Source organism: Pinus tabuliformis, chromosome 7, assembly GCF_031772625.1.
Source record: "Pinus tabuliformis cultivar Carrire ecotype Pingquan chromosome 7, CPIR1, whole genome shotgun sequence".
In the NCBI taxonomy this organism is placed as follows: Eukaryota; Viridiplantae; Streptophyta; class Pinopsida; order Pinales; family Pinaceae; genus Pinus; species Pinus tabuliformis.
In genome coordinates, this window is record NC_142293.1 from 357335191 (window position 1) to 357479369 (window position 144179).

Sequence of the window (144179 nt, forward strand, 5' to 3'; positions counted from 1 at the left end):
CAGTACACATCTAGAGGTGTATCAGCTTCCGCTTGTGTTTTCTTGATTTGTGCTATCATTATCTGAGCAGGTAGAGTACTGAGGATATCGGTCTTGAAATTTTTGAACAAATTCATGATCTCTGCTTTGGTTACTCCTTCACCTGCAGAATTTTGTATTCGAGCAGATGCATCTCCAATTGTGCTTTTCGCCTTAGACAATCCTCTAGAGCATCTTAGACAAAGCTTTACAATTTTAGTGAATGGCTCCTGTGATATTTCCGCTTTCCTTGTAGGTTCAGGTTATCAAGGAAGTTGTCCCTCATTCCTCTTATAAATATGGTTTTGAAGATCTCATGGTCTAAATCATTGTGTTTAGACCTCTGCAAATTATAGTGGAACTTCTCTACATAGTCCTCTAGGCTCTCATCCTCCTTCTGTGTCGTTATGAATACTTCCTCCCTTAAGTCCCTGGTTCTGCAATAGTCTTGGTACTTTGATAAGAATGTCTCCTTCATATCGCTCCATGTTCGAATAGAAGAAGAACCTAACCCCATTAACCATATCAAGGTTGTTCCTTTTAAAGTACCAGGAAATAATTTTAGTTTCTGAGCATTTGAGATATAGTCATAACTCTTGCATAAGACATCAAATTCAAATAAGAAGTTGTTCCGGTCTTCCACATTCATCCCTTGAAAGGATGGTAAGGATGATAGAGGAATATTTTTCATGGGAGCTTTGCCTCTGATATCCCCAATTGGGAACTCAAAGGTGGTGAAAATATCATCTATTTTAATGTTGTTGTCATTGTTGTCTCCCATTGCTAATCCTTCTAACCCTTGTTGTAACAAACATTCTTCAAATGTCTCTTGTGATTTTCTTGCAGAGGGATTTGGTGGCTCAAGAAACTCTAGGGCTGGCTGTTTCACCACACTACCTGAATCTAGATATTGATAAACCAATAGGTGCTCTCCCTTCATTTTCCCCTTATCCCTTCATCCTAAAGCTCTTACTACTAGCTTCCCCCTGCTTTTCCTGAATTGGATGCTTAATCTTGGGAGTGTGTTTGTTAGATTAAGAATGGTATGGCCCTGAGATAGAGGAACCAGAGGTTTCTGTCCTTGTTATGGTATTAATAGCTTTTTGTGGCCCTATTTTCCTTGCATCCCTTTGAGAACTTGATTGTTCTTTTTCTTCCTTGGAGATTTTTTCTTGGATAAATGTTTTCTTTCACAAATCTACACTCTTCTTTTCCTTTTTACGACCCGTTTTTCCTATCACTAATAGAGTGGGTGTAATTTTGTTATTTCTATAATTCCTATAGTTGCACACATAGAACCGATGTGTATTAATTCACACACTAAGTGTCTCAGACTTCGATAGTGGTGAGCCCGCTCAGGTATGTTAGAGCTATGCACAAGTTCTGACCTCTCGTCTTACTGCCCAACAACTGAAGAGCTGGGGACATGATCAACAGAAAACCAAAATTCCACACTGTGAGTTCCCTAGTGATCACAACGGTGAGCCTGGTGAAGTTTGTTAGATTGATGTGCAGGTTCTTACCTCTCATCTTACCACCCAACGATTGTGGACTAGGAACACTCTATCATCAAACAAACAACTTCGCCGACTATATCATCAACTGCGTCCTTGACAATGACACCAAAATGTAGTGTTGTTTCCATCAATCCTAATTTAGTAAGACTGCAACATTTAATTGCCAACCTAGCGTAGGTCTTGCTGTTTCAATGGAGTTCACACTATCTATACCGATACACTACATCCAAGAATGAGAAATATAAAGAAACAGTAAAGGATGTCATTGAATCAATTGTAGAAATTAAATCCTTCATGTAGAAATTAAAACACTCCACAGAATTGAAATCACACTTCATAGTTACTAGAGCAAGGGTGTGCCACACGAAAAGCTAATGACTACAAAAGCTGGTCACTATCATTATGTTTAATCAAACCAATGTAATAACATAATATAATCTTGAACAGAAGAGGATGCATTTCACAATTTATACAACAACAATAGAAAACCATACGGCAATGAAAGAAACAATAATATACAACTAATTCTACCGCTACAGTCCCTGCTAAAGAGGAGGGCCCTTCCTCCCAGCGGGGGCACAGGAATAACACGAGATTAGTTAATGAAGTAGATGAAGAGTAGTAACAACATCCCCATAGTGACTTTAATATGAAAAATAATTCCAAGTTACAAGATGAGAGTAACAATGATTTTCTATATGCCCTCCTTGTACATGAGAAATCGAGTTTCGTTTATAATTATTACATGACCGAAATCAAGAATAGATCAGTGATGAGAATCTCATGATACTCATGTTGATCATAAAATAGAAGTAGTTATAACCTATTTATAAATAAAAATACTTCTAAGATACATTAGTTAAGATTGCAACTAGTTGGTTCTATTTCTTCTAAATAAACAATTCAAAACACCCAAACAACTATTGTGTGAAATAGTACCCACAACTTTGCCAGCTACAGTGCAACAACATCCTGTAGCTGATTAGGGGTTTAAGATGTAACAACAATCACTGTGTGATCCGAGCTGACTCAACTCCCAGATTTAAGAAAGATTTTTTGCTTTCATGATGTGATTAGAATTTCATTTAAAATAGCATAAAGGAACAAATATGCATGTTGTAAAGAAGAGAGAACATGACAAGAATGAACAACATATAACACAAGATGTTGAAAATGGAGTTCATCCAGGAGGGACTATGTCTCTGGGCCCCAGTTCAAGATGGTGTAGGCCACTGCATTAAGTGCTAGAAAGAGTGATGATGTACATGCATGTGTTTTCTCTATCATACAAGGAATATGCCCTCATGTAGGAGTGGCTCCAAGAGATGTTTCGCTGCAGGAACTCTCATTCAAAAAAGGACTCCTATTAGCATGACATAATTTCATGTATGTTAATAATGAGCATCTCGACAACATGGAATTAAAGGGATATCCATTCAAACATACATGACGAAATATGAGTATCCCGTCAACATGGCAACAAAGAGATCTCAATCAAAACATGATAATAAGTACGTCTCACATCAAGAACAACACAAGGTCCCACATCAAACATCAAACAGGGATCTATACAACACAATGCATCTCAACAAAAGAGACAAAGAAGTACATGATCACACTACATATACCTCATATCAAGGAGTTATCTGAAGAAGATGATGATAAACTGTTGGATCTGGATACACCATCAATCTCGTGGTGTCAAATATCAATATGAGAGTAACAATGATTTTCTATATGCCCTCCTTGTACATGAGAAATCGAGTTTCTTTTATAATTATTACATGATCGAAATCAGGTATGGATTAGTGATGAGAATCTCATGATTCTCATGCTGATCATAAAATAGAAGTAGTTATAACCTATTTATAAATAAAAATACTTCGAAGATACATTGGTTAAGATTGCAACCAGTTGGTTCTATTGCTTCTAAATAAAAAATTCAAAACACCCGAACAACTATTGTGTGGAATAGTACCCATGACTTTTCTAGCTACAGTGCAACAACATCTTGCAGCCGAATAGGGGTTTGGGATGTAACAAAAATCACTGTGTGATCTGAGCTGACTCAACTCCCAGATTTAAACAAGATCTTTTGCTTTCGTGATGTGATTAGAATTTCATTTAAAATAGCATAAAGTAACAAATATGCATGTTGCAAAGAAGAGAACATGACAAGAATCAGCAACATATAACACAAGATGTTGATAATGAAGTTCGTCTAGGAGGGACTACATCTCCAGGCCCCAGTGTCAAGATGGTGTAAGCCACTGCATTAAGTGCTTGAAAGAGTGATGATGTACATGCATGTGTTTTCTCTATCATACAAGGAATATGCCCTGATGCAGGAGTGGCTCGAAGTGATGTTCCGCTATAGGAACTCTCATTCAAAAAAGGACTCCTATCAACATGACATAATTTCACGAATGTTAATAATGAGCATCCTGCAAACATGGCATTGAAGGGATATCCATTCAAACATACATGGTGATACATGAGTATCCCGTCAACATGGCGACAAAGAGATCTCAATCAAAACATGACAATAAGTACATCTCACATCAAGAACAAAATAAGGTCCCACATCAAACATCAAACAGGGATCTATACAACACAATGCATCTCAAGAAAAGAGACAAAGAATTACATGATCACACTACATATACCTCACATCAAGGAGTTATCTAAAGAAGATGATGATAAACTGTTGGATCTGGTTGCACCATCAATCTAATGGTGTCAAATCTCATGGAAATGATTGATCGCACATTGAATGCTGACACCTACACTCCACTTTGAAAAGTGGCTGAAACATGGAATGATCAAATGGAAAATATGACTGCACCATCAAATTCATGGTGTTGAGTAGTGTAAAATCAACTGTCAAATTTTTGAATTCTGAAGAAGTTAAAATCTGAGGCTATAGGAATATTCTAGATTCCCCCTAGATTCCTCAAAGATTCCCTCCTCCGGGTCATCTGAAGATCTGTTGCTCAGATCAAAATTCTATCTACACCATCAGGTTCGTGTTGCTAAGAGGTGTAGTATGAACATAAAGTTTGTCCAATTTGGACACTGCAAAAATTTTGCCCCTCTTGAAAATTGGGCTCAATCATGGTTCCACCTCCCTCTTTTCCAGGCTCATGGTTCCACCTGCAAAATTAATTAAAAATTATGTCTCAGATTCCATGCCTAGTCTGTGCTCCATCCTGCTGAGCAAAAAGCATGGCATATATTTGAAAATGGGGGTGGAAATTTCAAAGAATGTTGTTGTGGCATGTTGGTGGCAGAGGAGTTTAGGAGGGTGGAGGTTGTGGTTTTGAACCCCAGCCTCTCCAAAATAGTGCGTTATTATTTTGGGCGTGGATTTGTTTTTGGGCTTGACCATTTAAATTTGGAGCGCAGTTTGGGTTGGTTGTAACCGTTTGTTTTGGCACAGTTTTTGTTGTGTGGTTCTGTGATATATATAGTATGGCAGTTTTGGGTTGGGTTTCCCATGGAGCGGGCCGGCCGCCGGGTTCACCGGAGGTGGCCTGACCACCACCATATTGATGTTTGTTATAACGTTATGAGGTGGTTGGGGGCCAGGGGGTGTCATGGCCTGTCGGCCATATTTAGTTTTAAAATTATATATATATATATATATATATATATATATATATATATATATATATATATATATATATATATATATATATATATATATATATATATAATAACAAACTGGTGGGTGGCGGGGGTGGTGGCCTGCTACCCATATTTTATATTTTATATTCTTTTAATTATAATGGTCGTTTTCAAACTTTTCGAAAATAAGGGATATTGGGCAATTTAAAGATGCCACAATTTCGCCTGTTTTCGGGCACTGGCTTCCATTTCCAGGACTTGGTCAATTTGTAGGACACTTAAACATGGCCCACTGCCCAACTTTGACTAAAAATTTGTCTCGCATTTTTCTCCCTCATACGAGTTCATATTTGAGTGTCGTTCGCACCATTGGAATCAGGGCGATGAGCACTTTGATCTGGTGTTGGTTTGGGAGCAATATGACTGCATTGCATTTTGACCCCTTCTGAGTCCTCTGGGACTTCTGCATGTGTTTGGATCCACCTAGATCAACCCTCCCCACCGAGGAGCTTTTGGTCCTCCAAAAGCATGAAAAATAATTTGCCACTTCATTGTACCCTGTCTGCGCTTACAAGTATCTAGTATGTCACCCTTCCTTCTCCTTCACCTTTATCCTTCGGAGCCATAAGAGATGATCCAATACTTGCAACCTCTGCAAATTACATGCTTGACTTACAAGACCAACTAATGAGCCAAGCATCCCATACTTTCCACGAGTTTATAACACATAGTCTGTGGTCAATTTTACATCGAAATGGAAACAATACCCAAACTATTAAAAGAAGGCCAATATGTCATTGTTGCTTCAACAAGTGATGGAAAACGCATCATCACGACAACACATGATTTACAAAAATAAGGCCAAACACTATTGTTGCTTTGACAGTGATGGAAACACAACATCACTTTCAGAGTGTAAAATACAACACAAAATAAGACCAGACATCATTGTTGCTTAACAAGTGATGGAAAACACATCATCACTTTTACATTTTAAAATGCAACACATGATTGGAAGAAAAAAAAAAAAAGACCACGACATTCCATCAAACCTAGAATAACCACTTCTCACTTATCAATGTGAAAGGGTCGTTTCCTTGTGGCACATTCACTGGTCGAACAACCGTTTCATCTGGTTCATGCACCGACACTTTGTCTCCAAGGCGCTTCTCTGGATGGAGCCTCCAACAAGTGGCTCTTTGATGGCCACCTCTATTGCAATGACTACAATACATCTTCTTCCTCCAGACCTGCTTAACATGTTCCTTTACCTACTATTGAGAGGGTCTTTCATGCCTCCTCCTTTTGTTTATTGTTATTCTTTTCCAGAACACAACAGATGTATGGTTATGTAATCCACAAAGGTACATGTTTTTCAATGCCTTGATCCATATCCATCATTAAGAACATGATTGTAATTGAAATGAACATTTGAGTATCGAGACTGATTATACCTTTCCTTGCTGCCTATGGTGTCATTATGGTGATAAGAGCTTTCCTAAGCTCTTTCCCTGCAATGGGCACTGCCATAGGATGATGGTGATGTTTTCCCATCATTATCTTTCCTTGACGATTTCAACGATGTCTCAGAAGAATCTTACACCTTCGAGCATTCTCCTTCGATGTATCCCAAGCTTGCAAATCGAGGTCTCTACACAGCCTCCAGTGGTTGAGTTATGCATTGGTTATTAACACCAAGTTCTTCTTCCTCCTTGTACCTCATCCTAGTAAGGAGCCTGATGTTTGTCCCTATAATTGGTATCTCCACATCTCCAACAGAAATCATACTATGTGAAGATGAAAATGAGGGGAAGTCGACATCTTTTACCTCCACTGTCGAGTTCGAAAGAACTGATGAGGGCTTCTCATCATTTGTTGTTGGTGGTTTGCTGGCTATCTTGGCGCATTCCCCAACTTCCTTTCTGACATACCCGAGTCCTTCCTGACGAGGTAATTTCACTACTTTGGTAGGGTTGACAATGTCTTGGCCATTAATGCCCAAGCCTTTTCCTTCATACCCCATTTTCCTCAACAGTTTGGAGCCAATTCCTGTGGTATGATTTTCAAAAACAGCGAAATCATCATCAAGAAACATACAAGAATTCAGAGAATTACTTTTTACCTCACATGGATCATGCTACATCTTTTCCAAGGCCTCGTCCTTAGCTTGCAGATGTCATAGAAAACTATGTTTCTCCTCTTTCTCTTCTTGTAGAAGCATCTTCAATTCAGTGTTCTCTGCTTGAAGACTATGGTTGTTGTGCTTCAGTTCTTCCAGGGCCTCTTCCGTGGCCTGCAACTGAAGCTACACTCGCTGCTTTTCCTCTGTCTCTTTTTGTAGAGCTTCATAAATTATTTCCACTTTTTGGAAAATTCTAAACATGGTCTCGTACATTGCTTTGTCATCCTCCATCATTGCACGTTCCATTGTTCACGATCGCAATTCACATCCATGCAAATACTGCTGTCATAACAAAATTGATCCGACTGAACTCTCGAATTTAACCAAGATCCTTTGATTTCATGATGTGATTAGAATTTCATTTAAAATAGCAGAAAGGAACAAATATGCATGCTGTAAAGAAGAGAACATGACAAGAATCAGTAACATATAACACAAGATGTTGATGATGAAGTTCGTCTAGGAGGGACTATGTCTCTGGGCCCCAGTGTCAAGATGGTGTAGGCAACTGCAATAAGTGCTTGAAAGAGTGATGATGTACATGCATGTGTTTTCTCTATCATACAAGGAATATGCCCTAATGTAGGAGTGGCTCCAAGACATGTTCCACTATAGGAACTCTCATTCAAAAAAATACTTCTATCAACATGACATAATTTCATGAATGTTAATAATGAGCATCCCGCCAACATGGCATTAAAGGAATCTCCATTCAAACATACATGGTGACACATGAGTATCCTGTCAACATGGCGACAAACAGATCTCAATCAAAACATGACAATAAGTACATCTCACATCAAGAAAAAAACAAACTCCCACATCAAACATCAAACAGGGATCTATACAACACAATGCATCTTAAGCAAAGAGACAAAGAAGTACATCATCACACTGCATATACCTCACATCAAGGAGTTATCTGAAGAAGATGATGATAAACTGCTGGATCTGGCTGCACTGTCAATCTCGTAGTGTCAAATCTCATGGAAATTATTGATCGCACATTGAATGCTAAAACCTGCACTCCACTTTGAAAAGTGGCTGAAAAATGGAATGATCAAATGGAAAATCGACTGTCAAATTTATGAATTCTATCAAAGTGAAAATCTGGGGCCACAAGAATCTTTTAGATTCCTCAAAGATTCCATCCTTTGGGTCATCTAAAGATCTGCTGCTCAAATCAAAATTATGTCTGTGCCATCAGGTTCATGTTGCTGATAGGTGTAGGATCGACATAAAGTTTGTCCAATTTGGACACTGGAAAAATTTCACCCCTCTTGACAATTGGTCTCAATCATGGTTCTGTCTGCCTCTTTTCTAGGCATGGTTCCACCGACAAAATTAATTAAAACTTATGTCTCGGACTTCGTGCTGGGTCCATCCTCTATCTCGCTAAGAAAAAAGCATGGTATATATATAAAAATGGGGGTGGAAATTTCAAAGAATGTTATTGTGGCATGTTGGTGGCAGAGGAGTTTAGGAGGGCAAAGGTTGCGGTTTAGAATCCCCATGTCTTTAAAATAGCGTGTTATTATTTTGGGCGTGGAAATTTTTTTGGGCATGACCATTTAAATTTGGAGTGCAGATTGGGTTGTTTGCAACCATTTGTTTTGGCATGGTTTTTGTTGCGTGGTTCCATGATATATATAGTATGGCGGTTTTGGGTTGGGTCGCTTGTGGAGTAGGCCAGCCGCTTGGTCAGGTGGGTTTGATTCTCGCCGGCCTATATGTTATGTTTGGTGTGTTGTGGGGGCGTGGGACGAGTCCACCAAAGGTGGCCCGCGCACCGTCGTATTAATATTTGTTATAATGTTATGAGGTGGTTGGGGGGATGGCAGGGGTCACGGCCCGTTGGCCATATTTAGTTTTAAAATTTGTTATATATATAATAACAGACCAGTGGGTGGCGGGGGTAGTGGCCCACCACCCATATTTTATATTGGTTTTTTATTTTTTTAATTATAATGGTCATTTTCAAACTTTTCAAAAATAAGGGATATTGGCCAATTTAAAGAGGCCACAATTTCGCCTATTTGCGGGAGATGTGCTTGATGTCCGGGACCCAATCAATTTGTAGGACACTTAAACCGGGCCCACTGCCCAACTTTGATCGAAAATTTGATTGGATTTTTCCCCCTTATACGAGCTCGGATTTGAGTGTCATTCACACCATTGGAATCGGGGCAACGAGCACATCGATTTGGTGCTGGTTTGGGAGTAATTTGACCACTTTGAATTTTGACCCCTTTTGAGTCCTCTGGGACTTTTGAATGTGTATGGAGCCACCTGAATCACTGGGCGACAACACCCTTGGTGTAACAATGGTACTTTCTATCAACACATGGTGTAATAGTAGAATGTAACAACATAAATTGTGTAACAACAACCTGTAACAACGTACAAGGTGTAACTACAATCTGCTCTACCCTGCTCTGAAACTGAACAACCCAGCCTGTTTACTCCATAACCTTGTTCCCGCGAGAAATACCTGAAAAAGAGAAGAGCTTCCAAGACACTCCTCCAATTCTCATCCCAGTTAGCCACAAAAAGGAATATAGTATTGTAATATTCAGAAAAACATGGAAAAATAGCATGACAGTGGGATACAGTGTATAAATGAGAAATAGAGTGATTAACATGTGAAGTTTCATGGGCCTGGAGGAAAAGAGGATCAAAATTGGAGAAGGAAAGTGTAGAAAATAGTTATAAAAGTCACACCCAACAATTATCTAGAGGTGTTTTAAATGTAATTAGAAATACTCTCACAACATAAAAGGTTGGAGGGATATGGAACACATGTTGTGAAAAGCTTGTATATAAAGTACCTTAACTTAATTGGCATTCCTCCCTTTTTCACCACATATAAAATCATTATAACCAAATGACCAGAGAAACATTTTTTCTTTCATTTCCCATTGTTTGTTTTTCAACAAGACTTCACATGCAACTTGAACATAGAAAAGATACAAATACATGAACATAGACTATATAACATTTTTTTATAGGCTACCCTACCAACATTTACATATGTTAAAACATCCAATGCTAACAATGTGCCCTTTATCAGAAAACATGTACATTGCAACATAGTGCCAATTTAAAATGCACAACACCCCTATAGTATAAGGATTAAATTAAATCATGCATCCAATATATCATGCTTTCCAAATCTTGGTCGACATGCTCCTCCCTTCTGTGGGGTTTCTTTGATGTGGCTATTTACTATATTCAATATTGTCAAGGTGGCCTTCAGTCAAATTGTTGAATGGCCATGCCAAGTTGATCTAGGTGGATGTTGGTGGCCATCTGCCTATTCCACTTGGACTCCAACCACTATCTCTTTCAGTTTTTCAGTTTCCCTAATTGAAGCACAATTTAATATTTTTGTCATTTTTTCGGGTCAGGAATTTCCGGAGCCGTTTTAATTCCCTAAACGATGTTTTTTTGGAAAACCAAGCGTAGCAGGGGTTATTGTTTGAAGATGGATGGTCATAAGTTGTATTCCTCGGATATATATTTCTAACGAGGTATTGCGCATGTCAAACAGAGATCGTATGCCAAAGTTACGACCCTGAGAAGTTGATGTACCATTTTACTCAAACTCGACCCATAGTTTTGGTGCTTCATCTCCTAGGGTTAGTTTTTTGGATTTTTAGGGTTTTCCATTGTTTCTCAATAGTAAATAGGCCCCCAACCCTCATTGTAACATAGTTGAGAGGCATGTAGCCACCACCTCTCTTTTTAGAGAAAAGCTACCATCGCTCGAGCTAGTCTTATTTCCATTCTATTTGTAAGCATAGTTCAGTATTGATATTAATGAAATGAAGTGTTATTTCTACTGAATATTTGTATTTATGGTTATATCTATAATTTTTTTCATTCTTGATTAAGTTCGGAAAAAAAGTACTAGAAAAAACTATTCTTCGCTTAAGTGTGTGAAGGGGGACAAGGCTTATTTCTACCTTTACCATCAATAAAAACAAGTTACTTCTTTTCTGAAAAAATACCCCAAAATCTTAGGTAATTTTTTGCTTTGAGGACTAAAATTGAATTACAAAATGAAAAATAGATGATCACGCATATAATTTCTATCACAAAATCAAATAATTTCTACCACACAAACATAAGTAAAAAGACCAAAACAATAGAATTCAAAAGTTTATTAGACTACAAAAACTAAGTAAAGACTATAGGATTGAATAGATGGGGACTGTGACTTTAGATGGACCATGTATTCCATATCTAGACATTAGTTGTTTCATTAACATATTGTGTTACAAAAAAATAAAATTGATTTTTATAAAACCTATTTCACCTATCCAAATTACCACACAAACAACCTAGTACATCAAAAATACAAGAGGAAATGGATATAGAAAGCTAACGAGGATAACCCAAAGAATTAATTTGTGATTAAATCACATTTATTTTGTAATAGACAATTGATTCAACTGTTATAAAATAAAATTCATGTTAAAGGATCACAAAACTCCCACCACGCAAACATAAATGAAAAGACCAGAAGAAAAAAAGATTATGTATGAGGTTGAAATCTTAATAGACTAGCTAAAGCATGTGTAGGGGTTCTTCACAATCCCAAATGAAATAAGATTGCCTATTATGCGACTGTAGTTTTATTGTTAGACATTTTTATGTTTTTTTGGCCTCTTTTTTGGTCTCATTTGCCCAGAATCTTGTAGGGATTGATTGGAATCACAACTTTGAGTCATGAACTATCCACAATCCAAGTGTCCAAGGGTTTTCTCAGGGTGTTGAATTCATATATGTAGTTTAAAACCAAATTTAAGCAACACAAATAAAGATTTGACCAACATTGTTTTGCGAGATTCTGACCAAAAACTCCAAAATGTCTAGTAGAAAACACCTATTACACATGGGCTATTTGAAATATTTGGAATAATATGGTAATAAAATAAAAAAAATTGACAAATCCAATCAAGAAAATTATAGATGAAAGACTCTCCCTTCCATAATCAAACAACATTCTCTCTCTTTTTGAATGAATCTAAATCTCTCAAGTGAGAAATGAATGAGGAGGAAAATCATTGGGCTATTTAGCTTCTTAACTTTAGCGCAAGAACATTATAAAAATGTGAGGTGATATTGGACTTTAGGTTAATCCCTTAAATTCAAAACAAAGTGGATATTAATGTGCACAACAATCAATATGAATTACTCAATTAAAACATGCCACCTAAACCCCTTGGGAATGGCAGTTCAAGGAGATTTGTTCACCAGGCCTTGGAACATTATTTAATGGTACGGGGATGGAATTTAAACTAATCTCCTAAATTCAAACTGAAGTGTATATTAATGTCCACATAAATAAATATGAATTATTCAATGCATAAAAGCCACCCAAACACCATGGGAATGGTAGATTAAGGAGCTCCATTCAAGGGTTGTTTGCAATGGAAAAATTCACGCCGGGTTATGGTTTTATGTTTGTTGGTTTGTTTTGTTTGTAGGTGTTTCAGTATTCATTAGTTTGTATCACTTACATATTTGAGTGCCTTCTAAAGGAATCCTCCCTGTTCTCCTCAATCCTTTCCCTCAAGCTCCCATTACACCCAAAACAAACATGTTCAAAGATGGAAGGTGGTGGTTTAGACATGATTTAGCACATCAAAAATTGGAGGAATATTAGTGGGAAGTGCCTATGGATCAAGGAAATTGATCCTCTTGAGTGTTTACAACTTCTTCCTTACATTCCAATCCCAGAATAATGGCAAAGCATGTCATCAAATTCTAGCTTTTTTCCTTCAAAAATTTTATTAGTGGTTTTCCACTTTACAATTTACTTGATTTCTGGAAGGACTAAAATTTTGTTTAGGTCAATCACCTTATGTTGAACTGTTAATTTTCCCTATAGATGGATTCATTTTGAATTTTCTAGGGCTATAGGGATAGTTTCCTATTTTAATAACATTAAGTCCTACTGCTCACACTCGAAAAATCATGTTCATAATAAGTCCCCAGACAATCTTTTGCACACAAAATTATAGGAATCAGGGGTAGATTTAATATGGACAACACTGACGTTAAATAAATATGGAGAGTCTTACAATGTCACAAAGAGATCAATCAAGCCAATTTCAGTACTCTTATGGCATTTTCCTAAAATTTCTAATTCAGAACAAGCATGAACTCCACACAATGCCAATGTAATGAGCATAAACTGTTATATACCTAGGGGGGATAATATGGGGTACCAAGGGAGGTACCCAAGGTAATAATGTAATAATGATATGGGCCATAGTAATAAATAAGGTGGTTAACCCATATCATGTAAGGGACCACATGTAGTTAATAATAATGTAATGGGCCCATGGTATTAGTTGATGATATGAGGGAACCATGGTAATGACCCATGGTATTGTATGTATGAGGCCTATATAGAGGCTAGAGACTCCACATGGAGATAGTGAAGGATTATTGTATGAATAGTCATATGGCTTGTGGAGTGTTCTCCTTCCTTAAGGAGTGAATGTATGGTGTTGCCCTACCTTAAGGGTTTGATATCAATAAAGTGAATCATTTCTATATTTGCATCTTATTTCTGGGTTTATTTGCATTGTCTTATATTTTCATATCAGATCTATAATATTTCCGAGTTATATCTACAAAAAGTGGTATCGGAGCTATAACAAGTGGTATCAGAGCACTTTCTTGGGCAAACCATGGAGATTTTTTTTTTGCAAGGTTTCGGGGGCATCGAGTTTGCAGATAAGATCTGTAAGTTTTGGTGCAAGATCTGTGAATTCTAATTGCATATCTAGATTCTATGTGAAAAAAATACCCGATTTCAAAAAAAAAATCGGTCGAATCGGAGTCCGGATGAAGGAGATATCGCTGATTTAAAATCAGTGGGGTTGCAGACAATTTTTCGGGGTAGTGAGTTTGCGGTGAAGATCTGGACGTGCTGGTGGAAGATCTACAAAATCTAATTGTAGATCTGGATTTTTTGAGACAAATTACCCGATTTCAAAAAAAAAATTGGTCGAATCGGAGTCCGGATGAGGGAGATATCGCTGATTTAAAATCAGCTCTTTTTGCAGAAATTTTGGTGACGACGGGAGAGTTGCAGCACAAATCTAAAATTCCAAGTGCCTGGATCAAGATTTCTACCACATGGGTAGATGCAGAATGATTGTTCCATTTCTAAAAACAGGTTATAATAGGGATTCTGAGCAATATTGACGGAATTGTGACCATTTCAATTTTTCGCCAATATTTTTTGTGATGGCAGGCCTAGATCGGGCTTTGAGGGACTTGTATAAATTTGATGGCTCTCATCCAGCTAGATGGCTAGCAAAAATGGAGAAATATTTGGATCACGTCTATGTTGATGAGACTCAGCTTATGGTGGGAAGCATGTACTTGGACAATGAAAGACGACAATGGTGGCAAGCGCATCAACGTTCCAATGGAAGGTTTTTGACTTGGGATGCCTTCAAAAAAGCTCTTGTAGAGCGCTTTGACTGTAAATCTAATCTTGTGGATAAGCTCAAACAGACAGACACACATCGTAGCAAAGATTTTATTTTTACAGGAAAGAAGGAAACCAAGGAACCAAAAAGGTTATTTTTTGCTGGTATCTCTGTATTGCAGGTTCATGGATTGATTCAGAAGGAGAAAATCATTGTCTATAAATCCGAGTTGCAAGCAAAATATCATAAATGTCAACTTTGCCAAAAAAATTGCAAGTTCCGGCAAAACAAATTGAAAATACACAGGTTGATGATGAGGATGTTCAAATTTATAAGGATTTGAAGCTTTCTATGGATAAGTATGTGTTTCATGGTGATTTTTATGCTTCAGATATGGATAATATGGATGTTGTTTTGGGATATCCTTAGATGGAATCAGTGGGTACTATCAATATTAATGTGCAGAAGAAATTCCTGAAGCTCTGGTATAAAAAGAAAAAAATAACCCCACAAGATATTTCCATCAATAAACAGGTAGAATCCACGGAAGTTGACGTAGAAGATGTTCCAGGGACTGACATATCAGATGATGAGCAGTTGATGGTCAACAACAAGAGACAAACAGAGGTTGAAGCCGAAAAGTTTACAAGTGTTGACACATGTGATGAGGATTCAGTGGTTGAAGTCATATTGGAAAAGAAGACACCACAACGGACACCACAGCAGGGTGAATTAAAGAAAAAAACATCGTGGGTTAAAACTTCAACATATTATCACCCACATCACCCCGCAAGACAACCAACAAGATGGCAACCAATTAGCCACATGGACAACAACCCCCGTAGGACAGATAGAGAGGAGCGAAGATCCGCCTACTACACATCCACACAGAAGAGCTACCACAGTCAACTTCCATCTCAAGCGAGCGAGGCACCAGTGAGATCGAGGGTTCACCTTTCTCTTGGATGGCTAGATGCACGTGCATGGTATCAGTGGAATACTCTTTTGAGTAGATATTATTATTTATGTTCTTCCCATGTTTCGGGGATGAAACATGCTTAGCGGGGTGGAATGTTATATACCTAGGGGGGATAATATGGGGTACCAAGGGAGGTACCCAAGGTAATAATGTAATAATGAGATGGGCCATAGTAATAAATAAGGTGGTTAACCCATATCATGTAAGGGACCACATGTAGTTAATAATAATGTAATGGGCCCATGGTATTAGTTGATGATATGAGTGAACCATGGTAATGACCCATGGTATTGTATGTATGAGGCCTATATAGAGGCTAGAGACTCCACATGGAGATAGTGAATGATTATTGTATGAATAGGCATATGGCTTGTGGAGTGTTCTCCTTCCTTAAGGAGTGAATGTATGGTGTTGCCCTACCTTAAGGGTTTGATATCAATAAAGTGAATCATTTCTATATTTGCATCTTATTTCTGGGTTTATTTGCATTGTCTTATATTTTCATATCAGATCTATAATATTTCCGGGTTAGATCTACAACAAGTGGTATTAGAGCTATAACATAAACTCTCTCCATAAGCAAAGATTGCATATGAAATAAACTAAATGCAACAAGCTATGAAGCTTAATTTTCACTCAAAAAATGGAATCTCTCCATTTCTTCTAATAATCAAGGAACTGAGAACTCACTCCAAGCTATGCCAAAGGAAGAAAAACAATTCATCTTGGCAACCCAACGAAAATTGAAGGCACACACTTCCCACAATTTGATGAAGGATGAGGAGAACGACATGTCCATCTATGTCGTTGGTGATGTATCTTTGGGTCATATGTTTTTTGGGTAAATATATAGCAAAGAAAATTAAATTAGAACAAACAAGATATAAATAACTAAAAAACGAACCTCAAATATCAGATTGTCACCTCTCCAGCTCCGCACAAGCTCCAAGAAACTGCAAATTTGCTGCAATGCGAAATGGATCAGTATCAATATATGCTCAAGACAAGCATACCAACACATTCATCTACATTATTGTTTAAAAATTGTCCTCAAAGGATGTGAAAGGTTTAGACAGTCCATGCTATGTTATAATTGTTATTAATTAAACGTTTGAAAAATATTGGTTATAAATGTAGACATATATTCCATATATAAAAAGAATAAAGATAAATAAAAACAATAGGGTAGCTCAGTACAAAATTTCAAGCCTTTTTTCATGGTAAAATAAAAATCTACCCCTTTCGGCATAGCATTTGTTTCCATCTTGCACACAAGACAAAAGTTGAGGCACCTCAAGAGATGGAAAGCAAGCTTTCATCGTAGTTGGTTTCTTCCACTATAGAAGGTGTGTAGGAGCTACTGTACTCCAAATAACATTGTCATAGAACATAGTTATGATTTGGATTTCACAATATTTGCTAGAGCATAGTAGAAACCACTAGAGGAAGGGGTCTAATCAACATAGAGCATTTGATAGACCCAAACCATAATGAATATTGATAGTTTTTACAAGCCACCTATTGTGAGTACAATATTTATGTTTTCCATGAAAGGATTGTTTGACATGAACATGGCTTATTAAAAGTAGATTCATGTTAGATAATGTTATTTAGTAGTGGGAAAAAAATAAATAAGGGAAAAACCAAACAATAAGTGACTTTTCTAAGGATTATCTTCAACAAGGATTGAAACATTTGTCTTGATAGGGATTTGGGAACTTTAATCTATGTTAGTTGTCCTTCCCTGTGTTGGGAGTAATCTAATTCATCCTACACATCCCAATACTTATATTTATTTTACAAGAATGGATATCTATAGATAGATCATTTCAGCAAGATCCAAATATGAAATTATACCAACCTTAGAGATTGAATAACTACTTAAAATTCCATTAATATACTAGTCATTATCTCTAAAACTAAGCTTCATTAAAAACACTTGGTAAGGTACAAACCTTTGTCATTATTCCATTGTTTCAATCGCCGTCAACAAAAATTGCTTTCAGTGACCCAAATGGTAGACCTATCAACCCATTAACCTACCTTTCCATCAGTGCTATTGCAGATCTAAGATACTATGGGACTTACCAATTAGTGACTGGTGGCATAGGAACATCCGATGATGAAGAGCAATGAATATTCTGAGAAGGATTAAAATTATTACCGTATAAAGGCTTGGAAATAGACGATGATAAGCCCTTTCCTTGAGAATAAATACTACTTAACCTAGGTTCTTGTGTGAATGGAATATGATGTGATCCCCAAGGCATACTTGGGAGAAGATGTAGTATCGAAGAATAAATATCGCGAAGTCAATTTGGATTTTGGTTAATTGGAAGCCAATTCTAGATTCATGGCTAGTTGGTATGTTCTTCAAACCTACAACAAACCAAGTATTACTGGCAATACCCATCATCATGTTTCTTGAACTAGCTTCTTTATGAGAAGATGAATGCTCCCTTGCACCAACTTTGGAGAAGGAAGCCTTTCCAAGTCTAGGCATAGAAGAAATTTCACTCCATCCAATTGAAGGAAAAATCCTCTGTATACCAGATGACATATGAAACATATTAGGGTGGTGCAATTGGGCACTAATGCTTACACCTACTAGGCTTGTGTCTGCAAACTTGTCACCTCAAAATAGTATCTTGGAATGTGAAAAATTTGGCTGAATGACAGGTATATACCTTCCAACATTTCCATATGGCCATATTTTAGGTAAAATTTGTTCCTTTTGATGTGTAGGGTTATGTCTTGGTCGAATAACTCTTCGGGAAGCTTATAATTGCTAACACGTAGATAATCCTCTAAAATATGGACCCACATCGCCTACAATAGCCTTGGGTATGAATGGTTCTTCTATAGGCCTAATAGCAAGAATAATTACAATGGTAGTAGGAATATTTTAGGTTACTACTAATGGTGTTTCATCTAGGATATGTAATTCATAGGTGGCCTCATATCAGTATGAAAGCATGGGAGGACATCTAAAGATGATGGACCTAAAATGCTTTCCATAGTATTTCATTTACATGATCCTCGCTTTCCGTCCATAGGATGATTGGAACATCCATTTATTTTCTTTGGAATACATCCATTCATGCTACTATAAGCGATTACTTAGGTTTGAGTACCATGGGGGGTTGACAATGCAACAAAAACTCAGTTGATGTTAAAAGCGTATAGGCAAAGTGCTAATGGATAAAATTCTCTATTGGTATGGAATGTTTGTAGAGTGGCCATTCCCATTGGTCATCAAATCTTGGGTCTTGAATTGCTACATGTCCTTAGAAATATCCTTTATGGGGGACCTTATGAGTACAAGACTATATCTTAAGAGAGATGAAAGAATATTGGATTTTTGTCTGAAAATATTTTCTTCCATTATTCCCATAACCAAGTAGTTCAATAAAAAGGGATATATATAGCCTATTATCTCTTAAACAAAGTTGTTGAATACCTGGTTTGTGTTCCAAGAATATGTGACCTATGTCTCTCCATTTATTCTTCCAAGTGTTAACTTCATTACTTGGTTAATGAAAATGTCTAGAGCTATTTTTATCGTACATATCATTAAAATCCAAAGACACTAACTAGTCCTTAGAGATATTTAATAAATAAATGACCTTGGAAGGACATGTATTCAAATAAAGTAAAATATTACCTACTTCCACAAATGATCTGCAGAAGCTAAGTTCCTCAACCTTTTCTCTACTGTTGAGTTATGATATCAACCTGGATCTCTACTTTCCTACCCACCTTACTGGATGGGTGCATGCACATACTACAGAGTAGCTTATTGGTTTAGTGGTGAAAATTGCAACCACTAGATTGAAGATACGTATCACAAGAAATCTGAAAAGATAGGTCTTAATTAACCTTTTTTTCCAACATTTTTAGGTCCCTCAAGAATGGACGAATGTATTTAGGAATCTGATTCACGTGGTTATTAGTGTTAATTCCCTCACAAGATTTAGAATTCCAGCAGGCCAGCTCTCCATTGACAACCAAATTTTATCTAGAATTGAATGTAGTCATAAATATAAATTAATTAGAATATCACATGAACACCTAAATATTTTGATTATGTCACCTTTTCTACAAAATGAGAATGCACTAGTTTTTTCTATATAGACCATATTAGCTCCAAAGTAATTGGCCAGTCCTCGGGGAGATTTAAGAAACAAAGGATCTTGAAAGGACAATTATTTAAATTCTTAGACAAGATGCCATGCTTCCACAAATGATATTCATAATCTAAGTCCCACAACCATTTTTTCTACCCTTTATTTATAAAATCACCATGGATCTCTAGATGAGGCTTGATGCTTTAAGAATATGAAATCTATAATAACATATGTTGGATTCCTATGGTAGTGGAACCAATGCGTGGGAAGAGAGGAGTATGGGTCGAGATTTTTGTGGTTAACATGGTGTGTTGGAAGAGAAACAAGGATTTTTATAAGGACTATGGTGTAAATAATAGAGCACCCAAGGCCCGAAGTTGTGTCAATTTGCTAGAATGGAATGTGCACAATGAGGTAATGCATGGATGAAGGCAAGCACCTCACTCCTAGGGATTTATGCCCTATTCTAAATATGGAAAAGCCTCTAACTGATGGAATTTCCTAATTATGAATTATCACTTAACTAAAGATGGAAAACACTTTCTAATTATAGAAATAACTAAAATGAAAAATTGTCTAAGTTTGGTGCGTGCATGTGAACTCTATTACATATTGAGCTTGCATGTATGAGTAAAGCCCCAAAGAAAAAAACTATCCCAACTATAACTTAGATGGGTAACAAATTATAACCTCAATGAAAACCTCTCTACACTTTAGGTTGGCTCTTCTCCAACTCAAGGGGGTATTCCCTACGATAGGATTACTAAAGCTTAGACAATCATGCACAAGGTGATTTGGAAGAGAAGCTTTACTAAAACAATTTTTTGTGTTGTAGTATATTATAAATAAGGGGTGATTGGAGGACCATGAAGGCTAGTTCCAATCCCAAGGGTAAATGGAGTCAAGGGAGGCTAGTCGAAGAAAGGGGCTAGTTTATGAAAGGTTAGGGAAATTAGACTACATGCACATGCCACAAAGAAAACCTAACATGCTAAAAGATGAATGTAGAAATAAGCTAGGATTCCCCAAGAGCATTGCCACATCAAAAAAATGTAAACTATGGTGTACTTCATACAATGAAGTATTACAAGTTCTAACTTTAGAGAGATGGTCGAAACAATGTAATATAATCATACATAAAACACCAAAGGGAGATATAGGAATAAAATTCTAACATAAAACCCTTCCAATGTGACAAATTTTAGTTTCTATGGCTCGATTGAAAAAGTTCTAGGTTATTCTACAGTCCATTAGCAACATGATAAATAGGAAGATGATTTCCATGCTTTGAATGGAGAAGCAATCCTTACACTTCAAGATGCACCATGAAATATGTGTCTATTAGGCTAAGGGAGATACAAAGCTATCAAAATCAAACCATGAGTTCAAATCAGGAAAAGGCTATATTATATGGAATATATAGGAGAGGAACCCAACTTCCTTTACAATAAAGTAACAATAAAATCGTATATTAAACCTAGGCAAGAGTAAAAAATGAATAACCTCCACTTAAACCCTGAAAAACTCTAACAATATCCAAAATATGAGGTGGTAAATACCATGTGTTCCTCTAGTTGAGAAAGACATATTTGAAATTTGAAAGGTCGATGCAATCTTTGGGCTCACTATAATGATGGTATCATTCCCTACCAAATTTTAATCATTTTATATTTTCACAACCAAATCAATTTTTGGCATCCTTACACATGAAAAATTGGTTATCATTACACATCCTAGTGATGCAATATTCTGTAATCCGGAATTTGAATAGCCATATAATTGAAATATTTAAGATGTCTCCAAAGGCTAAGAATATTAAAAGTTAAAAACCCAAAGCAAACCAAAACATGTCTACATACCATTGCATGATTCCACTAACAAATAATGATATTTTTAAAATAAAACAAATTTGTCTAAGTCAAAGGGGTGAGTGTCATACTGAAGTGTGTCATGAGAGACATAGTCAATTGGTTCTTGTCTAAAAAATCTTTTATGATCACCCAAGGAATATCTAGCACAACCTCATCCAACCATTTAAAATATTAGAGAAAAAAACTTTCATTAAACACCTAGCAAGGATGTATCACAACAACCTCACTGGTACATCAACACTATATAATCAATTAAAATAAACTAACACAACAACTTCATTACTTATTTAAAGATGAAATCAGTGTCTAGATCAATATCATCCACAAAGAAAATAATACAAGTTTCACAAGTAGAATCCATGGGACACCATTAGTTAAAAAGTGTTAATCACTTATTTGTAATGAACATTGAAACCAATATGATGAAAAAATAGTAAAAAAATTACTCAATGTCAATGTTACAAAATACACTGTAGCAAAAATCCTACCTAGAAATAATATTAAATAAATTAGAAACCATATATATTTCAATAGTCTAGAGAATCCTAAAATTTTTTCATCTCAAGAGAGAGAAAATTATTTTTGAAGCTAGATGGGACTACCTTTTGGATAGGCACCATGATCAAGGGTGATATGCAAGGATTCTCCTTCTATCATCATTCCTTTAAGGAATCCCTTCTTGACATAATCAACTACCTTTCGAATGAATACCTAAATAACTTATTAGAAGGGAAAGGAAACAAAACATTAGTATTCATATAATTGAAAATTGTTACTTTAGGTTTTTTTCTACCGGTATAGGATCATTAGGTGTTATTGAATCTTCTGGTTTTCTGATTACATGCATCTTCTTGTTAATTATGTCATTCCCTAGAATTTATTTGCAATGTTGTTTCCTGCCTGACCTTGGGAAACCTCAATTGGCCTTGCTTCCCACTATATGGCATTCGTGAGCTAATAATGGCTCAATCAAACCTAAATCCACTATTTGTATTGACAATTCCATTTTCAATAATTCATCTTCTTGTCGAGAAAGTCATGTCTAGATAAATATATCAAGAGATTTCACTATAAATGCCGCAAAAGGTTACCCTGAAAAACTTCCACAAGCTAATGGGCCTAATCTTGAGGAAACTATGCTATATATATCTATTTGTAAATATGATTTTGTTTGTGGTCAATATTTACAATATTCATTTCTTAGCTATTCCACGTGCCACATTAATATAAAGGCCACACTTAAGGCCTAGATGGAGGAGGTGCATGAGTCTCATGGTTGGGTTTGTAAGACTAGTTGTAGCCTAGCCGAAAAAAAAAAGGTGATCTACTTTCTGAACAATTCTTCCTGGCATGAAATTATATCCACCCCTATTCCTTGGGATTGTACAAACAACCCCATCTTCTTGTAATCATATAAGAATTTCTATGTCAAGCAAAGTGTTGAATTATGTTTCCCTATGTGGGTCTAGTTCCTTGACATACCTATAATATTGGCCTTTCTTCAAATATATTTATATTCCTCTTGGAAAAGTTATCTACCACAACCATATTTTTACAATGTCCCATGAAAATAATTTTCTTGAGGGTAAACTTGTACAAATACCTTAATGATTATCCTCTAAGTAGGGTTGGAAAATATATTCTTAGGAAACATATGAGATATATTAACCTGCTAATACTTGCATTAGGTGTTCAGTCACTTATCATAAGATTTTAGCTTTCCTTTTATAGCCAAACCTGAAACCCAAGCCCCGCAAGCTCCTTAACATTTGCTAGAATCTCAATTTGTGCATGCCTGTTAGGGAAATTCTAAGCAATGTTGTAAATATCAAACATTGATCCCAATATCCTCAATTTTTTTTAGCTTTTCAGGTTTCCAATGTTTTGGATATTTTAAATATTAAGGGGGTTTTCGTAGTGCATTATATTAGATATCATTTTTGGGATTCAACTGCATTAAGTAAGTCATTCAACTATGACCATTTCCATGAGATGTAGTCATAACTGATTAATTTCTCATGATTTTTTAATAGTTCACTTAGCACTCATTGCACCAGGTGATGCTCACAGGGGTGAAGAAGTGGGATTGAAAGTAGTGAAATGAATCACATACCGTCAATCATCACTTCTGGGGCTTGCACCTAGTAACTTTAGAGTTTTTCAAATCGAAGCTTATGACTTGCAATATTTTCCAATAGTTTATGATATTTGTGTTCAGTCTAATTTTGGACCAATTTTAGATGACTATTGTGTATTATTCTAAATATACTCAAGTGGTAGCCTTGTTTTGAATCCATTTCAGCTTTATCGCTTTTCTAAATACTAAAGAATTTCATAGATATATTTCCAGCCTTCGTAGAAGAATATAATCACTAAAGAAAACAACTAGTGCCAATTTAGGATTTTTGGCATACAACTAGGTACCAATGATGCAAGACAAAGAGGATATTTTTCTTTTTTAATTACAATCCTGACAAGTTTTATTATTTACTAGAACTTAAAAAACAAGAACCAATCCATTTCACTTAGTGCAATACCCAATGAGGAGTAGATCTAATTTGTTAAGGACTACATAAAAATTGGATGTCGCAAGATTTCATAGAAGAAATTAAATTCAATATGTACAGACGTAATCAGCATATGTAATCCCAACAAATGCACATTTGACTTGAATATCCTCACACAATGTTTTTATGAAAACATCAACAGTCTCTTTCGTCTTAGCAAGCTAATGTGCAAAAAGAATTCCTTCTAGAAAAACTCTTAAACTTCATATTTAATGAATGAGAGAAGTGAAACTAATGAAGGGAAAAAAATACTATCCAAGTGAACGAAATAAGAACCAAACTTTAGAGATCTGCAAAATCAGTCATGAGATTGAAGAAGGGTACCACTAAAAGTAAAAACATTAGCAAGATTTGGTCAACATTGAACTAAATAAGGAACTTAGAGGAACCAATGAACCAACAAAGTCACGAATGGTAGTGAGAGGCATAAAGTGACACAAGATATGACAATTTAGGGTCCTAGGAGAGATAGATGTTGAAGTGAATCTCATTTAATCTTTTACTAGAAGTAACTTTTATTTTACTAGAACATAATTTACGAAATATTTAAGATTAATAATGGACGAGGATTAAACTAGACATTGGAAATGCCCAAGCCTTTCCTTCATCTCTAGTATTCTTCTAATAAAATAAATCAAAGACATAAAAATGATAATTTTTATAACAAAATATGGCATAACACTGCTTGCACAAGCTTAGTTTACTATATACAAATAAAAGCATTGTTAGTTTACCATTTTTCATCCAAGTCCATTAGTTTTGTGTCTCAGTATATATAGCTTGTTGGTATTACTTCCAAAGGTAATACTCTTGGCATTATCTTTATTTGTCAATAGGTAACCGTGTTTTTTAAAAATGTAATCCCCAACATGGAATATTTCAGTCTAGAAAGCGAGGATACTTTGCAGGTGACTAAATTAGCTGGATTTTTTCAAAACTAGCAACAAATGAAGAACATCCATATTACCTTAACAACAATGTTAGAGGTTCCAAGGTGCGTCACAGGTCAAGAGTTTTTTTCCCATGTTTTTCCAAAGGAAATCTAACATGAAAGGTTGATTTTGACCAGCTTACATGCGAGATCAACAAATGCAAGTGTCCCAAGGTCTAGTATGAATGATAAATATCAATGAAGTACAATATTGGAAAAAGCTTGAATCTAAAAGACCAAAACTAGAGATTGTTCAATAATACTTGGATAGAAGGGGAACAATAAGAGTTAATTCAATATTTTTCTAATCTACACATCAGTGAACTATAATGTTCACTCTAGGCATCATTGAATCAAAGCCAAAATGCTCAAATCACAATTATCAGTAGGAATATAATACCTAAAAACCCACACTTGGGTGAAGCTATTAGATTAATGAAGAATGAATACCATGAATAAAGAGTCATAATTCCCTTCTCAATTAAACACCCATACCATACAAATAAAATATAACACAGAAGATTCATATAACAATTCCTTGTTGATAAATGCCAAGATGCTCCTCATTGCTACTTAGTAATAAAATAAACTTGGGATAAATTCAACTAAATACAATATGCAAAGAACAACCCACAAAGATTCAAATCGCAACAAGACCAAAATGGAAATCTCTATAAATTGAACCCTAATTTTAAAAAGTGTAGGTATACTATAGATTTAAAAACTAAAAATCCCAAAAATAAAATTGGATTAATGAAGACACCGACAAGGCACATTGCACATTGCATATGAAACTAAGATATGCCGAGTTGGGTATGAAGGTAATTCTAGATATTAATCACTCGCATAACCAAATCAAAAAGAGAAAAGTAAAATATATATGCAAGGAATAGACATTATTAATGACCCACAAAACCAAACTAGATATAAGTTGTGTTGCAGATATACACTATGTATATATCATGGTGAATGCAGATTGATGTTATGAAAATACCTAAATTAAATTAGAGATCTAACATGAAATACATAAAGGGAAAATAGGCATATCTACCTGAAATATAGAGGAAAAAACCACTAAGAAAACATTGTTGTTCCATTTGGGAGCAAGAAATACAAAGAATGTGTGCAATGTTTATCTACATTTCACTCAACTTTGCTCGATCAATCCTCTATGAGATCTTTACAATCCATAATAGGACTATATCTTGATGAAAATTTTGATGGAATTGTATTTCAATAAGTTAGCAGAGGTTGTCCAAAGGTGCACCCACGATAATTTCTTATTGGCATTTTTAATTTTTTAGATAACCATCACAAATTACAGTTTTTTTAATATTCAAGTGACAATATTTAGGCTTAGAACCTATTCAAGAGAAGGTTTTCCCTCCCGACAATGTGTACCTAACTCAGACTAAAATTTGGCCTCCATAAGGGTTGAAACTCGATCTCCAAGAAAACTCAGCCTCCAACCAGAACAAGATTTTGATTCAACATCTAACTAGATCTATAACTCAGCGTCTAACCAATACTACAACTCAACCTTTAACTAGAACAAGTCCAACAAAACTAGGTACAATAGAACATGAACTTGGATAATGTATTGCAAGTATAAAACGTTCTCAAAATCCCAACATAATAAATCCTAATGCAAACACCAATAGAGAAAAAAGAAAATATAACACTTTTGTTTCTTATAAATGTTCAATGTGTTGTCTTGGGACAAATTTTGACCACATTTCATATTTTCCTTATAGAAACAATGAAAAATTGAATTGAGCATTGGAATCAAATGATGATATATCAATTATTAGTTCATTGTTCCTAATATTTGGAAAATATCTACTTCAAGCAGCTTAAATTGTTGAGCATTTTAAGGGAAGTTTGCTAAGAACCTGCAAAGTTTCCAACTAGAAAGATGTAGAAAAATAAATCCGACATATGCACTTCCCAATTGTATGGGAAATAAAATTTTACAAGAAACAAAAGAGCCATTTAATCAAAACCTTGCCAAATTTGAGTTTTTCCTTATAAAATATATGAAAACTCAAATTTCTTATCCTGATGTCAATCTAATTAAATAAATTTAATGTGGTTATTCCCATGAAATATCTTTCTTGTCTCATTTATGTTATTGAATATGGAGGGATATTGCGAAATTTGAGTTTTTCCTTATAAAATATATGAAAACTCAAATTTCGTATCCTGATGTCAATATAATTAAATAAATTTAATGTGGTTATTCCCATGAAATATCTTTCTTGCCTCATTTATGTTATTGAATATGGAGGGATATTGCAATATATATTTTCTGTGTATGATTTATTTTTCATTCTTAAATATATCATTGAATTTTGACTATTGTACTATTTAGGAGGGCTTATAAATTTTCAACAATAGGATTCATTTAAATGATAATATCTAATATCAAGAAAAAAATTAAGGTTCACTATAGGAAGTGAAACAAATTATAGTATGAAGTTACGCAAAACAGAAACAATAACTATTGTAGGAAGCAAAATTTTTTCCATTTCTTTCATTTTAAAGTGGAGATAATTTAATTTGTATTTTGAATATTGAAGAATTTAAAAGTTTCAATTCCATTTCAATTATCATTATGTTAAGTTAGGACATTTTAGTAAAACTATGGTGATCTCCTTTTCGATCCTTAAATTGTAGCAGCCCAATACATATATTTTCCATCATGTGTGAGACTTTAGGTAAAACCATATATATCATAAATCCGAGCATATATAAAAAAGTAGTATACTATCGTAGAAATTTCTACTAAAATATATATTATCAAAACATGCAAAAAATGATCCTACAAGTATCAAATTATCAAAATGAGTGAGAAAAGTAACATAAAAATATATTTCCAATGCAAGAAATTGCTTCTAGGACTTAAAAAAAAAAATTAAGGCAACGATGTTAACACACCAAGTTTATGAGAATACCCAAACCATTTGCACATTAGATTGGATAGATTTATGTTGATGAAAAGAAACATTGATTCTCTCCTTATTGCCTTTGCAAGTAATGTTTTCCAAGTTCCACGTGGGCCATACAATAAAACACCTTTTGGAGGAATGAGAAAGTTGCACTTTCCAAAAAAATTAGGCGTCTGTAATGGAAGAATAATCATCTCATAAAGTTCTTGTTCTAACCATCCAATTGAGTAAAAGGTTACATCAATATCTTTTGGAATGCTAACATCACAAGCTATCACATCTTGTCATATAAAGGAATCATAATCCAAAATACATGGTTGTAATAATCAAACTGGAACAAAAAGAAGGATATGGTGAATATAAAAATTATATGTGTAATAACCCTGCAATATGTAGCTAAACAATTATTGATAAATATACATGGATATCAAAATAATTCAACCTTACAAATGTCTATCATCTATACATTACATGAAAAGTTGGAATGGGAGCAACAATTTGTATTCACACATTTACAAACTAGTAAATTTTGTCATAATGGAAATTATTGCTAAATTACCGCAAAAGCACATTTGTAGTAGTAATATAGAGTGGTGTAGTCAAGCACTTGCAGGGTAGAAATTAAAATGCAAGGGGAAAAGAATTACAGTTGAGGCACAAATTTGAGAATTTAGAATTTTTAAAACATTTGTCCATGGAGCATAAAGTTTTCACAAAATCCATCATATCAACCCTAAGAGAATAAGTTCAATAGCATAAATAATTCCTATGTTTAGGGTTTGGTCCATGGGGTTATGTTCTAGTAGCAAAGATGATGATGTGGTAGACTACCTACCAAGGTCCAATTCCCTGAAGACATAAACAAGTAATTGGGGATAGGAATTTTAACAAAATAACTCCTAATGGCATGACAACTATTAAGGAAGTGTATGTGTGTATTGATTCATCTTTTGAGGGCACTTATGCCCTTGGAAATAGGCCACTTGTGGTGCTCAAATTATTTGGACGAATTGCAATGTTTATGAAGTCCAAGGGAAGAAATTTCAAATAACAAAGGTTTGTGACTGAAAATTCTGAAACAAAACTTAATGAATTTAGGGCTATAAATTGAAAGGTAGGAATACTGAGCGAACAACATTAATAGAAATTACCTTGGAGCTAGAAATAGAAACCAAAAAATTAAATGACTAATGAATTCAAATTTTAAAATCAAAATCAATGTATGAGAAGAAATAAACCAAAAATTTATGACATGAATATTGGGTAAATTATCAATACAAACAATGATTCATCAGTGTAAGGTTTAAAGTAAAATCCAACATTTTTTAAGTCCATGGTTTGAAACAAAGGTTCACATTTTTTAACGTGTAGATGATTTGTAATTTCTGAGTAGATGTTATAGCATAATTCAACACTCATATAGTTCTGATGCTCTGATATGGCCTTGGGCAGCCCTTTCCCATTCCGACTTGATCATTTATTTAAAATTAATATTTTCAATTCCATACGAGTCTCTTCCCTTTTAAAAGTGCGTACGCATGTAGGTACCATAATACAGAACCCACGTACATAATTTAAAATATGAAAAAATAAAAATATTTCCTATTTATCGGGTAGGGTTTATGGGTTTCACCAAAATCCCACCTATAGGAGCCTATGCCCTAACCAAATCAACTAATTTCTAGTGGTATTTACACACCTCATGGGAAGGCCTAAATCGTAGAAGGAGATATCATATCAACATTATAGTCCTTTTTCTCCACAGATCAAGTATCATTTTCCCTGTACTTCCTGCACTCCCAATCATAGAAAACCCTTGTTTCTTTGCAGAGATATTCATCTTCCATTATACAACATCCCTTTGCACATGCCTGAGAGGTGATCTTTGAGGTTTGGGATGGATGGATCCAAAGGAAGGTTTTGTTGGTGTTGTGGTCAGATTAGGTTGTATTCTTTCACTATTATTTGGTGATATTAATAAAGAAGCTCCGTCTTGTTCTTGATATGTTATGATCTCATGTTTTTTATGATTCATGTCTAATATATCAAGACTTATATGTTTATGATTGATGATCTAACATGTTTATTATTCACGTACTTTGAACTACTTGCTATGTATATGCTTCTCTGAACTGTGTCGCATGTATGATCATTTTGGAGGAAGCAGAGGGTTTGGACCCTATGGATCGACATCAAATGCGGGATCTATGGGTTTTCCTCTCAAACCCAACTTTAGTAGTCTATATAGTTTTCTTGCTTAAAAGTATGTTTCTTGTTGATAGTCTGCCTTCGATCTATTGAGGTTGTCAACCCTTATCTTAGGGAATTTTTTCCTGCCAATAGTAGATCCTTGAATTTAGCTTTCAAGGGTTGGTGTAATAAACATAGATCAAAAGATTAAAATTTGTATATCTTAATGGGGTTTGATTTGGGAAAAATAATTTTCAAATATTTATAAATACCTCACAAAGGTTTGTGATGAATACCTCGTAAGGATTTGTGAGTATCTGAGGCCAACAAAAACGTTTGGTGACTTCCTTCTTTTGTTCTACCACCTTTTTTTAGGCTTCTTTGTTAGGATCAATATGCTTGAGCCCTAAAATTAGAACCAGGCAACTTACAACAATGCTAATGGTGTATAATATAAATTCCTACACAAATTAAGCATGCATGTGCACCATGTTGGAAAACTACCAATGAAGAAATGTAGGGTTTTATACTGATAAGAACCAATGCGTAAGTATGAATTTGTATATGTCGAATGCAGTTGAGGAAAATATTTTTCTTAGAAATGAAGGAATATACTATATCTTCAAAGTACAAAATCTCTATTGGGTTTGGTTCTTGAAGAAGAAAAATAATAATTTTCAAATGTTCCACACAACTAAGGTCTTACTCTTGAATTGATAGTTGATTAGAAACTTTACGGGTTCACCTTTATGGTTATTTGAGGTAAAGGAAATTTTAGCGAACTATTTTTAGGCTTTTAGGGGTCAAAAATGGCCATCACAATCAATGCAGGGGAGAAGTTATAGATATATTTATAGCTATTTTAAAGTTTTCAAAATTTATGGTGTTCATCATAATTATTAAAGTAAAGAAGGTATAAATATATTTATAGGTGTGTTCGGCGTTTTTTTATTTGTGTTTGCAATGTTAGATTAGGTGTTCATTTCATAATTAGGAATATGGTTTGATTTTATATTTTACATAATGTATTCATCTCCTTGCAGGTATTCTTCACAATATATTTGACCCAGCTGTAAGCACAGTCATTACACTATATTATTAGCTGAATATATTTTTATGGTGGGCTAGTGTCATATTATTCCCATTGTATGCCTATGTAGTTTAGTGTCAGGTTGCATATTCAATGCCTGGAAAAATTGTTGTAGGTGCCATAATGAAATACCACAAGGGTTTACTAATGAATCTACCAATGGTTTTGATTGGAAGGTTTGATGTACTAAGTCAACACCTTATGATCTTGAATTGGTATCTACAGGAATGTGAGCACAAGTAATCTTCAAGTGATGGTGTAGTGGTCAATCTAATCATTGTATTTGATATGGTCCAAGAAGGTGTTGATTTGGTCAATTTGTATCATTATTGGATGTAATTATTAATCTTTGTTATGGTTGATATGGTGCATTAGAAGGTTTTTTTGCATATACCTAAATATTGGATGTTGGGGATTCTCCAGAAGATAAAGACAGAGTGTGCATAGTGTGACTGCATGCATTGAGTGCATGACACACCAAATCTAGTGCACATATCATGAAGAGAAAGTGTAAATGGAGAGAAATTTTGAGTGCATATCATTGCAAAGGAGTGGGAATTGTCATGGAGAGTTAGTGCATATAGGCTACCTAAAGTAGAGGTAGAGCACATAGTAGATTAAGCACAAAATTTTCTAGTGATCAAGTGGGAAAAAATTGAAACATGAACACTTGTATCATGTGTTTTTTAATTGAGTTTTGATGGAAAAGGTAGAGCATATGTCTACCCAAAGGTACCTATAGCTAATTAGAGAGGAAAAGAGTGTATTGTTGATGTTTGTATCTATAGCAGAACATTGTAATAAAGCCTTTAGCATTGTTGTATGTTCACATTGTTTATGTTGTAAGGGTTGCATGTAGTTTGATAGAGTAGAACACTTTGTATTGCCTCCTATGTTATATAATGTGGGGTTTATATATGTAGTTATCCACTGTGTGAGTGAGGGAGTATGGTCAAAGTCTATATGCTACTACTAATGTATTGAGGGAATATTGAACTTGAGTGGTTTGTGTATGATGAGAGGTTAATGTATGAGTTTGAGTTGTTGATGGTTATGAGGGAAACATTGTATTGTGAGAACTGTGCATTTGTAGCAAAGAGTCATGCATTTTTATGCCATTGACATATGCATGTTTTTGTTGTCTGTAGTAGCGTAGAGGGTTTGAGATTGAGTCCAATGAGAGGTTCCATGTGTATGATCTTGTTGAGTGTGGCTATGTCGTATTTGAGGGCACATTATTTGTATGAGAAGAGTATTGTATTATTGGGGGAGAGGGATGGTTGAGTGTGCGAGCAGACGTTGTTTAAGGATTTCAAAAATTTTTTGTTGAGCATCGTGTCAATGTGGGTCGAATTTGAAAATTGGATGAAATGATACCCATAGTTTTGTTGAAAATGGCAACAAGAGAAGCTAAAAATAGAAGTGCTAAAAATAGCATTGCTATAAATAGAAGTTTGGGTACTAGTGCTGGATTGAGCAACACGGAATGAAAAATGGAACTACTAAAAATAGTATTGCTATTTTTAGTAGTTTAGGATGGATTCCTATTTTAGTTAATCCCTAAACTAAAATAGTGAAGTAAAATTCGAATTTGAACTTAACAACTATTTCAAAATAAATTAATTAATTCACCATGAGTTAATTAGTTGTGAAAAATCAAACATGAAGTCTATGTGAGGACATGCAATAGTTTCTCCATTAATTGAGGAATTTATCCATCAGTTAAAGAGATAAGGATGAGTTCTAATTTGAGTTTTAATTAGTTGGCTCATTTAACTGAGTCAAGTCCAGTTAGATTGATTTAAATAGTTTGTTTAAACTAATGTGAGTTAAGTTAGTTAATGCATGCTTGCATATAACTGTTGCACTTCAAATAACTGAATATTTTGTCATGAATAACTCATGCATGTCAATTCAGACAGAGACCCAGTTCAGATCAAAGGAGGGATAGTGTACTATCAGTTGGATGGATTTTTCCTATAAAGGGAACTCATCCATGGATAAGGATTTATCTCCTTCAGGATTGCGCAGTTACTACTGGGCCAAGTGAGCAGTGTGAGGTGGGAATTCACATGTGTGGAAGCACTAGACCCCAAGAAAAACTGCGCAAGGAAATAGGAGTCTTGGAGGGCAGAGGAGAAGGTTTGTGAGAGGCCTTTGACTGTCTATGAGCAACAGAGGGATTATACTGAGAGTTGGTTGGCTTCCAAGCTGAGGCTTTGTGTAATTCTGTGACTATTTGCCACTTGTATGATAATACAGAGTTGGGGTTTTAGGCCGAGACTTTCCTCGGGTTATATCTTCTGTGTTATGTGTGATTGATTTCTCATTCTCAGTTATATGTGATCTCTTGATCTTGATCAATTCGATTAAGCTTCTGCAAAGTGTTGCAGAAGTAGATCTTGTATTGTGTTTTAGTATATTCCATAATCTATTGATCTATAGTGGGAATTTCTACATGGTATCAGAGTAAAGGTGATCAAGGTGAAGAATAGTATACAAGAAGGAGAAGTTCAAAGTTTGGTTCCTGAAGATAGAAATCGAGTTCTTATCACATCTCAATTTCACCTATGGCATTTAGTGGTTTAAGACTCGAGTATGCTCTTGATGGCAGCTCGAATTATATAACCTAGAAGGATCGCATGGAGGTAGTATTAGAGGATAACGGTCTAAAGGACTTCATTGATCAAGAAGTCCCCAAGCTGACTGATGCTACTCAACTGGCGAAATGGAAGAAATGTGCGGCTAGAGGAAAGAGAATCCTCCTGGAGGGAGTTCAAGACCACATTGTCTCAAGCCTCCATGGGAAGGATACACCGTTTTCAATGTGGAAAACATTGAAAGATCTATATTAGAATAGCAGCGATCAAAGGAAGCCGGCGTTGAAGGACAAGCTTCGGAAGATCAAGTGTGGAAAGGGCGACACGATCTTTACATATCTGAACAAGCTCACCACATGCAGGGATGAGCTTGGAAGTGTAGGGATTGTGATAGCTGATGACATAGTGAGTCTTGCACTCCTTAGTCTTCCTAAGAGCTGGCATAACTACCAGGACTAGGTTAATGGAAGAGAGAAATTGCCAAATTGGGAATGAATTTGGTCGGATCTGATGTAGGAGGAGATACTAAGAAGCACCAGAGATGGTTCTTCATCCATGGAGGATGAAGAAAACTGCACCTTAGCGAGTAAGGCGAAGAAGGGAAAGGAGAAGGATTCTCTTTCCCAATCTAGTTCTTCCCAAGGTGGGAAGAAGTTTGACAAATCGAAAGTGTGATTGTTTCGTTGTCATGAGGTGGGCCATTTTGCTACAAATTATCCACTGAGGAAATCCAAGAAGGGATCCCAGGAAGGATCAAAAGGTGAGGCACTGGCCTCACAATTCGAGTTGGATTTCACACTATTCGCATGCATGGTTTCATCCATGGTGGGAAGTGGTTGGTTCCTTGACAATGGAGCTTCTTTCCACATGACTGGCGACAAGAGTTTGTTCAGTACTTTGGAGGAGAAAGATCTCTAGATACTCATAGTGATGGGTAATGATGAAAATTATAGTGTCTCAGGTGTAGGCACAGTTGTTTTTTAGAGGAAGCATGGAGATCGCATTACCTTGACCGATGTCAAGTATTTACCAGGTCTGAAGAGAAATTTGGTGTCGATTGCGATGCTGGAAGACAGAGGCTATGATGTAGTCTTTAGTAGGGGAAAGGTTTTCCTTCGACATATCACCACTAGACAGGCAAAGCAGATCGGTTCGTGAGTCAAGAACCTGTATGATCTTGAGGATCAAGATGTATGCAAAGCCTTGAGGAGCAAGGCAACTGATGGAGACTTGGTGGTTGAGAGGGAGAGTACATTACCTCTCAACATGTAGCACCAAAAGAAGTCTCAAACGATTGTGGATGAGCCACAATTGGTGAAGAAGCTTCAGGAGGTTGTGGAACAACCACAACTAGAGAAGCTGAGAGGAGATCGAGTAGAGACATCTACTCATGCAGAGAACTCTAGTAGGGGGAAATTTTGATCTAGGTGGGCAAAGGGATGACATGCAGCCATACCTCCAGGTAGCAGGTGGGGCGATGTGGAGTGATCATCTCAAGAAGGTTGGAATAGGGGCAGGATCCTTGACGTACCCAACCTCTTTGATTCGACTTTGCTACAGAAACCCTGATGAGGAGTAGCAGGACTGGCTAAGTGGGTAGAGACAGATGCAGATGTAGTGACAGAGAGAGCTACAGTGTAAGAGTCCTAGGACTATGTAGAGCTTGCAAGCTACAACAGTGCGAGAGGCACAAGAGTGTTGCACCAGTGCAGGATGGCACAGAGAGGTGTGCAACGGTGTGAGATGCATGGAGTGTTGTAGAAACTCAGAGGTTAGAGAGGGAGAACTTATCAGCAGCAGGTAGAGCTTCAGAATCAGAGTATGTTTCTAGCCCAACAGAAAGGTCAGTTGGGAGTTTTTTTTGTTTCTAGAGTTGCTGGAGCAACCACACTTGGTAGAAGTGTTGCATGAAGAACATTCCAAAGGTATAGGATCAGGTTCGAGTTGAATGCCTTTATTTTTGACAGGGAGTGTTAAAAATGGCAACAAGAAATGCTAAAAATAGAAGTCCTAAAAATAACACTGCTATAAATAGCATTTAGGGTACCAGTGCTGAATTGAGCAACAGGGAATGAAAAATGGAAGTGCTAAAAATAGCATTACTATTTTTAGCAGTTTAGGATGGATTCCTTTTTTAGTCAGTCCCTAAACTAAAATAGTGAATTAAAATTCGAATTTGAACTTAACAGATGTTTGAAGAAAAATTAATTAATTCACCATGAGTTAATTAGTTGTGAAAAATGAAACATGAAGTCTATGTGAGGACATGCAATAGTTTCTCCATTAATTGAGGAATTTATCCATTAGTTAAAGAGATAAGGATGAGTTATAATTTGAGTTGTAATTAGTTGGCTTAGTTAACTGAGTCAAGTCTAGTTAGATTGATTTAAATAGTTTGTTTAAATTAATGTGAGTTCAGTTAGTTAATGCATGCTTGCATATAACTGCTGCACTTCAGATAACTGAATATTCTCTCATGAATAACTCGTGCATGTCAGTTCAGATAGAGACCCGGTTGAGATCAAAGGAGGGATAGTGTACTATTATTTGGATGTATTTTTCCTATAAAGGAAACCCATCCATGGAGAAGGATTTATCTCCTTCAGGATTGCACAATTAATACTGGGCCAAGTGAGCAGTGTGAGGTGGGAATTCACATGTGTGGAAGCACTAGACCCCAAGAAAAATTGCGTAAGGAAATGGGAGGCTTGGAGGATAGAAGAGAAGGTTTGTGAGAGGCCTTTGACTATCTAGGAGCAGCACAGGGATTATACTGAGAGATGGTTGGCTTCCAAGCTGAGGCTTTGTGTAATTCTGTGACTATTTTCCACTTGTATGATAATACAGAGTTGGGGTTTTAGGCCGAGGCTTTCCCCGAGTTATATCTTCTGTGTTATGTGTGACTGATTTCTCATTCTTAGTTATATGTGATCTCTTGATATTGATCAATTCGATTAAGCTTCCGAAAAGTGTTGTAGAAGTAGATCTTGTATAGTGTTTTAGTATATTACATAATCTGTTGATCTACAGTGGGAATTTTTGCAAGATTTAGTGTTAATTTTGTGTGGATCCAGTGTAAAAATTATGAAACAATGTCCTCGAGAAGAACTTGAAGGTTGGGGCCTTTAGTGAGGAAAGTGGTGGCTTGTAGATTCAGGGTGTACTAACATCCTTCAGGTAGTGGCCTAAGAACTTAGTAGTATATTATTCCTTCTAGTGGTGGATGGAAACGATACGAGTGTTGGGGCATCCAACAAGTTGTGGCATGCAAAGTCATGGAAGTAGTGGCTTCCCATATATTATTTTCTATAAAGTTCTAAAAAGTAGTGCCCTAGAGATAAAGTTTCTCATATGATTGGAAAGTTATGGCTTGCATACTAGTGTTGGCCAATGCATATGTAAAAGAATATCTTCATTAATGAGAAGAAGACAAAGCAAAGCAAAAGCGGATGGTGGTTTTCTCCCAATGTGTTTCCACCTTACATCTTGTGTCTCATGTATGATATCTTTTTATTTTCCTTGATGTTTATATGTTGCTGATGGCTTGGTTATGCATATGTAATATGCTTGTATATTATGCATAGATTTTCTACTATACATTGTGATGTGTTCATAGTAATTGAATAAATTAGTTAACTATTAACGAAGGGAAAAAATATGTAAAATATTGACCTAGAGAACAATATCGATTCACCCCCCACACTAAGAAGGGATGTTTTCCATATCCTTTACACACTAAATTACAAACATTATATCCACAAGCTAACAATTCATATTTAACCTTTCCACTCCATACATGATATTTTTACAGTTCTGAGTAGAGACATTGCTAGATGATTCATGAGGAAAAAAATTTCAAAAATTTACTAAATCTTCCTTCCAATGGTCAACCTACACATGAAGAAACCTTCTCTGATAACAATTGTGAGGAGATTGAAAATTCTAAGAGGAAACATTAGGGTGGTCATGAATCAATATTATATAGTATGGATCACCAATTACTACTTATTTTTCTTTTTTGTATGCTTAGAAATATATACATGACTGTCATAAAAGGAATACACATATGTACACACTTTTCTCACCCATAAACAACATATACTTAGTAAACATCATTTTATTACTCTACTTCAATTCAATAACTATTTGAACATTAACTAGTAACACCAATGTAATAAGTAATACTTTAGATATTATAGTAGATTAATACATGAATAATAAAACATGAGAGAAACAATACACATAAGCAACACATAAACCATTATCAACACATGAGGACACCAGATGGTAGGCATAAACCCTTATGGGAGAAAAACCACTATACTTTATTGGCATCAATGGAGAATAAAATTTCGGTTAAAGAATATTAGTGGGGGATGTGGCTGCAGTGTTTCCATCAATTTCAAAGCGGGAGATTATTGGAAACATGGTTTTGGCATGGTTGACTTCAAGTCACATTATTGTTGAGCATTAGATTGTCTAATGCCGAAAACTCTCCCCCCCAAGCATGAACCAGGGGACTCAAGATATTTGGTTCTTATACCACTTGATGCAATCATTATTTCTGTTACACCAAAACCCACAGGTATTAATCTATAGACTCATAACTTAAGTTAAGGGATCCTTGAGAGGGGGTTAAGAACATGTCTTAAATCACATGGGGAAAAATGGATTATTGAATTCCCAATACGTAGAGACCAAATTTAGTCTGTTGAACCTTAAGAAAGGTAAGAAACTAATTGGTTTCCGAAATAATGTTATTTTTGCACTTGAAATGCTTTAATAGAAGCCTTACTAGATAATTTTTTATGAGTTAAAATGCTAGGAAGGTCAATATTATAATAAATATCTTGAAATTGTGAGTTAATATAGGTGTATGCAAGGCATTTAAGGATAATTTTTTTCATGTTCAACCTTCTTACTGTTGTAAGATGAGAAATTCTTTTGAATTATGATATTTTAGGAATTGTATAATCTTCATTTCATTATGGAGCTACTGAGAGTTTGTCTCTAGTTTAAAAATTTAGAACATATATATATATATATATATATATATATATATATATATATATATATATATATATATATATATATATATATATATATATATATATATATATATATATATATATATATATATATATATATATATATATATATATATATATATATATATAGTTTGCTAAGATACACAATTCCTGAAATGACCATCACATCTAACCTGTGGCTTGAGTAGTCGTGACTCATGGGAATTTAAGGCATTAAAATCACCCGAGGATCACACCTGGCCTCGGCCACACTAGCGCATAACATGGCTAGACTTTTTCCCATAGATTTTTGAACCAATTACCCTCATGTTGAAATTAATTATGCAAGGAGTTATTGCTCTGCAAGCCTATATCTAAAAGGATTACCAAACAACAAAAGAAGATTGCTAGTCAATAGATAGATAGATGCCAACACAATTCTCACACATGCAACATACAAACAGATCTATATGTTATGAGAAAATGTGTGCACCTAGCCTCCTTGTAGATCAGTGAAAGGTTTTGATCTTGATGCATAATCCCAACGCTTTGCTCAATCAATCTAAATTGTCCACACTCGATCTGAATATCTGCACATGATCACAAACATGTAATACGACAAGCGATATTCCTAAGAATATCATTAGCTCAAAACATCATAGAAATAATAAGAAGTATTGCTGAAAACATGTAGATACAGAGAAGGAACATGAATCTCTATTAATTCGAAAACAAAGTACAAGTATACCTTCACTCAGGTATCCTCTCCAAAAACTAGAAGAGTCTCCCAACTACAATAGGTAAAATTTCGACTCTAGCAGCATAACCCTCACAATCTTTATCTCTCTCAGCAAGAATCTAAATCTAAAGCATAAACTAGGTATACCCAAGACTCTAGCTATCTGTCTCTAGCATGACCCTCTCAAGTGGTATAGTGTAAATAGGATGAAGAGAGCTCCTAAGACGATGAATATGGATGCTCACGATGAAGATAAGTTATGGAAACTTCTTCATGATAAACTCTGGCCAACTCAAATAAGCGATGAGTCAAACTAATCTCCTAGGAACCATAAAACTCTAAAAGGAGTCCTCAGTCGCAGGCAAAAAAAATAAGGGAAAAGATTGCAGTTGCTCTGATGCGGGAGCACCAGCACCAAAGCAAGCAAATGTGGACCAGAACAGAGGAAAGTCTGTTTTAAAGCAGAAAAACAGAACCAAAGGAGATTTAAAGTAGATAAATTTAAAGTAGCTTTAAAGCAAATATGTCTTGAGGAGACTTGCTATTAATAATAGCCATGGTGCTTTTGGAGAGCTTTAGTTGGAGGAAAAACAGGAGAGGATAGGATCAATCCTTCCTAATGCATCTTATATATATGTGTAGTATGATAGGGTGTGAGATATCTCTGTGTTGTGAGGAAAATTGTGAGTGAAAAAATGTAGCCGAGTGTGAGCTCGTTCTTAAGGCTGAAATGCCTTAATTTTGTAACCGTTTTGTTAATATATAGAACCTGGGTTCAGCGTTTGTTGCGTACATTTATGTGTGGGTTTTAATTGATTTAGTTTCATGTGTGTATTTTATCAATCGACATCGATCGCTTCAGATCGATGGCAATATATATATTGTTAAACGTTATTGTTCTTGAATGCATCGGAAGGGAATGGTCATTGATAAATTGAATCCACATCTCTCGGGTGAGTGCTGCATAGTTCGATGCTTCGTAACGATTCCATTAATCCCAGATTTGGCATATCGTATCCAGAAATGAATACGCTCTTCAGCGATTCGGTTCGGCTTCTTCGTCTGCTAATTTAAACAAGAACAACCAAAATGAGACATCTGAAGATCAGAAGTCAGCGACCATGAACCAGACGCAGAGGTATTGCGTAAGGTTTCATATATTATGCTGGTGCGCATGTCACATCGTGGTGTCTTTAATTATTAAAGGTTTATTCGTTTATGCTGCCGAAGCGAATCGATCGCTGACAAAGAATATTAGATAAGTCTATACAGAAGCCATCATTGTTGTTCGTTTTGAGAGTCTCTTGTGTTGTCCGCGTAGGGAATGGCTCGGGGAAACCAAAGGAAAAAGGATCGTGAACGATCAGATCATCCAATCGCAGGTGCTGACACATGTATGGAACGTTATTTTAATAGATTATGAGGACGATTCAATTGTTACTAAAGACCCGCATAAACAATATCTATGTTTTAAATCGCTTCCGACGGGACTTAGTGGGCCATAACCCACGGTCCAGGATTGAATTTTATCTGGTAATTGGGATTTTGGGCAACCCCCAATTTCTCGTCCCATCAGTTAACCTGGCTCTGATACCAAACTGATGGGACGAGAAATTGGGGGTTTCCCAAAATCCCAATTCCCAGATAAAATTCGATCCTGGACCGTGGGTTATGGCCCACTAAGTCCGGTCGGAAGCGATTTAAAACATAGATATTGTTTATGCGGGTCTTTAGTAACAATTGAATCGTCCTCATAATCTATTAAAACAACGTTCCATACATGTGTCAGTACCTCCGATCGGATGATCTGATCGTTCACGATCCTTTTTTCCTTTGGTTTCCCCGAGCCATTCTATAGGCGGACAACACAAGAGACTCTCAAAACGAACAACAATGATGGCTTCAGTACAGACTTATCTAATATTATTTGTCAGCGATCGATTCGCTTCGGTAGTGTAAACGAACAAATCTTTAATAATTAAAGACACCACGACGTGACATGCGCACCAGCATAACATATGAAACCTTACGCAATACCTCTGCGTCTGGTTCATGGTCGCTGACTTCTGATCTTCAGATGTCTCATTTTGGTTGTTCTTGTTTAAATTAGCAGACGAAGAAGCCGAACCAAATCGCTGAAGAGCGTATTCATTTGTAGATACGATATGCCAAATCTGGGATTAATGGAATCGTTACGAAGCATCGAACTATGCAGCACTCACCTGAGAGATGTGGATTCAATTTATCAATGACCATTCCCATCCGATGCATTCAAGGACAATAACGTTTAACAAAATATATATATATATATATATATATATATATATATATATATATATATATATATATATATATATATATATATATATATATATATATATATATATATATATATATATATATATATTGCCATCGATCTGAAGCGATCAATGTCGATTGATAAAATACACACACGAAACTAAATCAATTAAAACCCACACATAAATGTACGCAACAAACGCTGAACCCAGGTTCTATATATTAACAAAACGGTTACAACATTAAGGCATTTCAGCCTTAAGAACAAGCTCACGCTCAGCTACATTTTTCAGGCAGGCGGAGAGCCAGAGTGATATGATTCCATAGAGGAAGAAGAAGAAGCAAGAGGTACAATTGGTTAAGCTGAAGAGGTATGGTCTTTATATTTTTGTGCAGGTAGCAGCAGAGGAAGGTGAGAAGATTATAGAGGAAGGTGAGAAGATTGTAGTAGCCTAGAGTGATTACCAAAAGACCAAATCCGGAGGAAAGGATTGGTGAGGTAAGATGCAGCAAGGAGGACTTGTTGTTGCAGAGGCAGATTGCAGCTCACAAGTTGAAGTTATTACGAAGACCAAGAGAAGCATATGACCAGGAGGTCATAAATTTTTGTGCCTCGGGAGTCTGATGCAGGAGCACTCAGCAGCAAACGTGGACCAGAGGATGAGAACAGAGGAAAGTCTATTTTAAAGCAGAAAAAACAGACTTAAAGTGGATTTAAAGCGGATAAGTCTCGAAGACTTACTAATGTATATGCATGCATTTAAGTATGAGAGCTTTGAAGGCTTTTGTGGAGAAAATCAAGGAGTGGATTTTATCAGATCCCCATCCAATATTTCTTATATATGTACATGAACCTGTGCGTTCAAAAGGAGGGAGGCGGAGAGCCAGAGTGATAGATACAAGATGTAGTAGAGAGAGTCTCTGCGCTAAGGCTGGAATGCCTTAGATCTGTAGCCATGTTGTTCTTATATAATATATATGTGTTTATGTGTTTATTGTGCGCTATCTGTGTTTCATATATGTATGTGTGGTAGTGGCTCAAAAGCCAGCTCTTATATGTGTGTGCCGAGGGGTTCAAATCCAAATTGTGAGCGTGTGTGAGAATCTGGATATATATTGAAATTGCAGAGGAACAACTAATGCCTATTCGCCCATGCAGTTTTCTGTTAATTGAAATGTTCAAGCATCCATTTCTGTTTTGAATAAGAGTCGATTTCTATGTACTAACATTATGCAGGTAAAGGGCGCAGTGAGATTTCATATCGTGGTATTGTTATGAGTTCGTGGGCGAAAAGACCACGGTTTTGTGTTCACGTGGAGCGGAGCATATACTGGTTAGTTTCTGCGTTAAGTTGAAGCACATGCAAAGCAGAACCGTGCGTGAATTCGATCCATATGTTATCCATAAAGAACAGAAGCCATGGGCCATCTAAATATCCGTTAAACGTTGTAAGTCTGCAGTCAAATTAAACAGCAATCGGATCGGACATTTGTAAAGAGTCCAAAAGCGCACATTGAAATGCCGATTTCTGATTTCGATTTGGATTGGATCGGGACTGTGGCGAATGAAATCGAATCGGAGATGGTTAGACAATGCATGCGATCGAGATGTTTATAGAGTCGGAGGTATTATAATTAAATTATATATATCTCTCTGTGTTGTATTATGATTTACGACAGAGTTTTATTGCTTGATACATACCTTAGATGCATGTGACGATTATAATGGCGTTCAATGCTGTTGTTAAGTGGATTAAGGGGATGTTTGATTTTAATGAAGATCCGCGTCGACAAAATTAAAAAATTTTAACTTTAAACCGCTTCCGATGAGCTTTATTTGGGAATTGGGATTTTTGTTAACCCCAAGATCTCACCCCAATCCTTCTTTCGCTCAAGGAATAATATATGGGTTTTTTTTTTCCACTGAATACGCCTTATCCAAATGATTTTCCAGTCATGGCACCGCACCACGCTTCTGCTGCGATCAGACTGTGTAGGATTGTCTCCTTAGAGAGACACCGATCAATAGCGTCCCAACTTCACCATACACGAAATCTGTGCCACCTAGGTCCTAAATAAAGTCGGCAATCCAGCGTTCAAACCATAGCAATCTATGATAGCTAGCTCAATATACGTATAAACGCTGGCAATGAAGCTTCCACGTGAAGGATGTTCGATCAACAACTTGGACAGTCATCGGTGATTACTATAATCCCGAGATTTTCAAAACCAGAAATGCTTCACGTGCACTTTTACTAAATAGCTATGCCACAATCTTTTTGTTCTGCAAAATATCTGGACCTCCTACAGTGACTTTGACTTCAACTCCAGGTTAGATCTAGTAATAAAACTATCGTTGACTCAGGTCTCCCAGCTTCAATGCGCCAACGTAGACCCACAAGTCAATAATTTCTGAAAGACAATGGCACTATGACAGAAATCAACACAATGCAAAATTCACAAATTCGTACGCAACATACACTAAGCATGCTTTTATTTATTATGCAAAACAATTACATACTAAGGCCTTCCAGCCTTAGAAATGATCTCACGCTCGCTACATTTTTTCACTCACAATTTTCCTCACAACACAGAGATATCTCTCACACCCTATCACATTACATTTATAGAAGATGCATTAGGTAGGATCGATCAGATCTTTTCCTAGTTTTTCTACAATGAAAGCTCTCCAAAAAGCGTGCATGGTTGTTATCAATAGCAAGTCTCCTCAAGACATATCCGCTTTAAAGCTACTTTAAATTTATCCGCTTTAAATCTTCTTGAGCTCTGTTTTTCTGCTTTAAAACAAACTTTCTTCTATTCTGATCCTCTGGTCCACGTTTGCTTGCTTTGGTGCTCCCGCATCAGACTCCCGAGGTACAAAAATTTATGACCTCCTGGTCATATGCTTCTGGTCTTCATAATAACTTTAACTTGTGAGCTGCAATCTACCTCTGCAACAGCAAGTCCTCCTTGCTGCCTCTTACCTCACCAAGCTCTCCTCTCGACTTGGTCTTTTGGTAACCGTTCTAGGCTATTGCAATCTTCTCACCATCCTCTGCAACCTTTTGACCTTCCTCTGCCGCTACCTACACAAAATATAAAGACCAGACATACTTTATCAAGAACTGTACCTCCTTCCGCATAATCTTTTTCTCGCTTTGATACCACCTGATGAAAGGGAAGTTGATCAAAACATTGAAGAACTTTCTTGCAGATTAGAGAGATTGTCTCTAACGCCTGCACGCTTTTTGGAGACCTTTCATTGTAGAAAAACTAGGAAAAGATCTGATCGATCCCTACCTAATGCATCTTCTATAAATGTAATGTGATAGGGTGTGTGAGATATCTCTGTGTTGTGAGGAAAATTGTGAGTGAAAAATGTAGCGAGCGTGAGCCCGTTTCTAAGGCTGGACGGCCTTAGTATGTAACTTTTTTGCATAATAAATAAAAGCATGCTTAGTGTATGTTGCGTACGAATTTGTGAATTTTGCATTGTGTTAATTTCTGTCATAGCGCCATTGTCTTTAAGAAATTATTGACTTGTGGGTCTACGTTGGCGCATTGAAGCTGGGAGACCTGAGTCAACAATAGTTTTATTACTAGATCTAACCTGGAGTTGAGGTCAAAGTCGTCGTAGGAGGTCCAGATATTTTTCAGAACAAAAAGATTGTGGCATAGCTATTCAGTAAAAGTGCACGTTAAGCGTTTCTAGTTTTGAAAATCTCGGGATTATAGTAATCATCGATGAGTGTCCAAGTTTTTGATCGAACATCCTTCATGTGGAAGCTTCATTGCCAGCATTTATACGTATATTGAGCTAGCTATCATAGATTGCTATGGTTTGAACGCTGGATTTCCAACTTTATTTAGGACCTAGGTGGCACATATTTCGTGTATGGTGAAGTTGGGATGCTATTGATCGGTGTCTCTCTAAGGAGACAATCCTACACAGTCTGATCGCAGCAGAAGCGTGGTGCAGTGCCATGACTGGAAAATCATTTGGATAAGGCGTATTCAGTGGAGAAAAAAACCCATATATTATTCCTTGAGCGGGATAAGGATTGTATTTTTTTTTGGCTTAATGAAGATTTATGTGTTAAAAGTTTTAAAATGCTTCCGTCAAGAATCAGTGGGCCATAACCCACGGTCTAGGATCGAATTTTATCTGGGAATTGGGATTTTGGGCAACCCCCAAATTCTCGTCCCATCAGTTTGGTATCAGAGCGAGAAAAAGATTCTGCGGAAGGAGGTACAGTTCTTGATAAAGTATGTATGGTCTTTATATTTTGTGTAGGTAGTAGCAGAGGAAGGTGAGAATATTGTAGAGGAAGGTGAGAAGATTGCAATAGCCTAGAGTGATTACCAAAAGACCAGATCTGGAGGAAAGGATTGGTGAGGTAAGATGCAGCAAGGAGGACTTGCTGTTGCAGAGGTAGATTGCAGCTCACAAGTTAAAGATATTACGAAGACCAGGAGAAGCATATGACCAGGAGGTCATAAATTTTTGTGCCTCGGGAGTATGATGCGGGAGCACCAGCACCAAAGCAAGCAAATGTGGACCAGAGGATCAGAACAGAGGAAAGTCTGTTTTAAAGCAGAAAAACAGAACTAAAGCAGATTTAAAGCAGATAAATTTAAAGTAGCTTTAAAGCAGATATGTCTTGAGGAGACTTGCTATTGATAACAACCATGCATGCTTTTGGAGAGCTTTAGTTGGAGGAAAAACAGGAGAGGATAGGATCGATCCTTCCTAATGCATCTTATATATATGTGTAGTATGATAGGGTGTGAGATATCTCTGTGCTGTGAGGAAAATTGTGAGTGAAAAAATGTAGCCGAGCGTGAGCTCGTTCTTAAGGCTGAAATGCCTTAATTTTGTAACCGTTTTGTTAATATATAGAACCTGGGTTCAGCGTTTTTTGCATACATTTATGTGTGGGTTTTAATTTATTTAGTTTCGTGTGTGTATTTTATCAATCGACATCGATCGCTCCAGATTGATGGCAATATATATGTATATATATATATTGTTAAACGTTATTGTTCTTGAATGCATCGGAAGGGAATGGTCATTGATAAATTGAATCCACATCTATCGGGTGAGTGCTGCATAGTTTGATGCTTCGTAACGATTCCATTAATCCCAGATTTGGCATATCGTATCCAGAAATGAATATGCTCTTCAACGATTCGGTTTGGCTTCTTCGTCTGCTAATTTAAACAAGAACAACCAAAATGAGACATCTGAAGATCAGAAGTCAGCAACCATGAACCAGACGCAGAGGTATTGCGTAAGGTTTCATATATTATGCTGGTGCGCATGTCACGTCGTGGTGTCTTTAATTATTAAAGCTTTATTCGTTTACACTGCCGAAGCGAATCGATCGCTGACAAAGAATATTAGATAAGTCTGTACAGAAGCCATCATTGTTGTTCGTTTTGAGAGTCTCTTGTGTTTTCCGCGTGGAGAATGGCTCGGGGAAACCAAAGGAAAAAGGATCGTGAACGATCAGATCATCCGATCGGAGGTGCTGTCACATGTATGGAACGTTGTTTTAATAGATTATGAGGACGATTCAATTGTTACTAAAGACCCGCATAAACAATATCTATGTTTTAAATCGCTTCCGACGGGACTTAGTGGGCCATAACCCACGGTCCAGGATCGAATTTTATCTGGGAATTGGGATTTTGGGCAACCCCCAATTTGTCGTCCCATCATGCTCCCATAAGGTGGTCCTGCGAGCAACTGAAAGGTTCCAGTCACTCTCACAGAGTCATCATCCGTGTGACTAGGTGTCCTGACTGGAAATATAATGTCTGAAGCCCAAGTTTGACCCCAGAGTACCATATAGCCTTAGCTACATTAAATTTACAAATGAAAGAAAGTGAATTGACTACAATATCTTTTATATATAAACAATTCAATAAATGTTGTACCTTCTCCTATTTATATCAAATATTGAACATATAAGTGAATAGTTGAAATAAGTGAAGACATGCTTGTATATCAATTGTTTCTTATTTATTTACCTTACGCATTGTAATTTGATGTATTTATATCATGAAAATACAATCTTGATTAATTGCATAACACACATTATTAAATTATAATGAAATTTTTTATTATTAAACAACACTTAAACATTACGCAAAAATATTAATTGATTTCTTGATAACATAGATTAGATGCTGCTTATATATTTATATAATGACATTAGAAATACATAAAAAAAAATTAAATAAACAAAATATATATATATATATATATATACACACCAAGAAAATTCAATTTCTACAAATTTAATAATTCAAATTATCCATTCCACTAACTTTTAACTAAATTTCCAGTTAAACTTATTAAAAAATATTCCGAAAAAACATAAAACTTTTAAATTAAATGATTTATTTATAATAATTATTCTATTATAATATTGGTTTCAAAGTAACTATATATATTTCATATTTCATATGAGGAAGATATATGTTTTTAGTAATTGAGATTTTGTTCAAATTTGACAACATAGTTTTTATAGAAATTAAACAAGTATAAGAAAAATAATAATCATTCTTTATAATCATAAAAAATAAATCCAATTAACATATATTTTTAATAATAGTTATTATATTTTATTTATCAAATTTTAAAGAAAAATATTTATTTATTTTAAATTTAAATCATTATGACTTTCATAAATTAAAAAAATCAAAATAATTTAAATATTTTATTTGTATTTTTTAAAAGGAAAATATCTATTTTTTTTTAAATGGGAAGGGCTAGTTCAGAGGAAGCATTATTGGGCCTTTTTTTTTGTACATATATACATGTCAGACAAGCTGTCAACTGTCACATCACATTACATCCGCATTACAATGTCATTGAAACTATATATATGCTACTGCGTAGCGTTACAAATTGAGACTCGATCTCTGGTAGGGTGCATGGCAGCCGACACTAAATATAAGTAATGTTGTCATTTAAACACTATAAACGAGTTTGTAACTCGATCTCTAGTAGGGTGCGTGGCAGCCGACACTAAATATAAGTAATGTTGTCATTTAAACACTATAAACGAGTGTAGTCATTAGTCATTTTAATCATCGAAAGAAACACTTCTAATATTCCAAGATCTACACTATAGTGAGACTCGGATACAAAACATCACAAATATAGTTCCCATAACTCTTAAAGCCACTAATAGTTATCTCTGAATCCTAAAGGTGAAACTCGAAGGTTTTCATCTCGCGATCTTCGAGAAATTTGCTGAGAAAGAAAAAACAGCATGAAGTCTAACAGCGCGTCTTTGAACAACTCATTTTCTTTCCGGGTAAAAATGAAGAAAATCCTAAACATAATTAAAATATAGTGGAGATATACCTATTAAACTTGAATTTTACATATCACACCGTCTATTACGATCTTGGAGTCTCCAAAACCTTGCATTCTTAAGATACCTTTAAAATTGACCACATAAAGCATGGTCGATTTTTAGTTACATTTTATAAATTTAATAAAAATATTATTATAATGAAAAATAAATAAAAATGAGTGTTTTATATATTTGATAAATTTGATAAAAATATTAATAAAATGAAAACTAAAAAATATATCAGTTTTTACATGTTTATTATTCATCCCGTTAAGGGAGGTTGGCATAAGGTTTGAACATAATACTTTCGGTTTGGTGAGACTTCATTTCCATGGCTACGACCACTGCCACTTGAGCTGCATGAAGTCTTATCAAACCAGAAGTCTTGGGTTTAAATCTTGTGTTACCTTACCCGTAGCGGGGTGAATAATGGACATTTAAAAACACGAAAAGAAGAGTCCTACCAATCTTACAAAAAAATTAAATTTATTTTTATATTTTTATGTATTTTATGTTATATATATATAGAATTTTGTATATTGAAATTAAAAAAAAAAAATTAGTATGTGAAATAGTTAAGAATATTTAATATTTTTTAGAATATTAAAATTGGTTTATTGGAGTACAACATATAATTTTTTATAAGTTTTAGTAATCAAATTGTTATATAGAAAAGGGTTCCATTTCATAAAAATAAAAATTTCATTTGTTGACACCTAATCATAGGGATTGGGTGAACAACTTTAATTAATGTAAATAAATAATAGAGGAAATGGAGAGTCACGGGGAGATGAATTGAACAATCACTCCCTCTTGTATATAATAATGAACAACCTAAATGAATGAGAATCACATTTGAGGAATTACCTCCTGGTTTGACATGGTATCAGAGCCGGCTCCCAAAATTAGCTTTTGTGTAACTCCTAGTATTAGTTTTCTACCATACGCTTGGAATTATGTCCCTCCATTGTATGCTACTCTCTACCATCTCTGCCATATTCTCTGTGCGGTTTCTTCATGGATGTTGATTGCTTGCAAATCCAAAGATCTACACATTGGTTTTAGATGAGCGTTTCTTTATATTTTCGATGAGCATTTTTCTGTTTTTCAATATTGTTTAAGTTGAGCCTATGGCACATTTTTTTGCGATGAATAAAGTTTATTTGAGCTCGACATTGCAACTCTTATACAACTCTAGTGTTTGATGCACTTAAAGAATCATCCTGTACGTGTTTGTGGTCCTCGTGAACAGTGTCTGAGCATGAAAATTTTGGCAAAGAATGTAGTGCAATGAGCGTGAAGTGGTGGTTGAGTGTGCTCAATTCTACATTGCCTTGGTGTCTGCTCCTCCTCAACGGTTCTCCCTTTTGACAGTGATCCCTTGAGCTACTGCCCATATACTAACCTCCCGTTAGATTCTTTGACTACCGGTGATTGTCGTCCCTACCTACCATTACAGGGATTAGAGAATCATATAGTAGTTGCAAACAAAAGCCATCGTCCTACGACATCACACCTATCTGCTCCGCTGTCTCATTCCCAAAATACTACACTATCCTCCCTCGACATCCCACCTATCCGCTCCTCTGTCTCATTCCCCAAAATACCACGCTGTCTCATTCCCAAAATATTACACTATCCTCTATCCACATCCGTTTTAATACCCTTGTTTTAATATATCATAGTGAGGTTTTTTTTTACACATATTACCAGCAGAGGTGCAATTTCTTATAGTTTATTAGCAGAAGAAGTATATTTTTTACAGTAAAAAGTTTTTTTAAATGCATTCATTGATATCTATTGTGGGAGTGGTTCTGTCCGGCAAGGAAAACTATCCAGAATGGTCGCGGAAAATCAAATACACTCTCATTTTTTAATGAGCTATGGAAAGGAGTGTGTGTTGGAAATGGAGACAAAGAGGCAGAACAACCTACCTCAGACAAGGAATTCACCATTTGGGAAAATAAGAACAACAAGGCTTATGTATTAATTGCAACGTCGGTAAATGAAGAGGTGAGTCGCCATATTTCGCCATTTTCAAATGCTTTTGAAGCCTTACAAAAACTGAAGGAACTCTATGAATCACACTTTGCACTTGAAGTTATTCAATTCATGACTAAATTGTTCACCCTTGAAATGCAAAATGATGATCCTCTTTCTCTTGCATCAGAAGTAAAATCTATTATGCATGATATCAAAGTCACTAACATTGAACTGGATATTCCTTTGATAGCTTTTCTGAGGGCACTTTATCCCACTTACTTAAATTATCTTGAGTCATTGCAAGCAAATGGAAACCTCAAAGATATTACCTTTGACTCCCTTGTGAAAAATTTTGCTGAAAGAGAGAAAGCTTTTGCGAAGAAGACAACCCCTCAGTCTTCTGAAGAGGCTATGTGCCTTGCACAAAGAGAAAAGAATCTTGCTCAAGATTCTTCTAGAGGAAGAGGTGGTCAAAGAGGAATAGGAAGAAATTTTAGAGGCCCGGGGGGCAGACACTCTCAAGGAGAAAAGTTAGATTTGCACTGCATACACTGCAAAAGAGATGGATCACATGATGCATCTACATGCAAGTTGCCTTGGGACAGAATTGAGCAGGAAAGAAACCAACCCAAAGGTAAAACTAATGACAAAGAGAAAGGTAAAGCACCTGAATCTGCTCACTATGTTGTGGCACACTATGATATTGAAGTAAATGAAGGCTTATTTAATGCTTCACTTGCTTCTTGGAAAAATGATTGGCTGCTTGATTCAGGAGAAACTTGCCACATGACTTTTAGAAGAGATTTTTTTGAAGAATTTATTAACAATGTTTATGGAGAAGTATACTTTGCAAACAAATCAAAACTCAAGCCATCAAGGCTTGGCACAATTAGGCTTAAATTGCCTGGTCTTCCAAACTTTCTTTTGCATCATGTCCTATATCTCCCACAGCTGAGTAGAAACTTGTTGTCCCTGGTCCACATTTGCCAGCAAGGAAACTCCATTCATATGTTTTATAGCAAGCTTGAGGTGAGAAAAGCATCAAACCACTCACTTGTCATGACGGGAATAGAAGAAGAAAGGCTTCTCAAGCTGTAGGGTACCTCTGTTCATGCAAAAAATTTCTCATACAATTCTCATTATGAAGAAGGTGCATTTCCATCAAGTTTATTATGGCATGCTAGATTTGGACACTTGAACTATGACAACCTCCACTTGTTGAAGAAAAATTGTGTTACTGGTTTGCCTACAATTCCTAAGAAACTTAAGCAATGTGATGCTTGCATTCTAGGAAAGCATAGAAAACAGTCTTTTCATGATTCACATTCCAGAGCACGTATAAAACTTGAACTCATTCATTCAAATTTCTGTGGTCCAATGCCTGTTCCTTTTGCAAATGGAAATAAATATATGATGACATTTATTGATGACTACAACAGAATGTGTTGGGTTTATTTATTGAAGAACAAATCTAATTCTTTTCAAACATTGAAGAACTTTCATACATGGATTGAAAATGATGCACAATCTCATATTGGCTCTATTCACATTGATAATGGAAAAGAATACACTTCAAATGAATTTGAAAACTATCTTCGCCAACAAGTGATCAAACATCAAACAACTGTGGAGTAGCTGAAAGAATGAATCGGACATTCTTAAATATGGTGCGCTCCATGATGTTTTTCAAAAATGTAAAATTGATGTTTTGGGCTGATGTAGTTCTATGTGCTTTATATGTAAAGAATAGATGTCCATTTAATGCTATTAGAAACAAGACTCCTTATGAAATGGGTATGGGCACATTCCTTTGATAAAACATCTTAGGGTCTTTGGTTCCACATGTTATGCCTTGATACCAAAGGTACATAGAAAAAAACTTGGTGCAAGAAGTCGTAAGTGTATCTTCCTAGGGTATTCAAACACCTCTAAAGCATACCATCTCTATGATGAAGTCAATAAAAAGTTTGTTGTATCTAGAGATGTAATCTTTCTTAAATCATCCAAAACTGACAATGTTGTTGAGCAGCAACTTGATTGCTTGGATAGATTCGCAAATGCAAAATCATTTCAAGAATTTGATAATCAGATTCCACATATTGAAGGGGGGATTCCTATACTAGATCAGCCTATGGAATCTTCTTCTTAAGCACTCTCTCCCCTGCATGAAACTCCAAAAATGGATGATATTTTGAGTGACGTGATTGACAGAATTGGGAGACTCAATCTTGATTTAGTCCCAACTCAATCAATGGAGCAGCCTGGACCATTTGAGAAAGGTCCCCCAAAGTGGCTGACAAAAGCACTTGAAAGTGTTCATCCTGATGAGGTTGGAAATATAGGAACTAGAAATTCAAGCTGGAAAACTGGAGGTGATGTAGATGACTCTAATTCACCTATTGATATGGATGTTTCTTATGATTGTGAATTGAATTTGTCTGCAGATTTTGAACCAACTTCCTTCAAAGACACTACTTCTCATAATGAATGGAAGGAAGCAATGCAAAAGGAGTATGATGTCTTAATAAAGAATGGCACTTAGAAGCTGGTTGAACCTCCATTGGGAACCTAACCAATTGGCTGCAAGTGGGTCTACAAGAACAAGTATAAAGTTGATGGCTCACTTGACAAGCATAAAGCTAGGCTTGTGGAAAAAGTTTTTGCACAGAAGGAAGCGGTCAATTATGAAGAGACATTTTCCCCCACAACAAAATGGGCTACCATCCAGACACTCTTTTCCCTAGCAACTCAGAATGGTTGGAAAGTCCATCAAATGGATGTAAAAACCTCCTTCTTGAATGGAGATCTAAAAGAGAATGTTTTTATGTCCCATCCTAAAGGATTTTCTATAAAAGGACATGAACATAAAGTATGAAAACATGTGAAATCCTTGTATGGCCTCAAACAAGCACCACAAACCTAGTATGAAAAACTAACTGAGCATCTTCTGAAACTCAATTTCAAACATTATGTTCTTGATGATGCAACTTTGTTTGTCAAGAAGGTTGGCAAAACAATTGTATATCTTGTGGTATATGTAGATGATATTTTGATGACAGGGAACAATGAGAGCTACATTGCATCCATAAAGAAAGAATTGAGGAAAGGTTTTGAAATGATTGATTTGGGCTATGTTCATTACTATCATGGTATTTAAGTAACTCAACGTCTGAAGTCCATATTCCTTTCTCAAAAGAAGTAAATTGGAGATCTGTTGAACAGGTTTGGCATTACTGAATTCAATCCTCTGACTACTCCAACGGAACAAAACTTAAATCTCACATCCATTGAAGGAAAAGAATTTGAGGATGCAACAAAGTATAGATAGCTTGTAGGAAGTCTCAACTACCTAACTACTACCAGACCAGACATTTTGTTTGCTGTTGGAATCCTCTCCAGGTTCATGCAAAAGCTTTGTGAGGGACATTGGTCTACTACAAAAAGAGTTCTAAAGTACTTGAATGGAACTCAAGACTTTGGAATCAAGTATACACGGGTGGGTGACTTCAGCTTGATTAGATACTCTGATTCAGAATTTGATGGAGATAAAGAAACTGGGGTATCTACTTCAAGTTATGCAATGAGTCTCGGATCAAGAGTTGTCTCCTGGAGATCACACAAACAATCAGTTCCAGCAAATTCCACAACAGAGGCAGAATATGTGGCAGCAGCTAAGGCAACAAAAGAAATTGTGTGGCTCAGGAAAATTCTTGAATATTTACAAGTAAAACGAGTACAATCAACTCCACTCATGATTGACAATACATCGGCAATAAATTTAGAAAAGAACCCAAAGTTCCATGATCGAACGAAGAACATAAATACAAAATATCATTTGATTCAACATCATGTTGAGGCCAAAGCAATCCATCTTCGCCATTGTTCCACTAATGAACAGATTGCAGACATCTTCACCAAAGCGCTTGGAAGAGGAAAGCTTGAAAGTTTCAGAATGATGCTTGGACTCACCAACATCCCTTCAGATTAAGGGGGGGAATGTTAACACCTAATCATAGGGATTGGTTGAACAACTGTAATTAATGTAAATAAATAATAGAGGAAATGGAGAGTCACCGGGAGATGAACTGAACAATCACTCCCTCTTGTATATAATAATGAACAACCTAAATGAATGAGAATCATATTGGAGGAGTTACCTCCTCGTCTGACACCATTCAAGTTTATCTAGATTGAATATTCAAATCTTCTAAATTGTTTATATTTCCAAAAGAGGCATACTAAGCACTTGGGTTATATTGGTAGTTGTCATTATATATATATTCTTCAAGTTTATCTAGATTGAAGATTCAAATCTTCTAAATTATTTATATTTTCAAAAGAGGCATACTAAGCACTTAGGGGTTATATTGGTAGTTGTCATGATAATTCGTCATCTATTGTTGGGGAAAGCCTGAATTCATCATGTGAAATGCATAATGGCACTAGCTGCGTGAACTTTGAGTATCTTCTGTGTGTCACAAATGAGGAACTGGGTATGCCTTCCACTTCACTGTCTTATCGGAAGTACACTAACCATGAATCTACTTTTATTTCTCACACCTCTGAGAATGTTATTTGGGACATTGGTTTCATGCTTGAGAACTCTTCAACCGAATCTAGAATGTAAATGGAATTGCCTAGAGTTACGGTTATGAAAAGTCTTCAGTTACTGCGCTGAAAAACACAGATTGATCCACAATAATGGGCTTTATTGGTTTCAGGGACACTATGTGTAGTTGTTATATCAATGGTATTTTATTGATAAGGAAGGTCTAGGATATTGATCTGCAAGCCTAAGAAATTTGGTAAACCCTAAAATTATGACGTGAAGGGTTGATGTAAAATTGAAGAGTTAATACATAATGAAAATATTTTTAAATCCTCTGTAAACTTGTATTACCCAACAAAAATATTTCTGAATGGTTCAGAAAATGAAAATTTATGACAAGCCATATGCATTTTCAACATTTTAAACAATAATAACTAACCTTTTAAGATAGAGATTTAGAATTTATAGATGGTTATTAATGTATTTATATAAACTACATAGTTGGTGAATGAGATAAGCATATAAGTAACCAATTTTATTTTTTTTAATAGTGGGAAAATCAATATTGATGATAATTATCAATAGAACCGGCTCCAAGCGGAACCATCCTCTGGATCCATCCTTTCTCAGCCTCAGCAATCTTCCTCCATCACCAACACAAGGATATCTCAAAAAAGATGAAGGATATCTCCAGCAAGGAAACAAGGGTTTCCTGAAATTTTGGGGAGTGCAGGAAGCATAGGGATTACATCAGAATCAATCAGGGATAATCTCACTATAGTATCAATATCGCATATCTTCTTCCTTAAGGCCTTCCCATGGAGGTTTATTTATACTTCTGCAAATTAACTTTGTCAGTTGGGAAACAATTGGGCCACAGGGTATAGGAGGTGAGTAACATGTAAAACCCGTGAACTCTACCCGAAATTAAAGAAATTTATTTTTTTTAAATTGTTTTAACACATGTATGCTGGTTGGGTATATGCTGACCCGCGTGTACACGCTATTATCACAACGCAAAGTAGCGTATACGGAATAAAACACTCTTTTTTAGATTTTGGACCAAGTTTGGAAGGAAGGGTTTCCCTAGGCCATAATCAAAGCATCAGATCTACCAAGAGTGGTAAATGGTGCTATAACAAGCCTCACCCAAGCTTCGTGTATGAGACACATTTAAAATTTTATTTAATATTATGCAATGTTGGAAATGAACGAAAAAAGGGGACTTAGTCAAAGGGACACATATTCTAGAGCTGGGGGAGGAGGATTGGTGCTTGAGGTGTTATGGTTTCTTGTGCAAAGAAGAAACTTGAATTTCAGGACAACCATTGAAGGTTAGCTGATGCAGGAAGTTAATGGATTGTTCTTGAAATTAAATGGGTTGAGGAAAATTACTTACGTCCATGATTTCTTGAAAAAACACTACAACGAAGGAGGACATAAATTTATAAAGGGATGCAAAACAACAAGGACACAACAGTAAGTAATGTGGAAAAAATGTAATCTAGGTAAGAGGCATTTAGATGAAGCATTCAAATGGGAGGAAAAAGAGCATTCAGACAGAGTGGAGAGAAACTGCATCTGAGTAGGAGATACCCATTAGAAGATATGAGACTATTTCTTTGTGAGATATTCATTAAAAATCCTTGCAAGAAGGGAGTAGAGCCCTTTGTTTTGGAGGAAAACCCATAAGGGACTAGAATCAAGCCTCCAACAGAAGCTTACATTGGGCATCACTGAATAGAAGAGAGGAGAAGAGAAGAGGAGAGAAGGGGATTGGTTCTTTGTCCCTAAAGGTTGTGGGTTAAGTGATAGTATCTGGAGCCCTTAAACAAATTGGGGTCCCTGGAGGCTATGGGTTGAGATAGGATCCGCGGACCGTTGTAACAGCTTCGCTCCTTGGAGGTTGTGGGTTGAGACATAGGTCTATGGATCTCTATAATAGCTTGGGTCCCTCGAGGCTATGGTTTGGGATGGAATCCCTGGGACATTGTAACAAATTCAATCCCTTGGAGGCTATGGTTTGAGACAGTTACTCTGCATCTATGTAACAACTTGAGAGGAGGCCATACTAAAGTAGAGAGAAAGGAAGACTTGAATAAAGACTTGTGGATACAATTGTATTGATATAGTCAATTCTAGACTCCCTTGAGGGGGCTGAATCGCTGAGTCCACAGCTGGGGGTGAGGTGGGGCACCTTTAGACTTTGTGCCGATAAAAAAACAAGAAATCAGTTGGTGGGATTGAGGAAGGAGTTCTTATTGAGTCCCTATTCTAGTTATTGGTTGGTGTGTAGTCCTGGAAGCAAGGATTCCGCCATCAATCTCTGGGATATGGCTCAGGGGTGGAAGCTACAAGTAAAAGTGGCTATAGTTTCCTAAGGTTGGGTGGAGAGTCCTTGTCCAAGACTTAGCTTCCCTGCAAATTCAAAGATAGGTATATGTGTATGCTTGTTTACTCTTTTAATGAATCATGTTGCATTGTTGTTGGTAATGGTTCTAGATGTAGGACTGTAGTTATGCTATTAATGTTTATATGTGTGGTGCACCTTTTGGGGATATTCCACTGATATATGTATATTGAATGTATAATTCTTTGTGCTCGAATACGAAAGTAAATGTGTTTAATAAAATATTGATGGAAAAAACAAAGTATTTTATACATAAGACATGCAATAAACCACATAATAATGGTGTTTAAGTTATAGAGTTGAGCTACATCTAAATCTAAATAAAATACATCATTGTGCTTAGAATAATATAGTAATAAAAGAAAAATAACTTAATGATATGATTCAAGCCATAGAAAATGTCAAGGGAGCTTGAATTGAACCTTGGAAAGTAGTGTTCTCTGTGACCCTTTTATTAATATATAGTTTATGTAAAAGACCCTCTTTTGGCAGGGTCAGTCACTGTATACAATTGATGTTATGTTGCTAGTCAAGTAGTGTATGAATGTAAAGGGGAGTTTCCTAGGACCGGGTGAGCCCTGAAATCTTCCCTAAAAGTCCTCCAACCTTGCATTTGTAGTAGCCTCCATTCCCACCACAAGAAATTTGGTGATGAGGGCTACATGTCCCTCATAGTATCCAAATGACCTAGAAACCATTGAGTGGCACTAGGGAACTACTTGCAAAGTAAATGTAGACTTTGGAATCATTGTCATGTGGTAGGCATGGTCAAAACCTCTTAGAAGCTCGCACCAAGCGCATGGCCGGTAATAGTCGCAGGAGCGCAACCGTTGCCATGTGAGGATTCCTTGCTTGAGGGAAGTGAAGCGCCACGGGATAGAAATCCCTCATTGTAGCTAACACCTAAGTTGAAGAGTGGTAACATCATGGAATTATTTGGCTATAAATTAGCAGAGTGGAAAGAACTTGAAGAAGATTACTAGGCCTACCAGACCTCTGGGACAAAGTTGTGGTCAAGAATACTAGCTCAAGGAAGCTTGCACGGTAGCAGATCTTGACCCAAATCTCTTCAGCTATGAGAATTAACCAAGATATTTTACTTTTGTGATGTTAGAAAAATTTCATATGAAAGATTATGTAAACCAAAATGTCCATACTGTAAAGAAAATGAAACATAATGAAAGTCATCAAATAAAAGGATACACACACATTGATAATGGAGTTCACCCAGTGTGGGTTACGTCTTCGGCCCTGGTGTCAAGAGTGGGGAGGCCGCTTCATTAAGTGTTCCAAGACGATGATGAGTACATAGTAAATTCTTTGTCATTACAAGGATAAATTCCCTCAACCACAATGACATGTATCTCCACAATATGTTCTCCCTATAAGAACTCTCATTCATATGGTCTCTTCGTTAGCATGACAAGCTAATAAATTCTCACATGACATGGCACACAAGTATCCATCAACATAATGGTAACAAGGATCTCAACAACAAAAAAATCATCTCAGAAAATTAGAAGACATGGAATCACTGCATCATTTACCTCCACTTTCAGGGATGGACAAAAAATGTAAATCTCTTCTCATGAAATGGACTCCACCATTAAATTCGTGGCACGAAATCATGTTGAATGACTATAAACTTGATCTCTTTCTGACAACTTCAAATTTTGGACATTACGGAATATTGAAGATTCCCCCAAAGAACCCTTCCTGAAGATTGCCAAAAAATTCATTGCTATAATAAAAATTATAAGTACACCACTGCGCCCCCTATGAAATTTTGTAAAAAATGACTATAAAGTCGTCATCATTTTGTCTTTGTCAAAAATCAGCCTCCAAGGGAATCTCTTAGATTCCTCACGATTTTGTGAAGATTCATCACTGCTGAGGACCTAAAATTCTGCTACTCGGATGAGGAAATATACAACACCAATGGATTCCCTATGAAATTATGGTTCTTTTGATTATAAAGTTGGCATATTTTTGTTACTATGACAAATCGCCCTCTAAGGAATCTTTTAGATTCCTCCAAGATTTTCCATGAGAATATTTCTGCAAAGATTGCATGAGAATCCAGCCTTGTGCTTAATTCTGCCACCCTCTCTCCTCTCTTCAGTGCTCCTTTCATATGTGGGAAAATGAAAAAGTTTGGTTTATATAATTTTTTTTTCAGATCGAGTTTACAAGAGAGCCCATTGTGTTGTTGGCAAAGAGCTAACTTTGGGTGGTGGAGGTCAAGTGGTCATACCCGTGTCCCCCCCTCGTTCCAACTATTTTATGGCGTGTTTATTAAATTAAGTTTCAAGTTGTCGGGCTTAAATTTTTGGTGAAATGGTTAACAGTTATGATGTTTAATGTGATGGCAGTTACAGTTTGTTGGGTTGTCGTAGTGGGCAGGTCAGCCCTCTCGGCCGATGCTAGTTCAAATCCCACGAGCCCATTTATCATGTTGTCATTATAATGAATGGTTGGGTGGTAGGGGTGGCAGCCTGCCCACCCATATTTTATTAAATAATATGTTTATGAAATGGTGTGTGGTGGTGGGGCTGGTGGCCTGGCACCCCCCTTTTCTTTATTATTTTTTCATTTCAAAAATATATATATTTGAAAAATTTTGACTGTTTTTGAGGTTTATTGGGAAAATTATGTAGGCAACAAATTCACCCTTTCTGACCATTGCTTTCTATGCACTGTTCTTTTGCCAAAATGTCGCCTCATTAATGAGTGCCACTTGGCCTAGTTTGAGAAGAACTTTGACTAGCTATATCTTGAGCATACGAACTCGGACTTGAGTGTCGTTCATGTTGTTGGGATTATGATAATGAGAACTATGATATGGTCTTAGTTGCACATCAATCAATGAATTTAATTTTTGAACTATTTTGACCCACTTCTGAATTATAAGCAGGTCTGTAGCCACCTAGATCATTCCTCCCCACTAAGGAGATTTTGGTCCTTCAAAAGGATAAACATAATTTGAAACTATTGTGTTACATTGTCTGCACAAAAAGTGTTCTAACAGATCACCCTTCCTTCTCCTTCACCCTTTTCCTTCGAAGCCATAAGTGATGAATTGACACCTACAATCTTTGCAAACATATATTACAATATTTTGAAAAGTACATGTTCAATTACTTGACCAATCATGACTTAAGCATCTTCATACTTGTCAAGAGTTTATAAGACACACTCTTTCATCAAGTGTACATCATAATAGAAACCAATACCACAACTATCAACAAAAGGCCAAACCATCATCGTTGCTTTAATAAGTGATGGAAACCACATCATCTCTTTTACAATTTAAATCGTAACACATGATTTACAAAATGGTTCCATGACAAGCTACCATATATAGTAAAACCATATCTTACTGAACAAAGGGAACCACTAGGAATGTGTCGGATTCGCTTGTTGAACATCTTCACCAACTGATTCTTAAACGGGTGCTTTGTCCTTGAGACGCAACTTTGGATGGAGCCTACAAGATGTGGCTCTTCGATGTCCACCTTTGTTGCAATGATCACAAAAATTCCTCTTCCTCCAAACCTACTTAACCTTCTTCTTTCCCTGATGTGGAGAAGGCCTTTGACGTATCATCTTCTTTCTTGCTGCCATTCCCTTCCATCACTCAACAACCACGTGGTTATGCAAGTCACAAAAACTACATGGTTTTCTATGCCATGATTTCTGCTCATGATTAACAATATGATCGTAATCAAAATGAGCTTTAGAATACTGAGTCTTTTTATACTTCTCTTAGCTATATTTGGTGTACTTCTGGTGATGGGATCTTGCCTTAGCTCTTCCTTTGCAATGTGCACTAGTATGGGTTAATTATGATGTCTCCCAATCATCCTCTTTCACCGCTCGCTAAGAGAATTCCTTGGAAGCTTCTGATACCTTCGAGCACTCTCCTTCAATGTACCCCAAACTTGCAATTTGAGGTCTTTCTACAACCCCAATGGTTGAGTCATTCCTTGGCCATTAACACCAAGTCCTCCTCCTTTATTCCCCATCTTGGTAATGAGTTTCATGTTGGTTCCTTAAATTGTTACCTTGAGGCTTCCAATAGAAATAATGTCATGTCAAAATGAAATTGAAGAATGATCAACACTGTTTACCTTTAGCTGTCGATTCTAAAACAATTTATGATGGCTTTGCTAAGATTTCATTGGGCTTCAACTCTTTCAAGGCCTATTTCGTGGCTCATAAATGAGGCCGCAATATTTGCATCTCGTCTTTTTCTTTCTTGTAGAAGGCTCCTCAATTCAACATTCTTTGTTTGAAGGCTATGATTTATCTCCTCATTTGAATGATGAGAAGACAATGAAGAAGATAAACACTCACTCGAGGGGGTAGATGGAACATCATCCTTTGGTCTTTCTTTCTCTCATTTGTCTCTTTCCATCTTCTCCTCATAATTTGAATACATTATGTCCACCATGCATGCCATCCTGAGGGGGTCCTCGTAGAGATCTCTGTTGTTCTCCATTTCCCTTCTTGTTTCACATTCAATCATTCACACTCGCAATTCACATCAGAAAAAAGACCTCTTTGATACCAAACTTGATCTGAATCTCTTCAGCTATCAGAATTAACCAAGATCTTTTACTTTTGTGATGCTAGCAAAATTGCATATGAAAGAGTATGAAAAGCCACATGTGCATAGTGTAAAGAAGATGAAACATAATGAAAATAATCAAATCAAAGGACACACACACATTAATAATAGATTTCTCCTAGTGTGGGTTACGTCTTTAGGCCCGGTGTCAAGAATCGGGAGGCCTCTTCATTAAATTTTCCAAGATGATGATGAGTACATATTACATTCTTTGTCATTATAAGGATAAATTCTCTCAACTAGAGTGGCATGTCTCACCATGAGACATTGTACCTATAAGAACTCTCACTCATATGGGCCCTCCTTTAGCATGACAAGATAATAAATTCTCATATGACATGGCATACAAGTATCCATCAACATAATGGTAACAAGAACATCGACAACTAAAACATCATCTCAGCAAATAAGAAGAACTACATGGCATCATTGAATCATTTACGTCCACTTTCGGGCATGACCACTGAATTCATAGCACGAAATCATGTCAAATCACTATAAACTTGGCCCCTTTCTGACACTACCAATTTCTGGACCCTTGGTAATCTCGAAGATTCCCCCAAAGATTCCTTACTGAAGATGGAAAAAAAATACATTGCCTGGATGAAAATTCTGAGCACACCACTATGCTCCCTACGAAATTATGTGAACAATGACTGTAAATTTTGCATCATTCCATCTCTGCCAAAAATCAGCCTCCAAGGGAATATTATAGATTCCTCACTGCTGAGGATCTGAAATTTTGCCACTTAGATGAGGAAATGGACCACACCATCACGTTCCCTATGAAATTCTAGCTCTTTTGAGTACAAAATTGGAATATTTATGTCACTGTGAAAAATCGTCCTCTAGGGAATCTCTTAGATTCCTCCAAAATTTTGCATGAGAATATTCCTAGGAAGATTCTATCTCAAAAAATGTGTCAGACATGGTTCCGCCTCGACCACTATGTTAAGGTTCCACCACAGCCCTTGTGCTCGATTTCGCCACCCTTTCTCCTCGATTCGGTGGTCCTCTCATGCCGGGGCGAATGAAAAAGTTCAATTTATATCATTTGTTTTTAGGGATAGTTTACAAGAGAGTCTGTTGGGCTATTAGTAGAGAGCTAAAATTGGGTGGCAGATGTCCCGGGGTCAAGCCTGCGAGCCTTCCCCCATTCCAACTGTTTTGTGGCATATTTATTAAATTAAGTTTCAAGTTGACGAAAGTAAGCGTTTGGTGGAATGGTTAATAGTTATGGCATTAGAGTCTGTTCCGACATCGCAGTAGGTAGCTCGACCCTCCTGACCGACCAGGGTTCAAATCCTTCTAGTCCATTTATGGCGTTGCCGATATAATGAACGGTTGGGTGATGGGGGTGGAAACCCGCCCACCCATATTTTATTAAGTAATATGCTTATGCGGTGATGTGGAGTGGCAGGAGTGGTGGCCCACCACCCTCTCTTTTATTATTTTTGTTGTTTAAAAAAAATTATTTAAAAAAATTGATCAGTTTTTGGGGTATACCAGTGAAATTAAGTAGCCAAAAAATTCTCCCATTCCAACAGTCGCTTTCCATGCATCATGCTTTCACCAAATTGTTGCCTCATTAGTGAGTGCCACTTGGCCTAGTTTGACCAAAAATTTGATGGGTTGTATCTTGAGCATGAAAACTAGGATTTGAATGTCTTTCATGTCATTGGAATAAAGACGATGAACACTACGATTTGGTCCTAGTTTCACGTAAATTTGATGACTTTAATTTTGAGCTATTTTGAGTCACTTCTGAATTTTGAGCGTGTTAGGAGACACCTCGATTAGATCTTGTCTTCAAGGAAATTACATATATCTCTATCTAAGATATTGCATGACACAGAGCTGAAATTCCTTGACCGAGTCATGGCAGAATGGTAGAGAGATAGGACTTCATTGCGACACAGAAGAGTGAAGCTCGAACCTTATAGAAAATAATAGATGACCTTATCCTTTGGAGATGTAGAATCCCTAGTGGGAAGGCTTCTGATTGGAGGGGAAAAATTTATCCTTTCATGCAATTGTTTGAGAGAATGATGATGTGGCGTAAAAAATCCAGATGGGTTGAATCTTGTAAGAAAATTTATTCAGACATCATGGAATCAGCCTACAAGGAAATCTTGTAGATTCCTCATTGCTAAGGATCTGAAATTTTGTCGCTTAGATGAGGAAACAGACCACACCATCACGTTCCTTATGAAATTATAGTTCTTTTGAGTACAAATTTGGCATATTTCTGTCACTTTGAAAAACTGCCCTCTAGGGAATCTTTTAGATTCGTCCAAGACTCTGTATGAAAATATTCCTACAAAGATTCTATCTTGAAAAACGGGGTAGACATGGTTCCGCCTCGACCACTATGTCATGGTTTCGCCTCAGCGCTTGTGATCGGTTCTTCCACCCTTTCTCCAACATTCGATGGTCCTATAACACTTGAGAAAATGACAAAGTTCAATTTACATCATTTGTTTTTAGGGACAATTTACAAGAGAGCCCATTGGGCTATTAGCAGAGAGCTAATTTTGGGTGGCCGAGGTCCCAGGGTCAAGCTCAAGGGCCTTCCCCCCATTCCAACTTTCTTTGGTGTGTTTATTAAATTAAGTTTTGACTTGGTGGGCTTAAGCGTTTGGTGGAATGGTTTAGAGTTATGGCATTAAATGTGATGGCAGTTAGAGTATGTTTGGACGCAGCAGTGCGCAGATCAAACCTCCCACTAGCCCGAGTTAAAAACCTGATGGCCCATTTATGATGTTGGCAATATAATGAACGGTTGGGTGGCGGGGGTGACAACCCACCCACCCATATTTTATTAAATAATATGTTTATGCGGTGGTGTGGGGTAGCGGGGGTGGTGGCCTGCCACCCTCTTTTTTTTATTTTTTTTGTTGTTTTTGAAAACAATTTCTTTAAAAAATTTGACTGGTTTTTGGGGTTTACCAGTAAAATTAAGTAGGCAAAAAATTATCCCTTTCCGACGTTCGTTTTCCATGCGCCGTGCTTTTGCCAAATTGTTGCCTCGTTAGTGAGTGCCATATGGATTAGTTTGACAAGAACTTTGTCAAGCTATATATTGAGCATACAAACTCGGATTTGAATGTATTTCATGTCATTGGAATCAAGACGATGAGCACTATGATTTGGTCCTAGTTTCATGTAAATTCGATGACTTTCATTCTTGAGCCATTTTGAGCCACTTCTGGATTTTGAGCATGTCTAGAGCCACCTAGATTAGAGCTTTTCATAAGGGAGATTATAGAGATCACTATCTAAGATATTGCTTAAGGAAGAGTTGAAGTTCTTTGACCAAGTCATGGCAGAATGGTAAAGAAAAAGGACTTCATTATGATGCAGAAGAGTAAAGCTTTAATCTTATAGAAAAGATCGTATGACGTTATCCTTTATAGACGTAGAATCCCTAAGTGTGAAGGCTTTCTATTGGAGGGGCCATATTCTCCTTTCACACAATTCATGGAGAGAATGATGATGTGGATTAAAGGACCTAGATGGGTTGAATCTTGTAAGAAAATTTATTCAGTCGTCAGGAATTCTATCACTTGATGGAATGGAGATCGTCACCATAGGGATCTCGTAACAGAAAGTTGATGTTGGAAGTTTCCAGAGGTCAGAATCTCGAAATCTTGTAACCACTTGTGAACCAGAATTTGATTAGTGTGCTGAGCTCCAAGTGTTGAAAAGTGTGCAACAAGAAATTCTTGTTGAGATTGCAACAAGATGATGGAGCTTAGTGGAAAGGAGTCGCCTTCACTAAGTGGGCCCGCAGGAAAATTATGGCACAAGTTCTATTTTTTTATCCCAGCAGGGATGATCATAGTATGGGTGATCACAGTATGGGTGACCACAGTATGGGTGACCACAGTATGAGTGATCACAGTATGAGTGATCAAAGCCTATTTTTAGACTGGCTGTCAAAAATAGAAAATTCAAATATTATTGTCTCATAATAATATTTGGACTATAAACTTGATCTTATTCTCTTGGAGCACTTCAAGATGAGCTATGGATGTGGTACATGCAGATCCCAGAAGGAAATATGTGGTTACCTATGGGATGACTAATATTTGCATGCAGGACTTCAGTTAGAACTCAAGTGGGTTGAGTTTAGTGGACTGGAGGTGCAGTTGATGGAGTTGTGTTCAGTTTAGCTTTGTTAAACTAGTTGTATTTAGTCTAACTGATCAATAGACTAGAGATGAGTTGGGTGAATTAGTTATTAATTAATTCACAAGTTATTAACTCATAATGCAACTATAGAATACATCAGTTAACTCAGTTGCATGTCAGTGCATGTTCAGTTCAGCAGGGACAGGTGTTAGAGGATCAGATTGCTATCAATTGTGACTATAGTTGTGCATGATGATTTGCACAATCAGAGGGATTGAGTATGCCAATGAATTGGCCAATACTAAGAATTGTAGCCTGTGCTCACGTCCAACATAGTGTGAGTGATTATTTGCAGGTCAAATACGAGTTTGGTAAACCATTCTCATCAATTCTTGAGCAGGTATTGAGCTGTGGAGGCAGGTAAGCAGCGGGGGAGATTTGGAGATCAGATCTGAGCTGTATTGTGTGTAGCATGTGGAGACAGTACTGAGTACTTGTGAGGAGTATTGTACTATGTATTGTGACATGATTCAGTCACTATAATATACAGATAGTTGGGGTTTTTAGTGAGATTCTTTCCCCGGGAAAATACTGTGTTGATATGTGTGATTGATGCTTCTATGTACGCCTGTGAATGTTTCTGCTTCTGTAAATTGATGATCAATGTAGAGGAGGTTATGTATTATGCATGTTCCGTTTATAAGTGTATAATCAGGATAATCTCTGTGAATATGTGTCATATTATTCAAAATTTCTACATGGTATCAGAGCTCTTTGATTTGTAGGAAAAATTCTACAGGATATCAAAGCAAGGATTGATCATCAGATCTATTATTCAGAAAGTGTTTACATTTTATTTCTTCAGGCAGAGTCTGTAATCGGGCTAGGTAGCCTCTGGATTCATCCTTCTTTTGGAAGGTGAGATATCTGGTGAATGCCCATACAGTCGATCTCTATACAAGAAATACTTTGTTCTCACGAATTCTAGATTAGAAGCGGTTGAGTTTTGAGCTGGTGGAATTCAAATTTATTTCCAAAGAAAGGGAAAAACTCAGAAACATTCAGTGTGAGAATGGAGACAGTATGCCCCAGTATCTCACGAAGTTCACCCAATTCCAGGATGAACTGGGAAGTGTGGGGGTCACTGTCAGATGAGAATATGGTGAGTCTAGCACTCCTTGACCTTCCTAAGAGTTGGCATAGCTACCAAGACTCAGTGAATGGAAGGGAGAAACTGCCAAATTGGGAACGACCATGGTCAGATTTGATGCAGGAGGAGATTGGACGGAGCACCAGAGACAGTTCTTCATCTATGGATGATGAGGAGAACTGTACCTTAGCGAGTAAGGCGAAGAAGGGGAAGGGGAAGGTTTCTCTTTCCAAATCCAGTTCTTCCAGTGATGGGAAGAAGGTTGACAAGTCAAAGATGAGATGCTTTTGTTGTCATGAGATTGGTTTACGGGTGAGGAACCTGTATGCTCTTGAGGTTCAAGATGCATGCAAAGCCTTGAGCAGCGAGGCAACTGATGGAGACTTGGTGGTTGAGAGGGAGCGTATATTACCTCTCGACATGCAGAGCCAGAAGAAGTCTGAGACGATTGTGGAGGAGCCACGATTGGTGCAGCAGCTTCAGGAGGTTGTGGAGCAGCCACAACAAGGGAAGTTGAGAGGAGATCGAGTAGATACATGTACTAATCCAGAGACCTCTAGTAGGGGGAAACTTCGAGCCAGGTGGGCTGAGGGATCGCATGCAGCCATACCTCCAAGTAGGAGGTGGGGTGATGTGGATTGATTGTCCCAAAGAGGAAGGGCAGGATCCTGGAGGTACCCAACCTCTTGGATGAGACCTTGCTATGGGAGCCCCAGATTGTAGTAGCAGGAACTGACTGATTGGGTAGAGACAGATGCAGATGGAGCAGCAAAGAGAGCTTCAGTGTAGGGAATCCCAGGACAGCGCATAGCTAGCAGGCTGCAGCAATGCGAGAGGCACAAGTTTTTTGCACAGTGCTAGGTGGCACAGAGAGGTGTGCAATGGTGCGAGATGCATGGATATGTTGCAGTAGCGCAGATGTAAGAGAGGGAGCACTTGTCAGCAGCAGGTAGAGCTTCAACATCAGAGGGTGTTTCTAACCCAATAGGGAGGTCAGCTGGGAGGTGCAGTGTGGATGCAATGTTGGGAGATAGAACCAGCAGCAGCACGGATGCAGTCAGAGATCAAAGTGACAGAGGCTAGAGTAGTCAGATACTGAAGAGCACAGAGATGCAGAGTCTTCAGTCGATAGAGGCAATAGCAGTCAAAGACTTTGATGACAGAGCAAGTGGACCGGCCAGATGTGTTGCATGGAGAACATTCTAGAGTTACAGGATCGGGTTTGAGAGGAAGCCTTTCTTGTTGAGAGGGAGTGTTGAAAAGCGTGCAACAAGAAATTCTTGTTGATATTGCAACAAGATGATGGAGCTTAGTGGAAAGGAGTCGCCTTCATTAAGTGGGCCCACAGGCAAATTATGGCGCAAGTTCTATTTTTTGATCCCAGCAGGGATGATCACAATATGGGTGATCACAGTATGGGTGACCACAATATGGGTGACCACAGTATGAGTGATCACAGTATGAGTGATCAAAGTCTATTTTTAGACTGGCTGTCAAAAATAGAAAATTCAAATATTATTGTCTCATAATAATATTTGGACTATAAACTTGATCTTATTCTCTTGGAGCACTTCAAGATGAGCTATGGATGTGGTACATGTAGATCCCAGAAAGAAATATGTGGTTACCTATGGGATGACTAATATTTGCATGCAGGACTTCAGTTAGAACTCAAGTGGGTTGAGTATAGTGGACTGGAGGTGCAGTTGATGGAGTTGTGTTCAGTTTAGCTTTGTTAAACTAGTTGTATTTAGTCTAATTGATCAATAGACTAGAGATGAGTTGGGTGAATTAGTTATTAATTAATTCACAAGTTATTAAGTCATAATGCAACTATAGAATACATCAGTTAACTCAGTTGCATGTCAGTGCATGTTCAGTTCAGCAGGGACAGGTGTTTGATGATCAGATTGCTATCAGTTGTGACTATAGTTGTGCGTGATGATTTGCACAATCAGAGGGATTGAGTATGCCAATGAATTGGCCAATACCAATAATTGTAGCTTGTGCTCACGTCCAACACAGTGTGAGTGATTATTTGCAGGTCAAATACGAGTTTGGTAAACCATTCTCATCAGTTCTTGAGCAGGTATTGAGTTGTGGAGGCAGGCAAGCAGCGAGGGAGATTTGGAGATCAGATCTAAGCTGTATTGTGTATAGCATGTGGAGATAGTACTGAGTACTTGTGAGGAGTATTGTACTATGTATTGTTACATGATTCAATCACTATAATATACAGATAGTTGGGGTTTTTAGCGAGATTCTTTCCCCGGGAAAATACTGTGTTGATCTGTGTGATTGATGCTTCTATGTACGCCTGTGAATGTTTCTGCTTCTGTAAATTGATGATCAACGTAGAGGAGGTTATGTATTATGCATGTTCCGCTTATAAGTGTATAATCAGGATAATCTCTGTGAATATGTGTCATATTATTCAAACTTTCTACACCAAAGTTGAGGATTCTGACGTGGAAAAGTGGTAGTGCATTATTGGTCGTGAGGTAACCGATGTGGCCTGGAGGTGGAATCCCAAAATTTTATTCGCAGAACATCTATTAAGGCGCAGCAATGGAGAGCTAGAATTGAAGCACTTGGATGACGTAGCAGGATGGCGTGTTCTTGACGGTGTTGCTATTGGTTGATGGGATGGCCCACAACCCACATAAGCATGGACTCATAGGTTGGATGGATGAAAGGAAGAAGCAAATGAAAACATTGGGAAAAGCTAGACGGGATGATGTAAAAGGTGTATGTGGTTGGGCTCACACTGTTGTTGTGGGGCTATTGGTAAGGGACTCGCCCACTTGCCGAGTTAGCTCGACAAAGTTGAGATGTTGCCTATAAAATAGGTGTTTAGGAAAGTGTGTCACGAGGAATCTAGCGGGATGACGTAAGTCATATCACGCAGAAATACATGGAAATCCCTATTGCTTGGGGAGTAACCACTTGCAAGGCCGAGCCCAATCATATCACCCCGACAAAATAGAGAGGATCTGCAAAGGAGGTGCACAGGTAAAGGAAGTGGGATGAGGTGGCATGACATGGTTGTGGTGGACCAATGGGAACGCGCCCATATGACCCCACCATCCACACGTGCTCGGTAAGTGAAACCCAGCAAGAAGTAAAGGGTGCTTTTAGTAGTGTGTTGAAAGGGACTGAATGGGATGACGTGAAGCCAATGAGTATTTGATCGTCAGATTCAACAATACGCAGTTCCTAAGTTGGTTGGTGCCCCGTAGTAGATTTGAGCCTTTCAATAAGGGATGGGTGGCTTATCAAGCTGCCTTTCGAGGAACCTCACTCATTATAGTAAAGAAATTGATGAGCCTCCTCAGAATAGATTTGACTCGTCAATTTAGAGGTTAGTGGGTTGATCAAGCTACCTTCCAAGGGCATCCCACTCGTTAAAGTATGGTGATCGAAGAGATTTCAGACACCGTTTATTTGTTGTTGAAACTACTACGAACCATTGATCATGTTCGGGATAGAAGGGCCACCTGTTAAGCCCTGACCCTTGCTCATTTCGTGTAGAAGTGGACTAGGGGCATGATGGAATAAGAAGTGTCTTGGGAGCTTCGGCGTTAGCGCTTGACCTTTAGTCGTTTCATGCAGAAACATGGCCAACGGAGTCGAGCCATTAGCAACGGGAATTTAGCCCGCGAAGGGCTTAAGCAAGATAAGCGCCTATAGGCTTAGCCGACGGTCACATGGTACATCTGAGACCTTCGTGAGTAACAGAAAAAGAAAACAAAGTTACCCTATTGTTTTAATTAGAAAAATAAGATCAAATACGTTACAAAATATAAATATATATATATATATATATATATATATATATATATATATATATATAATTCCCTGAATTATGATTATATATGGTGTATCCTTCACGACCGAGGGAGTCTGTGCCAGTGTTCCTGTTGTGGCAACAATTAATTTCGTGCTCAAAGGCTTGCCATCATATCCAACACTAATGCATTTTGGTCCATTTCTAAATTCTGAGCATTAATATCATCATCATTGTTAGAGCCAACAGTGCGCAGCTAAAACAAGAGACAAACAATAGCATATAAAATCATACACAAAAGACACAAAGGTTTAACGTGGTTCACCCAACCAATCTAGGCTACGTCCACAAAACACAGGCATCGGAAATCTTTATTATCAAACAGGAGATTACAAGATAATCAAGTTCCTCATAAACTCTTACACACCTCCCAAACCGTATGGACACCTGTTTTATAGCTAAGAGAATCTAACTGACTCATAAATCCTCTTACAACAAATATAGGATGCATTAACTCTCTCCCAACAAAATAGAGCTAATATAGCAACACAATCTTATTGTTGTCACCTACTGAGATTTTTGCCCATTTTATCAAAATCGAAAATCTCAACAATCTCCACCTTGACAACAATTAGCCTGATACCCTGTTTCTTTATTATTTATTTTTTCTGCAAGCCAAGAGAAGCCAAACACCAACGCAGCTTCTCTAACAAAACTGGTTTCGTGAACATGTCTACACAGTTTTCCTTTGTATGCACCTTTTCAAGAGAGACTCCCCTTTTAGTGATAACCTGTCTTACAAAATGGTACTTTATTGGTATATAAATTTCCTCATCTAAATGTCCATGTGAAAATGCAATCTTAACATCTAGTTGCTGTAATTCTAAATCAAGCAAAGCAACTAACGCTAACACAATTCTAATTGAAACAATTTTAACAACTGGTGAAAATATTTCATGAAAGTCAATGCCTGCTTTCTGAGAAAACCCTTTTGCAACCAGCCTCGCTTTATATCTGTCCTCCGTATCATTCACACCCCGTTTAACCTTGAAAACCCATTTACATCCCACAGTTTTCCTGCCTTTCGAAAGTTCAACCAGATCCCATGTGCCATTCTTACCTAAGGCCATCATTTTTTCCTTCATAGATGCTTTCCATTTGTCACTTTTCGAACCTTCTATAGCTTCCTGATAGCACAGAGGTTCATCGTCATTAGCGGTAAATGCAACTGAAGTAACATAATTATCATACCTTTTCGGAGGGCTTTTGATTCTTGTAGACCTCCTTAAGGATGTTTCTGGTGCTTCCACAATTGGCTGACTACCATCTGTAGGAACTTCTTCATGATCACCATGTGAGACCTGTTCATGACCTACATCTGAACCCTGTTCATAATCTTATTCTGAAACCTGTTCATGACTAGAATCTGAACTATGGTCATCACGACTATCATTAGAAGTGCTGTCAAACTGAATGTGCTGAAAATCAGATACAACATCCTGTTTCAATTTATTATCTACATCTAACTGTATAAGAGAGGATTCATCAAACTTTACATCTCTGTTGATGATGATTTTGCGGGTAGTAGGATCCCACAATCTAAATCCCTTTGTTCCATCACCATATCCAACAAAGATATACCTTTTTTATTTTGGATCTAATTTAGTTCGATGATGTTTAGGTACTAGAGCATATGGATCACAACCAAACACTCTGAGTTTAGAATAATCACAAGGGTGACCTTTCCATACCTCTTGAGGAATCTTACAACCTATCGCTATCGATGGTGACCGATTTATCACATAACAAGCTGTAGCCACCGCTTCTGTGCACAACTCCTTCTGCAAACCAATGTTACTCAGCATACTCCTTTCTCTCTCCAAAAGAGTCCTATTCATGCGTTCAGCAACTCCATTTTGTTGAGGAGTATAAACAGTAGTCTTATGTCTCTCAACCCCTGCATCCTTGCAATAGTTTTCAAACTCCTTGGAGGTAAACTCACCACCATTGTCAGTTCTTAAACATTTTATAGTTCTACCAGTGAGGTTTTCTACCAATGCTCTAAACTGCTTGAAAACTGTAAAAACATCAGACTTCCTTTTCAACATGTAGACCCACACTTTCCTAGAAAAGTCATCAATAAACGATACAAAATATGACGAGCCACCATATGAGGTTGTAGGTGCTTCACCCCAAACATCTAAATGGATATAATCAAGCATTCCTTTACTAGTATGGTTGCCTGTTTTAAACTTTTTCTTACTTTCTTTTCCAAACAGACAATGTTTACAGAAATCTAACTTTCCAGAACTTAGATTAGGAAGTAACTTGCGATCAACCAAAATCTTTAACCCTCTTTCGCTCATATAGCCCAACCTTTGATGCCATAGGTGAATGGAACTACTGTCATGTTCAGACACCGTAGACACATGAACTGACCCTGTTCTTCCTTCTAACTGAAATAGATTTCCTACCTTCTTAGCTTTCATTACTAGTAAAATACCTTTGTAAATTTTCATTACTCCACCTTGAATTATAGTTTTATATCCATTTGTGTCAAGTGCTCCTAGTGAAATTAGATTTTTTCTTAAATCTGGTACATGTCTTACATCAGTTAACGTTTTAGCTATCCCATCAAACATTTGCAACTGTATACTCCCTATTCCCACAATATTAGATGTGACATCATTACCCATGTACACAACTCCATCATTAACTGATCTATACGTCTTAAACCATTCTCTATGAATACACATGTTGTTTGATGCACCGGAATCTAACAACCAATGTTGATCATGATTTGACAAATTAACTGATAGGACTTCATCGCTCATACCTGAACCAAATGCCGAACCTGTATCTGTTGTGTTTGATTCCTTCTTCTCTGTTGATGAAGCTTCTTTAGAAGTTTGTTGTCGCTTCCAGCAATCCTTCTTCAAGTGCCCCGATTTGCCACAAAACCAACACTTTACTCTTCTTCCCTTTCGATTTTGAACGCGAGTCGTTGTGCTTATCAGAGCGTCTTTCTCTAGAACGGCCTCTAGCCATCATTGCCTCTGATGTAGAGGTGTCAGCGTTCAACCGCTTTCTGGTCTCCTCGGACAACAAAGCTCCGACGACATCATCGAATTCAATGGTTTCCGATGAACTAAGACTTATAGAAGTGACAAAATGATCCCATGACTCGGGCAACGAGCACAATAAAGTTATGGCTTTATCCTCGGATTCAAATTTTACTTCTATGCTTTCTAATTGCACCAGTAGAGTATTAAAAACATTCAAATGATCAATAATCGATGTACCTTCCTTCATTCACAAACTGTATAGCTGCCGCTTCAGGAGAATTCGATTTGTCAAGGATTTTGTCATATAGAGCTTCTGAAGCTTCGACCACAAGCCTGCAGCTGTTTTCTCCGACATGATGTTAAACAACACATCATCTGCCAAACACAGCTGAATAGCACTCACTGCTCTTTCATCCATCTCGGCCCACTCATTATCTGTGATATTGTATGGCTGTTTGGATTTAATATATAAAAAATGCCTATGCCTTATTTTACATTGCCTTTACTTTATATTAAAAAATCCCTTTGGTGTTTGAATTGCAAATTACAATTTAAAAACATTGTAAACGGATTGGCGCGCAGAAAATTAGAAAATGAACTTGGCGCTTGCTGAACAACAGAAGATCCGCGCCAACTGAAAAACCGTGTAAGTGTTAAAAATTGGCGCGAGTATACCTGTAAATTCCGCGCCCATTAGGCTCTTAGCGCACTGTCGCGAATATTATTTTCGAGACCATGCCAATTAGCACGACTGTTCTAACATTGGCGCGACTTTTAAAGTCGTATCCGCGCCAAGCATGGCCCAACATACTCCACGCAGTAGCTATCTTTGACTTCTGGAAAAAACGCACCTTCCGCAGCAATCTTTCAGTCACGTGTTGTTTCAACGGTTTTGAGAACTGATGGCGTGCGAACAATGATGCGTTCCGGTTGTCTTATAGATGCATTCGTTGTTCTCTTATTTGTTACTCTGTTGTGCCTCAAGTGCCTAGCGCATAACCATAGATGCGTTCCGGTAATTTAGAATACCGTATGAAGCTTCAACATATCCAGCTCCACCTCCAGCAGACGTGCCACGCCTGTTTCAATGCCGCCTGGTCCAATGCGCAGGCAACAGTTCCAACCTCCAACAGATTTGAACCCGCCACTCCTACGCTGCGCCACTCCTCCAACTCGCTCTGATACCACTTGTTAGAGCCAACAGTGCGCAGCTAAAACAAGAGACAAATAACAGCATATAAAATCACACACAAAAAACACAAAGGTTTAACGTGGTTCACCCAACCAATCTGGGTTACGTCCACAAAACATAGGCATCGGCAATCTTTATTATCAAACAAGAGATTACAAGATAATCAAGTTCCTCAAAAACTCTCACACACCTCCCAAACCGTATGGACACCCGTTTTATAGCTAAGAGAATCTAACTGACTCTTACAAGAAATATAGGATGCATTAACTCTCTCCGAACAAAATAGAGCTAACTAATATAGCAACACAATCTTATTGTTGTCACCTACTGAGATTTTTGCCCATTTTATCAAAACCGAAAATCTCAACAATCATCATCTGCAAACAAAAAATCAGCTAGCAAAACTACAAAGTCGGCATAACGAACTGTTGTTGATTCTGCTACATAAACGTTTCTCATCGTCGTAATTTTCTTCTGTGCTGCGCTTGGATTGGACCATGTCTTTTCTCAACGGCAGTTTAACTCTTTTGAATTTAAATTTGCAGCTTATTAAGATGAAGCACAAACGTAATAGCTCAAGAAATTTATAAACAAAATTTATTTTAAAAGTCGCTTAAAAGCATTGACGTGGGAAAGACGGCTGGCTGAGAAAATCTATGAACCCGCGTCTTAAAATCTATGGAAGTTGAGAATACCAGACTCCGGTAAGTCAAAGCTATTTGGAAAGTCGGCTTCCCTGTTTTATACGGCAGACCTTAAGCTCTGAGTCAGTGTTGGTAGCAAGTTGAAAAGCATTCCACCAGCACGGGCGACTTAAACGACACAGGGTTTTGAAAGATTATTTTTGGAGGCAACTTCAAATCTGAACCATAGTTTACGGGTCAAAAATTCCAGCACCCACAAAAGTGAATTCGTTATATCTCTGGTCATAGCAAGAATAGAAGGAATCTTTGAAGAAAATGAAGTTTCCTTCAACAACGATTTGGAAATTGCGAACGTGTTAAAGGTGTGTTTGTGTGGAGAAAAAAATTGGGATGGGGTTTGTGTTTTTATTTCGGTGCGTGTTAAATTTATGATTTTGATTATAGTACATTAATAATACTTTAAGATTGTTATTAAATTACATGTAAAATTGGTACTTGGTTTTTTTCAATTAATTGGTGAAAGACGGAATTTAATTGCATTTATAAAATAATATCCATAATAAATTATATGGTATAGTATTAATAATATAATTAATTTTAACCATTATATAGTATAGTAATAATAATATAATTTTAAGGTTTCCGAATTCAGGTTTCTGTTATCTATATTATCTTTCTTTTTTTTTTAAAAAGCAAATCACATTGTAGAAATTATGTTTACGGATTTGAATTAATTTTTGAATTAGTTAGACTATCGAGTGTGATTCATCTTGAGGATAAGATGGAGAATTAGATCTAGGCACGAGATTAAATAGAGATATCGAATTTAGGTTTGTGTTTACGGATTTTGAATTATTTAGACCATCGAGTGTGATTCATCTTGAGGACAAGATGGAGAATTAGAACTAGGCACCAGAGTAAATTAAGATACCGTCAAGAAGAGATAATTAGCACCATATTAAATAGAGATAGCGTCAAGAAGAGATAGTCAATTCTAATGGTTAGATTAAGGAGCGATAATTGATTCTAATGGTATCAATTTTGAGGGTTAGATTAAGAAGAGATAATCAATTCTAACGGTTAGATTGTAACGACTAATTTGAATAAAATAAAATATTATTAAAAGGGAAATATATTTGAATATTCAATTTAAAAAGAGGATTAAAAATCTCAAAAAATTAATTTGGGTCAAATTTAACCAAAGGAATAAGCTAAGGTCAACAAAAATAAATGATAAATAAAATAATATCAGGGTCAAAATTCAAAGATTCATATTAAATTAATTAAATAATTAATTATTTCATAATTATTATTATCATTGACCAAGAAATAAAATATTGAAAGGAACAAGTCAAGATATTTAAAAAGGTGAAAGAGAATAAATCAATAATTAACATATTAAAATATTGTTCATTTATTTAATTATTTATTGAGGGAAAGAAATTTAAGAAAAAGAAAATTAATGAAAACAATAATAATGATAATAATATCAAAAATAAATAAAGAGATTTAATTGTTCGTCGAGCGAAAAAAATTAAAGAAAAAAGAAAATTAATGAAAACAATAATAATGCTAATAAAATGTTCTGACTATTAGCTCAGTTGGCTGACTTATCATTGTTAAGTACTTCAACAATTGGGAGGTCATGGGATCAAACCTCCTCGATGCCCTTGGGGTTAGCCCTTGCTTGTTTGGCCAATGGGTAGATCCCTTCAAGTTGATCTGCCTGGATTTTTCTCATTGATGTATCAAATAAGCTAAAAATCGTATGGTGAGAAAAATACAAACTCTAATAGAAAAGGGATCACTCTAAACCAATGTGCAACTCAAATATTATTAAAAACTTATAGCCAAATAAAGTTCCCAAGCCTTGGAGATATATTTTCGATAATTTATTCGATAAAATGAGGGTTTGAAATTTTCTTGAGGGGTGTCCCAAGGAAATCCTTTGAAGGGTGGGGCAAGCAATATCATATATGTTATGATCCTTACAATTCAAAAAGGATAAAAAAACAATCATTACAATCCTCTTCGAGGGGGTAACCTCCTTTTACATAAATACAATGAATAAGTCAATATTTGATAATCCTAAGACTAGGTGTCTTTAGTGTACTTTTATGGGAGGCGAAGGTTACAATTATAATAAAATGGGACCATGAGAAATTCTAGAATTCATAACAATATAACAATATAAATGTAATTATTCAATCTGGAGGGATTAATAAGGGGATTTTTGGTTAACATGGGGCTCATATAGGGCTTAACATGGCCCTCCACTTCAAAGAAGAGTTTTCATGAACACTTGCCTATCTATCGGTGTTTTTGCATGAATAACTCATATTTTGATGTTTCTTCTTCCACTACTATGTTTTTCCACTTGATGATGAACTTACTAATTGCTTAATCTCTCAGTTGCATAGTCCTTGTTTCCAAACTTTTTTTTGGTTTTAGTATTATTTTCCCTTCTTTATTAATCATTGGTAGAATAGTTTTGGACTAAGATCTTGTCATTGATTACCTTCTTTAAGCAAGAAACATGGAAGGTTAGTTGTACACGTGAAGCTGGAGGAACCTTCAATTTGTAAGACATTCTTCCAATCCTCAGCAACACCTTATAGGGCCACAATACCTCAGAGATAATTCATTATCATTTCTTTTTTTGCTTGAGGGACATCTGTTTATATGGTTGTAGTCTTGCAAATTCCCAATTCCCAACTTCAAATTTATTTTCATTGTAATGCTAATCTTCTTATTGTTTCATCATATTTTGTGCCATAACAAATTTTTCCCTTAATAGTTTGATAACCTCTACTTGTTGTTGTATGTGGTCCTCTAGTTCTTGAGCCTTTATCATCCCTTTCAAGGGTAATTTTGTGGATGGAGGATCACATCAATAAAGTGCCATAAATGGTGACATTTTCTATAAACTATGGAAGGATGTTTTGTACCACCATTCTACCAAGGGAAACAATTTGACCCAATATGTTTATTTATTAGATGTAAATAAATCTAGTTATACTTTTAAACATTTATTCACAATCTCAATTTTCCCATTATATTGAAGATGGTAAGATGAGTTGTGAGCCAATTGATTGTTGATTTTTAGTTCTAATTAGAAGAGCACGATTTTTGGCATCTGGTAATTACCTCCAATGGTATACTAACATCACTAAGTAATTGCACATAGAAAATTCAACTTCTTAGAAACCTCGACTTCTTCCTTAAACTACTGCCCACGTGTGAGAGAGATAAATGTGTGAGTGATAAGTGTATGATGAGGGTAGGATGAATGTGTATGAGTATGTGCGAATTAGAATTTCATGTAACTTTTTATATTGATATTAGGTTTCCCCAAAGAGGCTCATCTCTTTGTAAATTAAATTTGATATTAAAAGAAAGAAAAATTAAATTAAATTTTAATTTAAACTTAAATTAAATTTATATTTATATTGATTTTTATTTGTTTTGATTTTAACTTGTGTAGTTGTGGAATACCTCTTGGAGCTACCCAAAAATCAACACTCCCTCTTAGCTAGGGAGGTATTCACCTTAAGTTCCCCAGATGTCCACTTTGCTAAAAAAATATTACTATAGGAGATGCAACGGACTAGTTGTCCATCATCCAAAATCTCTAAATGATTGTGATAATATGCTTCCTTTGACCAAGGAACATCTCACTTAGATTTTTTCACACTTGTAGTCCCAATAAGTAATGTATCCGAGTAATATCCTTCATCTCAAACTCAAATTTCAACTCCTTCTAACATTAGAGCAAGGCTTGCCTACTGCCTCTATCCTAGAAGCAAGTCCTCCTGCCAGTGTTACCCCCTTTGTCAACATCATTCCTTCTGCTCCCATAAAAAACAAGTCATATAATAGCAATATGAAGCAAGGCTCATCAAATATCCATTCATCCAAGAATACCAAGCCCAACATGTCTTCTTGTGATCGTACTTGTGTAGCTTGGGAATAACTCTCACAACTACTTAAAAATCAACAATCCTTATTAGTGACATAGGTGTTCACTTTGATGTCTTCAGATGTATCTCTTTGTTGAAACATTTATGCATCCCCAAAAAAATATTGATTGAGCTCAACTATGTCAATGAATCGATCCACCTCGTGTTCTATTCGAGAACCATGTGGAAATAATATTGCATCAACATTATATAAAGGAACTAGTCACCTAGCAGCCAAATAAACTTTCGTCATATGTTTAGGTAATCCCTTAAATGAAGTAAAAAAAAAAAAAAATAAAAAAAAATCCTTGGGTCACCAACATAACAAGTTGTTGCTTAGAACCATGTTAGGCACCCCTTGACCAATGGTGAAACTTTGGGCCAATTTCCACTCCCACATGTTGTCACATGTTACTAAATGGTAAACATGTATTTAATTATATAAGGAAATCACTCAACCCACTGGCCAAGTAACCCTTAGTCATATGGTTAGGTAACCCTTGACCGAGGGAGCACTATAGGCCTTGATGATACTTGGTTCGTTCTCCTTAGCCACATTACATGGCCCCTGGTCAATAACGTTGACCTATCAATGTCCTTAACCCATGGAGAAATATTTCCTCTTGATGATACAACATCAACACTCCCTCTAACCTAGGGAAACATTCTCAATGACTCTACGCTTATCCCTAAAGTAAAAAAACTTCCTCCTCGGATAGAGATTTTATGAGAATGTTAGAAATTTGCTTCTTTTAGGAAATGTATTGGAGATATAGTAATCAATTTTTTACCATGTCTTGGTACATTATCTCAATGTGCTTCGACCTATAATCATATTCATCTCCCGCACCTAGTCAAATAATTGTGCGAGAAATTTCTGAAGCCACACTATTTCACAACTTGCCAAACTAGCTACAATATACTTACTCTTTGCATTGTTGACTATGAAAGATTTTTTCTATACGTAGAGCTCAAACTGAAGCAACATCTTGATGTGTTCTTCCTATGTTTAGAACTTCCTGCTCAATCATATTCTTTATTCCTAGTAGTTGTACTTCATCATATCTCAATTCATACACAACTGTACCATACAAATACCTCAACACATGTTGTGCCACATATATTGATCCAGATTTAAACAGGAACAAAACAAATTACAGAGATAACCATAAACATAGAGATGGATCGGAAATAATACTTCATTTCATTAATGTAAAATATTGAAATATTCTTACAAACAGAAATGGAAATAAACTAGCTAGGGTGATGGTAGCTTATCTCTGACAAGAGATGTGGTGGCTACATGCTTCTAAATTGTGTTAAAATGAGATTCCAAGGCCTATTTATTGTTGAGAAAAAATGGAAAACCCTTAACATCCCAAAACCTAACCCTAGAAGATGAACGCCAAATTGTGGGCACCGTTTTGGGTAAGTTGGTACATAAACTTCCCGGGGTCGTAACTTTGGCACCTGATCTTTTTTTGGCGCATTCAATAGCTCGTTAGAAAGATCTATCTAAGCACTATAACTTGGGGAAGAGAAACATTAGTCCATAGTCCCATGTTGCTCCCAGATTTCCCAAAAAACGTCGTTTAGGGCCTCAAAATGGGTCCGAAAGTTCAGGACCCAAAAAACTGCTATAAATAGTAAATTGTGCTACAATTATGGAAACTGAAAAAATAAAAGAGACAGTTGTGGGGGTCCAACTGGGATAGGTGGGTGGCCACCAACAACCACCTGGATCATTCCTCCCCTTAGGAAGCAATGGTCCCCATTTCATTGAGCTCCTCCATCTGCTGAAATTGGTCCCTAGTGAGCTGATCAACAACCTCAGATGTGTCCAGTAATGGTGTGAAGCATGGTCAAGGGTGATACACATTGAACACTTTGTGCAGGCGAAGGAATGGAGGAATGTTGTTCTCCAAAGCATTATTTCCCACAACCTTGGTAATGGTGTAAGGACCATATCGGTGTGGTTGGAGCTTCTGATGGGCTCTTGTAAGGCATTCTTTCTATAGAAGCAACCAGACTTTGTTGCCCACCTAAAGCTTGTGTGGTACCCCTGTGGGTGAGAAGTTGTTCATGTGTTCTTTCGTGGCCGTATTGCTTTACTACTGCTGCTGTGTGGAGGAACCCTTCGCAAGGGTCATGGATATGGTGACGATCTTCCCCTTACTCTGGGAGCGAACCAGACAGAAAATAAATTTCGTAGTCTGGGAGATGAGCTTGCTGCCTTTCTTAACAGTGATCAAAGAGGTGGCGGTAGGTGGGGCTACCTCTGGTATCCTGTATAATGAATTACCCAAAGAAATAATAATAGTGCGAGGCATAGACTCATACACATCATGTCGCCTCCACAAGTATGGCTGGCCTAATAATACATCTGAAACATCCAGAGGTGTAACATCACACAATACCACATTTATGAAAGGTTTGATGTTGTAGGGAAGGCGACACTATTGGCAAACTTGAAGATCTCGTCCTTGGTGAAGCCACCTGATACTATACGGCTGCAAGTGTGGTGTAGTTGGTAGGCCCAACTGCTTCACGACCTCAGCTGAAATGAGGTTCTTTTGGCTACTACTGTCGACAATGAATTGTAGTGACAAACCCTTCACCCACATTTGTGAGTGGAAAAGATGCTCCCCCTCTTCTGAATCTTCGGGCTCATTCTTTTGGACCTTGGTGGTGGCAACAATGGCACTAGGCTCCGCATCAATGATCTGATTTCGTTTTCCATTCCCCTTGTTGGGTTCTAACTAAGGGTCGAAACATGCATCTAATTCTGAAGCCTTTAAGTCAGCCACCAATGACTGCTTGGTCTGACACTCACTTGTGTTGTGAGTGGGGCTCTTATGGAATTCACACCACTTTCTGGTGTCCTTTTCTAACGTCGTGGTGTTGTTCTTTTCTTGGGGCTTTGACGGGTTGTCCTGGGTCACCCCGCCTTGGATTTGTCCTTTGGTATTCAGATTCGCAGATACAAATCCTCACTTCTTCTGTTTAAGCTTCTGCTCGATTTTGACAGTGTATCTGTATGCCGTGCAGAGCGAGGATATTTTCAGGAACTCCATCTCTTCCTAGATGAACCTGTGTAGGCAACTACGGTATTTGAGTACCAAATATAGCTCAGAATCCTTGACACCCAACTGTGTGCGAGGGGTATGAAAAATGTTTGTGAACACTGGCACATCTTGGTCTCATCCCTACCGCAACGTGGTCCACTTTATGTATTTTTCCTCATAGCTTTTGATAGGGTAGTATTGCTCCTCGATGGCATCCCAGAAGGAATTCCAAGTGGGTGCGGCTGAAAATAGTGAGCCCATGCTTTCATCCTTTTGCTCGTAGTAGGTTTCCCACTAGTCCTTGACGTGGGGGACTACTTTGAGAAGAGTGAAAGTAATCTTTTCCCGACTGGAAAAATCATGAACAAAAAAATAACCCTCTAGTAGATTTAACCATTTATCGACGACATCTGCATCTATTTGACCCTCAAAGATGGGGATTTCAAAATTAACTTGTACCTTAAACAATGTGGCGTTTCCAGAGTGGCTGTTGGAAGCCAATGTGTCACCTTTGGGTAGCCGTTGAAGGATCTGGGCAAAGTTGTCCATCATCGCATTCCTTTGTCGCTCGAGGGCTTCTTCGAGCAAGATTTTGATAGGATCTCTTGTCCCCTCATCTTTCTTTTCATCTGCCATGGGAGGTCGTCAGGACTTTTGAGGCTGGCCTTGCAAAGGTTCGACCAATTCAAGCCCTAACTCCTTATATCACGACCTCGTTAGGGACATGAAAAGAAAAATAGAGAAAGAGAAGACCACTCTAATGCCATTGATCCAGATTTAAATAGGAACACAAAAAATTACAGAGATAACCATAAACACAGAGATGAAGTGGAAATAATAATTCATTTAATTAATGTAAAATGCTGAAATATGCTTACAAACAAAAAATGGAAATAAACTAGCTAGAGTGATTGTAGCTTATCTCTGAGAAGAGATGTGATGGCTACATGCCTCTGAACTGTGTTACAATGAGGTTCAAAGGCCTATTTATTGTTGAGAAGTAATGGAAAACCCTTAACATCCCAAAACCTAACCCTAGAAGATGAAACGACAAATTGTGGGCCCCGTTTTGGGTAAGTTGGTACATCAACTTCCCGGGGTCATAACTTTGGCAATCGACCGTCATTTGACACATACAATAGCTCGTTAGAAAGATTTATCCGAGCACTACAACTTTGGGAAGATCAACATCAATACATGGACCCATGTTGCTCCCAAAGTTCCCAAAAACATCGTTTAGGGCCTCAAAATGACTCCGGAAGTTCAGGACCCGAAAAGATGCTAAAAATAATAAATTGTGCTACAGTTACGGAAACTGAAAAACTGAAAGAGACAGTTGTGGGAGTCCAAGTGGGATAGATGGGTGGCCACCGACATCCTCCTGGATCATATATTGGCTCAACCATAAATTGACTGGATTCCTTTACTATATCAATCACCATAGCTACTTTTTGTTAACCTTGATTGGGTGCTCCTTCTAACACTAAAAGAGATTTTACTGTGGAAATCCTATCTACTCCCTTTGCCACTGCTACTTTCTAGTCATTGAAGCATATATGTTGTTTGTCATGGTCAACTCATATAGGGATTACTATTCTCACCAATTTTCCATCTCTGAGCATCTAGTATGACAATCTTGTATTTGATCATCTGAGGATCTCAATAGTATGCTTCCCTTGACCAAGGAAGTAATGCATCAAATATAGATCCTTTATCTTGAAATTTCACATCACCTTCCTATGACATTAAAGAAAGGCTTTGTTTGGTAACTACGTTTGCTCCATCTATCATGAAAGAAAATACGTCTACCATTGTCGCTTCCTTTGTGTCAGAATAAGTCATAAACAATATTACATGCTAATTAAAACCTAATGTACGTGTTGTGCCTATACAAAGCATTTTTTTTCACTTTGTAAACTTGATAATCCTTCTCATGTACCTCAAAGCATTGAGGTGGTCCTATGTACACTTCTTCCTTAACTACTCTATTGACGAAATAGGTCTTTAAATCAATCTTATGTAGAAGAAATATGAATAATAGTTTATCAAATGTCTATCCAACGACTAGAGAAAACATCTTTCCATACTATTCTCCCTCTTTTGAGGAGAACATTCTTTCCATGTATCTCACGTTGTAATTATCTATGCTACCATTTGGTCCATGCTCGATCTTGCAACTCAACGTGGAAGTCACAATTTACTTCCGCTTAAGTCTTGGCACAATTTCCACAGACATCATTCTTCATGATGGACTAATATTCCTTAATCATGGAATCCTTCCAAACATGTTTGTATGTTGAGTTCTTATAGTTGTATGGCTCAAAATATATGATGTAATTCATCAGTGCTTCATATCCTTAGGACTTCTTATGACCTTTTCTTTCCTTTAAGGTGCCACAAGGAGCTCCACACCCCTCTGCATACTTCAATGTACTTCAAATCCATGCCAACCTCTTCTTGGAATCTAGAACAATGACTCAAAGTGGGTCCACTAGCTTAATGGTCCTCTGATGATCTAAAGGATGTTCCACAGGTATAAAAGTACTTGAACTGACATCCTTGGGAGCCTCCTACTCCTCGTCATAATGAGAGACACTTTGGATCTCTAGTAGGCTACATCCTTCCACTCTATCTAATTGTTTGTTCGCTGTAAATTGGAGTCTCTTCTAGTCATCTAGCATGGTTCTATATTTCTTGTTCTTTATTTCCCTCTTGTTGGGAACAAGTTCCCAAAGGACATTTTTGGGGCTAAAAGCCCATGTTTTGGTAAAAATTTGTAATAAAGTTATAAATTCTCCACATTTTGTGGTCGCGGAGCGTGAAGGTGTCAATACTCATAAATGGTTGTCTGCACTTATTTTGTAAACTGGTATAAAAAGTGGCTAAGTAAGTAAGATCTAGGTAATTAGAAAAAGAGAAGAGAAAGCAATAGAGTTTTGGTAGGGAAGTATAAGTGTTTCAAATGTTACCGTAGGTAGAGGCTCTGCAGCTGAGTGCGCAGAGGCCTAGGATGGAAGTTTGCAGCTGAGTACGTGGACCCCTATAGCTGTGTGTGCAAGGCAGATACAATCTGTATAAAACTGGAAGATATCAATACAGAGAAGTATTTTGCAATTACTATGTATTTAGTTCCTATTAATGCATCTGATTATATTGCATTTGGGTTTAATTTAAAATTTTTATTTGAAGCGCGAATACATATGATTATATCGATTAATTGAACGCAAGTAAGGATATCAGTTTATGCATCATTAACTGTGATAGATTATTAAGATAAGTAAAACACTTGAGATAACTAGGAAACCTATACAATACATTGTCATAGCTATGTGAAAGTACCCGGACCATAGGTTAGAGCTACACGAAGGTCAATCATACACCTTCACAGAGGTACTAAAGGGTGAGATAAAGGGTGGATTGACAAAACCCTAACGCTTAGTTACCTATGCAAAGGTAGGGGCAGAGGGTATAAACTGACATCACGACCATCTCAGGGTGCAGAAACTAGGTTCCAACATCCCCCCATACTACTTTGGGTGAGTCTTCGGTTCGCACTCTGTGGGCTGATGCCAAAAGGGCCAATAGTGTAGGGATTTTTTTGGCTAACTAACGATGAACCTAGGTCAAGCCCCTCAAAGCTAACACCTCTCGAACACAAATCTCTCTAGCTGAGTTTTTGCTCCACCCTGGGAGAATGCTCTTGTCATGAAATTTTTGTTTCTCTTTTGAATGCTTACATTTACTACTTGAATCATTTTAGTTGAATACTTCATAGTGTACCTACAAGCATCCTTAATAGGTACTTTTAATGTAAGTATTGTATGGAATTTTCAACTCCCTCTTGATCCTTTCCTTCTTGTCAGAAGCATTGCAATCTCATAGAGCTACAAATGTTCTTCCTTGTCCTCATCATCAAAATGTTCCTTTCCTTTCCTTTCAAGCATTTGCTAGATATTCTTATTTTAGCATAAACATTGATATAGCTATAGAACTAGGGTTTCATCCACAAGCCTATGGATTTCCCATCTAAGACAACTAGCCTTATAGTGTTTACAAGTTACCTAAGACTTCCAAATTTCATCGACACCATGTGAATCACATCACTGGAAACATTTATCCTCAACTCCACCTGGCTTGGGTGTATCTTTCAAATTTATTCCTGAAACTTTCCGACAAGACCTGAATGTGAACACTTATCTTGGTCCCGCTACTCTTCTTTCTAGAACTTACTTCTACCCTATTCTATTATATCAATTAATGAGGAATACATAATCTCAAAAAAGTTTCCAATTGATCCAACTTCAAGTTACATACTTCTTAGTATATCTTATATGATTTCTTAATCCTAGGTGAATCACCTAAGATGCCTTTTAAATATCTTAGTTAATTTCTTATGAGCACTAGTGGATCTATGTCTCTATTTAACCCACACATTTTCTTGGTCATTTACTCATTGGTGCAAGAAGGTTAAATATCTCTTGATATTAAAATTTTTATTTTACTTGAGTGGAATTAGGGTATAATCCATGCACATAGTGTTTGACTTTGTTAAATTTCTACTCCATAATTTATGTGATTATTTGCATAAATTTAAAAGTAAAATGTAAATATGCAATACCTTTTATATTATGTAATTAAACAAATTTAGTCAGAACTATTTCCCACCATAGTTTACGGAATTAAGCATAAATTTAAGTACAGGTAAAATGTAAATATGTTGTTACATAAATATTATACAACCCAAAAATTAAACATGTATTTTATCTTGCAAAATCTTGTTGCTATGATAACATGATGATTTTCTAGTGCTAATTACACAAGCACTATTTTTTCATCTGGTAATTACTTCCAATGATATATGAACTTCAATAACTATACACACAGAAAATTAAAATTCTTAGAAACCTCACCCTCTTCCTTAGATTGCTTCCAATGTGAGAGATAAGTGTATGGTGAGTGTAGGATGAGTGTGTAATGAGTGTGTGTAAATGGAAAGTTTTGGTGAATTTTTATAGCAATAGTAGGTTGCCCCAAAGACGCACATCTCTTTTTAAACTAAAATTTAAATTAAATTAAATGTTATTCATTTTAATTTTAACTTAAATTAAATTAAATTTTATTTATTTTGATTTTATGTATCTAGGGAATGACTCCTACAATTACCCAAAACTCAACATTGAGTACCCAAACAAGAAAATTAATATAGTCCAAAAGATTGTAGTGAGATCTGGATATTTGTTACTTACAATAATATGTAATATTCCTTGTATCTTTTCGAATGTTTCCATGAATTTGTCTTCCATAGTAATTGATTTGAAATTATGAGAAAGAGAGAAAAAGTTAGCATACTTCGTTATTCAATCTACCTCTACATAATGAACTCTATCCTTCCTATTTGGGTAAACCTATTTTGAAATCCATTGAAACTTCTTCCCAACATTTTCTTGCTATGGCTAATATTTGAAGGAGCCATGGAATGTTGATAGTATCTTCTTTATTTTGTTCACATACCACACATTCTGCTAAAAATATTTTCACATTTTCTTTAATACCTTCCCAAAAAAAAATTCTTTCGTGATCCTATGGTATGTATTTAAGAACCTTTAATGTCATCTTGTAGGAGAAGTGTGTAATTCCAATATGAACTTTTGTTTAAGTGGAGAATTATTTCATAACTAGAAGAGATATTGATACCATAACAAATCATTTTTCAATGTAAATTTTTTGTTGCATTTGGGTCCTCCTGTAATTGTTGAATGATCTTGCATATCTTCTAAGCTTGTTGCCATTATATCCTTGCTTCTTACACCCATTCAGATTTTTGTATGGAAATAACACATAGTTAACGATTTTTGTCTTCCTCCTTCCATTTTCTATTAGAGCTTATCACTTTTTTGGGTTTCCCTTGGATAGCTCTATGCTCAATTTTCTTTCCTTATATGAAAAATCTTATGAAAAGTACTTGGAAATTAAGGACCACTATTTCCCATGATTGTAACCATTGGACCCCTAATACAAACTCAACACAATGCTTTTGGATTTAAATAATGATAATAAGCAATAAATACTCCCCCACATTTAGCTTAATATTATTGCACTTTCATGAAAAAATTATAACCTCTATCACCAATCATCACTTGAAATTATGGTGCTAGATATACAACGAAATTAATAACTTTTTGAAATTTGAAATTGATGACATTATGGGTACTACCTAAATCAGTAAATGTTGTTACCCTTTTATTTTTGATATATCCTTGTATATTGAGGGTCTGTGGAGTACTGATGGTAACCAATGCATCACAATTTATTATTGGAGTAATCTCGTCTAGCTCTAGACCTTGTGAAGTTTCCACTTCTTGATCTTATTCATCCTCACAATATATGTAAAATAATTTCTTTTGAATATATTTATGCCCTTTATTGCATTTAGCATCACAGTTGAAACATAATCAATTTGATTTTTTTTCTCCCATTTTTTGAGGAGTCAACATTGTCAATTTAGGAAAGGGAGACTCATTTTTTCCATAGCTATTAGTGACCAAATTTCTGTGTTTACTTTCAACTATCCTTGAAAAAATGAAAGCATGCTCTATAGATTTAGGTTCAAACAAACAAACATCATGTCGGATGTTTTTCTTTAAATTTCTCATAAATAAGTCCCACAAGTTATTCTCTAAAAATTATTTACTCTTGGACTCAACTTTTTGGCATTGTTGAATGTGCTCTATAACTAGACCTTTCTGTCAAAGATTTACCAATTGACTAAAGAATGATTTTCTCATAATATCTCCATAATGTTCTATCATTTCCTTTATAAAAATGGACTAATATATAAAAAGATCCTTTTTTTATTTTACAAATCTTTTAATATCATACATGCTCGTCTTGTTCTAATGGCATGGATGCAAAATTTACCTTTTGTAATGATTCCACTTGGTGCAAATTAAAGTATTTGTCTGACTGAAATATCCATGTTACGCAATCATTACTATCAAATTTCCTCATATGAATCTTTGAAATGTTGTAGTTCCTTGATGTCGACTTCAAGCCATGATGATGTGGATCTTGGATTGAAAATTCATGATTATGGTTCGACTATTTAAAATTTTTTCTCTCGAATTGTGGTAACATAATCCCCATATGAGATTGATCCTAAAAAACATGCTTCTCCTTATATTCATGATTTTCTTAGATCGCTACAATCCTTTCAAGAAGCCTTTGCAAGAGAATAGTTTCCATGGAAATCATGTATATTTTCTATTTCTTTCTTGTTTTCATTCATATTATTTTCTATTCCTTTGTTATTATCATTTATCTTATTTTCCATTTACCTTTTAATATTTTTTTGAGAACCTAAGAAATCCAAATTTTTCAACATATTATTATCCATTTCATTAAATTTCTTCTCTAAATGAGATAACCTAAATTCTAAGTATTCACTTTATTCACGAGTCAAGGATGGGTCTTCAATAGATCTAATTAGTGTTGTAACTTTCTTTGGAGGCACATTGCAAAAGTAACAATATCCCTCATCTTTATTACAACAAAAGAATGAGGATATTCTAATCGACAATTAGGTCACTAGTAAGTTAGATACTTTAATTTGCAGAATATCATAATATTTGAAGCTTTATTGATGTGATATGTGTTTTAAGTTTCACAATCTGAAGCCTCACAAAAAAAGGTTCTAGTGAAAATTCATAACCAACATGTTCAAAACATAATTTAAGAACATTCATAAACCCTAACTTCCTTGGACCATATCTCCGAAAATATAAAAAAAACAATTTGAAACTTCAACCAAATATTTCCCAAGGTGTCTTCAATAAATTCTCTAGGTTTCACCATATGAAATGTCCAAGAGAACATTTATAGTATAAATTCCATGATGGAATGTTTGAAGTAGAAAAAATCTATGATATAGAGCTATGATAATAAATGTTATGATCCTTCCACCTTAAAAATGATAAGACAATAATCATTAAAGTCCTCTTCAAGGGAAAAAACTCCTTTTATAATAAATTCAAAGAATAAGACAATATTTTATGACTCTAAGTCTAGGGATTCTTATTATATATATAGGAGACAAAGGGTACACTTATTATAAAATGAGAACATGAGGGCTTCTAGCTTACATAATGATATAACAATAGAAACATAATCACTAAATATATAAGGCTTAGTATGGGATTATTGGGTCAGCATGTGGCTTATATAGGGCTTAATAATATGTCTTTCTAGTACTTATTCTATCAGTTTCAAATAAGGAATAGGAACTTGTGAAATATTTATAATGTAGATGATGTAACAAAAGCTAACCTTCATAGTTGTAGTTAAGAATGTTGAAAACTCTAGATATCTAGGAACTCCTACTTAGTAATAAAATGGTTTAAGTATGGGTTTTTTTTTTTTAATGAAATTCACTTTACAATCAGTTTTTGATGAAATATAGGGCATACAAAATGACTTTTTCACAAATCTCACATACTAATGTGTAGAGAGAAATGAATCAATTGCTAGATTCTTTAACGAAGGAGATATTATATAATGAATCAATTGCTAGATTCTTTACCAAAGGAGATATTATACATGGGTCAAGGTGGATAGAGGATTAAAATGACTCAAAGAGCTTGCAACATAGCATATTAACACCTTATTCTCTTATGAAGCATGAAGCAATTATAATGATTTTCATATATAATTAATAATGATTGAAGACACTTAAAATTTGTTTTCTATAAGATAGTTTGTTGATAAAATTAGCGGGGTTTTCTTTGATATTATATTTTAAAAGGTACAAAATATGTGCCATAAGTTACATGTTTTTTGTTATACTAGAAAAATATCTCTCCACGTTATGTACGGGAGGATACAATGGATATATAATACTTCTTTTTTCTCGAAAAAAATGTTCTTTAATATTTATTAGCATTTTACATGTGTAAGTTTAATATTTTTTTAAATAAAATTATGAAATCCTTTTTTTGTTTGTAAGTTTGTTAGAACTACATCTTCATCATGTACATCTTCTCACTTTGATTGAGGAGGATAGCACAATATTTGAACCCAAGACTTCCGATTCGGTGAGACTTCATTTCCACAACCATTGCCAATTGAGCTACCCCGAGAGGACAAAATTATGAAATCATTTTCAACCAAATAATAAATCCTTATATGAAATATGATTTTCATGGATTCTAATTGGAAAAGGGTAAATATATTCATATTTGTATATTTATATATTGCACAAACATTGAGAAATGTGCTTGTTTATAAAAGATGATATTATAGGTTATGTATTCTCTTTTATTAAGTGAATTCATTATTTGAAATCATTTTTTTAAAGCATAAAATCACATAGAAAAATTACATTATAGATAAAATAGTGTTACAGGTAATCACTAGTGGGTTACTATCTCGAAGGGAAATCAATCCCCCCACTAGAAAAATGTCATCCATCATGTTTATGTCCTTACAGGGTCTCAACAAATTTATAAAAAGGAAGTGTTTCCATAACTACTTACCTATGACTGCACATGGTAACATATAAACCTAAAAAAGCGAAACTAACAATTCCCAAAACAAGAATAAAAAATAGGGGTATTGGAGTTGATCCTCATTAGGCACATCCATAGTGTTCCTTGTCTTTTTTTCCTATTCGTGAGCTAATGTTGATGGCTACTCCTCACCCTCAAGAATTATGAGGTTGGATTGGGTTCCATGTGACATACCCTCGTGCTTCTATGTTCTTGATCCATTAGATACTCAAGTGACTAAAATTTCAATTTGAAAGACCCCCTTCCACATACATTAAAATTAACCTTAAAAGAATCATTTTATGGGCAAAGTGTCTTTTTGGTTAGCCTTATTTTTTGCCAAGGCTTGGGCTATGAGGGTACTAGTAGGTTTCAATAATCTTAAAATATTTGGTTTCTTGCATGTGAGAGTGGACTATGTTAGATAGACATCCTTAAGCCTCGTCAAGAACGTAGGCCTTAGATAGGATCAGAGTTTTAATTGGCACCTCTTTATGCAAATTTTCGCACTCGTGTTTGGCTACTTTAAAGAAATTTGAATTTTAAACTTTCTTGGCTTCCAACACTTCACCTGCTACCATGGACGAATGAATAAGGTGTCCCAAGGAAGAGGCCTTATAGTCCCCCATGTTTTTCTTTCTCTTTCTTCACTAAGATACAAAGACCAGACATAAGACACCTCTTACTAGGAGTAATATCACTTAGAGGAGAAAAGAACTCGTTACAAGCCCCATCAACCTTAGCTCCAACCTAGACCAAGTAAAAACACTTGCTTGAGTGAACACTCTATGATGTTAAACTCTCGTCTCACCCCAATTTAGAAGAATATACCAAAAATTCCATAAATAAATTAGTATAGGAATGACCTTAATCCCTAGTATCACAGTGGCACGCTTGAGTGAGACTAGCTTGCATTTTGACTTACCTTCATCCTCCCCCTTGAATCCAACCAAAGAAAAGACTAACAAATTTTTATGAAATTGTTTTCTAAATACTTCTTAATATCTATAAAATTAATCCCCTCCACCCAGTTTCAAATCCCATAGTGGTACATCATTGACCTATTGTGATAAGGCTCAAGAATAGGTTCCCCCACCCTCATGGGGTCTCAACTCTTGCTAAGTCATAAATTCTCAATATATCTAACTTACTCACTATTAGATATACTCTTGGTGTTATAATGGCATGGTCAAATTTCATCTTGGAATTCTCTACATAAATTTTATATATCCCTATTTTATTGAATAAAGTTTGTAAATTTCAAATATATACCCCAAAAATTTTATTGTTTTCCTATTTTTTTTTTTTTCCTTTTAATCTACAAAATGCATATCACTTGTTTAATTATGTTGTAACTTTCAATTTCTAACCAATTCAAAAATATATTTGCATGGTAATTTAAGTTTAAAAATATTTTCGCTAACATATAACTCTTCAATCCTACATCAACCTTGACCATCTTACATCAACCTTGACCTCATAATATTAGGGTAACAAATTTTTCAGAACAGAAGATTAATATTCCTAGAAAAATTTACCTGTAAAATACCATTGATATAAAAACAACACAAAGTTTCTCTAAAAGTAGTAAAGCCCATTATTGTGGATCCACATGTGTTTCTCAGAGACGTAACTGAAAACTTCACATAACCGTAATTGTATTTACCTGGATCCCATGAGATGACACTCTCACATGCCCAGGAATTCCATTTACTTTCCCGATTCCGCTAAAGAGTTCTGACGCATGAAACCAGCCCAAATAACATTCTCAGAGGCGTGAGCATTTAATAAGTATATGTTTTTCTTTTATCAACACACAAGTCCATGACTTAGCTTAAATAGTTAGTTTTGAGGTTTTTATTGTGAATCTAGTTTAAATTAGGGCTCGATGAAGTTCCAATAAATTATGACGAATTATTATATATGGGTTAGAGTTTGGTTAAAGAACATTTTGTGTAAATAATTTATAAAATGGAGACTCAAATCATGTTGAAACATTGATTAATATTATTATTGTTGTGGTTGGGGTAATGTTATGAATTTATGTTTTATAAAATTTTATAGATTATATAAGGAAATATTTTATTTTATTTCCCAAATATTTAATGTAATTGTGATTTTAAATTTAAATAATTATTATTTATAATTATTATTAATTTTTTAAATATTTTTTTATTAATAATGATAAAAATATATATTAATAAAATTTACTATTTTTTATATTGTTTAATATATTTTTGAAATTTGATAATAAAATTTTCCTACCTCAAAACTTATAATACAAACACATTTCTATTAAAAATAATAAAAATAAAAACAAAGCAAACCTTGACATCACTCGGATGTTAATGTGTAAAGAATCTGTGCAACTTTTCCGATGTTAATGTGTTAATAGTCTTTGCCGTTGCATTAATCAAAGCGCTGTGGCTTTGTTGAAAAAGAAAAGAGTTTGCAGATCGCGGGAGTGAGAAATTGTGAAATTTATTATTGGACTAAATGTATTTTTAATTGGAGTTGTTTTAAATGTGATTTTTTGGATTTTTTGGTGCATGAATTAGTGGAAAATTTTGAGCTGAAATCTTGATTTGTGTTATTTAAATTGGTTTTGACTGTGTATATAGATTCAGCGTCCTGAAAAACCTTGCGGGCACTTGAATTGTGCAGAGATTTACGTATTAAACTTGTGAGTTCAATAAATTCGTAAGGGATTTTAAAGAAATTATACCAGAAAAACTCACCCACAGGAAAAGTTTCCAAAAAATTTAATTTAATTTTTTATTTTTGATAGTACAAATAACTATATATATATATTTATATATATATAAAATATAATTAAAATAACATTAAATTTTTTCTATATCTAGAAAAAATACAACTACATTAATCTTATAATTACCTCTTATAATTACAATCACTACCATTATAACGTATTTTAATTACAAAAACTACCATTTTCATAATTACAATCACTACTATTATAATTTCTTATAATTACAACAACTACCATCATAGCTTTTAAGTTCCAATTACTAATATTATAATTTTTAAATAATGTTTATATATATCTTTTAGTGGACACAAGTGCATTGAAGAGATTTGATCCTCAACCTCCTGGTCTAGTTTGCAAATTAAACTACCCAAGACTATAATTAAGAAAAAGTTATTTCTAATAATAATATAATATAAATTAAATTAAATTGTTAAGCAATAATTATAAATTTAAAATATTTGTTATAATATTCACTCTTAAAAATTTGTAATTTATAAAACATTATAATGATTTAAAAAAATTTAAAACAAAAATTGAATTTTAAAATAAACTACTTATTTCTTAAAATCAAATTTAATTTCAATTAATGTTAGCTATCCTCACCATTATTATTATTATTAATTAATTAATTAATTATTTAATTGTTTATAAATAATAAACTTAATAATCATTAATTAATTAATTATAAATAATTTTAGTATGATTATTAATAATAAATTAATTAATTAATGATAGCTGTTTTAAAAATTTCTTTGAGATTCAGAAATTTATGGGACAATTTTGCAACTTATATTCTTTGAAGATAATTTATAAAAAAAATTAGAAGATATAGAAACAATTCACATTTGTCCTATAAAAAAAATTACTACTAAACCACCAATATAAGGTCGAAAGAATTTCCAAAAGCTTAGAAAAAATCTTTAATCACAACTTTAGTTGGAGGAACCTCATTCTTTTACATAATGGGTGAGTGTGGCCACGACTTTTATAAGACACAAGTCCCTGACGTAATTTTATCTAAGGAAAAATTTCAAGCTATTTTAAACTTAACCATGAATGGCGAAAGAAAGAAAATTATATAAGAAAAAATTATAGCGTAAGTTGTTTCCTCTGAGAAGAACTCCCCAGCTGCCACTCTGCACCATTTAGCACCATCGATATTGTGTTAACGATCGAAATATTATCCATCTTTGAATGTGAGTTTTGGTTGGTTAGGGTAGGTTAGATATTGCATAGTAATGAATCTTTCTTCTATGCCTTTAAGAAAATTCTTGCAGAGATACTACTATAGTTGTTGACAAGGAGCCTAGTAAAATGAAATATTTGAAGCGTGCTTTGGTGGACTCTTTCTATGGTATGGACACCGGACTAAGAGCTAGCAGTGAAATAAGGGAGCCCTAAAATTGTAGAGTTAATTACCCAAGTGGAAACCAAAAACCCTACTCCAGCACCTACAAAAGCTCTCAATCTCCTCAATGGAAAATGGATCCTATTGTAATTGTTTTCACAACTTTATTTTTTTCATTTTTTGAAAAATTTAATATCTTGAATGGTAACAGAAACATAAACATAACCACGGGGCTACTTGCTTCCTTTCCTTTATGTTTTGAAACTCCTTAGTTCTTTACTATAAATATTGTATTCATATTATACCTAAAAACCCTTTAGGTCATTTTTGTACCTTGTTTACACTTTCTGGCAAATTTAATATACTGGCATTTCTAATTTTGCAAATATACATCCTTATCTGAGATTTTCCCATTTCTTGCTACAAGGAATTTTTCGTTGGTAGAGGTTCATAAAATTTCACAAAAAATTGATTCGACAACTCTCAGACTGGATAACTTTGTGCAATGTACAGGACCTATGGCTACCACATTATTTATTACAAATGCAACTTTGGAAGTGTAGAGTCCAAATAAAGTGCAAGTATGTTGTTCATCGCATATTTACAAGTATGGAATTTCATTTTGCAAATACGAAAATTGATGTTTGATTCATTTCAAATATATTTCGCTTATGTGCCTCGTAAGCTCCCTTTCCTACTAAGAATGAATTCTTATTCAATGTAACGTTAATGTCTGGAAACAACTCGTTTAGTTTTATGGATAAATTAAAAATACAAAAATTAAGGTCTAGATGTTCGAAGTAGTTTTACTCTTATGATCTTCTCTTATCACAAGATTCCTTAAGGTTGACTTCCCTATGTTGAAGAATCCCAGTCTAGGGCATATTGAATCTGACTTGGCCCTAACATTAGGAAAATTTTGTAATACCAATACATGGCCAAGTGTTGATACTCATAATGCAGACCTTTATAACAGTCCTCTACCATCAAAATTCGTTGATAAGTTTACCTCAGAATCTTTTACAAGACATAATGTTTCTCTGGAAGAACTTTACCCTAAAGGGTTTGGATATGTGTCAATATCCAAAAATAGAAATGGTGAAGTTGCCATAACTTATATGCATGCTACAAAAATTGAAGCTCTTATGCCAAAGCTTTGGCATTAGGACTAATATATGGAACTAGTGATACAAGATTGGCAGTGAAAGAGAGTGAAGAACTTGATTACTGTTACTGGGTTAAATATTTTGTCATAGGTAGAAGAGGTTATGGAATGTAATTCCATGATTCTTAGGTGCCAATGTTAACACTGTCTGGTGATGGTTTCTGGATTGAATTAAATTTTTACGTTTTAATGACTATGAGGTGACTCTACACCATAACTATTTCTAAGTTTTTATTTTTCTATAATTCTATTGACTAAATATTTAGTGAAAAAGAAATATTACACTGTAGAATATACATAATATTTAATTGGAGTTTAATAAAGTGTTAGCTGCTTGATGTGAAAATTCATGGTCCATGTACCTGAATTCATGGCTTGTATTGACGGTGTTCGATCCGCCAACATTCAGGAGATCTCCCTGATATGAGGTCCCAACTAGACCTCACACTGTTTAGTGTAGGAGTCTCATCTGGTCTAATGGCCTGATGGCCAAATACCTAGAAATTTTTCTCGGCTCTAGCTATTAGTACACGAGAGTGTTGCAATAGTATCTTCGAAAAGCAAGGTGAGTGCGTCTAGTGATTGTGCAATGTAACTGTGTCTAGGTTCTCTTACTTCAAAAGGGGGGAGACAAGTGAGCCTCTAAGAGAGAGGTAATAGTATGACCCAGGAAGAGACACACGTGAACTAGGAAGGTTTGTCCAACATCTAGTGGAATAGTCCAAAAATGGATGCGTCATCATTACAACCAAAGAAAAGGGAGAGATCCATCTACTGTCTAGAGGAGTAGTGCACAACATATGTGACGATCATTAAAATCAATGAGTAAGGAAATATTTTTCTAGTATCGTCTAGAATATTCCATCAGGATGAGACAACATCATGAAGCATTATAGTACATTCCCAACAAGATAAGCACTAAAACAATCTAAATAGTTCAACTATATTAGTACATGTGGAAGAAAACATGAAATACAAATGGTCAAAGAAATCTATTACAAACATCCATAAGTCATGAATGGAAACATGTTGGCCTGAAGAGGCTTTTGTATTAAGAAAAAGTTCCAACACGCAAATTTACCTTATACATCACTAGCCCTAGTAGTGGGACATTTCAGTCACTCCTTGCTCCTCAAAGAACTGGCTAAAACTCTCTAAGCTTTGTGGGAGGAGCTAAGGTGAAAAGTCTTATGCTCATACAATGAGGGAGCATATATAACCAAGGGGTGATGCTTGACCCTTGTGACTCTCTGACTTCCCTCATGACTATTCAACTTCCTATGACTTTTCAACTGACATGACTCTTCATACTATTGTGTGTCCATTGGACTTCCACTTTAAATTACATTTTATTTACAATATACATGGCTCATAAGAGTGATGTGGAGTGAAAATATGAAGTTGGCTTACACTTTTCTCCTTTTTTTGAGAAACAATTATCATTTTTAGAAGTTCTTCAACTTTAGGCAAGCCAAACACATTTTTCTATTCAGAATTTTATTTTACAATAAAAAGGAAACTTGTGAGAAGTTTTATTAGCTTTCTATTACTTACTTTTTGGAAAACTTTTATTCACATTTGATTAGTAAACTTAGTAATTATCTAAGTTTGTGTTCTTTAAAAATCAAGGAGTTGATAACACGTAATGTTTTTTTAGCACTAGTGTATTCATTGTTAATTTGGCGTTTTTCGAAAGAAATAAAATTATTGTAAAATATAGACAGACTCTACTTCAATATCATTATATTTACGAAACCAACTGATGCACATCATAATTCCTAGAACTTTTTTAATTGAAACAAGATGAAAAAACTACATATTTTGAAGATGTTTAGCGAAGCGTCCAATTTCTCAACATATTAGTTATAAGCTATAAATCTAATAACTACCCATTACAGAAGATAGACCATTGTAATGAACCATAAATTTTTCATACTTTTTATAGAGTATTTTGGAAGGTACAATTTTTTTATTTCATCGAATCATAATGACCTTCAAAAAAAATTTGCACACAAATTTTTAGAAAATTAATTAGAATTAGAAAATTTCTATGAAATTCCAAAAAATTTATATCTACTAAAAGTAGATTCAATTCTACAAATTCTGGCTTTTGTTCCAATAGTAAGTTCGCCAAAATTGGTGGAGTGTAAGCATTTTGAGTTTGGAAAAAGGTGAGCAGAGCAGAGTTGTTGCAGAGCTGCAAGTTAAAATAGTTCAGCTGAATTAAAATTACAATCGATTGAACTTTCGTTTGTCATCGACGCCTATTAAAATAAATGGAAAAATAATTCAGCTACATTATGTTAAAATTTCCGTTGAATTATTTTAAAAGTTTGATAAAAAATGTGTTGATATTTTTCGTTAGCCGGAAAAATGAAACGATGTGACACTCTAAAAAACGTTTCACCTAAAACTATATAAATAAATGGAGCTGAAACTTCATTTTCACACACTTTCCTCATTTGGAGTGAACTTTTAAGGTAAATCTTCTCGGCTGAATTGTTTGGAGTTAATTTTTTAGAGTTAATTTTTTGGGCTAAATTTTTTGGAGGAAATTTTTGGGACTTATGTTTTAAAATAAATCTTTTGGGTCGAATTTTTTAAGTGAGATTTTTTAGCTTAATTTTTAAAGCAATTCTTTTGGGCTGAATTTTTTAAGTGAGATTTTTTAGCTTAATTTTTAAAGTAATTCTTTCGGGATGAATTTTGAAATTGAGATACTTTAGCTTAATTTTTAAAGTAAGTTTTTTGAGCTTAATTTTTAAAGTAAGTATATTAGGTTGAAATTTTAAAGGGAGTTTTTTGGTCTAAATTTTAAAAGTTTTTTTTTTTTGCAGGTTTTTTTTGAAATTGACTTTTTTGGTTTGGCTTTTAAAAATATTCATAGATTGAATTATCATGGGAAATCAAACAAATTGCAAAAGAAAATTATATGATTGAAGAAGAGACATTAAGGCTCGTAGAAAATATGAGAGAAATTATTACAAAAGAAAGAAGGAAGAGCACACAAATATCGAAAGGGAAAGTCAATCTCAACTAGAATTTGAAGCAAGTATGTAAATATAAATATTATAAATGATATTTAAAATTTAACTAGTGTATTGTGAAATTTAATTTTTATTTGATGAACTAATTTGAAAAATGTTTAGCAATGTAAACAAAGAGATATATTCCTTATAATGTTGATGATGAGATTGAAAATATTAGAAAACAAAGTGAAACAGATAATGAACCAATGGTTGATGATGTTGTTGAAAAAGATTCAAATGAAGAAGTTGAATCACCATAAAGTTATATATATGTGTGTGTGTGTGTGTGTGTGTGTGTGTCATGTTTATTATTGAAGCTATACATATTTATTAATTCCAATTTCATTCAAACTCTATTTTTTAATTTTATCATTTAATGAATATTTATACCCATTTTCATTTAATTTTCATATGTAAAAATGAAATCAATATCGATGATGAGATGTTACAAAATGTTGACACTGACATATATGGAGATAAAAAAATCTTATCATAATATACGATATTGTGTTAAGGTCATTATTGAGAAGTACTTCAAAGATGAAAGTGTGAGATTTCAAGATCAAATTTTGAGAGGTCTCTTAACATTAAAGAAGTTAAAAGATACTACAACTCTATTGGGTATTTGAAAATCAATGCAAGATAAAAAGGTGAAGGAAAATGTGATTCATAATATAAATTGTGCTCTACAAAAAATTGGAAGATCTAGAAAGAAAAATGATCTAGATGCATGTAGAGAAATAAAAATGGAAGTGGTTTCATCAAGTACTAAATAAAATCATTTAGTAAAATATATGGAAAAGATATTAGGGACCTTCTGAAAAACATTGCACAAACATAGGAAATTCCGATTACAAATAGATGTAAATGATGAGTGTTGAGTGATAAAAGGTGTCTTTCTAACTCCTAATTATCTTCACATTAATTGTCAACCCAAGGACAATTTTTTATTTCAAGAGTGTACTCAGTCTGAGGCGGTCATTTACTCAAGAGTAATGTTTTGTAGTATAGTGCTTAAAATGCAAAAGTAAATGAATGTTGGAAACAAAATCTAATCAGAACAACAAGGAACTGAAATGTTCTGTAACTAAATCATTTACTCAAACAATTATCAGTTGAGGACTCAGTAATGATAACTCTTTCTCTTGTAAACTGATGCAAATGAGAATCAATCATAGGCAAGATCTCCAATCTGAGAACTTAGACAACGGTAGTCGATGTCCTTTATAGTTGTTGATCTTTTAATCCACATTAAAGAAAATAACTGGAAATGGAAATCAATTGGAAATGCTCACTAAAACACACTTGCTGCAATATCAGTTAAAAGGTGAAATCAAATCCTTGCAGAAAAGGAACAAAACTAATTCTATTTGAATAACAACACTAAATTAATGGAAATGAACAACAGAGGTAATTATGAATAGCAATCTGAAATATAACAAAACAATAAAGCTAATTAAGTGGAAATGAATTGAACAACAAAGTTCATCTTACAAAAATGAAATATTAATGGAAAGGAACAGTAATATTGAATTATTGAGGATGAACAAATCCACTAAATGGAAACGAACCGCAAAGATAAATGAACAAAAATATTAAATGGAAATGAACAACACTATGAAATTAATAGAAATGAGCAGCAACCTGTAATGCATGGTAGAATCTGAAGTGAACAACCAAGCCTTATAACCAAAATGAACATCATAACAATTTAGTTGTAATGAATAGCAATATTTGTTATGGTGGAAGAAAATAGCAACGCGATCCAATTGCAATTTCATGCACGAAATGATTTCAGGAAAATGTACAAGAACATGAAGTTAGAAAGCAATGCAACTCAAAAGCAATGAAAATTAAATCAAACCATCACACGACTAGAACTATAAAATAATGGTATAGGTAGCAAGTGGATCCACTAGGACCAGGCCCTTAGCCGCCAGTGAAGCACTGTCAAACTTACTCTAGTATCAAATAATGGAACAACAACTCTTTTATTTATTAATAATCTAATTGTGAAATCATTACAACAACAAAATCCTTGAGAATTGCAATGGTAATGCAACAATCCCCTTTTCCTCCTATCCTATCCTATCCTATCTCTAATAATCCCTAACTTAATCATTCATAATCTATCCCATCATGAATCATGAATCCCTAATACCCTTCTTTGATCTCTATTTTCATTTAAATATAGAGAGAGCAGAGAGAGGTTACAACAGAGATGATTACAATATGATTCTCATTATAAAATTGGATTTCTCACAACAAATTGATAAACAAGATAATATCTAGAATATCTCCCCATCAACATTCAACAGGAACAGGTCGATTTTGGTATTGCAACTGAGATAATCTGAAAAAATACCACAACAACGAATTTGAGAAAAATGTCTTCAAAGAACATTCCGTTTCTCTTAATACAGACCGAATTTTGGAAAACAACATAACATAAAACTAATTTGGTCCGTTTTGGAAAAAATCAATGTTTTGGATTTTCCAGATTCTTCTCCATTTACCCAAACCATTTAATACAAAATGGTCACTTCTTATTCCAGCGAATTTTTGAGTTGGTACATTTAATGATGAGCTAGAGATCAAATCTTCCATCTGGAAAATATCTTGGAGGCTAAAATGGCGAGTGATGTTACAACCAATTTATTAATAAACCATAATTGGTAAGAACATGCATAACAATCAATTTATTAAAAATAAAGGAGAACAAATAATATTTATCCATAAGAGCATAAATAATTATAATATGGAATTATATGATAAACCTATGATAAATGACATGATAAAGAAGAGTAGAAATGGATGAAATAGGTGTTAAAAGGTGATAATAATAATGACATAATAATGGCCCAACAATGAGCTCGCTTGTTGGATGGTTATTTGTAGGAAACCATACAAAGATAGATTTGGAGAAGATGTTAAGAAAATAATATATAAATATTGGATGAAAAATTCGCATGTTTCAACAAAAGCAAGTGATGTGATATCGTGAAGAATAACACAAATTCAATATGAAGAACATGCAAAACATTTCTTGGACACCACTCAGATATAGTTGTTCAAGAAGTTCATAGAAGAGAATTGTGGAATTAATGTCTCAATCAGTACTTTTGTGCAACAAAAATCACGGTATGTTAAACCTATCCCTGTACACAAGATTTGTTGTAGTCATTATCATATGGAATTTCAATTGTATTATGAAACCTTCCTTAATTTTGGTAATTTTTTTTGGATAAATTCACCTCCTCTTCCACTATCTATGGTTTCATATCTGAAATTCTATGTGAAAGAGAAAGTCATGAATTATTTTACCAAAAGAAATGTGTTGCTGTTAAAAAATGTGATCATCGTGGAAATTTGACTTTATCTCACAACAAATATTCTATTGATATAAATGATCAATCATCGTCCAACCTAAAAGTGAAATGGAAGAGATATGAATATATCCATACATAGATTAGTTCAAATAATAGTACAAGTGCTAGAAGGATTGAATTACAATAAGAAGAAATTCCCATGATAGAGTTTTTGAAGAAATTTGAGACAAGGATTTATAAGTACACCAAGCATTCAGATAGAGCTCAATGGTAGGACCTGCAATTCAAAAGATCCTGTGAAATGTTTGCATCGGGGATCATTTTGGAAATATTTGGTTTTGTAAAGAATTACACGTTTGTTGCACAAAATGAAATACATAACGAATATTATCATTCTATCAAAGTATCTATACTTGTCCATATTCTATATAGACATGCTAAATAAAATGTTGATGATATAGAAATCACTAGTGAGAATCAACATGTTATTAAAGAATATCACTTTTGTATCGATGATGATTGTACACATGATACACATTTTATACAACATTATTTTGATAATATTTATGACTCATTGAAAGTTTGTGGAATAAAATTCAATGAACATTGGATATGGTCAGATGGATACCTGGGTAAATTAAAATCTTCATGATCATTCTTTTTGTTGTGTCGTCTTCATAAGAAAACCCACATTAAACATTGTTGGAATTTCTTTGTGACTGGTCAAGGAAGAGGAGAACATGATGGTGCCAAGGCGCATATAAAATGAGTACTTCAAAGATATCAAATGGACCACTCTGTAGACATACTTGTCTGAGCTAAACAAGTTGTTCAATGCTGTGATGTGGCACTAAGCTATCAGGCTAACCCATCAAGGGAGGTATGAAGGTATGTACATATATATACAATTTAACTTGTATATAGTTTTAATATATGATAATTTTTATTAATTTTATAATTTTAAACATTTTTAAAATATATAGTTTAAATAGTATGCGAATGATTATCTTCAACATATACAAATTGTATTTTAAATAACATATTTAAATTCTTGTTTGAATTTACTATAGGTTTTTTTGACATATTGGAGTCAAAGATGTAGATAGATGGATTACATATGAAGCTGAAACAGTAAAAGGGACTCAAAATCGCATTGAATTAAAACAAAGTGTTATCGAAATGCATTTTCATTTTATAAAATAAAATATTCTTGTTTTGTCTTGTTTGCATAGAGGACACACAATCCAATGATGTTTTTGAAAACAATATGTATGGAAAAACTTGGAAATATACATAACTAAATACAAAGGGGAAAATTTCAGTTGCATTCTTGGAAGAGATGGAATAAGAGGAGACTATAGTATCACCTAAAGATGCTTGAGTTTCTGATGTTGTTAGAAAAGGTAACATTTCAATTGATTTTAATGATGATGATGATGATGATGATCATTGTTAAAATCCATTAAGGCCAAAATTTGGTCTATCAGACCTAAGAAACGAATTTTTTAGTTTGATTTAAGATTTTATTCCTATGCTCAAAAAGCTTGGAGAGAAGCCTCCCGAGCTCACTATAATTTTGACATCATAAAAGGCTAGGAAGGTCAGTATTGCAACAAATATTATGAAACTGAGATCTAATGTGGTTGTATGTGGGGCACTCTAAGAGGAAGTGATTTTCATCCTTGATGTTCATATTCTTAGAGAGATGGCAGATCCTTTCCATCCATGGTGTTTTAGGAACTGCCCAATGACTTGTTTGACTATGGAGCTCATAAGAGTTCGTTCTATTCTTAGCTATATTAATTTTCTTCTTTGAGCTAATTAAAACAGATAGATACTTTTGATCTTCTAGCGTGGGGTTGATGACCTCCTTATAATATCTTAATTTTCTTTTAGCTACTAAATCTTTCTCACACCACATTTTTTCTTTGAATTTAGAAGTAACGATATTTTTAATGTTATTAATGTTTTGCAATGCAACATTCTCGTCAATACCCCAATGGTTTAACCAGGCCCTGGTGTCTTTATACCAACCTCATCTGAGCCTTAGGTGGTTTTGGTTGGAATTTAAAGCTAGCTTAGGAAGTCTATGGTCTCCTATGTTATTGAGTTTGTGCTTGTACAATAGAATCCTAGTCATAGATAGGCTATCGATAAGGAAAATACCTACTTCTATAAGAAGAATAGGATAGGGTGTATTGATTTTACTTTTGAGGCTAGACATTATAAAATGGTTCTAGATTTTCTCAATATTTCTCTAGGATTCTCTAAAGATGTTGCAACCCCAAACCTCACATCCATATAAGATAATAGGAGTGACTAAAGTTTCAAAGAGGAACTTCTTTCTATCCCACATTACGAGGTTTTCCATTTTACAATTATTTTCAAGACCAAAATAGGCTTTCCACCCCCCATTAATCCTTTTCGCAATGCTATAGTTCCAGTTGAGCTTGTGATGAATATCAATTCCTAGGTACTTGTAAGAGGACATTTCCCCGAAGTTACTATTTTCATACATAAAATTAGTGTAAGTTTCCTTTTTGGATTTGATAATCATAACTTTTTTTTTGTCAGTATTAACAATCATACCCATGGTAGAGAAGAAATCCTTAAGAAGGATAAGTTGCTTATGAAGATCAGATGGGCACCTTATAAGAAGAACAATATTGTCATTATAGAGAAGAAAAATGATGACTATCCCAGCTAAGATCGTGTCATCACAACCTGCTTCCTCTAAACAAACTTCTAGCTTGTCGATGTAAATGCCAAATAGGGTAGGGGAGAGGGGGAAACCTTGTTTAACTCCGATATTACACTCAATATCTTTTGACCACCATTCATTTCTTTTTAACTTGGCAATTACATTCTCATATAACCTTATAGTGGAAACTCTTAACTCGAAAGGAACCTGTAGCTCTTACAATCTATTTCATAGGTTATATCTAGGAACCGTATCGGAAGCCTTTCTAAAGTCCACAAAGCAACAAAAGAGATTGGATTTATCATTATGGAATTCCTTCACAATCATCCTCAGTGTAACGAGGTGGTTCATTGTTGAGTGTTGCCTTCTAAAACCTGCTTGGCCTTTAGCCCACTTTCCTTCACTTTCAAGCCACATGCTCAACTTCTTTTCCAAAATAATACCATATAACTTGGCGAAGAGAGGGTTGATCAGAATTTTCTGATAATTTGAGTGGTTAGTTGTATCTCCACTTTTACAAATAGTGATAATTAGGATCTGAGTCCGTGGTTTAGGGAACCCTTTCTTAACCCCATGACGGAAAATCTTGTGGATGTGGGGGATGAGGACAAGACCTCCAATTTTTAAGATTTCTGCTTGGTAACCTTGAATGTCCTTATCTTTCTCATTTGCCAGGCGTTTAACCCTAAAGTCAATGTCTTCTAATGAGAAAAATTCTTTTGTTGTGAGCAGGGTTTGAAAGTTACCGATGACATTTGGAGATTCATAAAGCTTTTTAAGATAGGAATTCCAGTCGTGTAAAGCACTTTTATTATTATCTTCAGTTTTCCTAGTTAGAATCTGCCTCCAGAATTTTTTAGGAGCTACCTTAGAGAGGTGTAAGATATTCTCTTGTCTTTTACGAATATACATGTGTGTGTGTGTGTGTGTGTTATGTTTTTAAATTCAGCGTGTATAAGTATTTAGATAGTAGTTAAAATATAGAGCTCTAGAAATAGATAATAAAATGAAGTCCATATTGACAAACTTAATTTCATGTAAATTATGGTCTAAATTTACACTTGTTTTATTGTGTAGGATCTCTTTTTATTGTAGTTGCATCCATTAACAACATAGAAAATGTCAAATATTATTTGATGTAGTGCACTGAAAGAAAGATGAGGTTATTGAAAGACTATGATGATAACAATTTTATATATAAAAGGGGGTCTATTTTACTGAAAGGTTATTTTTTCAAAGAAACTCACCAAACTAAGAGTCATGTTTACTTTCAAGAATATCAACCTGATGTCATATGTTGTCAATATAGTCACTTGGTGTCTGAAGAGCACATAAAGTTGATAGAAGTTCAATAAAAAAAAAATTTGAAAGTGAAAAAAAGGAGAATGTCAAAAGTTGATCATGAACAGATCATTGAAGATGGTTATAAATTTTTTAATTGAACTTCCCAACAATTTCTTCTAGTTAGTTCATCTTTGAGAACTTAGAGTTCAAGTACATTGTTAGCATTTCTTTTTGTGCATTCTTAAGTTGTACATTCTTAAGAATGTGATGATGTGAAAGTGATACTTATTGGGTCTGGTATTGAGTTACAAAGTTATATGTATACTACTTCATATGTAGACCTGTATTGGATATTCACTGCACTATTAATTTTTGATGTATATTGTGTTGTTATTACTCTATTAATTTGTGATTGTGGTTAGTCGAGTCAGGCGTTGTTACTTCTTCGTTAATTTGTGATTGTGGTTGGTTGAGTCATTTACTAAGAATCATTTACTAACATTATGGGAATGAATAAATGCAAAATTTACCAACTAAATGCAATTTTACTTTCATTTATACATATTCATGAACTTAAATTATATGTAAAACCTTTAAAAGAATCAAACCATGCACATGCATCATGAAAATTGCTATAATTGTTTTAGACATCTACATCGAATTATAGTTGATCCATTAAAATGAAAAATGCAGACAACATTTTGTAATTTGCAATTTTAATATATTCATTTTAAATAAGTAAAGACAAAACAACTTTAAACAAAACCTAAGAATTATCTACTAACATTATAGGAATGATTGAATGTAAAATGTACCAACTAACTACAAATATGTAAGACATTTAAAAGCATCAATCCATGCATGCATAATGCAAATTATGGGCCATGTTTTATAATGCAATTTCATCTAACTTATGTAAATGTGCATTCAAACAAATTTATATTTTGTAATTTGCATTTTTAATAGATTCATTTGCAATAATTCAATACAGACCAAATTTAAAAAATACCTAAGATTTATCTACTAACATTGTAGGAATGATTGAATGCAAAATGTACCAAATACATGAAAATATTTAAAACATTTAAAAACATCAAGCCATGCATGCATCATGAAAATTATGGGCCATGTTTTATAATGAAATTTTATCTAACTTATGTAAATGTGCATTCAAACAACTTTATGTTAAAACTTAACTATCAACCAACATCCATAGTAGTCTTTCTATACATGAATGAAAAATGTAAATGTACCATATTTTATAATGCAATTTTAACTTATCATTATTTTATATATATACATTGAATTCTAATTGATTCATTCAAAAGAAAAATGTAGACCACATTTTGTAATTTGCATATTTAATAGATTCAATTTAAATAAGTCAAGACAAAACAACTTTAAATAAAACTGAAGAATCATCTACTAAAATTATAGGAATGATTTAATGCAAAATGTACCAAGTAAATACAAATATGTAAACCATTTAAAAGCATCAAACCATGCATGAATCATGGAAATAGTGGGCCATGTTTTCTAATGAAATTTTCTCTAACTTATGTAAATATGCATTCAAACGACTTTATATTAAAATTTAACTATCAACTGACATCCATTGTACTCTTTCTATACATGAACTCAAAATGTACATGTAAAATATATTATAATGTGATTTCAACTTATCATTGTTTTAGACATCTACATCAAATTATACTTGATTCATTTAAAGGGAAAATGCAGAGCACGTTTTGTAATTTGCAATTTTAATAGATTCAATTTAAATAATTCGAGACAAAAAAACATTAAACAGAGCCTAAGAATCATCTACTAACATTATAGGAATGATTGAATGAAAAATGTACCAACTAAACATAAATATGTAAAACATTTAAAATCGTCAAACCATGGATGCATCATGCAAATTATGGGCCATGTTTTATAATGCAATTTTATCTAACTTATGTAAATGTGCATTCATACAAATTTATATCAAATGTTAACTATCAATGAACATCCATAGTAATATTTCTATACATTATGGAAAATGTACAAGTACCATATTTTATATTGCAATTTTAAGTTATCATTGTTTTAGACATCTACATTGAATTATACTTGATTCATTCAAATACAAAATGTAGACCACTTTCTCTAATTTGCAATTTTAATAGATTCATTTTAAATAAGTCAAGAGAAAACAACATTAAACAAAACCTATGAATCATCTACTAACATTATAGGTATAAGAATGATTGAATGCAAAATGTACCAACTAAATGCAAATTTACTTTCATTGCACTACATATTCATGAAATTAAATATGTAAAACCAAGTTTTAAGCATCAAACCATACATCATGAAAATTGTACCATGCAAAATGTACATAAACTCCAAAATTAGCATGTATTAAATCATAATAAAGAGTTCAACATTTAAAATATGTCCAAATTCTTAAAATATATAATAAAAAGTTGTCAAATAATAAGATGCATCAATTCATAATAAATTGGTTTAGATTAAATGTCTCCAAAATTTATATCACGATGAAAGTAAATATAACATTAAAAAACTGTCAAATAAAAAGTTGCATCAATTTAGACAATTTCGCTCAAATATACGATCCATCAAACTTCTCATTCTCCCCTCTAAATCATGGGTGCCTTGCACAATATGTGTAATTGCATACGTACATAAGATTATGTACTTTAAAAATAAATTTTAATGTTTAAAATTAAAGAAGAATGTAAGATCATTAAAATATATATATATATATATATATATATATATATATATATATATATATATATATATATATATATAAATTCAAATTCCATGCAATACCTTATTCGCCCTCCATTGTGCCCTTCCAGTGTTCGTCTTTCATTGCACCCTCCTAGATGCCCTGTAGAATACATGTACATTTATATATTAGAAATTTTAAATTGCATGTATGAAAATGCATAAACTCACAAGATCAAAAAAATGTTGGAAATGATACTGAGAGGGGGGGGGGGGGGGGGGTGAATCAGTATTATCAAATCAGATACTTTTCATCTTTCATACTCAGATTTATATACGCGGCCTCAGTTCAGTATATCCGCGTATATACGCGACTATGTTAAATGCAACTTGCGTACATACAATAATCTTATGATTCAGTTAGATTATCTTCAGTAATTGCATCAGAACATAATTAACCATATTAACAGTAACCAGGTGCAGTAAAACAGAACAGATCATCACACATAAGAAGCACACATGAACACAATGATATAAGGTGGAAACCCAATGTGGGTGAAAACCACCTGCCGCAATTCTTCTCTTTCATCCTTTAATAAGAAACTTCTTTTACAATGTACTGGTGCAGTCCTTTACCAGCACGCAGGTTGCAACCTGCAGAGGGCTACAACCCTCTCTCGTTTTCCAGCTTCCTCTGGAAGGGAGCTACAACCCTCTTAGCTCTTGCACTAGCCAAGATACTAGTACACAGGTGTTGACCTACAGAAGGCTACAACCATCTTTTCTTCCAGGGACCATGTTTCATACATTTTCAGACTGGATCCATAAGTACAAAACAATCACTGTTGCAATAGAATCATCAACTTATACTTGCATCATAAATCTCTAAATCACCTAATACTGAATCACTGAAACCTTGTCGTCAAAAACACAGAATGAAAACCAGAGCCCAGAACTCTGCTAGAATCAACAGCCACCTGAAACCCCAAATCTCATAATGGATACACTACTTGACTATATAAAAACTGCGTGTATACGCACTTTCACCAGAGACAACTCGCATACAGATCTAAAGATAATTACTTATACCTTCATTGTCATATCCAACCCAAGCCAAGCATCACAAAACCATAATCAGCAATACTAGATCTTCACACTTCGTCAGACATCCATTCCTTGCATGCCCTTTTGCCTAATGATCTTATCCTTATATAGGTTAGGCTTCTCTCAATACCATGGTCCAAAACTATGTAGAAACAATACCATGGACCCAATACTTGGGATCAACATTTCTGACGAGATACCATGGTCCACAACCATAGGTTCAAATACCGAGGACTAAATACCACAGACCAAAATATAAGTTCTCCCACATGTACGCGCTTTTCCTTCCGTGAAAGTGCGTGTATACACATACGCGTCTTCGGAACATCTAACCCGCATGTACACGCGGCTTTGTCACAATGAACCTATGTATATCTCTCTCTTGACCTGCTGTACTAAGATCTATCCTCTGATTTAGTTGCCATCACCTGTATCAACCTCTGAGTGAGTTTCCATCAAGGACAACACTTGTATCATAATGCCAACAATCTCCCCCTTTGGACTTGATGGAAACCACCACACCAAGTCACTCTCCCCCTTTGACATCAAGGGCAAAGGGTGGGCCAAGAAGTTCTTTCCCTCTATTGTTCATACTCCTCGTGAGTACCTGTTGAAATCTCTAATTGGGCTCCCCTTTGTATATGCCAAGTTGGATCAATCCATCCATGCTCCCCCTGAGCAGATGCAAGTTCTAAGACCAGAAATCCATTCAAGACCACGGTAGTCTTTAGCCACTATCATACATCATATATGATCTGCACCATCAGCATCAACATCCAAACCTGCAATACCATTTCTTTGATCAAACAGAAAGATAAACTTCATCACCAACTTCTGACCATAATGCCAACAATGCATTATTTAAAGTATATGCTCCCCCTGAGCCTGTGCCAACCATTACATATCATGACTGAACCATTTCCTGAGTCTGTTCTGCTGCCTTTTCTTCTGATCTCCATATACGCTACTATGCATCATGTAACTCGCGTATATACGCGACTTATCTTCACTATATCAGCGTATGCAAGATGGAATACTAAATTTCTTCACTTTCAGTTTCCCCTGTGTCTATTATGTCAGCTAGTTGAGTTATGTCACACCTTTCTATCTCTAATTCTGTCTTCTTCAATTCCTGGAAATGAGATGATGTATGGTCCTCTTGTTTTGAATTTTGAAATTTTCTCCTACATTCCCTTGGTTTATGTCCAAGTTTGTTGCATGTGTAACATCTTACATATTTCATGTTCCTTCTATTGCAATCAATTGCTTTGTGTCCAAACGCATTGCATGCAAAACAATATCCTCTGAAATACCTGGAATGCGATAATCTTTTGTGATGGTCTTGAACCATTCTACTTCTACATCTGGCTGCAACATGTCCAAGATTATGACATACGTAACATTCAACATTATTCAGTGGAGGAAATAATTGTCTATCACTTCCATAGTTAGGAGTAAAGGATTTTCTTTGAGGAATTTCTTTCCTTGGCTCTTCCTTGAGCATTTCAGACTTCTCACTAGAGTTTCTTACCTCACCTTGTGAGCTAGATTCACCTTCAACAGATTCATAAAAGCCAAGACCAATTTTGATAATAGGGTATCTTTGACTACTAAGGATGTCATCCAAAATCTTAGTACTATCTTGAAATTGCAATAATTTATCCTTTTCTTCTAATTTACCTTTTAAGATATTTACCTCAACCTGATGTTGATCTTCCTTTTCCAGATACTATTTCCTTAGGTTTTCTTTAGCTTTTCTTCCTTCTTCCACTTGCTGCTTTAATTTGATCACTTCATGTTCTTGTTCTTCAAGAGCTTCTATGTTTCGCTTCTTGATTTTCCAAGATCTTCTTTTAGAGAGAGGATCTTTGATTCAAGTCTCTGAATTGTTATGCTCTGATCTTTTACTATATCCTGCAATTTCTCCCTTACCCTGGTTACTGACTCCAATTGCTCGTTTAATTTGGTAACTTCTTTAGTTTTTGCATCCTTCTTTTCATATGCCATGAGACTTCTAATGTCTTCACTACCATTGAATGAGTCATTACTTTTAACATGGGTATAATAGCTTCTATTACCTTCTTCAGACATCTTTCCTTTGTTATGGGAGCATCTAGTAGCGTAGTGACCAACACTACCACATGAAAAGCATTTGAAAGGTAGCTTACCTTCGAACCGTCCAGTTCCCCGTTCAAGATTCTTGACAAAATTGACCTCATCTTCTTCTCCTGACATGTATCCTGATGCTTCGAATGCGGCTTCTGATGGTCCCTCTTTTCTCATCTCAAAAGAAGTTAAGATTTCGTGAAGTTGTGACATGGTGATTTTCTGCAGATTCTCCTTTTCTTCTATGGAAGACACTTTGGAATCAAATTTAGCAGACAGGGATCTCAAAACCTTTTCAACTAAGACAACTTCTTTAAATTCTTCACCCAAATTCCTCATACAATTTACAATCTCATCTATACGCAGGAAGTAATTAGCTATGCTTTCATTACTATGCATCTTAAGATTTTCATGTCGGATTCTGAGAGTTTGAAGCTTTTCTCTTTTTACCTGTTTATCTCCTTCGTAGCTTAGAATGATTTTGTCCCATATTTCCTTAGCTGATTTGAAATGCATGACCTTCATAAATTCTGATTGTGTCAAACTTCCCAATAAGACAGTAACAGCTTTGGCATTGAGCTCATATTGCTTTTTCTCTGTTGTATCTATAGGAATTGTTGATGGGTATTTGTATCCTCCTTCCACGATTCCCCAAACTTCTGCTCCAAGCGATTGTAGATATGTCGTGGTTCTTATCTTCCAGTGGGTAAAGTTGTTCCCGTCAAAGATTGGTGGCCTGATGTGTGCCTCTCTTTCTGGATTATCCATTCTGATGGATCTTTCCTTCAAGAGATCAAGCTTCTTCTAAAGGACATGCTCTGATACCAATTGTTGGAAATAATATTGAGAGGGGGGGTGAATCAGTATTATCAAATCAGATACTTTTCATTTTTCATACTCAGATTTATATACGCAGCTTCAGTTCAGTATATCCGTGTATATACGTGACTGTGTTAAATGCAACTTGCGTACATACAGTAATCTTATGATTCAGTTAGCTTATCTTCAGTAATTGCATCAGAACATTATTAACCATATTAACAGTAAACCGGTGCAGTAAAATAGAAGAGATCATCACAGGTAAGAAGCACACATGAACACCATGATATAAGGTGGAAATCCAATGTGGGTGAAAACCACCTACTGCAATTCATCTCTTTCTTCCTTTAATAAGAAACTTCTTTTATAATGTACTGGTGCAGTCCTTTACCAGCACGCAGGCTGCAACCTGGAGAGGGCTACAACCCTCTCTCGTTTTCCAGCTTCCTTTGGAAGGGAACTACAACCCCCTTAGCTCTTGCACTAGCCAAGATACTAGTACGTAGGTGCTGACCTACAGAAGGCTACAACCATCTTTTCTTCCAGGGACCACGTTTCATACATTTTCAGACTGGATCCATAAGTACAAAACAATAATTGTTGCAATACAATCATCATCTTATACTTGCAACATAAATCTCTAAATCACCCAATACTGAATCACTGAAACCCTATCATCAAAAACACAGAATGCAAAGCAGAGGCCAGAACTCTGCAACAACCACTAGAATCAACATCCACCTGAAACCCCAAATCTCATAATGCATACGCTACTTGACTATATACAAACCGCATGTATACGCACTTTCACTAGAGACAACCCGCGTACAGATCCAAAGATAATTACTTATACCTTCGCTATCATATCCAACCTGAGCCTAACATCACAAACCCATAATCAGCAATACTAGATCTTCCCACTTCGTCAGACATCCATTCCTTGCATGCCCTTTTTCCTAATGATCTTCTCCTTATATAGGTTAGGCTTCTCTCAATACCATGGTCCAAAACCATGTAGAAACAATACCATGGACCCAATACTTGGGATCAACATTTCTGACGAGATACCATGGTCCACAACCATAGGTTCAAATACCGAGGACTAAATACCACGGACCAAAACATAAGTTCTCCCACATGTACACCCTTTTCCTTGCGTGAAAGTGCGTGTATACGCATACGTGTCTTCAGAATGTCTAACCCGCGTGTATACGCGACTTTGTCACAATGAACCTACATATATCTCTCTGTTGACCTGCTGTACTAAGATCTATCCTCTGATTTAGTTGCCATCACCTGTATCAACCTCTGAGTGAGTTTCCATCAAGGACAACACTTGTATCATAATGCCAACAAAAAATGATTACATCTTTTTCAAATTTCCTAGACAATCCTATCCTGTTGTCGAATCCATTGCTAAACTTCCTAGACAATGGAAATCATCTCCCCAAACCTAAAATTCCAAAATTTTAAAATTATAAGATAAAGCTATAAATCACATTTTAATGAAACTTGCACTTCAAATTATAACAAAACATAAGTGAAATATTCAATATTTGTGGCACATCTCCTAATAGGGAGGAAGAGGGTGGCACTATGTCCAAAAAATCTATCAGAATTAGAATTTGCTAACGTTTATTTATATATACATAATTATTTATCCTAAAAATATGTAAGGTCACAATATACCAATATAATAAAAGTAGAATAATAATTGTATCAACATGAAACCTTAAAAAGAAAACTATCATCTCTCAAAATATCTTCATTGGAACCTGAACCTGGGACCATGAAATTATCAAAATTTTCATTCAACAAATGAGTTAACTGCAAATGGTGAACATATGATACATTTATGTTAGATTATATCTAAAATAAATAACAAAGTGTATGTGAATCAAAATTAACATGTATACATTAAAAATTAGATTAAAATATCAACCTTGACCATTGACACATACTGATCCCATACCCTCTTCTTCATAAATATTTAGGTCTTGCCAACCATTACAACAAGCCTTTTCATATACTTTAAGCTGCTCAATATTCATGTTCTCTATATCCTGATATGTTTTATATACAAAATTAGCATGTCCATTAGCTCATGCTCTTTAGCGATATAAACTTATATCAATTCCAGTCAATGCACTCTGTATGTTGTCTATAATGGCATCCCTTCCTTCTCAACTAATTTGAGAAGTGACATCCATCTCTAACCGCAAAGTTACTAGATGAGGAGATTGGAGTACCAAAGGTGCTTAAGCGGGAGGAAATTAAATATCACGTAATGTGCCCTTACAATTATATAACATACCTTTCTCAGTACCATAATATTTGGATGGAAGGTCATTATAATCAGGTTTCATACACTAAACAAATTTTGCATAAAATAATATTCCAAAATAAACTGAAACCTCATCATTCCATTGCAACCTTCCATACAATGCAAGGAACCTATCATACAAATGGAAATCTATATTAGGGCGCTTAAAATATTACACCATGGGCATCTTCCTTTTCGATCCTTATTTGAAATTAAACAGATGTTTTGCATCTTGTTTTGTTACCCTTTTATAATCTCGACCTAGTTATCAGAGCCATCAGTGCTTCCTTTCGATGCCTCATCATATTTATAAATGAATTCATGGTTGGCCCAATATTCTTGTAAAAATCAAGAAAAGAGATTAGAGAGTGTGTCACTATTTCTAAGATTTCTCTACTCTCTACTGGGATCTCCAAACTCCCAAGATATTTCCTCAATTTAGAATCCCATGGAATCCCATTCGGAATATGAGATAGATAAAAAGTAGCTGGTCTTTGGACTTCTTCTCGAACCATCTGGCTTCACTTATGTCTACTTGGACCAACGTTCTCACTCTTTGTATCAATATATAAAATTACATAAATATAAAAAACACGTGAACGAATGTGTTCATAAATGTACGCAATATAGACATGTATAAGTTACCTAAATGATGTTGACCACTCAAATAATGTTGACCACCCTGAGATTGATGACCACCAGGAAAATGTTGACCACCCTAATATTGATGACTGCTCAGGTAATATTGACCATCGTCATGCAATGACATTGTGTACATACATATGATTCTACTTATTTATCATTTAAGTAAATGCACACACACACACACACATCGAGATATATATACACCATTGTGCGAATAGTGGACGTCCCCTGATTCATTCTCTTTGATCCACGACCTCGACCTCCCGCTCTAGTAGATGCATGAGACTCTATTGATGTTTGCCTAGAATAATCATGTGGCAAATGTTCATCCACGATATATATATATATATTTAAAAACTTACCTCGTGGATTTACAATTCTTTTTAAAAATGTCATTTAAAAAGATCAAGAATTCAAAAAATTGTTGTAACCATTGGAGTTACAACATGCATTTAAAAATCTTGAAGTTTCTATTTAAAAATATTAAGAATTTAGAAAATTGATATAACCTTGAAGTTACCTCATGAATTAAATTGATTTAACCCTTGAAATTACATCATGCATTTTAAGATCTTAAAATTTCTATTTAAAAACATTGAAAGAATTCTGAAAATTAATGTAACAATATGAATCTCTTCATTTAAAATATATTCAAGACTAAAAACACAAATGTTGAAGCACGCATAATCTGAAAGTTAAATACAAAAATTTCTAAAACATGTCAAGTTCATCAAGTTATGTTTACATAGTGGCGGCACACTTGGTATAGAATTGAAAAAAACACATGGCCATTAAAAATGACATATTCGTAACTAAAAAACACACACATATCAATGAAATATTACAATGTCCATCAATAAATATTGATGGAGAACTTATTAACAATAATTCATCTTTCACACACAAATCTTGAATTAACATTACCCCATACAATATATCACTAGATATCCTTTCACATTTGCAGAATGTCTTATGCTAAATGATTGAAATTGGCTGACAATATTTTTTGCTTCTCCATGCAGTTGTTTTAAGCTCTCCTTCTTAACTTGGTATACACCTTTCATCTAGTTGCACACTCCCTAACTTTTTCTAAATCTTCAATCAATGAAATATAATATGCTTCATTTTTTGTTGTTCTTCCATGTACATTCATTTTCATTTGGAGGAATTTGTTCTTCACAATATTTCATCACACATAAGTAATCACAAATCTCCCTAGATTGGGATAAAAATAAACATCTATGCATAATATCTAGTTTTCAACCATTTTTAATCAGTTTTCTAATCCTTGTAAGTAAACAAATTCAATAAAATGAATTTAATATATTTATACAAGTATTGTTAGGTTGTGAAAAATATTATTGTTTAGACAAATTTGTCAGAAGGCTAGGTAGAAAGAAATGTTGTTTCTACTTGGTTGGATGGTTGGATAATTGCAAGAAGAAAAAGACTAGAGATATCTAATTCAATTCAACTACACATCTCTAATTCATTCTACTTAGATTCAACTCAACTGAAGATTTAAAGTATTTACTAATTTATTTCTATGTTCATTTCACAGATACAAATCCTTCTAATTCAACATAGCTTCAAATCATCCAAATTTGAAAGTATTTTTTAATTTATTTTTATTTTCATTCTTGGAAATTTAACACTTATTCATACCTTGTTATAAAATTTGTTTATTAAATCTATAATACATGTTTATTTATATGCCATAGATGGGTGTATTTATATGTTTCTTTAGAAGCTTTAGTTAAAGAAGAAAAAAAATAAAATGAAAAAGGATAGACTGATTTTATTCTACTAAATTTAACACTTCTATTACCTTGTTAAAGAATTTTCTTACTAAAACTATAATACATATTTATTTATATGGCCTAAATGGGTCTATTTATATATGATTATTTCAAAATATTGTTAAGAAAGAGAAAAAAAATAAAACGTAAAATGATAGACCCGGTTTTAGTCTAGTAAATCTAATATCTATGTTGTCTTCTTAAAATTAAAACACTAACATTAAAATTAAAACACAAAAGATATATGACAAAGCAATGCCAACACTCTAATTATTTTCAATCTTATGCACCCAACAAAGTAGAAATGAAAAAGATGTACATCTCAAAAAGAAGCTACTACTTGAAAACAACCAGTACAAAAACCTTCAATTGAGTGTATTTTGCTTCATATTAGGAAGCTAATAGTCCCATGTTCCAAGCAAATAGGTAATCAAATGGAATTTCAAATAATGAAAAAGGAAACATAAATGAACATATAACAAGAGAAACAAGGAAAGTATGTTACCAAAAAGCATCAAGGTTGTTCTATCAAATAAGTCAAGGTAGAATAGGTCAACCCAATAACGTTAAAATTAACACACCAAAAATAGATGACAAATCAATGCCAACACTCTAATTAGCTTCAATCGCATGCACCCAACAAAACAGAAATGAAAAATATGTACATCTCAAAAAGAAACTACTACTTCAAAAGAGAAAGTACAAGAACCTTCAATTGAGTGTATTCTACCTCATCTTAGGAAGCTAATAGACCCACGTTCCAAGAAAATAGGGAAGCAAAGTGAATTAATGCAAAAGAATACATAAATGAATATATAACAATGGAAACAAGAAAAATATGTTACTAAGAAACATCAAGGTTGTTCTACAAGATAAATCAAGGTAGAAATAGTCAACCCAATTAACACTAAAATTAAAACACCAAAAATGGATCAAAAATCAATGAAAACAATCTAATTAGAAACCCAATAACATTAAAATTAAACCACAAAAAAATATATTACAAAGCAATTCCAACAATTTAAGTAGTTTCAGTCTCATGCACCCAACAAAATAGAAATGAAAAAGATGTATCTCAAAACGAAACTACTACTTGAAATGAGAAAGTACAAGAACATTCAATTAACTGTATTATGCCTCAAAGTGAATTACACATAATGAAAAAGGAAACATAAATGAACATATAACAAGGTAACCAAGGAAAGTATGTTACCAAGAATCACCAAGGTTGTTCTACAAGATAAATCAAGGTAGAACAAGTCAACCCAATTAACGTTAAAATTAAAACACAAAAAAAAGGATGACAAAGCAATGCCAAAGCTCTAATTAGCTTCAATCTCATGCATGCAACAAAATAGAAATGAAAAAGTGTATCTCGAAAAGAAATTGCTACTTGAAAAGAGCAATTACAAGAACATTCAATTAAGTGTTCGAAGCACATAGGGAAGCAAAGTGAATTTAACATAATGAAAAATGAAACATAAATTAACATATAACAAAAAAGGCAAGGAAAATTTGTTACCAACAAGCATCAAAGTTTAACTCTACGACATAAAACAAGATAGAGAAAGTCAACCCAATTAACATTAAAACTGAAACACCAAAAATAGATGACAAACAAATGGAAACACTCTAATTAGCTACTCAATAACATTAAAATTAAAACACCAAAAATAGATGACAAAGCAATGCCAACTCTCTAATTAGAGACCCAATAACATTAAAATAAAAAACCATAAATAAATTACAAAGAAATTCCAACACTCTAATTAACTTGAATCTCACGGACCCAACAAAATAAAAATTAAAAAGATGTATTTCAAAAATAAACTACTATAAAATATCAAGTACAAGAACCTTCAAATAAGTGTATTATACCTCATCTTAGGAAGATAATAAGACCCATGTTCCAAAAAAATAACAAAGAAAATTGAAATACACTTAATAAAAAAGAAAACATAAATGAACATATAACAACAGAAGCAAGGAAAGTATGTTACCAAGAAGTGTCAAGGTTTTTCTACAAGATAAATCAATGTAAAACAAGTCAACCCAATCAACATTAAAATTAAAAAACCAAAAATGGATGACAAATAAATGTGGACACTCTAATTAGCAATCCAATAGCATGAAAATTAAAACACAAAAAATAGATGACAATGAAATGCCAACACTCTAATTATCTTCAATCTCATGCACCCAAAAAAATAGAAATGAAAAAGAAGTAGCTCAAAAATAGAGTACTACTTGAAAAGAGAAAGTACAAGAACATTCAATTAAATGTAGTAAGCCTCCTATTAGGAGGCTAATAAGACTCATGTTCCTAGAAAATAGGGAAGCAAAGTGAATTAAACATAATGAAAAAGGAAACATAAATGAACATATAACAACAAAGGAAAGGAAATTATGTTACCAAGAATCATCAAGGTTCAAATCTACGAAATAAATCAAGGTAGAACAAGTTAACCCAATAACACTAACATTAAAACACCAAAAATAGATGAAAATGAAATAGAAATACTATAAATAGCAACCCAATAACATTAAAATTAAGACACCAAAAATAAATGACAAAGAAATGCCCACATTTTAATTAGAAAACCAATAACATTAAAATTAAAACACCAAAAATAGATAACAAAGAAATGCCAACACTATAATTACCTTCAATCTCATGCACCCAAAAAAATAGAAATGAAAAAGATGCATCTCGAAAAGAAACTACTACTTGAAAACAACAAGTACAAGAACCTTCAATTAAGTGTATTCTACCTCATCTTACGAAGCTAATAAAACCCATGTTCCGATAAAATAGGGAAGCAAAGTGAATTACACATAATGAAAAAGGAAACATAAATGAATATATAACAATACAAGCAATGAATGTATGTTACCAAGAAATATCAAAGTTGTTCTATCAAATAAATCAAGGTAGAACAAGTCAACCCAATAACATGAAAATAAAAACACCAAAAATGGAAGACAGTGAAATGTCACCACTCTAATTAGAAACCCAATAATATTAAAATTAAAACACAAAAAATAGATGACAAAGCAATGGCAACACTCTAATTAGCTTGAATCTCATGCACCCAAAAAAATATAAATTTTAAATATGTATCTCAAAAAGAAACTACTACTTGAAAAAAGAAAGTGAAAGAACCTTCAATTAAGTGTATTCTGTCTCATATTCAGAAGATAGTAAGACACATGTGCCAAGAAAATAGGGAAGCAATGTGAATTGCACATAATGAAAAAGGAAACATAAATGAACATATAACGACATAATAATGTAAAATATGCTACCAAGAAGCATCAAGGTTTTTCAATGTCCATGATATCATCTTCTTTCTCATTAGTGTCCTCTTCATGGATCAAATTTTTCATTTTTCCGATTAAAATTTTATGTGCTAATAAGATGAGGATATGATACTAGAATTAATGATAGGTGCATCATTTCTAGTTCTTTGGCACTGGATCGTATGCCCATATTCTCAACATAGAACTTCTTGATTGAGTAGGGGCTCCTAATAATCATAGGGCTTCTCTTCGACATGGTTTAGAGCATTTTCATTGGACCATAGTTCTATGAGATAAATCAAGGTAGAAAATGTCAACCCAACAATATAAAAATTAAAACACCAAACACAAACGATAAAGCAATGCCAACACTCTAATTAGCAACCCAATAAAATTAAAATTAAAACACCAAAAATAGATGAAAATGCAATGCGAACACTCTAATTAGCTTCACTCTAATGTACCCAACAAAATCGAAATGAAAAAATATGTATCTAAAAAATAAACTACTACAATAAAAGAGGAAGTACAAGAACCTTTAATTAAGTGTATTATGCCTCATCTTAGAAAGCTAATAAGAATCATGTTCCAGGAAAATAGGGAATCCTGAACTCAATTGCAAATAATGAAAAAGGAAGCATAAATGAAAATATAACAACAGAAGCAAGGAAAATATGTTACCAAGAAGCATCAAGGTTTTTCTACAAGATAATTTAGGCTACAACAAGTCAACTAAATTAACATTAAAATTAAAACACAAAAAATGGATGAAAAGGCAATGCCAACACTATAATTAGCAACCCAATAACGTTAAAATTAAAACACCAAAAACAAATGAGAAAGAAATGCCAACACTCTAATTAGCTTGAATCTTATGCATCAAACAAAATAGAAATTAAAAAGATATATCTCAAAAAGAAACTACTACTTGAAAAGAACAAGTACAAGAACCTTCAATTAAGTGTATTTTGCCTCATCATAGAAAGATAATAAGACCCACATTCCAAGAAAATATGGAAGCTTGAAGTGAATTACACATAATGAAAAAAGAAACATAAATGAACATATAACAAAAAAGGAAAGGAAGTATGTTACCAAGAACCATCAAGGTTCTTCTACGAGATAAAACAACGTCGAACAATTCAACCGAATAACATTAAAAATAAAACACCAAAAATAGATGAAAACACAATGCCAACACTCTAATTAAAAACCCAATAAAATTGAAATTAAAACACAAGAAATAGGTGACAAAGAAATTCCAACACTCTAATTAGATTAAATCTCATGCACCCAACAAAATAGAAATGAAAAAGATGTATCTCGAAAAGAAACTACTACTTGAAAATAGCAAGTACAAGAACCTTCAGTTAAGTGTATTCTGCCTCATCTTAGAAAAAAATTAAGACCCATGTTCCAAGAAAATAGGGAAGCTTGAAGTGAATTACATAGAATAAAAAAGGAAACATAAATGAACATATAACAACAAAAGAAAGGAAAGTATGTTACCAGGAAGCATCAAGGTTGTTCTACGAGATAAATCAATGCAGAACAAGTCAAGCCAATAACATTAAAATTAAAACATCAAAATAGATGGCAAAGTAGTTCCAACACTCTAATTAGCTTCAATCTCATGACCCTAACAATAGGCGCAAAAAAAAATTAATCACAATTTGGTAAAAAAATAATTTAAAAAGTGTTTAAATACTGGATTTAGATATGCAAGAAATTTATCAGTTTCATTTTCATTTATTCATTTATCAGTTTCAATTTCATTTTTCAATTTCAATTTCATTTAGTGAGATCAATTACGAGTTCAATTTTTGAGACTAATACCCAACTACCACTTTTGGGAAGGTTCTATTTTCCTCTGGCTCAACATGGCACTTTACGATGGTCTATGAAAATCTTTACTGAGTTTACCTTCACTAGTATAAAATGATGAAATTAATGACTATGTGACTAAAAAATTAGTCTCCGCAATTATTTCAAGTGAATTACTACTATGTTTGAGAAATTTTAGGTGACAGAACTAAAAATGACTAACTTAAATGACTAATTTTGTCTTGGGATAAAATATAATACTAGATAACAAGTGACTAAACTAAAATTGACTACCTTAAATGACTAATTTAGTCTAAGATTAAAAAATATGACTAGATGATAATTGAAAAAATTATTTCATGACAAGACTACCCTACAAGCCACCAAATTTCTATCATATTGATGAGGTCAACAACAATTTGTGGTTCGCGATATAGCTAATTTGAAGAAAACTTGGTTCTAGAGCCTAGGATTTGTTTCCACCTCTAATGTTTATGGATAAAAAAAATGATTTCTAAAGCATGTGGGAGCCAAACTATCACCTTTCCCATGTTGATTCCCTTTATTTAAAATCGTGGAAAATCTCCAAATCAGTTATCCTTACTAAAACAAACATTTCACTCAAAATTATCATTAATCCTGTGACATTACTACTTCACTATACTTTTTAACCAAAACGCTTATTTTGATGTCTACCCTTCTTATTTCACGACAAGACTACCATACAAGCCACCAAATTTCTATCATATCCATGAGATCAACACCAATTTGTGGTTCAAAATATAACTAAGTTGGAAAATAGTTAGCTATAGAACCAATGTTATTTTCCCACCTGTAATTTTTATGGACAAAGAGATCAACTTTCTAAAACACGCGAGAGCCAAAGTATTACCTTGTCCATGTTGACTCCCTCTATTGAACACCATAAAAAAAATCCAAAAATTAGTTATCCTTATTAAACCAAACAATTAATTGGAAATGATGATTGATGATTACCATAACATTACTACTTTTCTACAATTTTTAACCACACAAAACTTGTTTGGATATCATCCTAATTCACTTTTGATAAATCCACCAAAATCCCCTCAAATAATATTTGGTGACACAAAAATCTAACAATTTTCATACAATTAACATTATTTATAATAAAAAACACCTCCCATTAAACAAAAGAAAAGGCTCAAACATTTTGTTTAATGGAATTTGGTTCCCCTCAAATTCTCCATGGACACATATTTTTCCGTAATGTGGTCCCTTCTTTCATTCCCATATAATTTGCGCAGAGTGAGGTTTTGGGATTTTAGCAGCAGGTTCATTGAAGTAGCATAAGAATAAGCAGAAGTAGCAATGGAGAGATTGCAAAGGATATTTTCAAGGGAAGGGGGCGTGGGACTTCCTGCTACAGATGGCCTGATGCTCAATCCCTCTAAGCAGGTCTACATTTCTTCTCTTGCTCTCCTCAAAATGCTCAAACACGGTACATATTTCTCCTTTTTCCCTGTCAAGTAATCCAATTATTTGTTTGTTCTCTTGTGGAAGATTTCTTGAAGATCTGAAGATATACCTTTTGTTAACATTACTATGTCTTAGAGACTTATTATGAAATGGATAGATATAGTATATTCACATTATTTGAACCTACATTTATTTTTGAGATTCAAGAAATTGAGAATACATTGAGACATATTTTACCATTTTGGGCTAGAACAAGGGTTCATTTAAAATTTGTAGGTTAAACAGTTAGATAGTTCATCTTTCCAAGTCCACTTTCCTTTAAGAAACTATATTTTATGGAATGCTTATTATAATATTTCTTTGACACGATGGTATTTTGTTGGTACTCTACTCACCTGGTAAAAACCAAGCCATCATAGTGATCAAATGTATTGTATTAGTGTTCACGGATTGAGGAAATTTCCTTAACCTTTCTTATCCATACAAGTCATTTATATCAAGAAGATATAAAGATTACACATCCACCAGACTGCAAGAACCAGACGAGTTCTATTTCAGTGTCGGTAGGAATTGTTCACATTTATAAGTTTATACACCGAATCCTAACTAAAAACAAACAATTACTAACTACTCCCTTGAAATAAGGAGCGAGTTAATGAAGTGATTTCAATGGTATTGATCACATATTTAACATTACTCAATCTCAATGTAAAAGAGATAAATACCCAAGATTCCAAAATGAGAAATCCTAAACATAATAATACGCATATGCCTTATAGGAGCTAAGTATCCCAACATATCATATAACCCTCGGAGAAGAGTGGTCTACTGCCCCGCTAAAGATTTGAGTTGTATTATGGTGATGGTTTAGTTGGTTTAATCAGTTGCTACCTTTTCAACTTTCAATGGATAGTGTCCATATTTTTTTTATAATTCTAACATGACGCCAACAAAATTTGAAAGGCTTCAGCAACACTAAAATGGATGTTCCATTTATTGGTGCAGGTCTCAAAGGAGAAAGCCAACCTATGCCATTTGCTAGAAAAATGCTGAAAATTGTCGATACTGCTAGGGAAACCATTTTCCTTAACATGAATTCAAGTTGCCATATCTTACAGGCTCAAAGACTTGTAACTGGGAGGACAATACATAATTCTCTTTCAACCAGTGACGGATGAATTCCACCATTCTCTAGTCCTTGCAAAAGAAATCACATAAAATACCAGAGCAAAGGTTCAGGAAGATGATCACACGAAATCTTATCTAGAAACTCATGCTTAAGCAAGAGAGGTACAATATAAGTGTTGAAATCTACACTTCCACTTTAAAGTAGGATAATAATCATTGAAAAAATTTGTTTGTAAGATCACAAGAAAAAAAACCAATTATTCGTAGTGCATATCCTTATCAGTCAATGCCTTATATTTGACTGAATTACCCTGGAAACTATCTCATATTTAGCAATCTCAAAAAATTCCAATTTGTTTGTCTTGTTATTTTTAAGATTCTCCAGTAACAAAGAAAAATTAATAGATTTAGATTTTATCATTTCTAGTGATTTAAAACTAGAATGGCCTCTTATTTTTGTTTCCCATTTGGTTCCCAGTAGAAGCTATAAGTTATGCTCATTTAATCTTGAAGAAAAGCTTGTAATAAGAAATGTGGAACTTGATAGCATGGGACTCAACGGTGAATTGGGATAAATGATTACGAGGCTTGCATGGAAATTACTCCCAATGTATGACACACTTATTACTATTGTAATAGTATGTAGATGTAGATAGAGTACTACTTCTCAAAATGTTGAACGTCTATTCGATATCCACGGGCACCTTCAGTAGATTCATGTGGCAACTTGATCGTAATAAACAAATTCTCTAGTTAGAGATGGAATACCAAGGGCTGCAACATGACCCACATAAACAACCCCTCTAGTTAGAGAAGGCATCCAAGGGCTGTGGCATCACATGTATCCTCAGTTGAGCACGTGTATGCCTTCATCAGTTAGTCATCATATAACCTGCTCTTGCACTCTTATTTGAAGTTGGAGTTGTTATTGTATTATCAAAGTCCATAGGTTGTGCACCATGTGAAGAGAAGCTTGCCATAATAGTGGGCAAAGGAAATATACTCAAAACATCTTACACCCAAAAACATCTAGATGCCTCCATCACTCATACATCTGAGAATACGAAATGTGACAAGCTTGTCATTTTCATAATTACTTTCCAATAATGAATTAATAGAGGCTAGTGTATTTCCAATGAATCTATTGCCATACTTCTTGCACAAGAGGGATGGTTATAGGTTCACTGAGAATACACCAATCCCTTTTAATTAATGTAGGATCATAATCCTTTTTTTCTTAAATTCCATGGATTGCTCCCTGTATCATGTTGCCCAAAATTGAGGTGTTACTGCATTGCATGACTAGTCAAGGTACATTATGAATGCCCTTAAACAAAACACTAATCGATCCTATTTGTCATACTCTGTGAGATGCCCGAGTAGGAACCACCCAATAGGAGGTTGAAGAATGAAGCCCGCTCCCTACCACTAGAGGCATGGTATTAGATTTTGGATATTTGGACTAATGGATTGTTTTGATCACTTATGAAACAAAGCTTTCTATGTTTTCAACGTAGCATGGCACCCCTCCTCTTATTAATCCTGGATTGACCAATCAATCAGGTGGATAGGGGCAAAGAAAGAAATAGCGAAGTCATCTATTGACCACACTTCTAAGAATATGAACTTTACAGGGTTGTCATCTCAGCAAATAATTTTCTATCCTATTAAATACTCTACCCATATTAAGGTGGCACTTCTTTTCATAACCAAATCAAGATATGCAACTGATCATATAGATGAGATCTAAGAATTGTGTTAGTCTAGTGGAATTGCCTTCCTTGGATACATGTCCAATGGTTTAGATTTTAACCTCTCCTTACCTATTGTTAGCATGCTTGTATTGTTCAGTAATTTTAGGGCATCTGTTGGTCTAGTGGAATAGTATTCCTTGTATGCATGTCCAATCCTTTAGAGTTGAACCTCTTCTTGCCTAGTGTTAGCATTCCCTTGTGGTTTATTAAAATTTAGGAATTTTGTTAGTCTAGTAGAATAGACTTCCATGCACATGTCCATCCATTTAGAGTTGAACCTCTCCTTTCCTATTGTTAGCATGTTTGTATGGTTCAGTAACAAATCTAGAAATGGTTCATCATAACTTATTTATTACAAAGTATGGTATAACCTGACAACATGGATGTCAACCTTATGTCTTTTTCAGTAACTTCATCCATCCTGCCACCAAGAATAGATATCATTTTTGTAGAAGATAGTATTTGCATTCTTTAGATTATCATTTTTAATGAAGATGGAATTTGCATTCTTAACATTATCAACACATTCAAGTTGATTGGAAAAATCTAATTCTAAGCATTTTGGGAATATACATCTCTTACTAATATGAATTACAATGCAAATATCATATTTTTAAGTTTAAAAACTTAATGCTATAAAAATAACTTTACAATGAAAGCTTTAAACTTATACATAATTCCTAGATGCATTTGAAAACGAACTTCAAAATTAAGTCCTTGAGAAAATGAGCCTCACTAAGAATAGACTGATGGTAGTTGGTGCAGTGCAAAGGCGATTTTAGTAGGGCTTAAAGAGCTGTTGGTTGTGTTGAAATTAAGAAATATTAAGAGGGGTAGTGAATCAATATTTTAAGGCCTTTTGAAAAATTTTAGCTATTTCTAACAATGAGCATAATTATTTAACTAACCAACATTAACTCTATGAAATCAATGCACAATTATATAATTAAAATCACACACCTAAACAACAAGCACTAATCTTTTGTTCTAATGTAGTAGCAAGCACCAACTTCTTTTTACATCAATTTTTGTAAGCACCAACCTACTAGACGCTTCAACCTCTCTTTTATTTCACAAGCTATAACTTGCTGGAAGCACGAACTCCCTTTCTTGACAAGCTCCAACCTGTTATTATTTTTCAGACCACTACCTGAAGGAGACACCAATCCCCTAATAAATAGAGTCAAAAATTTATTTGTATTGTCTTACCTAGTCTTCTTTGTTGTACATTTATTGTCTTTAACACCGTGCTTTCGTCACTGCTCCCCTTTCATCTTCAGTTGTTTATCACAGATTTATTAAACAAAATTTGTTAGACCTTTAACAAGTATCAAATTAAATCAACAATTCTTTCTCTTTCTCTCTATGTATTTCTCACTTACCAGATCAAGAATATGGACCAGGTCCTTTATTTTGGTAATTTTTTATTATGACTTTGAAACTTCAATTTATATTAAATTTCACTCAACTATTCAGTTTGTTTGTATTATGTTTATCTTGTTATTTTTAAGTTTCTCCAACAACAGAGAAAGAAAAATAAATATAGATTTTGGCATTTCTAGTGATTTAAAACCTGAATGGCCTCCTAGTGATGTTTCCTAGCCGGTTCCAACAAGAAGTTGTAAGTTATGCTCATTTAATCTTGAAGAAAATCTTGCACCAACAAATGTTGAACTTGATAGCATTGGAATAATTTTGATAGAGTTTTAAATCAAAGTTTATGTTTCTTCTCTACAAAGGATTTAAAGCCAACCACTATGTCTATAAGTTGGTTCAAATATCCTGGCTTAACTCTATTGCTATCTTCACATCCTTCTTGATATTTTCCCTAAGCATCCCTTCTATTTGCTTTATCTAGTAGGCACATGGTTTCATGTCCCAAGTATTTTAGAGAGATTATTTAAGCGGCAGCTCGCTAACCTCCAAGTTTTGTTCGAAATATTTTCCTTTGAGCTCCTAAAACCATTATTGTTTGATTATCTCTATGTTTGTTTAGTTAAAAATTCAAATTTTGAATCCTTTTACAAGATTTCTATTTGTGAAAATTGACTCAAGCTCATGATATATAATTCTCCAAACCAATATACTTCTAAAAGTGATCTTTCCTAGATTCCTTATCTAAGTTAATTTGTTAACTTGGCACTTGGGTAGGAAAACGTTTCTCCAACACAAAAAAAACAAAATTATGTAGTCTTTTACTATGTTTTTGTTTGTGAAAATGCACTTGAGCTCACGATCTCCAGATATATAATTATCCAAACCAATATACTTTTGTGACGCTATCTATATATGCTGACCTTTAACAAGTCTACAATGGTTTTCTGAAATGATTTTAGGGAGATTGTGTTTCATTTTGCTGCCCTCACCTAAGAAATGACCTTATATACCATTTTATAAAAGGAATTTCTTTGAAAGCATCCAATGATTCACAAATATCCATAAGATACATATTGATACAAATTTAGGATACACATCAATTACACTGAATAAATAATGTCAATTAATAATGAGGAAAATTATCCTTGATCCTACATTTTATTTTCACCTTTTTATTTTCAATTTCAATCTGTATTCCTCGAGAAGGTTATACAAGTTTTAACTCTAGATCATAATTTTTTATTTCCAAAAATTTGATGGTGGCACAACTCCTTATCATAATCAGGCTTGTCATAATTGTGATATCGCTTTATTCCTCCCAAGGGAGTTTTATTGACAACTACCTCTCTTGAGGGAGAAATCCCAGGATTCATTTCATTTTCTCTATCTTGAGGGAATGTTTAATTCTTCAATCTAAACTTCAAGGCCTACATTGGTATCTTTTTCTATAGTTTTTGTTTGTTGATTTTCTGTATTTTGATAATCTTCATCAACTAAGAATGGTCCATTCAACTCTTTTTCCATCTTTTCATCCCCCCCTTTCAATCAAACCTTCCTCTTTGTGTAAAGATTCAATGGAATATCTAAGAGAATACTTGACTCCCATTTTTATGATGGGGCATTGCTGAGCTAAATGCTACAGACCCATTGGAATGCAACTCATCTTTTCTTTGGATTCCTAGGGTTGTCTAGTTGATTCTTCCTTTGGATGCTTCATATGAGGGAATTTAGCAAAGCATGGAGTGTATGCCATGTTTCTGGAGTCTTTTAATTTTTCATCAAGGTTGTCCTTCTGAGCCTTCTTCAAGCTGCAACGTCCTTCTTTTGTTTTATTTTCCCTTAATATTTGTGGGCTTTTCTCTTTCCCCATTACTAGAATTTGCTTGACTATTTTGGTTGCCTTCACTAGTTTACATCTAAACTATAAAGTTGTATGTATAGTTAGTGGGTACAATTTGGGCCTCCTTTAGATTTCCAGATTCACGGACTATAAGAAATCAAAACATTCATATCATTACTTCATTAAAAACCCATCTCTATTAAAAATCTAGGGACCACCTTGGAATACTGAATATTGATATTTTTGAAGAAGCTATTTCCTATCTAATTATTTTTGTTTTATTTCTTATGATTATTTTTCTTTCAATTTCTAATTTTTTATTTTCTTGGGCTACATCCTAGATGGGAAATCCCTCCCCATCTACTAAGGGAATTCCCCTTTGGTAGAAAATGCACCCAACAGAAAATCACATGATTGGGCAGCCAAAAAGGTACTTATTCTAAAAAAATCCACTTTAATGTGTTTTGAAGGGCTAATCCCTGTAGCCACACACCCAGAGTGAGCGTAATAAGGTTATATGAATACACTGTCATGGTAAGCAATGGCTAGTGACTAATAAGGAATGTATTATGTATCTCTGAATGGGAGGGTGTAAGACCGGATTCTAAGACGATATTTCAAAAATAATTCGGACAAAGAATTACAATAAATTATGCAGTGATCTCATCTTTGAAATCACCTTTAAATGAATCTATATACACCATCCCATATGGAAATTATCACTAGACAACTAGATACATTTTTTACGATTTCATCCAACATATAAATTTTCTTTTATTCTTTCTAGAAACCATTCCCATTTGATTCTGATTCCGATTCGATTCTGATTATTTCCTTTTTATTATAATTTCGATTTGATTGATTCACTTTGTATGGGGAGAAGATAGGCTTCCTCATGTCTCTTGTCAATACCAAACTGGACATATGTTTTGCAGTTAACACTGTGAGCTAGTATATGGTTAAGCCCGAGTAGGTTCATTGTGTTGTTGCAAAATTTGTTTTCCAATATTTTAAGGTAATTTGGTGATGGAGAGTTGATGTTTCATGTGTTATATATTTGATTGAGTAGGTAGTGCTAGTGATAGGAGGAGTGCTTCTGGGTGTTTCTTTTGTTTGTGTTCATGTATGGTTTCATCGTTTAGCAGGAAACAAGTTTCAATGGAACTTAGTTCAATAGAGTCAAAGTACATCACAACCAACTTTTCTAGTTGTGAAGCCATTTAACTTCATAGGTTATTAGCTTAGTTTTAAAGATAAACTTTCGAAACTACTATGATTTATATGACTATCAAAGTTGTATCAAAATATTTGAGAATCCAATGCTTCATGATCGGTCCAAGCATATTGATATCTGGTACTGGTACACATTATTAGAGATAGGGTTAAAATTGGACTAATGATTTTTTAATACATTCCTACAGATCAGTAGGTTCTAGATACCTAGAGTAAGCCCTTGGCAAAGAGGTTTGAGATGTTCAAGGAGAGGCTTTGTGTAATGGAGAACACGTTTTTTGCTAAAAGGGAGTGTTAGTTTTACCTGTGTAGCATAGATGCTTTTGTATGCATGTGTAATTTTACCCATGTTTGGATGCCAAAAACATGCATGTGCACTCGAGTTCCATTTTTAGATTATTTTTCCATATTCAACAGTTCATTTCAAAATCATTCTTTTTCTTTATTTAGAAGTTTAAAGTATATTTAGAGGGTGTAGTTCAAGTTTGTAATGGCACTTGTGCTCTTGGATTTCTAACTTAGTGAAGGGGGAAAAAACTCTAGATGGGTGCATGTTTCAATGCCTTCGTCTATCTGCATGTAGAGGTGCACCTTATTTGGCTTGGCTATCCCTGTGAAGAAGGTGTATTAGGGTTAGGAGTTAATATTTCTAGTAGACGTGGTATTGTGCATACATTCAAATTCATTGTACCTATTTTTCTTCCTAGTCTATAAAGTGGAAGCACTTGATGGCGTGAGAGTTGAGTTTTGAGCTGTAGCATTTAGTTTTTTAATTAGATTTAATAGAAAAACCATGATGCTATTTTGAGTGTTCAAATTTATATGTTTTTTGTTTTTATCAGCAGCATGTGTTTGTAGGTTTAGGTATAGTATTGCAGAAATTTGGACTTTTTACTTTTAGTGATTTTGGAGGTTTCATAGGTATTGTTGCTTTACTTGGATTGCAGACTATAGAATTTTCTCAATGTGGTGACACAGAATATCACATTCCGTGAGTTCTTTATTTAATTTTTTTGCTATGGATTAAAAATTTCGTCAAGGATGAAAGAAAGAATGCATAGATTCTATGTTTGTATCTGTACCATTTTCCATTTTATTCTAATTGAGAAAAGAAATAGTTAATGGATATTACCATAATTTCAGATCATACTCACATTTTCTATTAAGATATCAACATTGTTAACTTGATTTATTTCATTATGATGCACTCTATGCTTGTTTAATTCTCTTAAATGGTAAACAACTATTGTTACTCCAATGACATCTTACAAGAAGTTTTTTGAGATGGCAGGCTCTAATCACTGGGGAGCCTGAAGTTGATTCCAAAGATATTTCCTTATGGAAAGCACTCTACACATCTCGGGATATTCTTCTTGATAAATTGTAGAATCTTGGCAAGGAAATTAATGAAAGAATTGATGATCTAGATAAAACAGAACATTTGATTATACAGTTAGTTAAAAAGAAACTTAATGGACATCTGAGGGGTTTTGGAAATGATGAAGTAACTAAAAATGAGAATTCAATGTTGGAAGGATCAAAAGATGTGTCAAGCAGTGCCTTAGACATAAAGATGCCGATTTGAATTATCTATTAGGGTTCCTTTTTGTGTGTATTTTGAAGTATATTTAGGATGGGGGTTGATAATTTATGTGATTAATATCTAGTATAATAAAATGTATTTACATGCACAGTTATGAGGTTGTATCATTATGTACCATTGTTTTTATTCCTCTTGTACAATTCTTTTGCAACAAGACAATGGATCATTTGAGTCCAAAAATGTGCACTACCCATTGGTATCCAATGTGGAAATTCTAGAAGGATTCCAAGCATTCGAGAGCCAACTTACTTCTATTTGGAATGCGCTCTTGAGGTTTCACAGGTATTGTTTCTTTACATATATAATTTAATTTTACTTTCTTCTGAAACAATTTGATGTTATCTTGTCCTTAATTACTAAAACTCAGTTGGGATTAGAAGCTCATTTTCTTTCCACTTAGAGGTCCTTGAATAATTGCCTCTGTTGTATTCCCAATTGAACCATGATGCAACTATTCATGTTGGTATCCAATTAATTCATTTCTTTGGTATTTTGGGTGTAAGGGTTTCCATTCCCAAACTTCATTAAGTTGCATCCAAAGCACTAGATTGAAGAATAATTTCTCTGAATTCATGTATATATGGTAGCACAACTAATCTAATGTCTATTTATTGAGTTCCATCTAGAAATATCTTTTACTCCTTTGACAACACACATGTATGTAGAATTGTATGATTTTGAAGAAGCCCAATCCAAAATTATTCAAGGAGAGTTGGGTCATCTAAAAATAATGGTACAAATACCTGATATTCTATAATTTTAGACATGCTTTTGATGAAACAATATGCATATAAATTGATAATTGCGTGACCTACAAGAAGTGTGATTTTCACCCTATATGCAATTTGTTTTACAAATGAAGGATAATAGAGGCCTCCAGATGTTAACAGTGGTGATGCAACCAAAGTTTGGGTCTACCCTCTTTAGCACATAGAGGAAACCAACTTCCCATCGACATCATATACCTCTTAACCATTCAATAGGTCTATTGAGTTAAAATTCTAAGTGTAATATTCCCAAGAAGAAATTTTCCAATATATCACTAAGTTTTTTGAGTTTATGAAATGTTTTCGATGAAGCATTTTTTCAAAAGGTTTGATGTTAGAGTGTTGTAGGTGTACTTTCATCGTTTTGGTTTCAAAAGAGATAATATAGGATGGTAATGTATATTTTACAAACATTCAACTAGAAAATACCATGGATATATGCCATGTGTCAATGGAATGAGCATTTTTTATTAATGTTTTATCTTAGAATTATGACAATAGTCAATAAAATGGCATACATTCTAGTAAACAGTTGTTATAGAGCACTAGAATTCAGATTGGAACATGATAATACACCGGCAAGAATACCTCCTTCCATCAACTATAAATTCTCCCACAAGCTCCACTTTATTATCAGTCGTGATCCCTCAAGTAGAACCCAATTTTGACTCCCCATGTAGACTATTATACACATATTTTTTCATAACCCAAACTCAGCTCCCCAGGTAGACTGTTATACACATATTTTGGGAGGTGTACGAATAATAGAGAAATAACTTGGAAGTTGGGGCTCTTTCACAAATTTTTTGAATACCTCTCTGGCTTTATGCCCTTAGGGCCATCTAAGGGTTGAATATAGGAGAAGTTATGTTCCAAAATAATCTTGAGAAGTTATGGGAAATTTGTTTTTTGGCTTTTTGGAATATTTTCTTTTGGGACTAGTTGGACTCAGGGTTTGATTGAACGTGGCTTCTATTCTTTTATCTCTTCTACAACGGTCAATACCAATCATCACTCCATAATAATTCCACCTTCTCTGAGCACTACACATTTGAAAGTCTCAAGCTTGATTTGTGTATCAATACTCACATTTAAGTTTAAAAATTATGAATCCATTTGAAGTACATTGACCTTAAAGGGATCTTAAGAATGTGTTTTGAAATCAAATTTTTTTATCTGTAATCATTGTTTTGTCAAATAGATCTTAAGTTGTATTTGACCAATTAATGATGTCATGCAATGGTTGTTTAATTATTCAGTCATATCCTACACTAGAATGTATAGTCAAAATTTGAGTTGGCCGTTTCACTGGCAGTGGAGTAATATCTCTTCTCAAATTATATTTGGATGGAAAGTGTAATTAAACTAATGGAAATTATTTCATGATGTCAAGATCAGACTTCTCATCCTTGATGAAAAATCATCTGTAGTTGATGATATGTTTATAGAACAATACCAGATCATCCTCATCTGAAATGTGAATCCTCAGTGGTAGATCTTGTTCAATATTACAAGTATCAAGAATTAATTGTATGCCTTAATTTTGTATAAAGGAAATCTTTTTAAGATTGTTTTTTACTTTATGGAAGACATTCATCCATCCATAATCTATATCAGTGATATCACTATGTGGAAAATATTTGATATTATAGAAATTGCACTATGTGTCTCATTACCCTAAAGCCTAGTTTGTCTAGATATGGAGACCAATTGGGAGATGATCATAGTGCAAACAACCCCATATGTATCACAGTTAAAACATCAACAGATGTTGATTTGGAAGCATGATTTATTTGACACATGAAGTAATAAGAAAATCATGTGGCAACACACCTATGCTTGAATTCTGTAAGAAGTAACATTTCAGTAACTAAAGGAACTCAAGTAAAGAGTGAAATTACAGAGGTGGTGTGGCAGTGTCTTGGATAAGTATGCCAAGAATTTGTTGATGAATCTAGGGAATCCATGTTGATTTGACACAGCTAAGGTTTGAGTAGAAGTAAGGGTCATGAACCAATAGTGGTCATAATCACTATCATCAAGAGAGTAGAAGAGATAGCAGAAAATGGATAAACAATAGTATTAGTGAGAGTTGTGAAGTGCAGAAGAGATAATTGCATGGCAAAGGGAAAGTGACAACAATAGTTGGGTACAACAGTATAGTGGCAAGTTAATAGAGGTAGGAAATAATGGGAACAGGTGCGACAACAACAACACTAGCATCAATGGGCATCACTAACAGCAGTAACAGAAGAATTGTGCATCAAATCTATTTGTATCTGGGCCATTATCCTTCATACGATATTCCAACCTTTAGGAAGATTTTCCTTACTTCCATCTTGACAAGATACACATAATGTAGGCTATCAATCAGGGCCAAAACCTCTCACTCTTTGAGAGGAAAACCCACATAAATTCTTCTTACAGAGATTCCAATTGACGAATACCAAGACTAAGAGCATTGACCTTTGTCCTCTCCAAGACCAAGACATAACTCCTCTTCCACTTTGATCTTATTTAGCTTCAAAAATTTCAGCCTTTCTTCAAGACTTCTACTACTTCCTCTTTGAATTCATACCTTCTTTGTCTTGGCCTCTCTTCGGATAGTAGCACCGAAATTATTTGTTGTAGAAATACCGAGATCACTTGTTGTAGTAGCACTAAGATATGTCTAGAGAAATAGCACCAACACTGTGATAAGCTCCACTATAATTGTATCGACATTGTAAGAGAACCAAGACCATTACTCTAATTGCACCGAGACCTGTAATTATTGTAGTGATTGTAATAGCATCCAAACTTAGATTCATTGCAATAGAATCTCATTGTAATTGCATTCTAACACTTCACTGTTATTATCTCTATAATATATTCATGCTCCTTCACCAAAATAATTTTCTTAGAAATTTCTATCCGAACTTATATATGTAATTAGAGCAAGTTCCTGTACCCTTATCTGAGCTTGTTCACTAAACTTGTCTCTGCAATTAGCCACCGAAATTTAGAGGTGATCTAAACTTCTTCACTATGGAATAGGATGAGTTGCCTATTTATAGTAGTTTTTAAATGTATATTAGGTGACATGAGCATATGAATATTTGTGTCTTAAATTTAGGTGAGCCAACATGAGTCCTATATTTCATCTTGAAGCCGACTTGAAGAAGGATCACTTGTGCTTGTCTTGGAGGGCTACTTGACAATATTATTGACTTATATACATTTGTAACATGCCCAAGAAGAGTTCTTCATACATGACATTGACTCTCTTTGACTTTTATGACTAGATGACAAATCCTAAAGGCTCACCATGGGAGCCATCTAAACATAAAATTCCTTGCTCATGAAACCCATTAGTTAGTAAGTAATCACTACCATAATATATTTTTTCTAAACTATCATCCTTGTGTATATTTATATTATTTAGTTTCTTGATATGGCAATAGAGGAGCACATTTAATGCAATATGCTTTCTATATTTGATGAATGTTTCCTATTCAGTTTCAGGATATGAAGGTACTCTATCACGTATTTGGGGCTATCACTTTTGCTGATTAAATAACATTGGTTATTGAGCCCATATATATGGCACATGTAAAGTTCATGGTATTTTGACATTTGGGTTATGTTCTTACTTTTTTTAGTCTTACGATGAATAATTGTGCCTAATTGAAAGCTTGCTTGCAGTGGGGTATAATGTGGATCATAATGTGGAGAGAAAAAATAGACAGGTTACATTTTAAAATAATGCGCTTTCCATCATTTGATGATGAGAAACCTCATTTAAATTATGCAAAAAATCTGTTAGATGTGAACCCTCTTGAACCTATCCAGTTGGAGCTATATGAGGAAGAATATTTTTCTGTATACACATTGTTTTCTATCAACAAGCCCCTAGTGAAAAGTTGAAAACAAAAATTATAAATGGGCCTAGTTATAGAAGGTTGGAATTATCACTTCTCATCATGGAAACTTTGCATCATCTCGTAGGACAACCACTTTATGACTTGATTGATAAAAACTATTTCTATCTCTTTGATATGGAGTCATTTTTCAAAACAAAAGCATTGAACATGTGCATATTAGGTATTATGAAGCCAATGCCCAGGAAATTGTTGCGTCAACGTTTGGTCATCTATTTTTTTTCTCTTTCCATAACATTTATTGTTACAATCAAGTTCAAGCTTTTATTGACATGTCTATTTTAACAAGAGGAGGGCCAAAGTTTGATCCTTTGTACCAATATCTGAAGAAGGGTGATCAACAGTAGAATGATTCCAATGATATTAATAAGCTTATTATCCACTCTCCACTTCAGACAGAGTATAGAATTTCATTTTCTCATCTCTACAACAACAGGTGTAAGAAATTTAAGTTTTGTGTATATCATAGTCCCATGGTGATGTACATAAGAACTTAAGATCTAGATTTACCAGCGTTTTATTTTGAACCTCTATTTCATCCAACTTATTTTCATAAGACTAATCTCCATGAGAAGAAAACTTACTAGGAGGATTATGACGATGATTTTTTTTTCCAAAAGGTGTCAAACTTTTGTTTCACCATACACCGATCTACACGGATACAACAGTTGTTGGTATTTCATTACTTTTTGCTCCACATCAATTCAATATGCAATCAAGTCTTATGTGACGAGCGAAAGATATTCCTCTTGTTTTTGATTGGTAAAAGGAAAAATGGTATGAATTTTTATGATGTATGACACATATTCATGTTCTTTGTGTTCTTTAGTTGTGTTGCATGTCCCATGGATTTGATTCCTTGAATGCTTCATGTCATGTAGCCCCTCCACATATCCAAAGAAGGTTCATGTGAACTATCAGAAGCTCCTAAAATGTTATGTGTTGAACGAAATTCATCACATGACTCCAAAGGATCAAAAGGAGAAATACTTGTTTCATTCCCTTCAAGTTATCAACATTTTCCAGACAACTAAGCTAGATTGGGTAGAGGCTGGGCTTCAAGTTTGCAAACAACGTTACAATATGTTGAAAATTATTATTCACCGGAAGAACTTGAATTATCTTCATCTTGATTACAATTTCAATATGAAGCCTATGAAGACACACACAACAAAGGATCGTAAGAAGTAATGTTTTGGAAATGCTCTCCATTTATGTTGTGAAATTTTTTGACTAACAAAACTAGTTCTTGATGCAGATATCCAATTTTGACCAAAAATGTAGATACTTTCTAGTTGGTAGACATATTACAATATGGATTTTCACATGTAGGGAAATTAATTAGTATGTATCATTACAATTATATTGGATTATGCCCCAAATAAGAATGTGTAAATATCTAAAGCATTTTACTTATTATTGCTTTAACATTGGGCCTGTTGGGAAAGGACATGAATGTGGATTTTGGGCTCCAATTTGGAAAGTATTGTTGTTTTTCATATGTGGTATATTACCAGTGCTAGAAAGGTGGCTTGGAAACTTTCTTGCATGATAGTTTGAAGGTCGCCATTCAAAGCCTCATCAAAAGTTTTCTTCGATGGTTGACAAGCCATATTATCTCAAAAAAATATAAATTAATTCTCAAGGTTATTTTCAATTGCAAGTCCTAAATGATGTTGCCTCTCTTAGTATGGTGCTTTAAATCAGGAACATCAAAGAGAGTGTGTACAATATTTTCCATGTAAATCTCAACAAACTTTCTCTTCAAGCATTTCGACACTCCCAAATATGTTGATTCCTCTTAAGATCCTTCAACATTGTATTGTGTGGAGAACTAGTGTAGACGAAGCAATGATGCTTAAAGGCCATAGTTGTCTCCAATTTAGGGGTTTGTGGGGAACTTTACTCGTAGTGAATAGGACAAGTTAAAGAAGTAACACAATATAAAATTTATAAATTGAAGCTTTGAGAATTCTCTGTTCTAACATTTCCAATTCACAAACTCAACTTCATAATACAAAATCAATAACTAAACTATAGCCAATGCTTGATTCCATATATCAACATGTAACATGTAGATATTGCATGCAACAAGACCACCATGTGACTAAAACAAAAATAATTAGAACTAAGTGTACACATAGATTCCATGATTATAGCTAGCCTAAAAAATTGATCAAGTCTATGGATCATCGAAACATGGATTGATGTATATGGAAATACTCCATCCACTCTAAGATAATTACATCAACTTTTCAAGAAACATGACATCCTCCATAGATCCTTCATTTCCATTGACAATGTGGCTAACACCATTTCTGATTACATGTGGACATACATGTTCTAACATTTTGGTCGCTTCAACAACTTTAACTTTCCTTACATCATCTTGTGCATACTAGATTTCCAAATTACATACATCCAAAATAGTCACTTTCAAATTGGTGCATGTTCTCAAATATAGTTGTGAATAAGCATACATTTTTTGTTATGAAACCAGCTCAAGAAAAGATAGAAAAGAAAGATCAACGCCTTAGAATTCAGCCTCTTCGAGGGGGCAATCTCCTTTACATTACATAAATGAACAATTCTTGGATGATAGAAATGAAAAAACCTCCTTTCTATATATAGGAGTCTAAGGAGTCACAATATAATCCAGCCGACCTAACAATAATAATATAAAGCCACAAAAATAACAATAGAGGGATTCTAAGGGGCACAGAAATAACAATATGGGGGTAATCGGGGCACAACAATATAAATAAGGGGTATAACTACAATAGTAATGGGGTAATCACTAGTATTATAGGGACCCAACATGCCCCTCTCCTTCAAAAAAGTGTTGTCCTCAACGCTTGAGAAGTTCTGGATACTTCTGCATAAAATTCTCATCCTCCCATGTGGAATCTTCAGCGGATAAGTTCTTCCACTTGATAAGATACTCTGAAATTGATCGATTTCGTAGCTGTCGAGTTCTTGTTTCTGTGACTGCTTCCGGTTCCAATATAATTTTTCCTTCCTCATCAAGTTCTGGCAATATTGTTTGAACTGGGAGCTTGTCGCCAATAACCTTCTTTAAACATGAAACATGGAAAACTGGGTGCAATCGAGAAGCTGCAGGAAGCTCCAATTTGTATGCCATAGTACCAATCTTTTCCAACACCTTGTA